Raw genomic sequence first — 128,877 nt, 5'->3', positions numbered from 1 at the left:
CCTCATGTGCAGTGCACCTATCCTTCCCAGAATCCTTATATCCTCATGTGCAGTGCACCTATCCTTCTTAGAACCCCCTTCTGCAGTGAACCTATCCTTCTTAGAACCCTCTTCTGCAGTGAACTTATCCTTCTCAGAATCCTCCTCTGCAGTGTGCCTATCCTTCTCAGAACTCTCCTCTGCAGTGCACCTATCCTTCTCAGAACCCTCTTCTGCAGTGAACTTATCCTTCCCAGAACCCTCCTCTGCAGTGAACCTATAGTGATTTGAAAAAGTATTCACACCCCTTGAAATTTTCCACATTTTGTCACATTATAACCAAAAACGTAAATGTATTTTATTGGGATTTTATGTGATAGACCAACACAGTGGCACATAATTGTGAAGCGGAAATTAAAATGATAAATTGTTTTCAACATTTATTATAAATAAATGTGTGAAAAGTGCGGCGTGCATTTGTATTCAGCCCCCTTTACTCTGATACCCCTAACTAAAATCTAGTGAAATTTCCTTCAGAAGCCGCTCCAGGCGAGTGAGTCTCTGGTTAATCCCCACTAGGGATGAGCTTCGTGTTCGAGTCGAACATACGTTCGACTCGAACATCGGCTGTTCGCCCGTTCGGCGAATTCCGAACGTTATGGGCCGTTCGCGCCAAATTCGTGTGGCGCTCACGGCCCACAATGCACTGCGTCATCGCAGTGCATTGCTGGCTCATGATTGGCCACGCATGCACTGTGACCAGGCATGCTTGGCCAATCACAGCGCCAGCAGCGAGGAGAGCCATGATTGGCCACAGGCAGGATGCCTGTGGCCAATCATAGCTCAGGCTGTGTAGTACACGCCCCACACTATATAAGGCCGCCAGCGCGGCGGCCTAGTGTAGTGTGTTGGCGTCTGAAGCAGTTAGTGGGTGTTCTGTGTACCTTCAACACAGTACACACCGATCGTTTTCAGCCGATTTTCGATCTTGCTGTTGTGTAGTGGTTGTTGTCTGTGTGCCCTGACCGCAGTATACACCGCTGTATTCACCTCACCTATATAGCTAGTGATCTATCTTTTATAATAGAGCTTGCAGTCAGTAGTGTTAGGAGCTTGTGCGTGCTGTCTGCGTGCTCTGTACCCAGTACACACCGCTATATCCACCTACATAGCTCTTCTCTATTTGAGCCCACTTGCCATCTGCAGGAGTTATTGGAAGTTGTGTGTGCCTCCAGCACAGCACAGTATACATCTGTATATACCCCTTTATCTCTGGTGTTCTATAATAAAGGCATCTGCAGGAGTTAGTGGGTGTTTTGTGCCTCCAGCACAATATACACCTGTATCTACCCTTTATTGCTGTTCTCTAATAGAGCCATTTGCAGGGCTTAGTGGGTGTTGTGTGACTCCATTACACTGCTGTTTTACCCAACTCCCTTCAGGCCATTACCATGTCTGGAAGGCCAGCAAGGAGAGGCAGACAGGCGCGAGCCGATAAAAGAGGGCAAGCAGGCTCTGTGTCTAGAGACAACAGTGCTGGTCGTGGACGCAGTGCATTGTCATCAGCACGTGGCCATGGGACACGCTTGTCCTTCTTTTCGGCAGCTGGACATGTTGAACCGCAACATGCCAACGACTTGGTAGAGTGGATGACCAAGCCCTCTTCATCCTCCTCATCCTCTCTCACCCAGTCTCAGGGTACTATCAAAGCAGCTGCCAACGCATCGTCTTCCCTCCTCTCAATGTCATCATCAGTGACTCCTTCCCTAGACCCACCACGTCCTCCTGAGGAGTCTCCTGAACTCTTTGAGCACAGTGTTGGGCACATGCTCCAGGAGGATGCCCAGTGTTTTGTAGGCTCTGATGATGACACTCAGCTAGAGGAAGGCAGTAGCGTGAGCGTAGAGAGAGGGGATGCTCAAGAAGGACAGCAATCTGGCAGTCATGTTCCACAAGCTGCAGCATACTGCCAGGTTTGCTACAGCGATGAAGAGGGAGGGGATGATGAGGGCACTGACTCCACGTGGGTGCCTGGTAGGAGACAGGAGAAGGAGGAGGCACATGTCCAACAGGCAGGATGCCCTTCGGGGGCCAGCTTAGGGGCAGCACACCGACTGAATCACACTGCAGAGCTCCGCCTGTGCAGGGCGCTGCCTCTGCGCGTTATTCTAAAAGTTCTTTGGTGTGGGCCTTTTTTTGAGACGAGTGCATCAGATCGCACCGCTGCTATTTGCAACATATGTCTCAAGCGTATCTCGCGTGGCCAAAACATCAGCTGCTTGGGCACCACATGTTTGACCAGACATATGTTGACCTGCCATACCTCAAAGACCCACACCAAAGAACAAAGCGGACCTCTCCTTGCTCCTCATCAGCTGGCATCTCCAACCCCACTAGACCTTCAGTCCTCTCTGAAACCTGCTCTGAGAGGAATGAAGGTGTAGAATTAGGTGTGTCACAGCCAAGTGCTTCCGGGCGCTCTGCTTGCAGTACACCCACGTCTGATTATAGCAGGCAAATGTCTCTGCCCCAGCTGCTGGACCGGCGAAAGAAGTTCACTCCCAGCCATCCACATGCCCAGCGGTTGAATGCTAGCTTGGCTAAATTGCTAGCACTTCAACTGCTGCCTTTTCAGTTGGTAGACTCGGCCCCCTTCCGTGAGTTTGTACAATGTGCGGTTCCTCAGTGGCAGGTCCCCAAACGCCACTTTTTCTCACGGAAGGCGATTCCGGCTCTCTACCGGCATGTGGAAGGCAATGTCCTTGCCTCGCTGGACAGGGCGGTCAGCGGTAAGGTTCATATTACCGCTGACTCATGGTCCAGCAGGCATGGACAGGGACGTTACCTGTCTTTCACGGCCCATTGGGTCACTCTTCTGGCAGCTGGGAAGGATGTAGGACAAGGTGCAGTAGTGTTGGAGGTTGTTCCGCCACCACACCTCCAAAATGCTACTATTGGTTGTGACACACCTCTCTCCTCCACCCCCTCCTCTTCTTCTTCCTCCATGGCCTCTTCCAGTGCTCTGTCCTCAGAACCAGCGGTGCTCCGTAGGCGTTCCAGGGGCTACGCAAGTACGCAGGCAAAGCGATGCCATGCCGTGCTTGTGCTGGTTTGTTTGGGGGACAGGAGCCACACTGGGGTGGATGTTTTGTCAGCTGTGCAGGGGCAGGCCGAGAGGTGGTTGACGCCACGCCAGCTTAAGCCAGGAATGGTGGTTTGTGACAATGGCACCAACCTCCTCTCCGCCCTCCGACAGGGACAACTGACCCATGTGCCCTGTGTAGCTCTCGTCCTTAACCTGGTGGTGCAGCGGTTCTTGGGCAGGTACCCCGGCTTACAGGATGTCCTGAAGCAGGCCAGGAAAGTCTGTGTGCATTTACGCCGATCATTAATGCCTGTGCTCGGCTGGCTGAGCTCCAAAAGGATTTGAACCTGCCCAAGAAGCGCCTTATATGTGACATGCCCACCAGGTGGAACTCAACGTTGGCCATGCTGCAGCGGCTGCACACGCAGCAGAGGGCCATCAATGAGTACCTGTGCGACTACGGCACCAGGACAGGGTCAGGGAAGCTCGGATTTTTCTCACCATGCCAGTGGGGCATGATCAGGGATGCATGCACTGTCCTGTCACCGTTTGAGGAGGCCACAAGGATGGTGAGCAGTGACAGTGCATGCATCAGTGACACTGTACCTCTTTTCCACCTCTTGGAGCATACGCTGCGTGGAATAATGGACAGGGCACTTGAGGCAGAACAGAGGCAGGAAGATGAGGACTTCCTTGCCTCTCAAGGCCCCCTTTATCCAGACAGTGTTCCTGCTGTGCCACCCATCACACAGGAAGAGGATGAGGAGGAGGAAGAGGAGGAAGAGGAGGAGGAGGATGATTGTGTCAGCATGGAGGTGAAGGCTGGCACTCAGCATCAGCAGCAGAAGTCTTGTAGGGATGATTTACAGTCCCAAGAAACACGTGGACTTGTACGTGGCTGGGAGGAGGTAGCTGCGGATCATGTTGCCCTTAGTGACCCAGAGGACTCCGGACCGAATGCCTCAGCTAACCTACGCTGCATGGCCTCCCTGATCCTGCAAAGCCTGCGGAAGGATCCTCGTATTCTTCGGATCAAGGAGAGGGACCATTACTGGCTGGCCACTCTCCTTGATCCACGGTACAAGGGTAAGGTTGCCGACCTTATCTTGCCATCGCAGAGGGAGCAGAGGATGAGACATCTCCGGGAGGCCTTGCAGAAAGGTCTGTGCAACGCGTTCCCAGAGACTGGGAGGTTACAAACTCCTGGTCCTGGACAACGTGTTGCTGAGGCATCGGTCAGAAGTAGCTGTGGAGAAGGTGGCCGTCTGACTGATGCTTTCAGACAATTTTTTAGTCCGCAGCCCCAAGGTATGATCGGTTCCAGCACCCATCGCCAGCGTCTGATTTACATGGTGCAGGAATACCTAGGGGCAAGGTCAGACTTGGACACCTTTCCCACCGAAAATCCTCTGGCTTACTGGGTCTTGAGGATGGATCACTGGCCAGAGCTTGCACAGTATGCAATTGAGCTACTGGCCTGTCCTGCATCCAGCGTTCTTTCGGAACGCACCTTCAGTGCTGCTGGTGGCTTTGTTACCGATCACAGGGTGCACCTGTCCTCCGAATCAGTTGATCGACTGACCTTCATCAAGATGAATCAGTCTTGGATCACCCACAGCTACCAAGCACCTGAAGCTGATCTAACCGAATAATTTTTTTTTGAAATATCACATCCCTTCAAGACTGCCTATACTGATGCTGAGTGACTGTCCTGTTATGTTGATTGTCTATCCTCTTCCTCCTCCGCTGATATGTTGGAAGAACATTTCTGGTTCTGGGTGATGCCATCAGCCCAATTTTTCTGCCCCTGTTTAACAGGGGCGTTTAAGTACAATTTTTGATGCAATGCTTTGCAGCAGGGCTAATTCCTGCAATAAAACTAGAGTATATGGGAGAGGTTGCAGTGTCGTGGCACCAGCACCAGTGCCTAAGGCCCAATTTTTCTGCCCCTGTTTAACAGGGGCGTTTAAGTACAATTTTTGATGCAATGCTTTGCAACAGGGCTAATTCCTGCAATAAAACTAGAGTATATGGGAGAGGTTGCAGTGTGGTGGCACCAACACCAGTGCCTAAGGCCCAATTTTTCTGCCCCTGTTTAACAGGGGCGTTTAAGTACAATTTTTGATGCAATGCTTTAAAGCAGGGCTAATTCCTGCAATAAAACTAGAGTATATGGGAGAGGTTGCAGTGTGGTGGCACCAGCACCAGTGCCTAAGGCCCAATTTTTCTGCCCCTGTTTAACAGGGGCGTTTAAATTCAATTTTTGATGCAATGCTTTGCAGCAGGGCTAATTCCTGCAATAAAACAAGAGTATATGGGAGAGGTTGCAGTGTGGTGGCACCAGCACCAGTGCCTAAGGCCCAATTTTTCTGCCCCTGTTTAGCAGGGGCGTTTAAGTTCAATTTTTGATGCAATGCTTTGCAGCAGGGCTAATTCCTGCAATAAAACTAGAGTATATGGGAGAGGTTGCTGTGTGGTGGCACCAGCACCAGTGCCTAAAGCCCAATTTTTCTGCCCCTGTTTAACGACTTTCAGACCGAACCATTTTGCTGGTAAATAACCAGAGGTCTTTTTACAATTTGGCACTGCGCTGCTTTAACTGGTAATTGCGCAGTCATGCAATGTTGTACCCAAACAAAATTTGCGTCCTTTTCTTCCCACAAATAGAGCTTTCTTTTGATGGTATTTGATTGCCTCTGCGATTTTTATTTTTTGCGATATAAACGTAAAAAGACCGCAAATTTTGAAAAAAAATGATATTTTCTACTTTTTGTTATTAGAAAAATCCAATAAACTCAATTTTAGTCATACATTTAGGCCAAAATGTATTCAGCCACATGTCTTTGGTAAAAAAAAAGTCAATAATTGTATATTTATTGGTTTGCGCAAAAGTTGTCACATCTACAAACTAAGGTACGTTTTCTGAAATTTACGCAGCTTTTAGTTTACGACTGCCTATCTCATTTCTTGAGGTGCTAAAATGGCAGGGCAGTACAAACCCCCCCCAAATGACCCCATTTTGGAAAGTAGACACCCTAAGGAAATTGATAAGAGGCATGTTGAGCCCATTGAATATTTTATTTTTTTTGCCTCAAGCGATTGAATAATGACAAAAAAAAATGTATTTATTTTTTTTTACACAAAGTTGTCACTAAATGATATATTGCTCACACATGCTATGGGCATATGTGAAATGACACCCCAAAATAAATTCTTCTGCTTCTCCTGAGTGCGGGGATACCACATATGTGGGACTTTTTGGGAGCCTAGCCGCGTACGGGCCCCGAAAACCAAGCACCGCCTTCAGGCTTTCTAAGGGCGTAAATTTTTGATTTCACTTCTCACTACCTATTACAGTTTTGAAGGCCATAAAATGCCAAGATGGCACAAAACCCCCACAAATGACCCCATTTTAGAAAGTAGACACCCCAAGCTATTTGCTGAGAGGCATGTTGAGTCCATGGAATATTTTATATTTTGCCACAAGTTGCGGGAATATTACAAACTTTTTTTTTTTTTTTTTTTTTTCACAAAGTTGTCACTAAATGATATATTGCTCACGCATGCCATGGGCATATGTGAAATGACACCCCAAAATAAATTCTGCTGCTTCTCCTGAGTACGGGGATACCACGTATGTGGGACTTTTTTGGGAGCCTAGCCGCGTACGGGGCCCCGAAAACCAAGCACCGCCTTCAGGCTTTCTAAGGGCGTTACAGTTTTGAAGGCCATAAAATGCCAAGATGGCACAAACCCCCCCCCCCCAAATGACCCCATTTTGGAAAGTAGACACCCCTAAATTTAGGGGTACACTAGTGAGACTAGGTAATAAATGGCGGGTGCCCTGAAACTATAAAAAAATAACTAACCAACCAGCGTCACCTGTAACAGTTATATGGTGATCACTGGTGAAAGGGTTAACTAGGGGGCAATCAGGGGGCTTTATGCGGTAGTATATGGGGGTCCCTGGCGCTATAAAAAGCTGCGGCGAACCTAAATACCTACCTGCCTAACTAGCGCCACCTGTGACACTAATACAGCGATCAGAAAAACGATCGCTTATTAGGCTGGGTTCACACTGGAGCGATGCGGGAACGCCACGAATCCGCGGCGGGTTCCCGCATCACATGCCTCCCGGCGGCAGTTCACACTGCCCTATGCGAACTGCTGGGAGTGTCAGTGAAATGTTAATGACACCCCCAGATCAGTTCGCATATCGCAGTGCGATCTGCAAACTCGGATCGCATGGTGTGAACACCCATGCGATCCGATTCTGCTGCGGACCAAAAAAAGGGTCCCGTGCGAGTTTGCGGCGGGTGCGGCGGGTGCGACACGAATTCAGCCATACTATCTGTATGGCTGAACTCGAATCGCACAGAGATCGGATGTGATTTGCACTGCAGTGCGGTGCGAATCACATCCGTTCTCATAAACTGCTGCAATGTGAACCCAGCCTTAGTGACACTGGCGACGGGGGGTGATCACGGGGTTAAACCTTTATTGGGGGGGTTAGGGGGGTACCTTAGAACTAAAGGGGGCTAACCCTAACTGCCCTAACAGTTATTACAGTCACAAATGACACCAATGCAAAAAAAAAATGACATTGGTGTCACTGTGACTGGGGGGGCAGGGGTAATTAGGGGGGTGATCGGGGGGGTGTGAGTGTGCCTGGCATGTTCTACTGTGTAGTGTCGTGTTGGTACAACTCACCGATCCTCTCTCCTCAGTGTCGGAACGAAAAATACCGACACGGAGGAGAGATTACATCACTTCCTCTCCTGTGTTTACATTACAGGAGAGGAAGTGATGTCACGGAGCATTTTCATTCGTCGGGAGCGATCGTGAGGGGGTGGCCATGAATGAATGGCCGTCCCCTCGTCCGGGATCGCTCCCGAACGAATACCGACCGCCGCAGGCACCGGGCGGGGGCCCGATCGGGCCCCCGACCCGCGGGCAGGCAAGGACGTACATGTAAGCCCTTATGCCTGCCCGTGCCATTCTGTCGACGTACATCGTCGTGCGGCGGTCGGGAAGTGGTTAACAGGGGCGTTTAATTACAATTTTTGATGCAATGCTTTGCAGCAGGGCTAATTCCTGCAATAAAACTAGAGTATATGGGAGAGGTTGCAGTGTCGTGGCACCAGCACCAGTGCCTAAGGCCCAATTTTTCTGCCCCTGTTTAACAGGGACATGTAATTACAATTCTTGATATAATATTTCACAGGAGGGCCCCTTCCTGTGCCCACCCAGAGTAACTGTGAGGACTTATAGTGTTGTGGCACCAGCACCACAACCACCAAAGGTCAATTTTTCTACCACTGTTCAACAATGGCATGTAATTACAATTTTTGATATAATCGTTCACAGCAGGGCGCTCCAGCGCCCACCAAGAGTCACTTTGAGGGCTTACAATGTTGTGGCAAAACCAACACCTTGTTCCGCCATTTCTGCAGAGCATATAGGGCAGGCCCCTACTTTCAAACATCCTACTTGCAAAAGGAAGGAGACAACAGCAAGTGAGATGAAAAAAGATGGACGACAAAACAAATTATACAGGGGTGATAACCCTTCCCTATGTTTTCCAAAAAGCTTAAAAATAGTTTTTTTGACTGGAGCTACACTTTAAAAATGTACCAGTTGAAAATTACAAACAGATTCAACTTAACACAACAAACCTACACAGTCCCTGTCTTGTTTGCACCGCCTGTATACTGCTGTTCTGAGTATATAGGGCCTGGGGGCCACACGCATTTCCTTTTTTTAATATGGGTACGGGGTTCCCCTTGAAATGCATACAAGACCCAAAGAGGCTGGTAATGGGCAGGGAGGGCTACCCATGCCATTTTTCTCAATGGTTTTCAACCATATTGCAGGAACCAGATATAACATTAAGACCGCAAGCAGTTTTCAATGATGTTATTTCTGTTTAATGTCATTTTTTGCAGGGACTGTTCTAAACACGGGAAACACGTGGCACTTCACAGGCATACTACAGACACCCCCCAGGCACCATATTTAAAGGAATATTTCACTTTTTTTTTCACTTTAATCATCATTAAAATCAGTGCTCCCGCCAAAACGGACATTTTTAAAAACATTTTAGGCATTGACCCATGTCCCCTGGGGCAGGAGCCAGGTCCCCAAACCCTTTTTAGGACAGTATCTTGCATATTAGCCGTTAAATTTAGCACTTTTAATTTCGAACGTTCGAGTCCCATAGACTTCAATGGGGTTCTAACGTTCGTTCGAATTTGGGGTCCGTTCGAAAGTTCTGGTGCGAACCAAACCGGGGGGTGTTCGGCTCATCCCTACTCCTGACGTGATATGCAGGGCGGCTTCGTGGTCTTCAATACACACTTTATGTCTCATTATTGTGTTGAGCCGGCGGCTCTATCCTCAGTTGACTTTGGTGTTAAAGTTTTGTCGGTTGACGGTGTCAAATAAATCTTTGCTATGCAGCATTTTTCCCACCCGGGTGTGTTTTGGCCAGTTATTTCCCACACGTAGGCTGCCATGGAGTCTGTCAGGAAAACAGAAAATTTATATCAAAATACTTACCGTAATTTTCCTTTCCTGATGGACTCCATGGCAGCAGGAGTTCCCTCCCAAATGGCTGGAGTAGGATAGTTACCGAACACGGCCTCTGGCAAGGAGCAAAGATTTATGGGAGTATCATCCTATAGGGTAATGGAGGCGGGACTAAATCCATACGTTGGCTGCCATGGAGTCCATCAGGAAAGGAAAATTACGGTAAGTATTTTGACATAAATTTTACGTTTTTATAACCCTTGTAACCAGTAATGGACACCTTCCTTTATCACCAAATGGGGGGGGGGGAACTAAAGTGCGCTCCCCTCGTTTTCCAGGCGGATTCAGCAAACATTATTGATGTCTGGGAGCCAAATCCAATCTCCATTGAAGGGAGCTGACTGTTAAAAAGTGGCTTACCAAAGATGCAAGTCTAATGTTGTCATTCATGGGGAACATCAAAAAAAAAAAGAATATATATAAATAATCAGACCTTTATCCTTGATAAGGGTCTTGTATGGATGTCAATGGGGAAACCACATGTTTTTAATTCACATTTCCCTGCAATCTTCCTTTATTTAGTAAATACATTGAGGGGCACCCCCCCAAAATAAATTCCAGATCCTCACCAAGGAGGAGGAGGGTCTGGTATGCATTGGGGGGGTCCAGATTATTTACATCATAAAAGGAATCTTGCAGGTAAATGGGAATTTACAGATTTTGTGTCACTTTTGTTGTACATTAAAAAAAAAAATGACACGCCCCCCCCCCAAAAAAAAATCAATATCACACTTATCATATTTACAAACAAATTTACGTGTTTAAATTGTCGGTAAATGACTGTTCCTGGCCGCTGTCCTGTTTCCATTAATCTATATGACAGCCTTATCCAAGATGAGGGTCTGCTATGGGTCTCAACAGGAACCCCATAAAAAAATAGTAAGAAGAATATGGCATGGCCGCCCCTCCTCCAAAAAAAATTTTTTACATTAGGACCCTTCAAGTTTATTTACAAAAATTAGTGTTTAAATTGTCGGTAAATGGCTGTTCCTGGCCGCTGTCCTGTTTCCATTAATCTCTATGAGGCTGTTATCCAAGATGAGGGTCTGCTATGGGTCTCAACAGGAACCCCATAAACAAATAGTAAGAAGAATATGGCATGGCCGCCCCTCCTTCAAAAAAAAAAAATTTACATTAGGACCCTTCAAGTTTATTTACAAAAATTAGTGTTTAAATTGTCGGGAAATGGCTATTCCTGGCCGCTGTCCTGTTTCCATTAATCTCTATGAGGCTGTTACCCAAGATGAGGGTCTGCTATGGGTCTCAACAGGAACCCCATAAACAAATAGTAAGAAGAATATGGCATGGCCGCCCCCCCCCCCCCCCCAAAGAAAATTCTACATTAGGACCTTTCAAGTTTATTTAAAAAAATTGTGTTTAAATTGTTGGCAAATGACCATTCCCAGACGCTGTCCTTCTGTTTCTAAACAATTTGGCTGGGTTGCCCCTTAATCTATAAGAGACCCTTATCTAGGATGAGGGTCTGCTATGGGTGTCAAGGGGGGGGCACCCACACAGAAAATGGCATGGGTGTCCTCTTTAATTTCCATACAAGATCCTTCAGGTCTGGTATGAATTTTAGATGAAAACCTCATGCAAAAAAAAAAAAAAAAGTGTGGGTTCACCCTCAAAAATCCACACCAGAGACTGAAAATGGACATTTCTTTAAACGTGAACTTTCCACAAACCTGGGGGGGGATTCATAGTGCCCCCTCCTTCTCTTCCCATCCCCCACTGTGTCCAAGCTGAAATGAACATACAAGACAAGTGCAAAATCTAGACTGTCCCCTCCACAGGACTGCACACTCAGTGCTTTGGTCTCAGAATCAAGTTTCTTTCCATGTGAAGCAGCAATTGCACAAATTGTATTTATTCTCATCAGAACCAGAAAAAATAAATAATAATAATTTGTATCACAATATATGATATAATTATCCTTCACTAGTCAGATCTATATACAACACATCCTAGATTAAATATTTTGTTTTTAATTTTTTGACAGCAGGTGGCGCTCTTGTCTCCTTTTCACCTGTAAGTCTTCCACTTTCAGCTGTGCTGAAGAAACTTCCTGTTAATTTACACAACTTAAATTCACCACAGCACCACATTGAAATCCATGTGATTAAGATATTTGGGGGGGGGGGGCTGGGCACACCATAAAAGATATATTAAATATGGTGCAGCCATAAGACCCTAGAACAGAACAAAATATTACAGCGCGCACATGCAGAAAAGACATTTACCTCCTGAAAGGCTATTTAAAACACCAAAAACATTAAAAAAAAAAAAAAATTTAAAAACAAAATTATGGGGATTTGGTCACACTGCAGCAGTCACCACTGACTCGTAGCCAGGTGCTTGGCTACAATAGTTTGCTCGCACACCATCGTACGGTTTTTGCTTTTCTTCGTTGTCCATCCCTTTTTCAGGTTTGGACTTTAACTCTGGTCTTCTATAAATAGATATTGTGAGGAAACAGATCAAAATGTGGGACAAATCCTTTTTAAGAGGGTTGTGGGAAGCCAAAGTGATGAAGCAATGATGCATTGAGGGGCGGTAATAGTCAGGATCTCCATTATTCTGTCTAGTGGTCCTGTAGTATGTCTGCAGCCCTCGTGACCCTATATACAGAGCTATACTGTACGTGGCTGCAACTTCTGCAACTTCAGGGGTGGACTGACAACTCATGGGGCCCCTGGGCAATAGTAGATTATGGGACCCCCGGGCAATAGGAGAAGATTATGGGGCCCTGGGCAATAGGTAAATCTGGGGCCCCCGGGCAATAGGAGATTATGGGGCCCCCTGGCAATAGGAGATTATGGGGCCCCCAGGCAATAGGAGATTATAGGGCCTCCAGGCAATAGGAGATTATAGGGCCTCCAGGCAATAGGAGATCATGGGGCCCCCAGGCAATAGATTATGGGGCCACACAGTATACACACACACATACAGAATACACACAGACACACAATATACACACACAAAATACACATATGCACACTGAAAAGGTACTGGAGAGGCAGGGCAGCTATAATCTTGGGATTTTTAAATAAACACAGATTTTTACATACTGTCCCCGGTTCTATTGAGGCTGGCAACCCTGATGGGGCCCCTTAGTGGCATGGGGCCCTCGGGCAGTGCTCGAGTGCCCAAATGGTCAGTTCGCCCCTGGCCCCAATTGAGAAGTTTATTGGAGAAACCACCGACCTTCATAAAACACATGAGACCAGGGCTGAGGCAAGGTGGGGGCAGAAGGCTGTCGCATGACGCCCACGAGAGAGATTTACAGCACCTGGAAAGCACCAAAACTATACCGCATTACCATCTATAATTAAGTAAAAGACCAGATCAAATGATTTAAATGAGAGGCCCGACAGCCACCAACACCCAGAGCTCTGCGGGGGCGGCTTCTTCCTTGATCACTGCAGCTGCAAGGTCACCTTGTTTTGGCCCAATCACAAGCAGAGGGCCCAAGGTGGTCATTGATTGTTCCCCTTCCACGTTTGGTTCTGCAGGAGAAACATTGGAAGGTCAGGAGGCACATACACATCTCTATACAAGGCAGCTAAAGGGCAAATAAATATATATATATATAAAATGTAGCTCCTACTCAAGTGTGCAAAGGTGGTGTCCACTGTAGACCCTCATGAATCGAATTTGTCACGTTAACCAATTTGACAGAATGGATGGGAAAGGATGGTTTGAACCCTTAAAATTTGCATTGCTATGAAAAGGCTGTACAGGAGATTTTCCTGTTGTAGTTCCGAAACAAGTGAGGGGAAGGCTCCATGGTGGATAGAATCTGCAATGTAAAGGCCATCCAGGTTCTATCCAAACCACCCCCCCACCCTTCATCCCTATTTTATTGCCACCTGCGTCCCTCAGAACTCTGGTCTATTGTCCAGGATGGGGGGCATAAGAATCCAGGCCAGGTGAAATACCCCCAAACCAGTCAGGACCACCCCCCCTCCTCATTCTCAGGACATCCCATTGAAAGGAGAAGCTGTGGCCACACCATTATTGTACACGACAGCTGCATGGTTAAGACTCGCCGTCCAAGGCTTCCCTCTTCCCAAAGGCTCTCGGTCTTTGAAATCGGCTCCTTCCTCCTGTCAGACCAGTAGGGTTGCTGGCAGTGCCTGATGTCCCACAACACTGGCAGATACTGCTGGGGCCCTCAACTACAGACCATCTGGAGAAGATATGCTAATGTCAGCATGACAACCTATCTTTAGAAGATGCACTGGAAGCTTGGCGAAAAGCCAACACTGTATGGCTAGTTTGACATTTACCTTGAGAGGACTTGGGGCTCATCTCTCTAGATGCAGTGGAGATGGATTAGAACAGTTTATTGCTGTGTCCCCTTAGAATATTCACCCTCTATTTGTCCGGTTTACCATTATAATTGAAAGAAAAGCCAAGTTTTTTGGCAGTCCCCAAAAAAGTAATGAAGTAGAAGTTTTCCAGTGGGGATACTCGTTCAGGTGACCTGGGGGTCCCAAGGAATTCCTTAATTTGCTTAATTCTCACTACCTGTTAGGCTATGGGACAGGAAGTGAAGGGAAATATGCAGATGGTAAAAAAAAAAAAGCCTGACAGGGTTATAACCCTCCCTTGGTTTATCCAAAAAGAAAAAGCTTTGCCTAAAGTTTTACTCAGTGACCAGTTGATTCCCTTGAGGGAATTTACAGCTAACCATAATTCTGATCATGCTGGCACATGAGATCTTGTTGACCAACTTTCAGGCCCATGAGGGTACTTACCTGGCCAGATATGTTACCAATGTACATGGTAGGGGAAAAGCCCTACAGATGACACCATTGTAACAGGAACCCACCATGCTATGTCCTTAAAGTTTGTCCCAGTCTCTGGTTACTAGATCCATGCAGAAGTGATGACAGACAGAGGCTATGGGAAGAGCAGCAACCTACGGACACCCAACAGGCATTTTAAATAGTCTCACCTGTTTGTGGCTTTACTATAGGAACAGGCCTTGTTAATGAGATCTGGGACCTGGGTGGCAGCAGCAGCTCTCAGGTATCAGGTTAAGTAGATCTGGAATAGAAGGTTTTAGTAGGTTAAACATTCCTAGAAGGCACCCATCTGTGAAACCAATTCAAACAGTCCTCACCAGAGATACATAATTTCCTAGGAACCGGAAGGCATCCACTGTGAACTGTAGAATGTTTGTCTGGACCCTTGGATCAATGAAGGCCGAGGAGGAGTCAACCTGTGTTCCATCCACCAGACACCTGCAGAAGATGGTCACTTACAATTTGTGTCAAATTGCAACCCATGCACCGATCCAGCAGCCGACATCTTCCCGGGGGGGTTACTTCCGGGTATTGCGGCTCCAGCGCTGTGACTGGCCAGAGCCGTGATGTCACTTCCACCCATGCACGTGGGAGCCACCGGTAACAGCGCAGTACAATGGCACGTACGTGCCATTGCTTCGGTGTGCATGTGCTAATGACGTCGGCACAGGCAAATACAAGGATATCTCCTTAACCGTGCATGTTTAGGAAGAGATATCCAGTGTAGCTACAGGTAAGCCCAATTATAGGCTTTCCCGTAGTATAAAGTGGTTGTAAAGGGTTTACAACCACTTTTGAGTGACCAGCTAGCATAGCCATATTTGTCCCCGGATTCTCTTTAGGCCAATACATCTTCATGATCACCCCAACATTGCCAAAAAAGGGATATTGTTAAGCTTTCATGGACAATAAAAGGGATCCCCACCATCTTGATCATGAGGTTCTTTAAAGTTAAGAAACGTAAACTTATCCACCATTGTTAATGCAGAGCCTCCTATGATCGCTCTTAGTAAGATTCAATTGGTTATTATTGGAGTAGAAGGGTTAGGGTGTGTCTACAGATGTTAAAAGTAGAAACAAAGGAAAAGAATGGAACTTTAAAATGAGGCTCATTGCTGCAAAAAAAATAATAATAATAATTTATGGAGTAAATATGATAAAACCTTTGTATAAAAAACAATTCTGTGGTCTAGAAATGCTTGATAATGTTTTCAAAACATAACCATATTCAAAAGGATGAAATATTGGTAATATACTATTGTGACGGGAGTCACTTTGGCCGGGGGGCTTGTGGAACCCAGCTTACCTTGGAGAGCTCTGGAAACTCCATGTCCAGCTCCCCCGACCCCTCCTATGTGTAAATCAACCTGTATCCATTAGGGGCACAGGGGGACCGAGAACCCCAGTCTGATCTGTGCTAGTCAGACTCTGTACAGCCGCACTGCAGTATTGTGTTCTCGTGCTGTTGTGGACTGTTTGCTGGGATTGTTTGGGGGGGTGTGGTTGTATTCCATTGTTCTGTTGTGTCCGTCTTAGGAGAAATGTATTATGGGATGGATGTTTTGTATCCCTGGCATGTGGACTGGGGGCAGGGTGGAGAAGGTCGAATTCCTCCAACAACTCTCTCTGCTGATTGGACAGTTTACCCTGCCCTGAATCAAAGGGGGGGGGGATGTTCCCGAAGTGTATACCTGTGTTTGAATAAACCATTTTTTTTGTGAACAAACTGGTTTATTCAAACACAGGTATACACTCCGGGAACAACTACCCCCCCCTCTTTGATTCAGGGCAGGGTAAACTGTCCAATCAACAGGGAGAGTTGGAGGAATTCGCCCCTCCCCTCTCCACATGCCAAGAACACACATACAAATATATTTCTCCTAAGGCAGGCAGACACACTGGAATACAACAACACCCCAAACTATCCCAACAAACAGTCCACGACAGCATGAGATAATACAATATTGCAGTCATAGGCGTGTGCACCCCAAAGCTTAAAAAAAAAATTATATATATATATTTTTTTTTTTTCACACTATATTACTAAAAGTATTGGGATGCCTGCCTTTACACCTTTACACACACAAACTTTAAAGGCAAGCCTTCTGTCCCAGTCTTAGTCTGTAGGGTTCAATATGGAGTTGGCCCACCCTTTGCAGCTATAACAGCTTCAACTCTTGTGGGAAGGCCGTCCACAAGGTTTAGGAGGGTGTCTATGGGAATGTATGACCATTCTTCCAGAAGAGCATTTGTGAGGTCAGTCACTGATGTTGGACGAGATGGCCTGGCTCATAGTCTTCACTCTAATGTGAAGGCCAGTCAAGTTCCTCTACCCCAAACTCATCCATGTCTTTATGGACCTTGCTTTGTGCACTTGTCCAAATTATTTGGTGGAGGGGGGGGGGGATTATGGTGTGGGGGGTTGTTGTAGGGGTTGGGTTTGGCCCCTTAGTTCCAGTGAAGGGAACTCTTAAGGCATCAGCATACCAAGAAATTTTGGACAAAATGTCATGCTCCCAACTTTGTGGGAACAGTTTGGGGACGGCCCCTTCCTATTCCAACATGACTGCGCACCAGAACACAAAGCAAGGTCCATAAAGACATGGACTTAGCAAGGGTGGTGGAAAATGAACTTAAAGTGCAAAAATTCACATTATAATAATAACTAAGACATATAGAATTAAGTGTAACAATCTAAAAAATAAAAAAATTCTAAAGTGCTGTAATGGTGGGAACCTCCCAACTAAAAAAAACATTGTTGCACTTGAAGTTCATTTGTATTGCAATTATCTGTAGAGGCCCCCCCCATAAGTACATAAGTATAAAAAAAGAGTTAGGCCGCGTACACACGCGCGGACTGTTCGCCCAACTTTGTCCGTCCAACAGTTTCGGCAAACAGTCCGCTCAAACTTAGCATGGACGGACATGGCCACACACGACGGACGAACAGTTTGCTGAAACCGTGCGCGATGACGTGAACGGCACGTACGACGGGACGAAAAATACGACGTCCTATACACTGCATTATAGCTTTCGGCGTGAAAATCCTTTCTGAGCATGCGCGCAACTTTGTTTGACGAACAAGCCTACACACGAGCGGACTGTTCGCTGAAACAAGGTTTCAGCGGACAGTTTTACGGAATTTCCGAAAAACCTTGTCCGTCCAACTGTCCGCTGAAACTGTCCGCTGAAAGCCCACACACGAGCGGACTGTCCGCCCAAACACTGTTCAGCGGACAAAGTTGGGCGAACAGTCCGCCCGTGTGTACGCGGCCTTAGACTTAAATTTTTCTAGGAGTCTTCCAGGACAGCCTCAAAGATAGGGCTCTTCCCTCCGGGACAAGAAACACATTCACCCAAATGGTTAAAAGGAGGCCCTCCAGGCCTTCCCCTTCAGTTTCCGCAAGAAGTGCCAGAAGGCTCTGAAATACATAACACACTGGCACAACATTAGTACACCCCCTTTTGCTCCAGCTATAAAACTTGGCATCAAGTGGCACCGGCTTTCTCTGCCCACGAAGCTGAAACCCCCCTAGTTGAAGGTGCCTTAACTAGAGGCGCTTGCCTCCCTGCCAAACTGTATGCTTCTAAAATGGTCATCCTAATCCATCTGGCGATGGTGGATTTAGATGCCTTAAATCCTTTGCGTGACCCCACAAAATTCACAAACAACCAATCTGTCTTCCTTAAGTCTTTGTGGATATCGAAATAAACTAAAAGGCTATGCCTAATGTCAACTAAACTGAATTCTCCTTCCTTGTCACCTTCTGAGGAGGAGTAAAATGTTGGCAGGATGATGTCCTGAGTTCTATGAAAAGTAGAAGAAACTTTAGGGAGGAAACTAGGATATGTTTTAAGCACAACCCTATACTCCAAAATCAACAGAAAAGGCTCTCTAATCAAGAGCGCCTGCAAGTCACTCTTCTGGCTGAGGTGATTGCAATTAAAAAAGCTGTCTTTAAAACTACCCATTTAACATCAGATTTCTCCAGAGGTTCAAAGGGACTCTTTGTAAGTGCACTAAGTACTAGACATGTGCGATTAGTTTCGTACGAATTTCCGAAAATTCGTACGTTCATGAGGAATCCGAAATACGAATTGCCATGCGTCAGAATTTTGTACGCAATACAAACCTTTGTTTACGAATTTCAGATCAGTTGTCGTCGCATCGACGACTCAGTCATTATGGTTATTATGAGGGGCTCCCACCATCCCTGTGCTATTCTGACTTCCTCCTGGGGCTGTACCTCTGCTGTGCTCATTATGAGGGGCTCCCACCATCCCTGTGCTATGCTGACTTCCTCCTGGGGCTGTACCTTTGCTGTGCTCATTATGAGGGACTTCCTCCTGGGGCTGTACCTCTGCTGTGCTCATTATGAGGGGCTCCCACCATCCCTGTGCTATGCTGACTTCCTCCTGGGGCTGTACCTCTGCTGTGCTGACATACTGAGCACAGCAAGGGTACAGCTCCAGGAGAAAGTCAGCACAGGGTTGGTGGGAGCCCCTCATAATGAGCACATGGCTGCCATGCACAGCTGCTCCAGTTTTGATCCCCCGCACTGTATGGGGTCACCGGGGATGTGCGGGGTCACTGGAATTTCGTATTTCGGATAAAAAAACAAACTTCCATCAGCATCGACTGTCATATTGAGGTATATATTTTTGCCTTTAAATTCATCGCAAAGAACGTTCGTACAAGTTAACGAACCTAACGACAATTCGTATTTCGTACGAACTGAAATTGAATTTCGGACACGAAATATGAAGTACGAATTAATTCTAATACGAACCATAACGGAACGGAACAAAACAAATTTATTGACGGCACCCATGTCTACTAAGTACCAACGATAGATCCCAAGAGGGACAGGCTCCGACCTTCACTGGCCTGGGCTTTAAAGTAACTCTTTACAAAATGAACTTGCTACAGGGGGACCTGAAGAAAAACACTCAAAGCGGCAGCCTGTACCTTCAGGGTGCTTACAGAAAGCTCTAATTCCACTCCTGCCTGGAAGAAGTCCAGCACTGCCGGAATTCCTGGTTCTTCTACTAACCAGGAATTGAACCTCTTCTATACCTTGGTGTAAACGGCCCTGGTCACTGGCTTTCGGCATTCTAAGAGCGTCTTGATGACCCTTTCTGAAAAGCCTTGGGTCCTTAACAGCTGTTCCTCGGATAGCATGCTGTAAGTCTGAGGGTCTCTATGTGAGGATGCCGGATAGGACCCTGTGCAACCAAATCCTCCCTCATCATAAGATGAATCGGAGGATATATGGCCAACGTATTTAGGACTGCAAACCAGGCCCTTCTTGGCCAGAATGGAGCTATCAAAATGAGATCCGTTTCCTGGGTCTGAAATTTCTGGAGGACCGCTGCAACTAGCCTTACTGGGGGGGGCGAGGCATAGCACAGGTTGAAGTGTCATGCATTGGCGAAGGCATCCATCCCTCTGGCTAGATCCCACGAGTGCAGGGAGAAAAACTCTGCAACCTTTTTGTTGCTTTGTGAGGCGAACAAGTCCACCTCTGGTATGTCCCAGGTCCTCACAACCTGCTCGAACACTTCCTGGTTGAGTGACCATTCGTCCTGTTTCACACACTGACGACTGAGAAAGTCCGCCAGCGAGTTCTAAGCCCCCTTTAAATGAACAGCTGTCTGGAATTCCCGATGTATCGGCACATGCAAATATGCGTCCCTGAGGTCGATCGTCGCCATATAGCAATCGGGAAACAGGATGTTCGTTATCATGAAGATAGACTCTATCCTGAAACGCTTGTACCTGACAAACCTGTTCAGGGGCCTGAGATTGAGAATCAACCTGAACTTGCCTGATGGCTTTCGAACTACGAACACATGGGAATATACCCCCCTGTCTGCGTTCCGCATATGGTACTCGGCTGATGACCTGTTGATCCAACAACTTTCCCAACAGTAAACTCAGAACCTCTGCCTTCTCCCGGTCTCTGGGTAACTGGGTTACTAAGGTGGTAGGTGGGGGAATGGCATTGAACCCCAACTTGTAGCCATTTTCTATTATTTCTAATATAAACAGACTTGAGGTTGCGCTGGTCCATTGTGGGAGGAAATCCCCTAACCTTCCTCCCACCGGAACACAAGAGTCACTGGGGCTTTGGGGTGTTTTGAGGAGGATTGAATAGTATTCCTCCTCTGCCACGACCCTTGTGACCCATCCAGTGTTTTTTAGGCCGACCCTCTTCTCTCCTGCTGGGTCTGTTGCCTAAACCCTCGAAAAAGACGTCTGCTCTCAGGCTTCTTTTTCTCTGGAAAGGCTCTCTTTTTGTCCTGGGTAACCTCCAGGGCCTCTTGGAGCCCAGGACCAAAAAGGTGATCGCCTGAGAAAGGTTTTGTGGATTACCTAAATTTTGATGCTGCATCTCCCGACCAGGCTTTCAACCATACAGCTCTTCTTGCAGCATTAACCAAAGCTGCAGACCTGGTCACTTGCTTTACCGACTCTGCAGAAGCGTCGGCTAGGAACCCAACTGCTTTAAACAATAAAAGGAAAAGATTTTAGCATTGTCGAGACATGCCTGCAGAAATGTGAGACTGCAACTGAGTTAACCAGCATTCCAAATTTCTAGCCACACAGGTGGCTGCAAGGGCAGGTTTGGGCACAATAGAGGAGGCATCCCAAGTCCTCTTTAGTGGCACATCACCCCTTTTGTCCATGGGGTCCTTAAAGTGGAAGTAAACCCATGGATTTAAACAGTTAAAAAAAAGGCATGCTGGGAATGCTAACTGCACATTAGCTGTGCTCTCAGCCAAACTATCAAACCATCCAATGGCTGGTGTCATAACGAATCACATGTGCAGCACCATAGCAGTTGAAGATTAAACAGAGGCAAAGATGGCAGCTTCCTTGGCTGAAAACGATAGGGGAGTTTACTTCCACTTTAAGGGATCCCAGATCATCGAAGGCCAAATCAGTCTTTTTGGAAACCTTCGCTAGCGGTGCATCCAACTTGAGGACCTTGTTCCAAGGCTGGGCCACATCCTTTTCAAAGGGAAATCTATGTTTGAGACTGCCTGAAAAGAACGGTCTCCTTTCAGGGTGCTCCCACTCCAGCAAGATCGCTTCCACTAGAGATTTGTGCACGGGGAAAACTCTGGATTTTTGGGCAGAGACCCCCTGATACATGAGGACATGCTTAGAAAGCTCTACTGACTCCTCTCTGATCTCTAGGGTGTCATAGATCGCTTTTAATAAGTCCCCCAGATCGTCCAATGTCAATTTGTACCTGGACCCTCTGGAGTAATCTTCCTCTTCTTCACTATCAGACCCTGAGTCTACTTGAGAAGAGGCAAGCGATCTGGGCTTTCTCTCCCTATCTTCCCCATCCTCCTGACTGGGTTCAGACAGGGAGGGCAAACTTGCCGCTCTAGAAAAGGGCACAGAGGGACCCTGCATCCTATCCATCATTCCTCTAAATGATTTAAAGGTGGATGCAATTTCGTCTTTTACTGACGTAAGGATCTTATGACACTCTGTCATGGAGTCATCCTTAGTTAAATTGACACATTCCGGGCAAAGCGGTTTCTGCCAATTGGGACCGAGTTTTGTCCCACAAACGGCACACTCTCTCCAGGGAGGCCGTATCAGAGATCTGTCCTGTGCTTTACCCTGAAAGCAAAAGAAAAGACAAACCATGAGAGCCTATCCCCAACCACCACCGTGCTCAGGGGGAAGGAGAGAAGTGCCCCGCCCTTCACCTGTGGTTCCCCACCCAGGGAATGGCTTTGATCACAAGGACCTTACCCCATCCCAGAGTAAGCCATGGTCTACTCTCACCACGCTTACCTGAGAGGTAACAGTGCCAGAAGAACCGGAGTCAACTGCCTGAACTGCTGCAGTGCCCTCCATGGCTCCTTAGTGTTGTCACAGCTTCTGCTGGATCTACACAGGCTCCGGACACCCAGCAAGCCACACGCTGCGCCAGAAGACCGGAACCTTGTCTCCTGGCTTCCCCTGATTATGCGGTTCCGCTGGAAGCTGTAACGGAAACCTGCGTTACATCAGAGGGGGGCGGGGTCAACCATACATCATTGGGGAAGCCCAGGTTTCCCTTTGCGTTAGAGGGGGCGGGGTCAGGTGACGAGTGGCCCCGTCCTCCTCAGCTAAGACCTTTCAGATTGCAGAGATTCCCGCAGTGTCTCCAGTGGAGACAGGATACGCTGCACGTCATTGGGAGAGATCACTCATCACTGGACCTCGGAGAAGAGATCAGCCATAGCAGGATAGCAAGAGTGGATTACCACCGCTGGAATCTTTTTTTAATTTTTTTTTTATATTTTTAATAAAGGACTTATCCCAACGGTGTCTGTGTGTTTTTTAAACAATTTTTTACGCTTTATTTGTGAAATGGTAGGGGTACAATGTACCAGTTACCATTTCAAGCAGGGGGGGCGGGATCTGGGGGTCCCCTTGTTAAAAGGGGCTTCCAGATTCTGATAAGCCCCCCGCCCGCAGACCCCCACAACCACCGGCGAGGGTTGTGGGGATGAGGCCCTTGTCCCCATCAACATAGGGACATGGTGCTTTGAGGGGTCACAGACCCCAAAGCATCCTCCCAATGTTGAGAGCATGTGGCCTGGTACGGTTCAGGAGGGGGGGGCGCTCTCTCATCCCCCCTCTTTTCCTGCGGCCTGACAGGTTACATGCTCGGATAAAGGGTCTGGTATGGATTTTTGGAGGGAACTCCACACCATTTTTTTTTAAATTTGACGTGGGGTTCCCCTTAATATCCATACCAGACCTGAAGGGCCTAGTAATTGAATTTGGGGGGAACCCCACGTTTTTTTTTTAATTTTTATCAATGACTTTCAATGAGTGTTCTCTGTATCACGGGGAGCCAATAATTCATTATAGCTGCGAGTGATTTTAAGTGACTTTTTTCCTGCAGAAATTACACTTTGTGCAGGGACAGTTCTAAGCAACATGCGCCCCTTCACAGGCATACTATAGACACCCTCCAGGTATGAAATTTAAAGGAATATTACACTTTTATTGTTTCACTTTAATCATTATTAAAATCACTGCTCCTGAAAAAATGTCCGTTTTTAAAACTTTTTTTTTTTGCATTGATCCATGTCCCCTGGGGCAGGACCCAGGTCCCCAAACACTTTTTAGGACAATAACTTGCATATTAGCCTCTAAAATTAGCACTTTTGATTTTTAACCTTCGAGTCCCATAGACTTTAACAGGGTTCTAAAGCTCACACTAATTTTCGGTCCGTTCACAGGTTCTCGCATGAAGCGAACCGGGGGGTGTACCGACAGACTGTACTGAATGAATGAATGAAATATTTGTATAGCGCACAACGCGAACTGAATCGCTTCAAGGCACTTTGAAGAGCTTGGTTGTCCATCATCTAGAAGAGGAAGGTCTTAAGTTTTTTCCTAAAGGCCTGGTGGTTTTCTTCCAGGCGGATGTTGGTTGGTAGAGCGTTCCATAACCGAGGTCCTTGGACAGCAAATCTCCGATCCCCCTTTGATTTGTAGCGGGCTTTGGGCACGAGGAGGAGGTTTTTGTTGGCTGATGGAAGACTGCGGTTTGGTGTGTAATGATTTATTTTCTTCATTAGGTATTGAGGAGCTTCTCTATGCACGCATTTGTGGTTGAGACAGAGGGTCTTGAATGTGATCCGATTCTTTACTGTTAGCCAATGTAGGTTCCTCAGTGAAGGAGAAATGGATTCCCAGGGTTTTTTTCCCGTTATCAGCCTTGCCGCCGTGTTTTAGATAAGTTGTAATCACGCAAGTTGATATTGTGGTAATCCTATGTAAAGCGAGTTTGCGTAGTCCAGTCATGAATTAGTGACTGCAACATGGTGTCCTGCGACTCCAAGTAGCCATCCCAGATATGCAAACTGTTCTCATGATCAAACAGGGAGAAGGGCCAACATATGATTGGTGTTTAAAGTAACTGAAGGAACACTTTGGATAAAGTGGCATGGATAAAACCCCCATCAGGTTATTAATTGTCTGTACGCTATGGGTACATCTGTTCTGGTGACTGGTTTCCTCACTTCCTGTTTTGGCTACAGGACAGGAAGTGTTAGGAAATCCCTCAATGGAACATAATACCAACAGAGGTTCTAATGCTCCCATACCCTATTCAAAAAGGGTTTGGTCTTCAGTTCTACCTTCACCTTCCTAAAATGGAGCTTTAAAGTTGCTGTACATTTCCATCAAATGGGAGGTCATATGAATCAAGCCTTAGAGGGATGTTGTAAATGAAGGATGAGCTCCGGCGTATTCGCACACCCCACGTGCAGAGTCCGCCAGGAAGTCAGCGCAAAATTTCCCAATCTCTGTAGCCGCACATCGGGGCAATGCCTCACTGCCTGTAATTAGCGCTCTGCAGTGCCAACTTCCTGGCGGGCTCTGCACGTGCTGTTTGTGAACATGCCTGAGCTCATCCTTATTGTACATGTCCCTCTCTGGCAAGCAGATATTTGAAGTCTACTCTGGCTCGTGGGGAATCAAGACTGGATAGGCTGCAGAGACAAGCCCCCCAAAACAATGGAATGCGGGGGGGGGGATCCATCTCAATAGAATATCAGCTACAGGGTCATTAGGAACTAGGTGGTTCCAGGTGAGTGAAGCCAGAAAAGCAGCAGATACGTTTCTATACATGACAGACTACTGGAAGGGGAGGACTATGGGCATTGACTAGAGTACATAGACACAGGGGGAACATTTGAAGACTACCTGCACCATGCTGCCGCAGTCCTGGAGGTTGATCTGGAAGGTAACAGTGGTGTCTGTACTCTGGGGGTTGCGTTTGCAGCCACGGGGCCCCAGGCTCAGGTCAGAAGGTCGGACCAGCTTCCCAATCCCATAGAAATCCCTCTGGATGTTGACCACCATGTTGTCCTCTCCACACTGGATACTGATAGGGGAACACCCAAACTGCATCAGATCTCGTGAAACCCCAACACGTCCAGCAAGTGAACCCCTAGAGGCCCAACCCCCACAACAGGACGATTAGCGTTCCAGTCTCTGGAGCCCCATCTAGAAGAGCCCTGGCCAGGTAGAGCCCGCTGGTTGCTCCTCCACCAATCTGACTGGCTGCCCTGTCTCAACAAGACTCCATCACAGCCAAACCCTGACCAATAGGCCACAGTCAGGACCAACGCCCAACCACCCTTCACCAGAAATCCCATCCTGCCCATAAGAGGAAAAACACAATGAATGAGGGAGAGAGCTGTTCTTTATAATCCTCCCATCAACCACTGATACCCCCAGCTGGGGCCAATCATCACCACACCCAAATGTCTGGAACCAGGGCCGGACTTACCATTGGGCTTGACTGGGCTCAAGCCCATGGGCCCCGCCGAGATACATAGCAGAGTGTACTCAGCTATGCTCACAGTCACACCCACTCCCGCCCTATGATCAACATAACACAGGGACTGGGCGTGACTGTGAGCCGAGCCGAGCACACTCGGCTACTCTCAGTTCTGCGAGAGGACCCAAGAGCCACAGGACTCCGTATATCCATAAGACACAGGCATTTCTTAAATGAACGAACACGTCATATAGATTACATCGTACCCGACATTAGATGGATGGCTGCATTCATTTTCTTTCAGATATTTTTCCTTTAGTCTCACATTGTGATCCTGCCTGTGACACACATCCTGTCCTAGGGTGATAAAACTGACTGTATTATATACATACAGGAGCAGCGTTGTCACCTGGGGACAGGAGTACAGAGCACCTCCTCCTTTATTCATCTCCTATAATATGGGGGAGGTGTTCTGTAGTCCTGGGAGATAGTTGAGAACAATGTAACTGAGAAGGTTGGGTTCACTGAAGGGGAAATGGATGCACTGGGGATGAAGGGCTCTAAATGGATATGTAAAGTGCAGAGGAAGAAGAGGGTTCTGGAGGAGGACAGGGTGCCTGCAGAGGAGGGTTCTGGAGGAGGACAGGGGCATACCTAGGGCGGATCCTATTTAGGGCACCCCCCAGCAAAAATCGCAGCGTGCGAAGCGTGTCACTTAAAAAGTAGCAGGAGCTTCTTTTGAGCGACAGTGTGTGATTTTCCATGACTGCAGCTCAATTTAAGAAGGTTAGAGTATTATAATGGCAGTATAGGGTATTATGGTGGCAGGCTAGGGCTGTATAAGGTTTTATGGTGGCAGGTCAGGTCAGTATAGGGTATTATGGTGGCAGGCTAGGGCAGTATGGGAGTATTATATTGACTCCCCCCCCCCCATATGTGAGGCCCCCAGGACAGACTGCCCCCCCCCCCCCCCCCCACACTTGGTACGCCATTGGTTATAAGAACAGGGCCCTGCAGGGGAGGAGACTGACATGCAGTGTGCCAGGACAAGGTCATCTAGAGCCCAGGGCAAACTGCACCACCCCCCTAAGATATATGGGCATTATGTATCAGCAAAAATCCCAAAACAAAAACACTGAGCACTAATCTGCATGGTTACCCCTAAGCATAAATTAGCCCTCCTTTAGCTCCCCATACAAATCCTCCCCCCCCCCCCCCCGGGACACATCTTCTCCCTCTCACTTCAAGTCACCCAAATTCATACGTTCAGGAGGATCCGAAATACGAATTGCCGTGCGTCCGAATTCTCTACTGAATAAGAACTTTTGTTTACGAATTTCGGATCAGTTGTCGTCGAACCGACGACGACTCAGTCATTATGCTTATTATGACTTGCAAAAGACTTCTGTAATAGAAGTCAATGTAAGTTGCCTGAAGACATCAGTGAAGGACTTTCCTCCTCTCTGGGTTGCCAAGAAAAGATCAAAGTGATACAATGTTTCTTCTTCAATGGGCTGAACTCCATGTGTAGAAGTTCTCAGTTTAACCATTTAAAGACTAAATCTTTTCTGACACTTGTTGCTTACAAGTAAAAATCCAGTATTTTCTGCTAGAAAATCACTCAGAAGCCCCAAAAATTATATATATATTTTTTTTTTAGCAGAGACCCTAGGGAATAAAATAGTGGTTGTTGCAATATTTTATGTGACGCGGTATTTGCGCAAAGGTCTTTCAAACGCAAGTTAGCCCTTTTTTCGACCTCTAGAGAGCACCGACACCAGCACCGTGATAGAGAGCACCGACACCAGCACCGTGATAGAGAGCACCGACACCAGCACCATAAGCAGCCCCAGGAGGAAGTCAGCACAGCAGAGGGATGGTGGGAGCCCCTCATAATGAGCATAGCACAGGGATAGTGGGAGCCCCTCATAATATGCACAGCGGAGGTACAGCCCCAGGAGTAAGTCAGCACAGGGATGGTGGGAGCCCCTCATAATAAGCTGCGCCTGCTCCTCCTGGGGCTAACTGGACCAGCAGTGCATGGCAGACAATCCGCTTCTCTCTTACTCATCTAATTAAACCTCGTATTTCGGATAAAAACCAAACTGCCATCAGCATCGACTGTCATATTGAGGTATATTTTTGCCTTTAAATTCATCGTAAAGAATGTTCATATACGTTAACGAACCTAACGACAATTCGTATTTTGTACGAAACAGTATGGAATTTCGGACACGAAATAATTTTATTAAAAATCGGAACGAAACGGATTTATTGATGGCGCCCATGTCTATTAAACACTGCAGGAAGCAGCTGCAGCCAGTGTTTCTCTTGCCACTCCTAGCAAAAAATAGTTTGGGCTTATTGCTTGCACACCCTCGTATGTTTTTTGTTCGCTGTTCATTCCTTTTCGCTACAGGTTTTGACTTTCTCTAGTCTATAAGAGATCTTGTGAAGTGAAAAAAAAAAAAAAAAAAAAAAAAAAGTGGAAGTAGTAAATTTTTAAAGAGATGTAGGAAGCCAAAAAAGGGAGGACGCAATAGGGGCAGTAATAGTTATGATCTTGACACAAACACGGGGGTAGAAGGCTACCGCATGAGACCTGTGATAGATATTTAAGCCCCTAGAAACCAAATCTATACTGTATTACCATCTAGAATCAAGCAAAATAAACTAGATACATTGATTTTTTATTTTTCAACAGACAGTACATATTGCGGCTTTTTTAGAGACTTCACAATGAACACCGTACACACTGCGACTACCAGAAGACTGAGACACCCGACAGCCACCAACCACCAGAGCTCTGTGGGGGTGGGCTCTTCCTTCGTTACTGCAGCTGCAAGGTCATCTTGTTTTGGCCCAATCACAAGCAGAGGTCCCAAGGTGGTCACCGACTGTTGCTCTTCCATGTTGGGTTCTGCAGGAGAAATATTGGAGGGTCAGGAGGCACATACACATCTCTATAGAATAGAACTAAGGGCTTTCAGGTGAGAACTCATCTCCTACTCAAGTGTGCAGAGGAGGTGTCCACTGTAGACCCTCATGAAGCAAATTGTCATGACAACCAATTTAACAGAATGGAGGAGAGGATGGTTTGAACCCTTAAGATGTACATTGCTATGAAAAGGCTGTGCAGTAGACCTACATTCCTAGTCTAGTTCTGAAACAAGTGGAGAGAGTATACAGGGAGAATAGAAGCAGCAATATGAAGGCCATCCAGGTTCTAGCCTTCTCCATCCCCTCACTCATTGCCACCAGTGTCCCTCAGAACCCCGTTCTATTAACCTGGGGGTGAAAATAACCCAAGGCCAGGTGGAATACCCTTAAAAAAAAAGTCAGGACTAGAGGCCTCCCTCCCAACCCTTCTGTTGTAATGCAACGGGAGGCAAGCCATTCTTGGGACATCCCCCATTGAAAGGAACAGATGTGGCCACACCATTATTGTATATGGCAGCTGCATGGTTAAGACTCACCATTCAAGGCTTCCCTCTTCCCAAAGGCTCTCGGTCTTCCAAATCGGCTCCTTCCTCCTGTCAGACCAGTGGGGTTGCTACAGGTGCCTGATGTCCCACAACACTGGCAGATACTGCTGGGGCCCTCAACTGCAGACCAGCTGGAGAAAACAAACCAAAGTATGTATGACAACCCGTGTTTAGAAGATGCACTGGAAGTGCAGTGAAAAGCCAACACTGTATGGGTAGTGGGACATTTACCTTGAAAGAGGACTTAGGGCTCATCCCTCCAGAGGGAACTATAGGCTTGTCAGTCTAATGTTGGTAGTTTGTAAACTATTTGAAAGGAATAAGGGACCATAGCCAAGAATTTGTAGATGAAAATAGTATCATTAGCAGTAATCAGCACGGGTTTATGAGTGGTCACTCTTGCCAAACCAGCCCATTAACATTCTACAAGGAAGGGATCTGCCATCTGGACTTCTCAAAAGCATTTGATACAGTCCCCATGAATGCTTAGTCTACAAGCTGAGGTCTAGGCATGGACTATAAGGTTTGTTCTTGGATAGAAGGGGCATGTCCAAAGGGTTAATAACATACCCAGACTGGTCTACAGTGGTTAGTGGGGTACCCCCAAGGCTCTGTCCTGAGACTATTTCTGTTTAATTGATAAAATGATAGAGGGTGGGATAAATAGCTTGATCTCAGTCTTTGTTGATGATAAAGTAGGGCAACACCACAGCAGGATATAAAAACTTTACAAGAGGACCTCAATAAATTAGTGGCGTGGGCTACTGCATAGCAAATGAAGTTTAATATTGATAAATGTAAAGTAATGCACTGGGGAGGGGGGGGTAATAAAACAAGTTACTCATTAGGGTGGAGAGCCCCTAGGACAGTAATGGCAAACCTTGGCACCCCAGACCTTTTGGAACTACATTTCCCATGATGCTCATGCACTCTGCAGTGTAGAGATTCATCCTCCATTTGTCCAGTTTACCATTACGAATTAATAGTGAAAGAAAATCCAAACTTTTGGGCTGTCCCCAAAAATGTAATAAAGTAGAAATCTTCCAATGGGGGATACTAGTTCAGGTGACCTGGGGGTCCCCAAGGAATTCCTTTAATTTGCAGGGATTTCCTTTTGATTCCAGTTTGGCTATGGGACAGGAAGTGGAGAAGTCTGCAATGGGGTAAATAAAAAAAATAAAAAAAAAAAGAAAAAAAAAAAAGTTTACTACACAGTGACCAATTGATCCCCTTGGAGGGAATTTCTCAGCTGACCACAAGGTGTCCAAGAAGCAGATTGAGAGTACCATGCCCAGAATTCTGATCATGTTGGCACATGAGATCTTGTAGACCAAATTTCAGCTTCATGAGGCTACTTTCCTGGCCAGCTATGTTACCAATGTGCATGGTATGGGAAGGGGCTTACAGAGGATACCTGTATTAAATATTTATATTGTAATAGAAATCCACCATGTTAGGTCCATAAAGTTTGTCCCAGTCACTGGTTACTAGAACCATGCAGAAGTGATTACAGACAAATCCTATGGGAAGAGCAGCAATCTATGACACTCAGCCATTTTCAGAGTCTTACCCATTTGTGGCTTGACTATAGGAACAGGCCTTGTTCATGGGATCTGGGACCTGGGTGGCAGCAGCAGCTCTCAGGTAACAGGTCATGTAGATCTGGAATAGAAGATTTTAATAGGTTAAACATTCCTAAAAGGCACCACCAACATGGGCGTCCGCAGGTAGGGGCAAGTGACTAGGGTGCCCACGTGTCCCGGATTGCCCGGGATTATCCCGTAATTTATATCTCTGCCCCCAGTCCCGGGCACCTTCATTCCGGGACAATAAAGTGTCCCGGAATGAAATTGACAATCTGGGAACAGGGGCGGACCGAGCTGCCATAGCGCTGGCTCTAGCTCCGCCTCCACCTCCTCCTGATCACTGGTTGCTATAGCCGCCTTGCGTCTGGCAACCAGTGACGTCACAGCCCAGCGTTGAATGCGGAGGAGGATTTTACATCCTCCTCCTCCACGCTAGTGCTGCTGGGAGTCACTGCTGGTTCTTTTACCTCCGCATTTGGCTCCAGTGGCTGGCTTGCAGCTTGTGTGGGGTGTTTCTGTTCCCACACACTGCGATTACAGTGTGTACTGCATGGTATCTCTCCCTTCCTCCCCCCTCCTGCCCACCTCACACTAACACATGGGCTGAAGTCCCCTCCCCCTTTTCCTCGGCTCACAGACAGGAGAAGGAGGGGGAGGAGAATGGACACAACAGGACGGGATGTGCTGATCTGAGGTTTGTACAGAATATTAATGCTTGGCACTTGCAGGAGAAGAAGACACAGAGACGGGGGGCAAGTTGTCAAAAAAGAATACTTGCAGCGATTTTGGGGGATAAGAGCGTGCTGTATGTGCTAGGGGGCACTTTAGCAAAGGAGAGAAATTGTGCTGGGGGGGGTCAGATTTTTTATTCAACCCCCCCTTCCTGCACAATTTCTCTCCCCTCCCAAAGTGTGCCCTCCTAGAACATACAGCACGCTCTTATCCCCCCAAATCACTGCAAGTATTCTTCTTTCACAACTTGCTCCCTCCCCATCTTCAAAGACAAACTGGCTGCTATCACGGAGATAATTGTACTGTCTGGTATCCTGGGAACTTTAACAGACTATCAGGAGGTGCACTCCTCTTCCTCCTCTCTCCACTAACTACCCCCTGCCATACACTCCGCACTCCTCCCCTGTACATATTACCCCCCCCGCCATACACTCCGCACTCCTCCACTGTACATGTTACCCTCCTGCCATACACTCCGCACTCCTCCACTGTACATGTTACCCCCCTGCCATACACTCCGCACTCCTCCACTGTACATGTTACCCCCCTGCCATACACCCCGCACTCCTCCCCTGTACATATTACCCCCCTGCCATACACTCCGCACTCCTCCCCTGTACATATTACCGCCCTGCCATACACCCCGCACTCCTCCCCTGTACATATTACCCCCCTGCCATACACTCCGCACTCCTCCCCTGTACATATTACCCCCCTGCCATACACTCCGCACTCCTCCCCTGTACATATTACCCCCCTGCCATACACCCCGCACTCCTCCCCTGTACATATTACCCCCCTGCCATACACTCCGCACTCCTCCCCTGTACATATTACCGCCCTGCCATACACTCCGCACTCCTCCCCTGTATATATTACCCCCTACCATACACCCCGCACTCCTCCCCTGTACATATTACCCCTCTGCCATACACCCCGCACTCCTCCCCTGTACATATTACCCCCCGCCATACACTCCGTACTCCTCTCCTGTACATATTACCCCCCTGCCATACACCCCGCACTCCTCCCCTGTACATATTACCCCCCGCCATACACTCCGCACTCCTCCCCTGTACATATTACCCCCCTGCCATACACTCCGCACTCCTCCCCTGTACATATTACCCCCCTGCCATACACTCCGCACTCCTCCCCTGTACATATTACCGCCCTGCCATACACTCCGCACTCCTCCCCTGTATATATTACCCCCCTGCCATACACCCCGCACTCCTCCCCTGTACATATTACCCCTCTGCCATACACCCCGCACTCCTCTCCTGTACATATTACCCCCTGCCATACACTCTGTACTCCTCTCCTGTACATATTACCCCCGCCATACATTCTGCACTCCTCTCCTGTACATACTACTCACCACCATACACTCCGCATTCCCTATTTATTAAACAATAATTTGACACACTTTTTTTTTTTTAAGGTTATTAACCGATTAATCGAAACAATAATCGGCCAACTAATCGATTATGAAAATAATCGTTAGTTGCCGCCCTAAACAACACCCCCTTTAAGCCAATATTTAGTGCAATTTAAGACATGTCCACTGTTCACCATGACACGCTTTGCGCGCCATATTGTTGTTGTTCTTAATGTCTAGGGCCCACTTTTGATCTTGCACACAGGTCTGCTGATTTCATATGCCCCTGCCCCAAAAATTGGCAAAAAAATATGTAAAAAATCATCTTTTTTTTGGGGGGGGGGGGGGTGTCCCTAAATGGCAGTTTGGAAATGTGGTCACCCTACAAGTGACCCCCCTGGAATCAGCAAGGGTCTGCCTTGGCCTTATCTGGGTTTGTGAGAGTCAGCCCCACAGCTGCTGCAGATCAGGGTCACTGAACTTAGAGCTCTTTACTGCCACCTCTGGCTGCTTCCTGTATGTGCGCCCCTCGTGTTTGCTTTGTTGCTTGTTGTATTTTCCACAGGGACATGTGGAAACAGGACGTGGGAGAAGGAAGACCACCTTACAAGTGGGGGCTGTGAGTACAAGTGGCAAGAGGAGACCTTTTGTGTACGGGGGGGCAGAGCTGTGTGTGGGCCTGACATACACAGATGAGGGGGGGCAGCTGAGCTTAGTGCATACAGGTATGATTAGTGAAGGGGGGTGCCAGATATAGGAAATCTATCATCTGTCCTGTCTACAGCTATATACACCCATCTTCCTTCCTGTATTCCTCCGTTATCACTGACTGCAGATATACATCTGTATCTATAGCTGTATACAGGACAGATGATTTATATCCGCAGTCAGTGATGGACATACATACTCCATACTGTACAGGTCAAATTTGGATGGGCACAATGAGGCTGCAGTTGATGGGCACATGCCTGCACCTATGCGATAATGATTAAGCCCCTCCCCTTCACAACTGTTGAAAAGAGGGGGAGCATGGGTGACCTAAAATGATGCCCTCCCCTGAAAAAAAAATAATAATTTCTGCGGACACCCATGGGCACCAATATGTGCAACCAATTCAAAGTCCTCACCAGAGATACATCATTTCCTAGGAACCGGAAGGCATCCACCGTGAACTGTAGAGTGTTTGTCTGGACCCTTGGAGCGATGAAGGCTGAGGAGGAGTCAGCTTGTGTTCCATCCACCAGGCATCTGCAGAAGATGGTCACTTACAATTTGTGTCAAATGGCAACCCAACCCCCCCCCCCCCCCCCCCACCACCACTGAAAAAACATACCCATTGTCTGTAATGAGGTCATAACTTGGAGAAGAGGTGGCATCAGGAGATATGGTGGCCACACAGCGGTCCACATACAGGATCATAGCAATTTGGTTGCGAGCATCCACAGAGGCCTGTATGTAGAGAATATCCCCCAACTGATAGATGGGAGAACTTCTGGGCCCCCTCCAGTCCTCTGTATAAATATAAAGGGGGGGGGGGATTAGTAAAGGCCTAACATCTCCCCCCTCCCACCTGATCATCCATCTTCCTTACCAGTCATCAGGACCAAAGAGAAGGACAACCTTTCTTCTGAAGACACAGTGGTGCTGAATGGAACCCACGTTGGCTTAACGGCCTGGCTGCTCACATTACCGTGCCTACAGAGAACCAAATCAAGGTCAGTAATGAGTCATTTAATGTCACAAATTTATATTAGGCATTTATTGTTCAGACTTGTGGAACACAGGGTCAAATCCTGGTTACAATTGCACTAGCCAGCAAGTTACTAAGGGACGATTGCCTGGTTGATTCCATGCCTGTTGAAGGACAGTAGCAAGATAGAGCCAGATAGTGACGCCATAATCAGGACATGGTCCCTGAAGCCTAAACCTTTAAGTGGCCAGGAGCAGCTACCATAGATTTGTCTCCAGATTCTCTTTAGGCCAATACATCTTCATGAACACCCCCAACATTGTCACTGAAGGCTTTACAATATGCCTTTTTTGGCAAAGAGCCCCACCATGTGGATCACAAGGTTCTCTAAATTTAGCCACCATTGTCAATGCAAAATGATCACTCTTAAGATTAAATTAGTCATTGCAGTAGAAGGGTTAGGTTGTAGGCAGACTCCAAGTCTACAGATGTCAAGAGTAGTTAAAGTAGCTAAAACCAACACTTGAACCCTTAATGTCAAAATGGACTGCCAATACACTCCAACCAGGAAAGGAAATCTGATTGTTGCTCATGAGAAAAAAAATAAAATTACACATCACATTGAGGGATCTCTATACTATGAAAATGTATGGCTCTTGTGTGAAGACACTCATTTGCACGTCCTATGCCAATACCAATAAAATGTTGCCCCAATCCTACAATTTTTCTTCCAAGAAAAGAAATCTAGAAATCTTGGCAAGGACAGATGGCATAAAAACACCCAACAAGGTGTTAAACCTTCCCCCACTCTGTCCAAACTTTAGAGATTGACCAGATGCTGAACACTGGCTGGGACCATCATGGTGCCCCAATATAAGCTGATCTAGTAGTGTTGACTCACCGGTAGTAGAAACACATTATGGGGACCACAGCTGGGTTGGTTCTGATGATTGGAATGGAGGAGGTTGGGCTGTAGGTCAGGTTGGTGGTGTAGATTAGCCAGTCTTGAGTAATCTGTGCAGAGAAGAGGAGAATGATACAGACTAACATAGAAAGCCAACATTGTTTGGCCCTTTTCTGAGACCAGACCCCAAGCCCACCACTGCCTGGATCGTGTCTTTCTAGGCTCAAAAGCCCTCAAAAGAAAATCCCAGCTCAACCAGCCTGCAAAACCACCAAGTTATCCTGTCTAAATAGTTAGCATTAAAAACAGGCCTAAATTGCACATAAGTGCTATATTCTGCCACCATGGTGTCCAGTACGTGCCTGTGACTTTGAGGGGTGGGCTCCCATCAGGCTTACCTTCCTTCCATCTTGAATGCACTTCCACTGTGGAGGCCCTCAAACATTTATAGAGTTAAGCCTGCAGATAACACCAGGGTGCGGTGAAGTTGCGCCACAGATTATGCATACTAAACCCGTTTTTAACAAACTGTTGGATAGGAGAATCCAGATTGGTTGCAGGCTGGCCGAGTTTGACATGCATCGCTTTTCCATGTGCTCCTTGCTGCGAAGGCCAGTTATAGGTATGGCAGTGGCCATTTCTTTGCCTCATCCCTGTCTGGGAAGACCAGGCCCAAAGCCTTCATTGCTTGACCTGTGTGAGAAAACCCAAGCTGACCATTTAGGATTCACAATCTTCAGGTCTGCAACACCAAACCACCACGGCCTTCCATTTTTTAGAAGGCCACTTATTGTACGACAGGTTCTCTTTGCCTTTATGATAAAGAGGTCCTGCCACCAAAGCATGCAGGTAAAATAGTCAATAAAATTGTTACATGCAGCGTTCCATTTTTCCATGTGGATTTTTTATTGACTTGCTAGGTAAAGTGACATTCCAGAAGTCAGCAACCGCCTAGCATAGCCCTCTCCTCTTCTGGAGTGTCCATTTAGTTTGTGCTGGCCCAGCTCTTCCTACATAAACCTCATTCAGCCATCAGGGGAGAAGTGGCAACTCCAAGTCTACCGGAGCTGCTGACATCACATCCAAGATGGCGGCACCCAACAGCAATCTCCACAAAAGTAAACCTGAATAGAAATGTGAAAATTCAGATTTGTGGACCTGAATGGTCTGCCAATAGTTATTAAAAGGATCAATCTACAAAGACAAGTCTCCAGTCTGGCCCGTACTTAAAGTATCCCCACCATAGATGGGGGTCAGCACAGAATGTTCCCACTACTTGCCAAGTCACCCATACCCTTATCCCTACAGATGGTCTGGAGAGTCCTCTTCCATTGGGCGCTTCTGGTGCTTCTCCATCTGTATGCGGCGTTCCAGATAGTTTTCAGGCTCCTACCAAACAAGAGACACACTGAACTTCAACATTGTGTCCTGTGACTCCAAGCAGAATCTCAGATATGCAAACTGACCTCATGAGCATGATGGGCTCATGTCTATGGTGTGGGCAGATTGAAGGGGAAACCAGGGGAAGTGTCCCACCATTCAAGCAAACAAGGAGAAGGGGCCTACCATAGAATTGGTGTTTACCCCGCCCCCCCCACCTCCTGACTAGAGCACTTTACAATTTGTCACTGCGATGCTTTAGCAGTCCTGCGACATACAGATTGGAGACTTGACACTTTTATACAGCGATCAGTGCTATAAAAATACACTGATTGCTGTGTAAATGTCACTGGCAAGGAAGAGGCTAACACAGTCCCCCACTGTGCTGCAGAAATGCACCCTCTGATGGCCAAAAACAGGTAGGACATATGAGATTTCCCCAGGAGAGCCAGTGTATATCTGCGTGACATAGTCAGCAAGCAGTTAAACTGAAGGAAAAACTGGATAAAGTGGCATGGATTAATCCCCCCAATCAGGTTTTTAATTGGATCCTATGGGGACACCTGTTTTGGTGACAACCAGGGATTGCCTCACTTCCTGTTTTGGCTATAGGACAGGAAATCCCTCAATGGGACAAAATACCCAACAGGAGGTTCGAACGCTCCCTTACCCTATTCAAAAGGGTTTGGTCTTCAGTTCTACCTTCACCTTCCCAAATTGGAGATGGTGGGAGCTTTAAAGTTGCTGTACACTGCCCTCCCCTACTCTCAAAGGTGAGGCCAAATGAATGAAGCCTTAGAGGGATTGTACATGTCCCTCTCTTATTGGAATGGAGGTGGGGGCATTAGTCCATCTCAATGGTACATCAGCAACTAGATGGACAATGGACATACATACGGAGAACTATGGGGGGAGCATTGACTAGAATACATGGACACAGGGGGGAACATTTGAAGATTACCTGCACCAAGTTGCCGCAGTCCTGGAGGTTGATCTGGAAGGTGACAGTGGTGTCTGTACTCTGGGGGTCGGGTTTGCAGCCTTGGGGCCCCAGGCTCAGGTCAGAAGGTTTGATCAGCTTCCCAATCCCATAGAAATCCCTCTGGACATTGACCACCATGTTGTCCTCTCCACACTGGATGCTGATAGGGGAGGTCCCGGGCTGCGGCAGATCTCGTGGAACCCCAATAACACGTCCAGCATGTGAACCCCTAGAGGTCCCACCTCTGGGAGCCCCAACCCCCACAACAGGGCGATTAGAATTCCAGTCTCTGGAGCCCCATCTAGAAGAGCCCTGGCCAGGTAGAGCCCGCTGGTTGCTCCTCCACCAATCTGACTGGCGGCCATGTCTCACCAAGACTCCATCACAGCCAAACCCTGACCAATAGGCCACAGCCAGGAGCAGCACCCAACCACCCTTCACCAGAAAATCCATCCTGCCCATAAAAGACACAACACAATGAATGAGGGAGAGGGAGCTGTCCTTTATACCCCTCCCACCAACCACTGATACCCCCAGCTGGGGCCAATCATCACCACACCCAATGGCTGGAACTATACATGATGGATGGGAGATTGAACCAATAATGGAGGTCACCTCATCCCCCTGGAGATCCACCAGAGACGACGATTAGATTCATCCTCATACTGGAATCAGATGGGAGAGATGGGTACACATGGAGTGTGCTACACAAGCTGCATGGAGAATATCACAAGGATGTACAATGATCACGTACAACTGATACTACACCATAATACTAATGTCACTCACACCAACGGGAGAGATTTCTTGTTGGGCTCATTAGTAAAAGGATGGTGGGAACCCCTCATAATGGGCACAGCAGGTGTACAGACCTGGGACCTCAGAACAGGGATAGTGGGCACCTCTCATAATGGACACCGCAGATGTACAGACTCGAGAACTCAGCACAGGGATGGTGGGAACCCCTCATAATGGGCACGGCAGGTCTACAGACATGGGAACTCAGCACAGGGATGGTGGAGGACCACTTATAATGGGCACAGCATGTGTACAGTCCTGGGAACTCACAACAAGGATGGTGGGAACCCCTCATAATGGGCACAGTGGGTGTACATACCTGGGAACTCAGCACAGGGATGGTGGGAACCCCTCATAATGCACACGGCAGGTCTACAGACATGGGAACTCAGCACAGGAATGGTGGGAACCCCTTATAATGGGCACAGCGGGTGTACAGACCCGGAACTCAGCACAGGGATGGTGGGAACCCCTCATAATGGGCACAGATGGTGTACAGACATGGGAACTCGGCACAGGGATGGTGGGGGACCACTTATAATGGGCACAGAAGGTGTACAGACCCAGGAACTCAGCACAGGGATGGTGGGAACCCCTCATAATGGGCACAGCGGGTGTACAGACCCAGAACTCAGCACAGGGATGGTGGGAACCCCTCATAATGGGCACAGCGGGTGTACAGACTTGGGAACTTAGCACAGGGATGGTGGGAACCCCTCATAATGGGCACAGCAGGTGTACAGACCCGGGAACTCAGCACAGGGATGGTGGGAACCCCTCATAATGGGCACAGCAGGTGTACAGACCCGGGAACTCAGCACAGGGATGGTGGGAACCCCTCATAATGGGCACAGCAGGTGTACAGACTTGGGAACTCAGCACAGGGATGGTGGGAACCCCTCATAATGGGCACAGCAGGTGTACAGACTTGGGAACTCAGCACAGGGATGGTGGGAACCCCTCATAATGGGCACAGCAGGTGTACAGACTTGGGAACTCAGCACAGGGATGGTGGGAACCCCTCATAATGGGCACAGTGGGTGTACAGACCCGGGAACTCAGCACAGGGATGGTGGGAACCCCTCATAATGGGCACAGTGGGTGCCTTGTGGTAACAAGCATGTGAACACAATGCATGCCAATGCACATTATGCTCAACACAATGTAAATAATTTAGAATGCCACCCAAAAGCCACCCGGCATTAGATGGGCGGCTGCATTCGTTTTCTTTTTCAGGTGTTTCTCCTTTATTCTCACCTGGTGATCCTGCCTGTGATACACATCCTGTCCTAGGGTGACAACACTCACTGACTGTATTATATACATACAGGAGCAATGTTGTTAACTGGGGACAGGAGTACAGAGCACCTCCTCCTTTTGTTCATCTCCATAACAAGGAGGAACGTGTTCTGCAGTCCTGGGTGATAGCTGAGAATAATGTAACTGAGAAGGTTGGGTTCATGGAAGGGGAAATAGATTAAGATGGATGGATGCACTGAAGATGAGGGGCTTGAAATGGATAGGTAAAATGAACGGGAGGAGCCTGAGAACCCTCCTCTCCCAATTCTCAGACGTGGGGGGACGGGCCGGATGCTCACTGTGCGTCGATGCCACCCCCACATGCCGTGCCCTTGACGCCGCGGGCTGACATTGTATATCCATCTGCATGCGATTTGAGGGAGGATTGTGGTGTCTAGTGCTGGGCATCAATTGTCGCTCTAACACTGGCTCCGCCTTATCATCAGCATGCAGGGTGACGTGGGTGGGGTCTTTGTGGCGTTGTGGTGAGTATTTATTCCACATCCCTGTGGAGCACACGCTCAGTTTGCTCCTTGCACCTTGATGACACTATGCACATCTCTGGACTATGCTTTTTACTTCATACCAAAGGTAACATTTGGCTTTCTATTTATCGATGTTTTTTTGTGGTATCTTTGATTCCATCACTTATTCTATGGCGAGTCACTTACCTGTTCCACTTTACACTCACAATCTGGTCTCTGTTTCTCTTCACCGATTATTTATTGCGTAGTCAGTTTGCTGATACAGTAAAACCTTGGATTGCAAGCATAATTTGTTCCGGAAACATGCTTGTAATCAAAGCACTTGTATATCAAAGCGAATTTCCCCATAAGAAATAATGGAAACTCAGATGATTCGTTCCGCAACCATTTATTCATAGGGCCTTCAGTTTATAGTCCATATAAAAAGAATCTAGTAATGTGTAACCGCAAAATGTCCATCCACAAACGGCAGCTTCCACAAGGGGATTAGAAGCAAAATCCAGCAGGAGCTACAGAGTATAAAAGAGAAGGTGTCTCCAATGCCGCATACACACGATCGGAAATTTCGGCCAGCAAAAGACCGATGAGAGCTTTTCATCGAAAAATGTGTGTAGGCTCCATCAGAATTTTGCTGGGCGAATTCCCAACAACAAAAAATTGAGAGAATGTTCTCAATTTTTCCCGCCGGAAAAGGTAAGGAAATTCGATCGTCTGTAGCAATTCCGACGTGCGAATTTCCTACGCATGCCCGGAAACAATTCGACCCATGCTCGGAATCATTGAACTTAATTTTTTCTTGGCTCGTCGTAGTGTTGTACGTCACCGTGTTCTTGACGGTCGGAATTTGGTGTGACCGCGTGTGGGCAAGACAGTTTGAGCAGAATTCCATCAAGAAAACCATCAGAGCTTTTTCCGACGAGAATTCCGATCGTGTGTACGTGGCATAAGGGTTCCAATATGTTGGTAAATGTTGTACCTTCATTAAATGTAACCATATTACTACACTTAGAGGTGCCTCTCTTCTCTTTTATACTCAGTTGTGACATGACGCTACTCTTATTTCAAGACATCGCTTGTAAATCAAGTCAAAATTTATTTAAAAATGTGTAACGGATCAAAGACTGCGCCTGTCCACAGACCCTGTTGATAGGCTCACATTCATAAAAATAAATCAGTCCTGGATCAGCAGCTATCAAGCACCTGATGCTTATAAACTGATTGAATTTGCTATGGATCTGGGATGCCTTGAAGACTGCCTATGCTGCCTATGTTATTCCTCCTCAATCATGATGATGCTAGCTTCTAACAATATTTTTAGGGCACCACCGCCCAATTTTTATGCCCCTGTTTAACAGGGGCGTGTAATTACAATTTTTGATATAATATTTCACAGCAGGGCCCGTTCCTGCGCCCAACAAGAGTAACTGTGAGGGGTTACAGTGTTCTGGCAGCACCAACACCTAAGGCTCAATTTTGCTTGTCTTGCAAAACGCTCTCAAACCGAGGTTTTGACATGACGCTACTCTTATATCAAGACATCGCTTGTATATCAAGTCAGAGGACAATTCTGCAGAAGAGGCCATGGAGGAAGAAGAAGAGGAGAGAGGGGAGCATACAGATGTTGTGGCAGAATCACCACTAGCTATTTGGAGGCGTGGTGGCAGAACAAGCTCCAACACTGAACCCTGTCCTGCATCCTTCCCAGCTGCCAGCAGAGTTGCCCAGTGCACCGTGAAGGAAAGGTAGCGCCCCTGCCAATGCCTGCTGGACCACGAGTCAGCGGTAATATGAACCTTACTGCTGACCGCCCTGTCTAATGAGGCCAAAACATTGCCTTCCACAGGGCAGTAGAGAACCAGAATGGCCTTACGTGGAAAGGAAATGGTGTTTTGGAATCTGCCACTGTGGTACAGCACATTCCACAAATTCACAAAAGGGGGCTGAGTCTACCAGCTGAAAAGGCAGCAGTTGCAGTGCTAGCAATTTGGCCAAGCTAGGATTTAGACGCTTTGCATGTGGATGGCTGGGATCAAATTTCTTTTTATGGTTTAGAAACTGGGGTAGGGAAATTGCTGAAATCAACTGGTGGTGTACTGCTAGCAGATTGGCTGCAAGTACTTGTGACACCTATTGCTATACCTTCTTTCCTCAGTGAAGGTTTTTGAGAGGACTGGAGGTATAGTAGGGTTTGAAATCTCAGATGAGGTGCAAGGAGAAGTCCGCCTTTTTCTTTGATGTGGGTCTTTCAGGTGCTGCTGCCAACAGACTGCATGGCAGGTCATCATATGTCTGGCAAAGCATGTGGTGCCCAAGCGGCTGCTGTTCTGGCCACACTTGATCCACTTCAGACATAGGTTGCAAACAGCAACGGTGCAATCTGCTGCACACATGTCGAAAAAGACCCACACAAAGGAACTTTTAAAAGTTAAGCTGACCTCTTGGAGTTGTGCCTCCTACTCCTCCTCCATTTTCTCCTCTTTTCTCTCAGGTACCCAAGTATGGTCAGTGACCTCATCATCCCCTCCCTCCTCATCACTGGAGCAAACTTGGCAGTATGTTGCAGCTTGGGTAATATGACTGCCAGCTTCTTGTCCTTCTGTGTCACCCCCTCTCTCCAGGCTCACATTACAGGGAAGCACAGAAACGAAGGCAAGGACGGAGGTGCAGGGCTGGCATGACGGATGCTAAGTAAAACCCCTGTAGGGTTAAAATTAAGGAAGAAGTGAAGGAGGGGCGGAGCTGAGCGTCATGAGGAAAGGGGGCGGAACACTATTTAAAGGTGGGGAGGAGTCGAGCGGCAAGCGTGGGTCACAAGGTTTTGGAAGTTGGAAGAGACACGTTGCTGTGACCGAGCGGACGGATTGAGGGCCGGAGCGGGAGGTAGTGAGCAGTGCGGGGGGTCTGTGACCGGCTGACTATAAGCAGTGCGAGGGATTGAGCGGCATGGCGGACATAGCGGACTTAATGGAGTGGCTTTGTGCGGCGGCCGTGACGAGGGGGACTGAATGGCTGCAGTCTCAGGTGTATGGGGGTACGGCTTGGCTGCGTTATGACGAGCAGTTTCGGCAGAGGAGGGCCGTGCGTCCTGATATTAGGTGGGACCACAAGGATATCAGCCTCTGGATGCGCTTGATGCGTCGGCGAGGGCTCTGCAACAGTTTTTTCAAGGGGGGGCCGGGGGAACTCCCGCCTCTGGACTTCCGGCCGGGAAAAAATTGGGGGTGTGCTGGCAGTTTAACGAAGGGTCCTGCAAGTTCGGAGGGTCCTGTCGTTTTCGACACGAGTGTTCAGGGTGCGGGGGAAACCACTCGCTCTCCCGTTGATTTAAGAAAGGCAATCGTGCCGACGAGCCTGGGTTCAAGAGGGATAACCCCGGTGAGAGTGGAAAAGATGCGGCCTTTCCTAAGTAGGTATCCGGACAGGGAGGCTGCACGGGTGTTGGGGGAAGGATTTACAGTGGGTTTTAGGATTCCGTGTTCATTGCAGGTGGTTCCTCCGATGGCAAAGAACTTGCGGTCTGCATTGCGGAATCCAGGGGTGGTCACCGAAAAATTGGCGAAGGAGGTGGCGTTGGGGAGAATGTGTGGCCCCTTCGCGGAGCAACCGTTGCCGGGTTTAGTGGTGTCTCCGTTGGGGGTGGTGCCTAAGAAGGAACCTAACAAGTTCCAGCTTATTCATCACCTTTCCTTTCCCAGAGGGGGTTCGGTGAACGATGCCATTGATCCCGAAGCCTGCACGGTGTCATACACATCGTTGGACGCTGCGGTGGGTTGGGTTCGGCATTACGGAAAAGGGGCCCTTATGGCAAAGTATGACATCGAGGCGGCGTTTCAGCTTTTGCCGGTGCACCCGGAGAGCTTTCGGCTCTTGGGGTGTTGCTGGCAGGAACAGTTTTACGTGGACCGGTGTTTCCCTATGGGCTGTTCCATATCCTGTGCTTTGTTTGAGCTTTTTAGTTCATTTTTGGAATGGGTGGTGCGGGATGTGTCTGGATGGGTGTCAGTGATTCATTACTTAGACGATTTCCTTGTGGTGGGGCCCCCTTCTTCCAATGTGTGTGCGATCCTGTTGGCCACATTGCAGCACATTGTGGAGCAATTCGGGCTGCCATTGGCAGCTGACAAGACGGAAGGGCCGGCTACGGTTATACGTTTTTTGGGCATTGAGATCGATGCCGACACGATGGAATGTCGACTGCCTAGGGACAAGGTGGAAGGGCTCAAAGGGGAGTTGAGGGAGTTGATGGGCCCGAAGGAAGCTACTTCCCCGGAATTTATGGGAAGTAGACCTCGGGGTGGGGGGGGGGGGGGTCCTTTGTTGATGCACAAGGATGGTACTTTCTTATCTAGATTTCAATTTGTGGCTGTATTCCGAAAAGGTTTGCCTCCCACTCCTTCCGCATTGGGGCGGCCACAGAGGCTGGCAGATGTGAGTTGGATGAGGCAGCGGTCAAGAGAATTGGGAGATGGGAATCAAGGTGGTTTAAGTCCTACGTGAGGCCGCAACTGGTGTAAGTGGGGGCTCGGAAGGGTTGCAGGGGGGTGGTTGCTGAGTACAGTGCAGGGGGAGGTGCAAGGGTTTGGCTGGACGTGAGGGATACAGAAGGGGGTTACTCAGTTGTTTTAGTATTTCGCTTTGTCATTTCAGAAGGAGGTCGCGAACGCCTCGTCTGGATATTAGGACACTCCTACGTTTTTTGGGGTGCCAGGAGAGTGGATGTCAGGCCAGAAGGAAGGCAACTGGGGATTTCTAGTAGGGAAGCGTGTATACGGTGGCTGGGGATCCCTGGGATGAAATGGAGCAGGGTTGTGCCGGAAAATCATCGGTACGCCGGACTGGATAGGCCCCCGGATGTGTTAGTACTACATGTGGGGGGTAATGACTTGGGGGTCCAGTCCACCAGGGATCTTGTTGCGGATGTCAAAAGGGATTTTTTGATGCTTCGCAGGGATTTTCCTGATATGGTACTGGTATGGTCCGACATCGTGGCAAGGACTGCATGGCGTATGGCCAGATCGGTAGTCAGGCTCAATAAGGCCAGGATAAAGGTGAACAAGGCCTTGGGGAGGTTTATAAAGAGGAATGGTGGGTTGGTGGTAAGGCACACGGAGTTGGAGGTGAATGTGGGCATGTACCTTCGGGGGGATGGCGTGCATCTCACGGCTGTGGGGACCGACCTTTGGGCCCTGGGGGTGCAGGATGGGATTGAGCGAGCTCTGCGGGTGTGGAGGGGCCCTTAAGGCTAAGGGGGTCATCCTTGCGGGCTGTGGCAGTGCCTTTGGTCTTTGACGGGGTAAAGAAACGGAGGTGATGGAAGTGTGTGGGGGGGGGGGGCTCATATGTGGTATGTGCCCCCTTTTTGGTGTATCCCAGCGTAAGGGTAGGCCGGAGGCCTGGTATGGTTAAAATTTGGTCCCGCAGTGTATTGGTAAAAAGGGTAAAGTTAAAAGGAGAACCGAGGTACCGTCAAAGACCAAATGGCTGGGAGTTGTAATTGCTGTTGCAATATAGTATTGTTCTATTAGAGTAATAAAGTTATTTATTTTATTTTGGCTGAAGATTGGTTAAAATAAAGGCTGCTATGGCCATTTTATACTCCAAACTCCAGTGTGGTCTATTTATTGGGGGGGGTAAGGTAAAGGGGAAAGGTAAAAGGTATGGGGTAGGAAAAGGGAAGGTTTCTGGGAAGGGGTGTATTACTAGATGCATAGATCATGCCTTCCTCCACCCGGGAACCAACATCGGAGCCTTCAAATTGCTGTGCATCCTCCAGCAGCATGTAACCGACACTGTGGTCAAATAATTCTGGGGACTCCTCTGTGTTTGATGGTGGGGCTACGGAAGGAGTAACTGTGGATAAGGAGCCGATGGAATAGGCTGCTTTGGCATCTGCGTTGGAAAGCAAACTACTCTGAGCCTGGGTGACAAAGATGAGGAGGATGAGGATGGCTTTGTTATCCACTCCATCAACTGTTCTCCATGTTCTGGCACAATAACACGGCCAGCAGCAGAAAAAAAGGACAAGCGTGCCCCACTGGCCACCTGCAGAAGATACACCATGTCCACGACCATCTCTGTTGACTGTAGACACAGAGCCTGCTTGGCCTCTTTTGGTGGCCTGTGATTGTCTGCCTCTCCTTGGTTGCCTTCTGGGCATGATGGGGATTTTATCTTTTCACAGCACACTACACTGTATTATATACTGTGTACACCGCCTGCACTGTATTAGAAACTGTACACACTGTACTATATACTGTGTATACCGCCTGAAGTGTATTAGAAACTGTACACCACCAAATGCACTGTATATATAGGCTACACTGAATGCAGAGTGTGTGTGAATATATATATATATATATATATATATATATATATATATATATATATATATATATATATATATATATATATATATATATATATATATGTGTAAATCAAATACACTGCCTGCGCTGCCTGAATATAGAGTATACTAGAGTATACACTGAATATCTAGTCTACGCTAAATGCAGAGTATATACCCTGTTTCCCCGAAAATAAGACCTAGCGTGATTGTCGGTGATGGCTGCAATATAAGCCCTACCCCCCAAATAAACTTGTTGTCTTATTTCTCCTTGAAAGGTCTTATTTTCAGGGTAGGGCTTATTTTTAGGGGAAACAAGGTAGGGCTTATTTGGCAATCACGCTAGGTCTTATTTTCAGAGAAACAGGAGATATATATATATATATATATACATACACACACACACACACACACACACACACACACTAGACTGACTGTTTGTCTGTGTTTGTGTGTGTGTATATATATATATATATATATATATATATATACACATACATATATATGCCTAATCTAGCTTAATCTATCTCCATCCACACACTATACATGGCCACAATGTAAGCAGCTTTATATATAGTGTGGGGCATGGACTTAGTCCCCCTAAGCCCCCTAAAGGCACCCTGCCTTTGCCCAATTATGGCTCTCTCTGCAGAGCGTGCTGTGAATGGCCAAAGCATGCAGGTCAGGTGCATGCTTTGGCCAATCATCAGACACTAATGCACTCGAGTGCATTATGGGGCGTTCCACGGCACTCAAATTTACCGCTAACGCCCCTTAATGTTCGTTCTTCGGCAAACGGGCAAACACCCGATGTTCGAGTCGAGCTTATACCTATATCACATTTGCTCCTGATGAGTGGCAGTTATCTACGAAACGGGCGCAAAGCTATATATCAATGCATTGTCACAGCTACCATGCGTCTGCTATGAGACTACCTTCAATCAATTTGACATTATCATTTGTGCAATCAGTCATGTCTATATGCAAGTTTGGGCTACATTTAATACATTTTAATATACTAAGAAGGAACACTTATCTGTGTGTATACATTTATATGTGTTTATTATGTTATTTACTGTCCCACATGCATCCATGTGCACCATTAAATAGTATCTACTAATTGATTAATTTGGTTCTGGTGTAGGGATGAGCTTCGAGTTCGAGTCAAACTCATGTTCGACTTGAACATTGCCTGTTCGCCCGTTCGCCGAATAGCGAACAATTTGGGGTGTTCGCGGCAAATTCGAAAAGCCACGGAGCACCATGTACAAGTCTATGGGAGAAATCTAAAGTGCTAATTTTAAAGGCTAATATGCAAGTTATTGTCCTAAAAAGTGTTTGGGGACCCGGGTCCTGCCCCAGGGGACATGGATCAATGCAAAAAAAAAAGTTTTAAAAACGTCAGTTTTTTCAGGAGCAGTGATTTTAATAATGCTTAAAGTGAAACAATAAAAGTGTAATATTCCTTTAAATTTAGTACCTGGGGGGTGTCTATAGTATGCCTGTGAAGGGGCGCATGTTTCCCATGCTTAGAACTGTCCCTGCACAAAGTGTCATTTCTGCAGGAAAAAAAGTCATTTAAAATCACTCACGGCTATAATGAATTGTCAGCTCCCCGTAATACAGAGAACACTCATTGAAAGTCATTGATTAAAAAAAAATTAATTACCAGGCCCTTTAGGTCTGGTAAGACATGTACGGAGCTGTATTAAAAAGGAAGCGCAGGACATACATGACAGGGTGCAAGGAAATGACTGGGCTAAGAAAAGGCAGCGTGGGGGTGGTTTTAGGATGCAGGCGTACTTACCCCATTGGTGGATGGTCACAAGGGGGGAGGGAGTGTGGTTCATTCTTCCATGTGCCAGGGTGGGGCAAGTCAGCAGTTGGGGGTCAGCAAGAGAGGAGAGACGTTCCCGCCCGCCCTCCCTAATAATAGATAGTGGTCTGGTTGGTAGTGTTGTCGTTTCGGGGTGTGGCATTGGGTCCTTGGCGACTGCTATATATATATATGAAAATATATATGTAGAAATGCATGGGTCATTTGAAAAAGGTTGGGACCCATGCCAGAGATGGAGTCATTGTGTTTGGGCTGGTGTCAGTCCAGATTAATGGCTAACATGTTTGGGGGGTCTGTGGTCAGTTAGTGAGTCCTCGAGGCAAGTTTGGCGGCTGGGGACAGATGCTGACGAAGAGGGGATCACAGGCTCAAAATAATAAGGGGTCGTCAGGGACCAGCCAAAAAGCACTTAGGGTCTTTTGGGTAACTGGAAGTTGTTACAAGTTTTTGTATTATCAAAATATTTAAAATAAAGTTTCGTTTTTTTATTGTTATTTAAATAAAGGCCGTTGAGGCCATTTTCATCCAAGCAGGTGTCCGAGTATTTAATTTAAGGTTAATAGTTAAGGTTTACATGTATTGTTGGGGAAGTAAGTTATCTGGCTACCCTAGTCATGGTTATTAAGGGGAACCCCGCGCCAAATAAAAATAAATAAATTATGTGGGGTTCCCCCCAAATATCCATATCATACCCTTCAGGTCTGGTATGGATTTTAAGGGGGGGGGTGTGGCTTGCCTTGAGAGACAATGGCCGCCTAATCCCTCGGATCTGTTAGACCTTGGCCCTTCATCAGCTACTACAGGGGACTTTTGCAGACTCTGACCCTCCAGATATGGGGACCTCTTCCTGTGGTCCTTCAGGATCCAGGTCGCGCTCCCCTGGAGAGCCCGGCGGCCGTAGCACACATAATATTCCGGAGATGTTCCGAACCCATAGGCAGAACATGGCGGAAAATACCTCAGCCTCCTCACAGAGATCTGGCGGGATCACTCTATCCCCTACAGTCCCCTCTCCCTCGCCTCCATCTATGGCAACTAACACGGCTGACAACCAGTAACTAAGCCTTAGCGACCTCCGTACTGTGGTAGCGGACATCAAGGACACGCTATTTGCAGCCATCTCAGATCTCCGCCATGAGATTCAGGCGATCGCGGTCAGAGTTCAAGAAGTGGAGAAAACGACCCACCGCCAACAGGCAGTCATACAGAGGATAGATCATACAGTAGATTCACATACCCTGTACCTAAGAGACATTAACAGGCATATGGAAGACTTTGACAACCGGGGACGCCGGCATAACCTGAGGGTGAGAGGCCTCCCTGAGACCGTCGACAGTGAACACTTAATCCCCACAGTGACGGCCATCTTTAACAGTCTCCTTGACAAACCATGTCAGACTCCTATTGAGATGGAGCGTATCCATAGAGCCCTCAAGCCGCGTGGCAGAGAGGTGGATCCACCGAGGGACGTTGTATGCTGCATCTCGGACTTCAAACTGAAGGAAGATATCCTTAGGAATGTGAGGATTAAACGAGAGATTGAACATGAAGGCCATCCTATTCATATTTACCAAGACTTGTCGGCTATCACCCTCAAAAATCGTAAAGATCTCCGTCCTTTACTTGATGTTCTCAAGAAAGAAGGAATCCCATATAGCTGGAAATTCCCCTTTTGGTCTCTCGGCAACACGCAACTCCCGCACCGCTCTCTTGAGAGTACCAGAAGGACTGGAGAATTTCTGTCGCATATTAGACTTACCTCTTGTGGATCTACTCAACTGGTATGCTGACTTCACCTGGGTAAAACCCCCCTCCTGGATGAATGAGGAAGAATCAATGGAGACCCAAGCTACTCTTTTCAGGAGACGCCGCTCGCCTTCCTCCATGAGAGGAAACTCAAGAATGATGCTTCATCAACTACTCCGCAGTCCTACAATGGCTCCACTACCCCGGAGAGCTTGTCGGGATCGCTAGGATGCCCCACAGCTGCACATATTCTCCACTGAGCTAAGCTGATCTAAACCCTCCTGAGTTTATTGTTACAGTTATAGGAGTTATAATCATTCCTCACCGTTCATTTTGTTTCTTGAATGTCCCCTTCGGATACCACCTATGCTCTCTCTAGGCACGGCGTACAGCACTGACGGCACAGAAGCATTTCCCTGCGGCTGAGCTCGACCTCTTCCGTCTGGATATCTGACCTTGAACGAACACAAGGGCTACTGTTATGCGATAATACACTAATTCCATTAACGGTTTGGAACCTGCAGAGCTCGACCACTCGGTGACACCCCTCTCATCCGTGTCTACAGGAGGGACCTGCTCTCCGCCATTCAAAACTTGAATTGAGCTGACTCACAATCGAGAGAGACCAGTGACTCATTTATATCCACGGTTACAGGTCTCCGGACTGAAGGGTAAGCACACATTTAGCATAGAATGTACTGGCTCACTTGAATTGCTCCCTAACTCCCTTTCTCGGAAGACTTTGAGCACATTATATGCTAAGGATTGACTAATGTCCTGCAATAACGATTGATCAAGTGGGACATATGAACCTGTCAGGGCTGGCTTAGCCCTTCCTTCTCTGGGCTGGCCGCTCAGCTGTCGGCTAATTGCCAGCTCTCTTCTCTCTCCACAGTTACCAGCTGTTCCTGATGATGCTCGTCTGACCTGCCTACTTAAAGCCTTCCAGCTCATTTCATCTCTGCCTTCGCGTTGGTCACATCAGAAGGAACCATCTCCTGTGGTTTGTTTCAAGACTGGCTTGCTGACATCCCACCTGGCTCCTTTATCCTGCTTGCAGTTGCTCAACTTGGATCCCTGACTTCCGGCCTGGCTGATCACCCGATCTGGTTATTGAACTTTGGACTGGCTGACTACCCGATCCAGTTACTGGACTCTGGCTATGCTTGACTATGCTTTTTCTATTTACCTTTTTATTTTTATTAATAAACAAGTGTGATTTAATTGTACTTCTGTCTCAGTCTGATTCATGGTTTCTGACAGAACCTCAGCCTTCTACCCACGCGTTTTTTTTTTTTCTTCTTCCCATTCCATGATCTAATCGGAACGCCTTGCTCAATTTACTAGGTTATAATGAAGTGCAGGACTGTGTTCAGCAACCTAGGTGCATTTATACCGCTGTTATCTGATATAAGTAGGGCATGAAGGGGTTGGCCGGGTAATTGAGATGCAGCCCGGGTTCATTGACATATTCTACTCCTAAACTCTTCCCCTACCACCTTATCCCTCTTGTATAATCTGACTATTACCCCTTCTACCTCATGTTCTCACATAGTGGTGTTTTGAACGAACTCACAGACCCAAACCAGAAAAGCGCAACCCACGGTGGTCAAGTGCTCATAACGAATTCTCTGCTCTGTGGTGCCTTCGCTAAGATAATGAGTGTCACGCCTCCAGAGGGTTCCACCAATAAAACGGCAAAGGCTACAAATGAATTAGTTGCCTGCATCGAAGCACTGTCTATGTAAGCTAATATAGATGTATTAATGCGTGAGACATTAGACGTTCTGTATTCGGTTATAAATGATCTCCTGCGACCCCCTACTTACCTTGGCTGTCCTGTTGATGGCCTTAAGCTTTCAGTTCAAGTTGCTTTATGCCAATATAAGTTCATTGACTATTTTACACAATACGTTTCTGCAACTGTTATGCATATTTGTAACGTTTTGGTAAAACAAAAGGATATATATATGGATTCAACTATAAACGCCCACCTGCGTACACCTAACTTGCCTGAAACGGTACCTAGATTACCCGTCTTTATACCCCCAGCTGCAAGGCTGTACTTTTGAGGTTTCCTCATCACACTCATCTCTTGGGAATTCCCATATCCAAATAATATTTGACACAGTGGTCATGTACTCCTAATGCCGCGTACACACGATCAGATTGTCCGGAGTACTTACGCATTTCAGCGGACAATTCGATCATGTGTGGGCTTCAGTGGACTTTTCCAGCGTGAAGTCTGGCGGACTAAGAAAGTATTTTTGAACTCCAATCTTCCCGTCGGACTTGGGTTTCAGCGGACAATACGTTCGTCAGTATGCTAGTACAGCGGACTAAGAATGACACATGCTCAGAAGCAAGTACGAAAAAGGAAGCTATTGGCTTCTGGCTATTGAACTTCCTTTTTCTAGTCCCGTCGTATGTGCTATACGTCATCGCGCAAGCGAACGTCGGACTTTTTGTGTGTCCGTGTGTGGCCAAGTCCGTTCGGTAGAAAGTCCGCCAGACTATCCGCCGGATTGTATGTCGGACTAAGTACACCAGACAATTCGATCATGTGTACGCGACATTAGAAACCCCATACCTTTGCTTTTACACTGACACTTGGCCATAGGTTTAACGGTTCATGTTCAGATTTCTTAAATAGACGAACCACCCTGCACACAGTGGTCTAAATTGCTTGTGTATAGACCAGCCTTTCTCGACCTTTTCAACATGGAGGAACCCTTGAAATAGTTCTCCGGCCTCGGGGGAACCCCTGCTAAAAAATGTAAATCTACAACTCATGATACATTAGTGTCATGGTCAGTAAGAGGAATGGTCCTTACAGTTGTGGTCATTGGGAAGAATTTCCTCCTTACAGATAGTTAAAAAGATCAATGGTATCAGGAAACTTATCTGAGAGCCAAAAATTGCCCAATGCTGAAGGAACCCCTAGCAACCTCTGGTGGAACCCTGGTTGAGAATCACTGGTATATAGCATTCGCATCCATATCAGCCTATTACCACTGACCCCCTCCAACTCTTTTTATTTCCGCAGGATCAGGTGATGAGCGGGTTCTCATCTGTTGTCGGTGCAAGGGTATCCCCTTCCCCACTCTGTCCTAGTCCTTTCACATCCCTACTTTGTATATACCAGCCTTTCTCAACCTTTTCAACACAGAGGAACCCTTGAAATAGTTCTCCGGTCTCAGGGAACCCCCTGCTTAAAATTAGAAATCTACAACTCATGATACAATAGTGTGATGGTCAGTGGGAAGAACGGTCCTTACACTTGTGGTCATTGGGAAGAATTACCTCCTTACAGATAGTTAAAAAGATCAATGGTGTCAGGAAACTTATCTGAGAGACAGAAATTTCCCAATGCTGAAGGAAACCCCTAGCAACCTCTGGAGGAACCCTGGTTGAGAATCACTGGTATATACCATTTGCATCCATATCAGCCTATTACCACTGACCCCCTCCGACTCTTTTTATTTCGGCAGGATCAGGTGAGCGGGTTCTCATCTGTTGTTGGAACAGGGGTATCCCCTTGTCACGTACCTAGTGGAAGAGCCCGACCTGCAGGAAGAGACCTCTCTTGCGGCTCCGACTCGAGGGCCCTGGTAGAGTATACAGGAAGCACAAGAGTCCGAGTGGCACGAGTGCCTGGCAGGATCAACAGCAGCGGAGGGGTCCGGAACCCAGGAAGTACTTGTAACGGGACCACCAGCAGGATCAGGAGACGGCTGGGACCGGGAAGGAACGGGATCAGCAAGCAGGTGCAGCAGACTGGAGCAGAATGGCAGGTGGGCAACTGGAACTGGAACACAGGAGCAGGAACTCAGGCTGAAGCTGGACTGCAGGCAGGAGCTGGAACAACAACTGGAGGCAGGACAGCAGACAGGCACCAGGAACCGGGATGCTGGAGCAGGGAAGTCAGACAGGCCGGGTCGGAGGTCAGGTGGTCAGCGAAGGTACCAAGAAGCAGGCAGGAGAATGGTCGGACAAGCTGGGTCGGTAATCAGGCAGACAGCAAAAGTACCGGAGGATTAAGCAGAAGGGTAGTCAGACAGGCCGGGATCAGGTGCAGGCAGATAGCAGGAGTGGTAGGTAGACAAGCCGGGTCAACAAGGTCACAGAAGGCAGGTTCTCAGGTTCAGAATACTCGCACGCTGTAGATCAGACAGCAAGAGCTAAATGTGACAGACCGAGTTAAATAACCCGTCTGGCGCCAACAGGCGCACGCACGCGTGCACCAGACTGTTTCCTGCTGGCAGGATCTTCCAGACACCCCTTCCCCACTGTCTCCTAGTCCTTTCACATCCCTACTTTGTGCGCCGGACGCACTTCTCATTTCCTAATCTACTGCCCCGACCCGCTTGAGAGCCTTCTCCCCCCCCCCCTCCCAACTGCCATAACTGCCGAAAACCTACTCGCTTAACGACGAGCTAACCTTTTGTGATCACATTGAAGATGACTAATCCAACCTCCCACAAAAAGACTCTGCAGCTTAAACTTTATTTTCCTAAACGCGAAGGGACTTAATAGACCAGAAAAGCGCTCTCAGTTGTTCCTAGTGATGCAGAGAAATAAAGCGGATGTGCTGTTCTTGCAGGAAACGCACTTCCGCGCAAACACGATACCTAAAATGCATAACCACCACTTCACTACTGAGTACCATTCAGCAAACTCACTAAATCTAAATCAAAAGGTGTCTACATAATACATGCTAAACATTGTCCATTCCAACACTTTGACACATATAACGGGTGACAAGGGCAGATTTTTATTCATTAAAGGATCTTATCTGGGTAGGAAAATCACAATGGCAAACATATACGCCCCAAACTCACAAGTTACATTCTTTTGGAAGATCTTATTAACCACTTTTACAGAAAGTACACTAATACTAGGGGGGCGATTTCAACGTACCCCTGAATCCGACGCTTGACACTTCCAATGGCAAATCTTCCTTTCCTTATACTGCACTCCGATCCATCAAAACTCAACTGCAGACTCTCCTTCTCCATGACACTTGGAGAACCCTAATCCCTAACGGCAAAGACTTCACTTTTTACTCGACCCCCCCACAACAAATACTCTAGAATATACTACTTCTTTCTCTCACAAAACGATCTTCCCCTTCTCCACCACACCTCTATTGACCGTATGTTTCTTTCGGACCACCACCCCATTACTTTAACAATCTCATTCCCTGACACACTTAGACATGCACAGATATGGAGATTAAATCCCTCCCTACTCACGGACCCAATCATTCTGGATGCAGTAAAACTGCGCATTAAACAGTATTTCGAGGATTTTAACTCCATTCTAATTTTTTTTTTTTTTAAATGGCGTGGAGTTCCCCCCAAAAATCCATACCAGACCCTTTATCCGAGCACGCAACCTGGCAGGCCACAGGAAAAGAGGGGGGGACGAGAGAGCGCTCCCTCTCTGAACCGTACTAGGCCACATGCCCTCAACATTGGGAGGATGCTTTGGGGATCTGTGACCCCTCAAAACACCATGTGCCCATGTTGATGGGGACAAGGGCCTCATCCCCACAACCCTGGCCGGTGGTTGTGGGGGGTCTGCGGGTGGGGGGCTTATCAGAATCTGGAAGCCCCCTTTAACAAGGGGACCCCCAGATCCCAGCCCCCCGTTTGAATAAAATAATAATAATAAAAAGATTCCAGCGGTTTCCGTTACATCAGAGGGGGGTGGGATCACCTGTACATCACTGGGGAAGCCCGGGTTTCCCCTTACGTCAGAGGGGGCGGGGTCAGGTGACGGGTGGCCCTGTCTCTTCAGCTAAGATCTTTTAGGCTGCCGGGATTCCCGCAGTGTCTCCGGTGGAGACAGGATGCACTGCTCCAGACGTCATCGGGAGAGATCACCCATCGCTGGACCCTGGAGAAGAGATCACCGATCCCTGGATACCAAGAGTGGATTACCACCGCTGGAATCTTTTTTATTTTTTTTACTTTTAATAAAGGACTTATCCCAACGGTGTCTGTGTTTTTTTTTTTACAATTTTTTTACACTTTCTTTGTGAAATGGTAGGGATACAATGTACCCGTTACCATTTCAAACAGAGGAGGGCCGGGATCTGGGGGTCCCCTTGTTAAAAGGGGCTTCCAGATTCTGATAAGCCCCCCGCCCGCAGACCCCCACAACCACCGGCCAGGGTTGTGGGGATGAGGCCCTTGTCCCCATCAACATGGGGACATGGTGCTTTGAGGGGTCACAGACCCCCAAAGCATCCTCCCAATGTTGAGGGCATGTGGCCTGGTACAGTTCAGGAGGGGGGGGCTCTCTCGTTCCCCCCCCTCTTTTCCTGCGGCCTGCCAGGTTGCGTGCTCGGATAAAGGATCTGGTATGGATTTTTGGGGGGAACTCCACGCCATTTTTTTTTTTTAATTTCGCATGGAGTTCCCCTTAATATCCATACCAGACCTGAAGGACCTGGTAATTGAATTTGGGGAACCCCACGCTTTTTTTTTTTTAATCAATGACTTTTAAAGACTGTTCTCTGTATTAAGGGGAGCCGACAATTCATTATAGCCATGAGTGATTTTAAATTACTTTTTTTTCCTGCAGAAATGACACTTTGTGCAGGGACAGTTCTAAGCACGGGAAACATGCGCCCCTTCACAGGCATACTATAGACACCCCCCAGGTAAGAATTTAAAGGAATATTTCACTTTTATTGTTTCACTTTAAGCATTATTAAAATCACTGCTCCCAAAAAAATAGCAATTTTTGAAAAAAAATGTTTGCATTGATCCATGTCCCCTGGGGCATGACCCGGGTTCCCAACACACTTTTTAGGACAATATCTTGCATATTAACCTTTAAAATTAGCACTTTAGATTTGGAACGTTCGAGTCCCATAGACTTTAATAGGGTTCTAAAGTTCACGTGAATTTTAAGTCTCTTCGCAGTTTCTGGTGTGAACCGAACAGGGGGGTGTTCGGCTCATCCCTATTCTGGTGCTGTGCTTCATATAAAGACCCAACATTCCCCTTTTCTTTTATCTTTTCATTTTACCATACTACTACTGTCACACCAACATAAAAGATTTATTGTAGGGCTCAGGAGCACAGGGATGGTGGGAATTCCTCATAATGAGCACAGTGAGTGTACAGACCCGGGAACTCAGCACAGGGATATTGGGAACCCCTCATAATGGCCACAGTAGGTGCCTTGTGGTAACATGCATGTCAACACAATGTCAATTACTTAGAATAGCACCCAATAAGCATTTGCTAAATGAACAAACTTGTGGGCGGCACAGTGGTGTAGTGGTTAGCACTTACCTCACCTAGCAGGAAAAGGGGGTCACTGGTTCGAATCTCAACCATGACACTATCTGCCTGGAGTTTGCATGTTCTCCCTGTGCGGGTTTCCTCCAGTTTCCTCCCACACTCCAAAGACATGCAGGTATGTTAATTAGCTTCTGTCCAAAATTGGCCCTAGTATATGAATGGGGACTTTGGTCCCTACCCACAAGGAGCCCATAACCCAATGTGAGTGTGCAATGTACAGGGATAGGGGTAGACACTCACTCAGGTTGAGCTGGATGGACTGGTGTCTTTATTCAACCTTACTATGAAACTATGTCATACATTACATCTTACCCAACATTACATGGGTGGCTGCATTTGTTTTCTTTACTTTATTCTCACCTGGTGATCCTGCCTGTGACATCCTGTCCTAGGGTGACAACACTCCCTGACTGCATTATATATGTAGCACTGACCCCCGAAAGAGCTGCTAGTTTTATTTGGGCTTACCGTTACCTCAGCTGCTTGCATCTCCGTCTTGGGGATCCTGTGGAAAGTGTCCCAAAGAATGTGAATTTTCAATACTTTGCCTTTATTGAATAACCATAAAAAGGACTAAGTCTCTCAATAAAAAAGGTCAGGGGGTTAGGGGTGAGTTCAGGCACTTTGTAACTGCGGGGTAGATTTAGTAAAAAAAATCCAGAGGATAAAACCGTTTCACAGACTGCATTCAGCAGCCCCCGGATAAGCCCTTCTCACTTGGCCTAGCAGCCGGTGGGGTAAACTCGGTAAAGTCTCTGCCACAGCCTTGTTAATTAACTTGAGCATTGCTGAGAGGTTTTGATAAACTTAAAGAACTGCCACACAGTACCAGTCTTTCAGCCGGTCCGGCGATACCGTATGGGTGTTGATCCAGATTGCGTCCTCTGAGTTTCCAGATTTCTCCAGAGCTACCAGCCTTGCGCTCGGTCCTCTCTTGGCGAAAGTCCTCCCCTGGATCCTCCAGGTTCTGGGCCTCTCTTACAGGCGAGACAGCACCGCATCATCCCTGGATCAGTAGGCCCCAAGACTGTTCTGGGCCTACTCTCAGTTGCGCAGCCTCGGGTAACGGATACATAGGTTGCGCACCACAGGCCAGGAGGGCCATGAGGTTCGGGGCAAGAAGATGGGGCACTGCAGGGGAGGGTTCCCGAGAAGGAGAGAGGGCACTGCAGGGGAGGGTTCCCGAGAAGGAGAGAGGGCACTGCAGGGGATGAGACTGGCATTCACACACAGGACAAGGGACAAGCTTTTCTTCTATTTATTCTGATCATAGATAATCTACATTTGTATCCATATATACATCTTCAATCAAATCAATATGACACATGGTACATTGTCAGTCTTCTCAACCCTTCCTCTTCCTGCACACTTGATCCTCTTTCTGGACTCGCTCCTCCCCTTCCTACAGTCTGTGCTCTCCCTTCCCTCACTGTACTCTCTTCATACGCTATCCCTCCTCTATTTGCAACCCCCCCCCCCCCCTCAGCTCCCTCCTGTGGCTGATAAAGGTGCAGGTTCAGCACTGCAGGAAGCCGCTAGTCTGTTTCTCTCACCACTCCTGGCTACAAATAGTTTGGCTTATTGCTTGCACACCATCGTACGGTTTTGTTTTTTGCTGTCCTTCCTTTTCGGTTTTTACTTTTTCCCTGCTCTATTATAAATCTTGTGAAGAAACAGATCAAGATGTGGAACAAGTCATTTTTAAAGGAGGTATTTAGGAAGCCAAAGTGAGGACACACTGATGCAATTAAGGGGCAGCAAGTCATTATCTCCATTATTCTGTAGTATGTCTACAGGCCTTGTAACCCTATATACAGTATCTGACAAAAGTGATTACACCCCTCACATTTTATTCCCTTTTCATATGACACTTGTCTACAAAGTAGTGAGTATACAGCTTGTATAACAGTGTAAATTTGCCATCCCCTCAAAATAACTCACACAGCCATTAATGTCTAAACCGCTGGCAACAAAAGTGAGTACACCCCTAGTTGAAAATGTCCAAATTGGGCCCAATTAGCCATTTTCCCTCCCCCGGTGTCATGTGACCTGTTAGTGTTACAAGGTCTCGGGTGTGAATGGGGAGCAGGTGTGTTAAATGTGGCGTTATCGCTCTCACCCTCTCATACTGGTCACTTCGGAGACTGGGACACAGGGCAGTATTCCAACATAACCCCTAACACCTCCAAAAAAGGACCACGGTCTTGCTAATGAAGCCGAGGGTAAAGGTGATGGACGGGCCAATCATGTCTCCAGACCTAAACCCTATTGAGCATCTGTGGGACATCCTCAAATAGAAGGGAGGAGAGCAAGATCTCTTAATGTGTGATATCATGAAGAGGACTCCAGTGGCAACCTGTGAAGCTCTGGTGACCTCCATGCTCAATAGGGTTAAGGCCGTGCTGGAAAATGGCAGCCACACGAAATATTGACACTTTGGGCTCAAAGTGGAGATTTTCACTTAGGGGTGTACTCACTTTTGTTGCCAGCGGTTTAGACATTAATGGCTGTGTGTTGAGTTATTTTGAGGGGACAGAAAATTTACACTGTTATACAAGCTGTACACTCACTACTTTACATTGTAGACAAGTGTCATTTCTTCAGTGTTGTCACATGGAGAGATGGTAGAAAATATTTACAAAAGTGTGAGGGGTGTACTTACTTGTGAGATACTGTATGTGGCTACGACTTCCGCCTTGAGAAGTTTATTGGAGAAATCTCCATAAAAGACAGGGCCAAGACCAGGTGGGTCTCATGCGGCAGACTTCTGCCCCATGATAGATATTGAAAGCTATACTGTATTACCATCTATGAGTATAGAAAGACAAAGCACATAAAATTATATATTTTTTATTTTTCTACAGACAGTACATATTGCGGCTTTTTCAGAGACTTCACAATGAACACCGTACACACAGTGACTACAAGAAGACTGAGACACCCGACAGCCACCAACCACCAGAGCTCTGCGGGGGCGGCCTCTTCCTTCATCACTGCAGCTGCAAGGTCACTTTGTTTTGGCCCAATCACAAGCAGAGGTCCCAAGGTGGTCACCGACTGTTCCTCTCCCATGTTAGGTTCTCCTGTAGGACCTAGAGAGTCAGAACACAATGCAATTAAGAGCTTTCAGGTGATAACTCAGCTACTAATCAAGTGTTCAGAAGGTGTCCACTGTAAGACTTCAAATTGCCATGTTAATCAATTGGACAGAATAAAGCAGAGGGTTTGACCCCTTAGAGAAATCCAGCCTGAGCTTTTTAGGCTGGGCTTATTCCTCTGGGTCATAGAAGTGAAATTAGTTTTCCACTCCTGTGACCCATTTTCAGCGGAGAGTGGTCTGTAGTCCGCTCTCCACCAATGTCACCGCCATCAGTCAAAGCAGCACATCATCCCAACTGCCAAGTCTGGATCTGCCAGCTGCCTTGATTGATGGCAGTCTCAGAGCTGATGAGATGGCAGCTCCCCACCCCTCCACAGCTCAGCGCTCCAATGAGAGCGGAGACGTAGAGCAGAAGCAATGCCGACTGTCAGCATTGCTCGGGGAGGAGAACCGAGCCATCAGCGGTGTTTAGTGGCTCAGTTCAGCATCCACTGAGGCAAGTATGACTGGGGGGGGGGGGGGGGGGGGGGGGGTAAGTCTATGGGGAAGCTGCAATATGAAGGCCATTCAGATGGTAGCCTCCCCCCTCCATTTTCACATTTGTCCCTCAGAACCCTGTTCTATTGTCCGGGGTCCATAAAAAAAAAAAAAAAAAAAAAATCAGGGCCAAGTGGAATAACCCAAGCCAGTCAGGATCCCCCTCTCAACCCTCCTGTTGTAATACAACAGGAGGCAATTCATTCTCCATTGAAAAGGAGGTGTAGCCACACCACTATTGGTCAAGACTCACCGTCCAAGGCTTCCCTCTTCCCAAAGGCTCTCGGTCTTCCAAATCGGCTCCTTCCTCCTGTCAGACCAGTGGGGTTGGTACAGGTGCCTGGTGTCCCACAACACTGGCAGATACTGCTGGGGCCCTCAACTGCAGACCAGCTGGAGAAGATAACTCAATGTCAGTATGAAAACCTGCATTTAGAAGATGCACTGGAAACTTGGTGAAAAGTCAACACTGTATGGGTAGACAGACATTTACCTTGAAAGGACTTGGGGCTCATCCCTCCAGAGGGAATTATAGGCCTGTCAGTCTAATGCTGGTAGTTTGTAAACTATTTGAAGGGATAAGGGACCATAGCCAAGAATTTGCTGATGAAAATAATATCATTAGCAGTAATCAGCACGGGTTTATGAAAGGTCACTCTTGCCAAACCAGCCCATTAACATTCTACAAGGAATACCATTTGGACAGGGGTAGCCTGGTGGATGTGGTGCATCTGGATTTTTCAAAAGCATTTGCTACAGTCCCCTCGAATGCTTCATCTACAAGTATGGACCATAAGGTTTGTTCTTGGATAGAAAACTGGCTTTGGGGGGCAAGGGTTAATGTCTACTCAGAATGGTCTACAGTGGTTACTGAGGTACCCCAAGACTCTGTCCTGGGGCCATTTCTGTTTAATTTATTTATAAAATGATAGAGGGTGGGATAAATAGCTTGATCTCAGTGTTTGCTGATGACACAAATATAAGGGCAATAACATGACGGGATATAGAAACTTTACAAGAGGACCTCAATAAATTAGTGGAGTGGGCTACTGCATAGCAAATTAATTTTAATATTTATTAATGTAATGCACGGGGGGATTCCAGGTTGGAGAAGGATCTAGGTGGTCCTAGTAGAAGACGGACTGAGAAATAACATGCAGTGCCAAGCTGCGGCTACCAAATGCCAGCAGAATATTGGCATGTATTAAAAGGGGAATTTACCAGTGATAAAAATGATTATTCTGCCATTTTATAAAACTCTGGTTTGGCCACATCTGGAGCATTCCGTCCAGTTCTGGTCACCAATCCTGAGAAAGGTGGTACTGGAGCGAGTCCAGAGAAGGGCAGCTAAATTAATATGGGGACTGGAGCACCTGATTTATGAAGGATGGCTACAAGCGCTAAAATGTATTTTCCCTGGAGAAGACACTTGAGGAGATATGATAGCGTTATACAAATCTCAACGGTGATCCCAGCACAAGTATGAAACTTTAGTTTGAGTGTAAAGCCCCATACACACTACCAGTTTTTCTGCTGAGTTTTTCCTTCAGGTTTACCAAAACCATGTAGTAGAAGGGCCGGCCTGATTGGATACAAATTGAAACTCCTGAGGTTTGACCTCATATTACATGGTTTTGGTAAATCTGAAGGAAAAACTCAGCAGAAAAACTGATAGTGTGTATGGGGCTTAAGAGGACTCGGGGGCCACACAATGAGACTGGAAGAGAAGTGGTTTAACCTTAAAGCGGAGGTCCACCCTAAAGTGGACCTCCGGCTCATCGGAACCCTCCCCCCCCTCCGGCGCCACAATTGGCACCTTTCAGGGGGGGAGGGGGGGGTGCAGGTACCTGTACAGTACAGGTATCTGCACCCACTTCCGGGATAGCTCTCTGCGGAAAGGGGCGTAGATTACGCCCCTTTCCGAAAGTCCCCCGCTGCCTGCTGGGAAACAGTTCCCAGTGGCAGCGGGTCCATCCTTATTGCGCAGCGCGACTCGCGCATGCGCAGTAGGGAACCGGAAAATGAAGCCGAAAGTCTCCACTTCCCGATTCCCATACCCAAGATGGCGGCGGCAGCACCCGAGAGACGATCGCATTACGGGTGCGCTGGACAGGTAAGTGTCACCATTTTAAAAGTCAGCAGCTGCAGTATTTGGAGCTGCTGGCTTTTTAAGAGAAAAAAAAAAAGGGGGGGGGGGGGGGAATATAAAAAAAAGTTTCCCTACACAGTGACAAGTTGATCCCCTTGGAGGGAATTTCTCAGCGGACCGCAAGGTGTCCAAGAAGCAGATTCAAAGTACCAGGCCCATACATGCTAGCACGAGATCTTGTAGACAAACTTTCAGCTCCATGCATGGGCGTCCGCAGAACTTTTTTGGGGGGGCGGGCATAGTTTTAGGGCCACCCCCTGCGCCGCCCCTTTTTGACACTGTCATTATGGTCAGAGACCGCAGACATAGTACAGTCCCTAGGATAAGTAATGGATAATGGGCATCAGGCCCTCTTACCAGACCCAGCAAGACTACACCATACTTGCATATTTCGATTAAATATATATTATTGCTCTATGCCCATTGTCACTTCAGAACATTGTATATACTATAATCAATGTCTTAGCCTAGCCCGAGTGTCGTATTTCATATAAAGCCCCCTTGTCCCCTATGTCCCTTATTTTTCCCCTGTGTCTTTCAATATATTAGGGATGGAGACCTATGTACGCGATGTTCAAGGTCTCACATAAAGTCCCAACATTTTTCTCCTTTTATCTCAAAGACTACAGCAGTGATCCTCTGGCTGGATGATCGCTCACTCTGGGTTTCCCTGGTGCCATTCCGGTCAGTAGTGTAGCATGTCTGTACCCTGCCAGTGGCTTAGCCTTTTGCTCTCTGGTGGCGCTGGGCAGCATGGATCGCTCTGTCCTGTAGCACCCTCTCCCTCAGCTTTTTTCCAGGCTACAGTCTCTCAACCTCTTGATAGAGCTGTACCTTCCTCCTTTTAGAAAATTAGGTCACCAATCTTTGGGACTACATGTCCCATGATGCAATCCTAGTCTCCTTTGATTGTCCCTCAGTTATGGCCAATGGGGAAGGAACGGAGCGGGCAGGAAGCAGGGTGGGTAACATAGTGAGAGCCGCTGTCCTCAACTGGAGAAAGGGGATGCGAGTGGTGGAAACATCTGACAGCCCACAGCTCGCCTTTCTCCTGTCACAGCACCGCCGAGTTCTCTGCTGGACTGAGCAGGGAAAGGAGCCCGCAGACAACTACACTAATTGGGGGGGGGGGGGGGCTTGACAGCACCTTGGTGTCGCCTGACTGGCAGGTGGCACCAGGGTGCTGTCTGCCCAGACCCATATAGTGACGCCACTGTGCTAAATTTAACAGTACAGATCTGATCCGATTCCTGGGCCCCCTCCCGCACTTGACCCCCCTTGCCCCTACCTGTGGACACCCATGGCTCCATGAGGCTACTTTCCTGGCCAGATATGTTGCCAACATGCATGGTATGGGAAGGGGCCTATAGAGGATACCTGTGTACCATTAAATATTTACATTGTAATAGGAATCCACCTTATTATGTCCATAAAGTTTGTCCCAGTCACTGGTTACTAGAACACGCAGAAGTGATTACAGACAAACAAATGCTATGGGAAGAGCAGCAATCTACGACTCAGCCATTTTAATAGTCTTACCCATTTGTGGCTTTACTATAGGAACAAGCCTTGTTAGTGGGATCTGGGACCTGGGTGGCAGCAACAGCTCTCAGGTAACAGGTCAAGTAAATCTAGAAGAGAAGATTTTAATAGGTTAAACATTTGTAGAAGGCACCAATGTGTGCAACCAATTTAACAACAGTCCTCACCAGAGATACATCATTTCCTAGGAACCGGAAGGCATCCACCGTGAACTGTAGAGTGTTTGTCTGGACCCTTGGAGTGATGAAGGCCGAGGTGGTGTCAGCTTGTGTTCCATCCACCAGACACCTGCAGAAGATGGTCACTTACAATTTAGATCAAATAGCAACCCAACCCCCTCCCACAAAAAAATAAATAAAAACCCACATACCCATTGTCTGTAATCATGTCATAACTTGGAGAAGAGGTGGCATCGGGAGATATGGTGGCCACACAGCGGTCCACATAGAGGATCATAGCAATTTGGTTGCGAGTATCCACAGAGGCCTGTATGTAGAGAATATCCCCCAACTGATAGATGGGAGAACTTCTGGGACCACTCCAGTCCTCTGTATACATAAGAAAAGGGGATTAGTAAAAGACCCAACATAACCCCTCCCGATCACCCATCTTCCTCACCAGTCATCAGGACCAAAGAGAAGGACAACCTTTCTTCTAAGGACACAGTGGTGCTGAATGGAACCCACGTTGGCTTAATGGCCTGGCTGCTCACATTACCGTGCCTACAGAGAACCAGATCAAGGTCAGTAATGAGTCAGTGAAAGTCATTTAAATGTCACAAATTTATATTCCTCATTTCTTGTTCAGACTTGTTACCAGGATTTGACCCTGTGTTCCACAGTTACACTAGCCAGCAAGTTACTAAGGGACGATTGCCTGGTTGATTCCATTCCTGTTGAAGGACAGTAGCAAGATAGAGCCAGATAGTGACACCATAATCAGGATAGGATTCCTGAACCTTTAAGTTGCCAGGAGCAGCTACCATATATTTGTCTCCAGATTCTCTTTAGGCCAATACATCTTCATGATCACCCCCAACATTGACAAAAGCCTTCAGTGACAAAGAGCCCACCATGTTGATCATGAGGTTCTCTAAACTTAAAATTAGCCACCATTGTCAATGCAGATCCTCTCATGATCACTCTTAAGATTAAATTGGTCATTATTGCAGTAGAAGGGTTAGGTTGTAGACACAGACTCCAAGTCTACAGAGGTCAAGAGTAGATAAAGTAGCTAAAACCAAAAACTTGAACCCTTCATGTCAAAATGGACTGCCAACACCCCAACCAGGATAGGAAATATATAGCTGCTTCTGAGCAACAATCATTAGGTACCCACATCGCATTGAGGGATCTCTGTATACTATGAAATTGTATGGCTCTTGTATTGTGTGAAGACACTCATTTGTATGTCCTGTGACAATACCGATAAAACATTGCCCCAACCCTCCTACAATTTTTCTTCCAGGAAAATAAACTACATGGAAATCTCTTGGCAAGGACAAATGGCAGAAAAAAAAAAAACCCAACAAGGCGTTTAACCTTCCCCCACTCTGTCCAAACTTTAGGAGATTGACCAGATGCTGAACACCAGCTGGGACCAGCATGGCCAGTAGTGTTGACTCACCGGTAGTAGAAGCACATTATGGGGACCACAGCTGAGTTAGTTCTGATGATTGGAATGGAGGAGGTTGGGTTGTAGGTCAGGTTGGTGATGTAGATTAGCCAGTCTTGAGTCATCTGTGCAAAGAGGAGGAGAATGATACAGACCAACATAGAAAACCGACATGGTTTGGCCCATTTCTGAGACCAGGCCCCAAGCCCACCACTGCCTGGCCTTTGTCTTCCCAGACCCAAAAGCTCTCATTGCCTGAAAAACAAAACCAGATTAAAATACCAGCTCAACTCAACCAGCCTGCAAACCACCAAACTATCCTGTATAAACAGCATAAAAAAAAAAAAAAAAAAAATCGTTTGCACACAATCGCTATATTATGGCGCCATTGTGTTATATACTGGTGTCCAGTGCGTCCGAGACTTTGAGGGGTGGGCTCCCTCCAGGCTTACCTTCCTTCTATCATGCATGCACTTACACTGTGGAGGCCCTCAAACATTTATAGAGTTAAGACTGCAGATAACACCCAGGGTGCGGTGAAGTTCCTCCAGATTATGCATGCATTTGCAAATGTATGCAAACTAACCCCTGTTTTTAACAAACTGTTGGACAGGATAATTCCGATTGGTTGCAGGCTGGCTGATTTTGACATGCATCGCCTTTCCATGTGCTCCTTGCTGTGAAGGCCAGTTATAGGTGGGGGAAGAGGACATTTGTTTGCCTCATGGCCTGGTCCCTATCTGGGAAAACCAGGCCCAAAGCCTTCATTGCTTGACCCGTGTCTGAGAAGACCAAGCTGACATTTAGGATTCACAAACTAAAGGTCTGCAACTCCGAACAACCACGGCATTCCATTTTTAGAAGACCACTTATTGTGCGACAGGTTCTCTTTGCCTTTATATTAAAGAGGTCCTGCCACCAAAGCATGCAGGAAAAAAACGTCGTCAATAAAATGGTTACATTCAGCGTTTCCTTTTCCATGTGGATTTAGTTATTTTGTTTTTTTATTGACTTGCTAGGTAAATTGACATTTCAGAAGTCAACAACCTCCTAGCATGGAGGCTTCAGAAGAGGAGGAGAGGGCTATTTAGTTTGTGCTGGCCCAGCTTTCACCTCTTCCTACATAAACCCCATAGAGCCATCAGGGGAGGAGTGGTAACTCAGAGTCTACTGGAGTTGCTGACATCACATTCAAGATGGCGGCACCCAACAGCAGTCTCCACAAAAGTAAACCTGAATAAAAATGCTAAAATTCAGATTTGCCGACCTGAATGGTTTGGCGGCTGGTCTTCCAATAGTTATTAGAAGGTCAAGCTACAAAGACAAGTCTCCAGTCTGCTGGCCCCCCTACTTAAAGTATCCCCACCATAGATGTAGTGGGCACAGAATGTTCCCACTATCTGTCCAGCCACCCATACCATTATCCCCACAGATGGTCCGGATAGTCCTTTCATTGGACACTTCTGGTGGTCCTCCATCTGTGCGCTGTGTTCCGATCGTTTTTTGGGTTCCTACCAAACAAGAAAGTACCGACACACTGAACCGCAACATGTTGTCATGTGACTCCAAGCAGCATCCCAGATATGCAAACCGACCTCATGAGCATGATGGACTCATGTCTATGGTGTGGGAAGATTGAAGGGGGGAGAAGCGTCCCACCATTCAAGCAAACAAGAAGGCCCCCCCATAGGATTGGTGTTTAACCGCTTCAGCAACAGAAGATTTTACCCCCTTTCTGACCAGAGCACTTTACAATTCAGGACTGCCTCGCTTTAACTGACAATCGCTTGGTCGTTCGACGCTGTAACCAAACAAAATTTGCGTTCCCCCCCCCACAAATAGGAGCTTTCTTTTGGTGGCATTTGATCACCTCTGCGGGTTTTATTTTTTACACCATAAACAAAAAGCACAATCTTGGAAAAAAAAAAAAAAAAAAAAAAAAAAAAAAATTTACGGTACTTTTTGCTATAATAACTATCACCAGATGTTTATTTAACCACTTACTGCCCACGGCCGTCATACGACGTCCTGGACTTTGTGGGAATATCTGAAGGATACTAGCCGCCACATTCATCATTCAGATATCCTCGTTTTCAGCCAGTGATTCTGTGCACCATAAGAATGATCCTAGCGGCAGTTCCTCCGCTTGATCGTTCTTACAGGCGACGGGAGGGGACCCCCCCCCCTCCCGCCGCCATCCAGTGCTTCTCCGGGCTCTCCCGTGCCATCGGGGACCCGAAGAAAATCGCCCTGCGCGGGATGATAGAGATTTCCGGTGGCCAGATGGTCACCAGTCATCTCTAGGACCGTCGGAGGCCCAGGCGCAACGTTATGACGTCATGCCCGGGTTCCCGGACGTACACAAAGCCGCAATCGCGGCTGTCAGCATGGGATCAGTGAAATTTTTTTCGCCATCTTATGCTTTCCAGCCTGGAGGAGAGATATGGGGTCAGTAAGACCTCCACATCTCTCCATAAAGAGGACCTGTCACATAGATTCCTATTACAAGGGATGTTTACATTCCTTGTAATAGGAATAAAAGTGATATAAAAAAAAAAAAAAAAAATTTTTTTTTTTTTTTTTTTTTTTTTTTTAAAAACCCCCCTGTCGCCAGTAGCTCACGCTTAGAAGCGAATGCACACGTTAGTCCTACCCACATATGTAAATGCCATTCAAACTACACATGTGAGGTATCGCCACGTGCGTTAGAGTGCAAGCAACAATTCTAGCTGTAGACCTCCTCTGTAACTCTCAATATGTAACCTGTAAAAAAAAAATTTAAAGCGTCGCCTATGGAGATTTTTAAGTACTGAAGTTTGGCGTCATTCCATGAGTGTGCGCAATTTTAAAAGCATGACATGTTTGGTATCTATATGCTCAACGTAACATCTTTCACATTATACAAAAAAAAAAAAAAAATTTGGTTATTTTTTTTAAATCATGCATTTTTTTGGGGAAAAAAAAAAGTTTTGTTTGAAAAATAGTTGCGCAAATAGTTTGCGAGATAAAAAGTAGCAATGACCGCCATTTTTTTCCCTAGGGAGATATAGATATATGCAAAAGTTATAGCATCTGCAAACTATGGGAAAGATTTATGGCTTTTTTTACTAGTAATGGTGGCGATCTGCAATTTTTTTTTTTTTGCAGTACTGCAACATACAGATCAGAAACATGACACTTTTGGGACCATTGGCATTTATACAGCGATCAGTGCTATAAAAAATAAAATAAAAATGCACTGATTACTGTGTAAATATCACTGGCAGGGAAGGGGTTAAAACAGGGTGGCGATCAAGGGGTTAAATGAGTGTTCCCTCAGTGTGTTCTAACTGTTTGAGGATGGGAGTGACTAGGAGCCATATCATTTTTCCTACTTAGCTGGAACAGACGATACGTCTCCTCTGACAGGACTGGGATTTGTGTGAACACACGGCTGAAAATGGGTAGGACGTAACCGTACGCGATTTTGTCCAGGAGAGCCATTGTGCCGTTCTATATCTGCGTGACATGGTCAGCAAGTGGTTAAAGTAACTGAAGGGAAAAACTCTGGATTAAATGGCATGGATTAAACCCCCCCCCCCCCCCATCAGGTTTTTAATAGCATCCTATGGGGACACCTGTTCTGGTGACAACCTGGGGGATTTCCTAACTTCCTGTTTTGGCCACAGGACAGGAAGTGATGGGAAATCCTTCAATGGGACAAAATACCCAACAGGAGGTTCTAACGCCTTCCATAACCTGATTCAAAAGGGTTTGGTCTTCAGTTCTACCTTCACATTCCCAAAGTGAAGTTGCTGTACACTGCCCTCCCCAACGCTCAAAGGGGAGGCCATAGGAATGAAACCTTAGAGAGAGATTTTACATGACCCTCTGGCAAGTGGGGGGGGGGGGGGTTATTAAGAGTGTATAGGCTGCAGCAATAGATTGGAATGGGGGAGATATAATGGAGAGGAGGGTTCTATACACTGACTACTGGAAGGTGAGAACTATGGGGGGGCCATTGACTAGAGTGGGAACATTTGAAGATTACCTGCACCGTGTTGCCGCAGTCCTGGAGGTTGATCTGGAAGGTGACAGTGGTGTCTGTACTCTGGGGGTTGGGTTTGCAGCCTTGGGGCCCCAGGCTCAGGTCAGAAGGTTTGACCAGCTTCCCAATCCCATAGAAATCCCTCTGGACATTGACCACCATGTTGTCCTCTCCACACTGGATGCTGATAGGGGAGCTCCCAGGCTGCGGCAGATCTCGTGGAACCCCAATAACACGTCCAGCAAGTGAACCCCTAGAGGTCCCACCTCTAAGAGCCCCAAACCCCAAAACAGGGCGATTAGAATTCCAGTCTCTGGAGCCCAATCTAGAAGAGCCCTGACCAGGTAGAGCTCGCTGGTTGTTCCTCCACCAATCTGACTGGCGGCCATGTCTCACCAAGACTCCATCACAGCCAAACCCTGACCAATAGGCCACAGCCAGGAGCAGCACCCAACCACCCTTCACCAGAAAATCCATCCTACCCATAAGAGACACAACACAATGAATGAGGGAGAGAGAGCTGTCCTTTATACCTCTCCCATCAACCACTGATGACCCCCAGGTGGGGCCAATCATCACCACACCCAATGGCTGGGACTATACATGATGGATGGGAGATGGAACCAATAATGGAGGTCACCTCATCCCCCTGGAGATCCACCAGAGAAGTTGACTAGATTCATCCTTATGCTGGAATCATATGGTAGAGACAGGTCCACATGGAGTGTGCTACACGAGTTGCATGGAGGAGAGCAATCTCACCAGGATGTACAATGACTGAATCATGTACAACTGATACTACACCATAATACTAATGTCACTCACACCAACAGGAGAGATTTATTGTAGGGCTCAATAGCACAGGGATGGTGGGAACCCCTCATAATGGGCACAGCGGGTGTACAGACCGAGTACTTAGCACAGGGATAGTGTGAACCAGTGGGAGCCCATCCTTACACCCCTTTCACACCAGGGCGTTTTGCAGGCGCTAGTAGCGTTAGAAATAGCGCCTGCAATCCGCCCTAAAGAAGCTGCACCATTGTGTGTAGTGTGATCCCCCGAGGGCTTTCACACTACAGCGGTGCGCTGGCAGAACGTCAGGGAAAAGTCCTGCCAGCAGCTTCTTTGAAGCGGTGAAGTAGCGGTATATTTACCTCTCCTCCACGCTGCTCCCCATTGAAATCAATGGGGCAGCGCTGTAATACGGCATATTGCCGGCGGTTTTAACCCTTTCTCGGCCGTTAGCGGGGGGTAAAAGCGCCCCGCTAGCGGCCGAAATGCGCCGCAAAATATAGCGGCGTTTTACCACCCATGCTATGGACGGTGTGGTGTGAAAGGGTTCTTAGGGGGAGCACGTGCGCTGTCCCTCCATCCCTCGTTCATCTCAGACGCTAACCACGCCACCTTAGAGCCACACCCACTATTTCGCTGACACCATGCCCTTTTTAACCAAGTGGGAGGGGTCAAAAAGGATGGGGGGCGCCAAACCCCACCCTTCCTAAAACGTCACCAGCCGCCACCGGAGGGAACCCCTCATAATGGGCACAGCAGTGTACAGACCCGGGAACTCAGCACAGGGATGGTGGGAACCCCTCATAATGGTCACAGCAGGTGTACAGACCTGGGAACTCAGCACGGGGATGGTGGGAACCCCTCATAATGGGCCCAGCGGGTGTACAGACCTGGGAACTCAGCACAGGAATGGTGGGAACCCCTCATAATGGGCCCAGCGGGTGTACAGACCTGGGAACTCAGCACAGGAATGGTGGGAACCCCTCATAATGGGCACAGCGGGTGTACAGACCTGGGAACTCAGCACGGGGATGGTGGGAACCCCTCATAATGGGCCCAGCGGGTGTACAGACCTGGGAACTCAGCACAGGAATGGTGGGAACCCCTCATAATGGGCCCAGCGGGTGTACAGACCTGGGAACTCAGCACAGGAATGGTGGGAACCCCTTATAATGGTCACAGTAGGTGTACAGACCCAGGAACTCAGCACAGGGATGGTGGGAAACTGCCATTCCTCTCCTTGACAGCGAGGTGAGAGGTTGCTAGTTCCTTTGCTCCTGTGCTTCCAGAGACCAGGGGCTAGAGTTACTCCTCTGCCCCAGGAAGGATGCTGGATCCTGGGGAGGACCCTGGCGGGGGCCCCCTGGATAGGCCTCAACCTGCGGAAGATTCTGGGCCTGGCCCAAGGAAGGATGAATCTCTGTCTTCATTTAGACGGAGGATTGTGGAAACGCTGAAGCGGATTGAGAAGGAAGAGGAGAAGTTGGGAGCTTTGAAAGCTGAATTTAAAAAGAAGAAGCAGATTTGTGCCAAAGTCTTCAGTAAGAAGAGACCGGCTCTGAGGCCTGAATTGAAGGACCTGGAACAAGCTCTGCGGAAGCAGAAAGAATTGGTGAGTTCTCTGAAGGAGAATAGTGGAGCTTTTAAAGAAAAATATAAAAATGAGGAGCGATTTAATCAAATGAGGAAAGGAGCTTCTTCCTGCATGGAGAGCGAGGAGATGGAAGCAGAGAGTGAGAAAGTGGGCCCGGAGGATGAGCCCAGCTGTTCAACATTTCAGACATCTGCTGAGCCCTCAATGGCGGAGGCCTCTGTCCCCTTCCCTCCCCAGCAATATGGAACATCTGAGCAGGAGGATGAAGGTTCTGACATGCTGCATCTGATCAACAAACTGGAGGCCAGTCCAGATTCAGCTCCCCAGGAAGGTGAGGAGAAGATGGACACCGTTCCCAGCCCTGTGAAAGAAAGTCCTGTGGAGAGAGCAGGTGCAGGTACTGTGTGTGTGCAGGATGGTGGGATCTTTAATGACAATGGGCCTGCTGAGGGTTGTGGTACTGCAGACAGTCAGCCCAGAACCATAGACAATGTACTGCAAGCAAATACATCTGCTAATAACTGTCAGCTTCAGTCTGCAGAGAGGTCCATGGACAATACAGAGACTTTGCCTGGACCAGGCACAGCAACTGTTCCTGTGAATGGTGGAGGAGATGCTGGGAGCAGTAGTACTACAGCTCTCCAGGAGTCTGCAGCAGCCAAGACTGTGATGGCTCCCAGGATTGAAGCTGAGTGTTCGGGGGAGGGGGTGGGTCCTGCTAATCAGAAGACTGCTATCCCAGCTGATTCAGACTCTCTGCCAGCAGGTTTGAATGTATCTGAGGACAAGACTGCAAAAGCTGGAAGAAAAACTTATGCTGGTGTTGCTGCCACAGGTTCTGGGAAGGGGGAGCAAGAAGGGAAGGAGCATGGGGACATTTTATCTTTCTCCCTGTTTAAAAGGAGGAATGTTGTACAATTGAAATGGGAAGGCGATGGAAACCCCCCACATAGGAGGGTGGTGGTGGATAAAATCCTGCAGATGGGGTTTAGGCCTGCGGATATCTTCGCCCTGATCAGTCCGGCAGGTTCCTATGAATATGATTTGTCCTTTATCCGTCCCGAGTCTCTGGACATATTTTGGGAGAAGTTTGAACACGTGTGTAGGGGCCTGCCGGACTGGAAAGGGCTCATCCCCAAACTTATATCCCGCCAGCCCCTCATTAAGATGGTGACAATACTTGTGCGCAATGAATCTATACCCCAAGGGGATCTGACTGTATGGTTGAGGAGGTATGGGGACGTCCTGAGCCCCCTGAGAAAGATTTTGGACGATCGGGGAATATGGACAGGGGGATGGTCTGTGCAGCTGAAACTAAAGGTTATTGATAATGTTGTCCAGCATCTGCCATCCTCAGCTTTCCTGGGGAGGGACAGGCTGACCATCTTCTACCCGGGCCAGCCAAAGCTCTGCAATAAATGTGGAGATAAAGGGCATCTTGCATCCTCCTGTCCAGTGATGAAGTGCTCCCTGTGTCAGGGTATAGGACATTTGGCAAAGGATTGTAATATTATAAGATGTAATCTGTGCAATGCAGTGGGACATCCTTATAGTCAGTGTCCTGAGGCAATGCACAATAAGCCTGAGCTCATGAGGGAGTTCTTCCGTCTGGACATGGAGGATGCACAGAGCTCATCAGCTGGAGGGCCTGTGATTCCATCGGAGTCTGTGCCCATACCCAATGTGTCTCCCCAGTCTGTGCCAATACCCAATGTGTCTGTGTCTCCCCAGTCTGTGCCCATACCCAATGGGTCCGTGTCTCCCCAGTCTGTGGTTCCCCAGTCTGTGCCAGTACCCAATGTGTCTGTGTCCTCCCAGTCTGTGCCAGTACCCAATGTGTCTGTGTCCGCCCAGCCTGTATGTAAAGTTTCAGTTGCCAAGAATGTGTCCAATCCTTCTGTGTCTTATCCTTCTGTGTCTTCTAAAATTGCAGAGGCAGCAAGAGGTGCTGAGGCTGGTGCATCAGGTGTGGTGCCAGTCCCCCTCCCCCGACGCTGCAGGGTTCCTATTGCAGATCGTGGGGGCCAGAGGAGTGGGGAAAATAGTGGGGAGGCTGGCCTGGTGGTAGATAAGGGAAGGGAGAGTGGGGGGGAGGGGGTTGAAGGGGAGGATAGGTGTGGGGAGGCTGGTTGTGGTTTATCCAAAGATGATATGGAGTGGTTGGAGGATAGGAGGAGGAGGGGCAAAAGAAGGAAAAAAAGGGGTTCAGTTCCCTTAAATCCTGTAGTTTTGCCTTTGGAAAATAAGTTTAAGGTCCTGTCGGACGATGATGATGATGATGATGATTGGGACTCGTTCAGTTCAGCGTCCTCCATGGATGATGAGTGCCAGGGCGCAACAAAGCGTGCTGGTTCTCCAGGCAGAGGGAGTAGTCAGGCTAAGAAACGTCTGCCTCAATTACCCTAATGGCAGTTCCCACTCCGATAAAAGTGGCAACCATTAATGTTGCCAGCTTGAGATCAGTAAGCGCTCGTCATATGGCCTTATTTTTGCTCAGCGAGTTTGATGCTGACATTTTGTTTTTACAAGAGACCCATCTGAATAGTCTGGCTGATATACATCTGGCAAAGAAGGAGTGGAGACGTGGTCCCTCATTTTGGTCTCTTGCGGCCGAGCCTTACAGCGGGGTTGCAGTCCCTTTTTCTGGTATGGTAACGTGCCGGCGGGTAATTGAGGTAGAGATTGGGAGATGCATGGTCTTGGACGTCTCTGTAGGGGGGCAGGACTTGCGCCTGATTAACATCTATGGTCCCCAGACGAAGTGGGACAGGAAATGCCTCTTTACAAAGATTAAGCCTTTTCTTTTTACGGCCCAGCAGGTTATCTTTGGAGGTGATTTCAACACCATTACTAGGTCTAAAGACAGGAGAGGTTTCAGAGATAAGCTGGGCTATGACACCCTTTTTCTCAATGCGATAGTTAGGGAAGCAGGTCTGGTAGATGCGCACATTAAGCGTTGCCCAGACAGCACGGGGTTCACTTTTCAGAGAGGTAGTAGTCAGAGTAGGATAGATAGGTTTTTTTTTAAAGGGAGACTCTGCTTTTTCGGCACCTGTGTGTCGGGCAGTGGAGTTTTCTGATCACTGTATTCTATCTGTGACTCTGAATGCCTCAGACATGCCACCTAGGGGGAGGGGTATCTGGAGATTGAATTCGGCCCTCCTGGAAGACGAGAGAGTAAGACAATCCTTTGAGGACTTTTTTCAAGCACAGGTAACGATCCTAGACTTTTGCAACAGCAAGTCAGAATGGTGGGAGCTTGTAAAACAGAGAACTGTTGAGCTTTTCAAGGCCATAGGAAGAAAGAAACAGCAAGATAAGTATATCACCTACCAGCGTTTGCGGAGGAAACTTGACCGCCTTGTTTCGAATGGAGGAGATTCTGGCGCGATCTCTGAGGTGAAGCTCCTCCTTAGGAGACATGAATATGACCGGCACGCCTCTTTGGTTCAGGAGAGGGATTACGGGAAATACCATTCGCCTGACCCTTACCAGAACTGTAAACAGAGCGTAGCAGTTAAGACGGTCCATGGCCTGAAGGACAGTACGGGCTCCCTGACGAAGTCTAGGTCAGGGATCCTGGAGGTTGTCAGGTCATACTATGCCGATCTCCTGGGAGGAAGGAACCTTGATCGGACAAGGATGTTGGGTTTTTTGGACTCTACACCAGGACTGGAGAGTAATGTTCCTTTGATGAATTTGACAGATGAAATCACTGCAGATGAGGTAGTCCAGGCTATTGATAAACTGGCCATCAAGAAAACGCCAGGGCCAGATGGGTTGACAGCTGAGTTTTATAAATGTTTTAAGACGATCCTGGCTCCCTACCTTGCGGAGGTTTTTAATAGCTGTTTGCAGGAGGGTTCTCTCCCTCCCTCCATGAGGCAATCTGCAGTGATCCTTCTGTCAAAGGGTAAAGATCCTTCGATTATTGAGAATTGGCGCCCCATTAGCCTTCTTAATGTCGATAGAAAGATACTGGCAAAGATTTTTTTCTGGCGATTATCGCCAGTGGCAGGCAGTTTGTTATCCCACCACCAGCACTGTTCGGTCCAAGGTAGAAGCACTTTCTCAGCAGTGTTAGCCGTCCGGGAGGCCTTGGAGCGTTGTAGGGCTGCTGGTTGGGGTAAATTTTTGCTGACATTGGATCAGGCTAAGGCCTTTGATAGGGTTAATCATGAGTACTTATGGCTCCTTCTTGGCAGATATGGCCTGGGGGGGGGTTTCATTGATTGGCTCAAGATTTTGTACAAAGGGGCTGAAAGCTTTCCGCTAGTTAATGGTTGGGTCGGGCAACCCTTTGTGGTTGGCTCAGGTGTGCGTCAGGGGTGCCCATTGAGTCCTCTGTTATATGCATTTGCAATCGACCCCTTCGTCAGAAGGCTGGAGAATGGGCCATTGTGTGGGGTACCTTTGGGCATCGCTGGTGAGCCTCCTTTGAAAGTTGTGGCCTATGCTGATGATGTTTCTGTTTTTGTCTCTGGGACTGGGGAGGCGCAGGAGGTGGTCTCAGTGATAACGCAGTATTCAGAGGCATCAGGTTCAAAGGTCAACCAGGACAAGTGTGAAGCTTTCTGGATGGGCGTGGAAGGTGAGAGCTTTGTTCTCCCGGATGACTTCCCGGAGCCCCAGCAAAAAATTAGAGTTCTAGGCATTGAATTTGGCCCAGGTGACTATGGTCATGCAAATTGGGTGAACAGGCTGGAGAATGCCGATGCCAAGGTGGCAAGCTGGAAAGGTTGGCAGCTTTCCTTGAGGGAAAAGGTTGATCTGATCAAGACTTACCTGATTCCGATTTTTCTATATGTCAGTTTTGTTTGCGTTTTGCCAGCTTCTCTCTATACCAGGGTCTATACTTGTTTCTTCCAGCTGTTATGGGGGAACAGAATAAACCTTGTCAAAAGGAATGTGACTTACCTTTCTAGGCGGGAGGGTGGTCTAGGGATGATCAACCCTGTAGTCTTTTTCTCTCTGATGTTTGTGAAGTACAATCTTGGTAACATGTTGGCAGAGAGACCGCCTGGGTGGGTTGGTATTTTCCAGTCCTGGTTTAGGCCCTTTCTGCGAGACTGGGAAAATGGTGGGCCAGTGAAAAGCCTGAGGGTCAAGCATGATAAGCTCCCGGCTTATGTTGCCCCGTGTTTGAAAATACTTCGGCAGTGGCAAGTAACGGCAGGAGAAGTCAGATCTCTTCCAAGGAAACTTCTTGAGAAGCGGATCATGAGCTCTGTTTTTTGCGAGCCACTGGCCTTGAGGGATTGCCCAAGCCTGGTTTTGGGGGTGGGTTTGCGGTTGATTAATTTGGAGAGAATCCCAATGAAGTTTAGGGATCAGGCTTGGCTTGCCTTTCATGGAAAACTATATGTGAAGGGCAACTTGAAGTTTCTTTCCATGAGTGATCGGGGCTGCCCGAGAGTGGAGTGTGGAGGAGTGGTGGAGTCCATGGATCACTTTCTACTTCAGTGCCCTTTTAATATAGAGGTGTACAAGAGGGTGGGGAGGGCTCTGAGTATACCCTTCCTCCCCCATATGAGTTATGCAGAGTGGGTGTATGGGGCTTTCCAGACTCGTCGGGATTATGATTTGGAAACACTTTTTTTAGTTAGTTTAGTAGTCCGTTATTTCACGTGGAGTGCACGGTGTCAGGTATCCTTACGGGGTAAAATCCTCCCTGTGGAAGTGGTGGTGCAGAACATTCTGGGTGAGGTTGGGAAGATTCGGGGTCTTGAGAAAGACAGGTGGCAGCAGGAGGCCTGGATAAAGGCGTGGAGGAATATCAGGGCTCTGTAGCTGCTGCCTGTTGATCTCGGGGTGTGCGGCTTTCTTTGTATTCTTCTTTCACTCCCTTAGATTTTCAGATCAAATACAATTTTGATAAAAGGCTACATGCATGGTGACGGTGATGTTCCTTAGTCTGGCTCTCCCATAGGGATTATGTAATGCACAATTTGTTTTTGCACCGTTTATTTTGTTCTTGTTCTTTCTGGTTTGTATAATTATATTAAATTATTTTGTAAATATGTTTTTATTTATTTATTATGGTTTTATTGTATATAAGTTGTTGTTTGTAAGATTTTCAATAAAACAAAATTAACCCCTCATAATGGGCATAGCGGGTGTACAGACCCGGGAACTCAGCACAGAGTTGGTGGGAACCCCTCATAATGCGCACATCAGGTGTACAGACCTGGGAACTCAGCATAGGGATGGTGGGAACTCCTCATAATGGGCACATCAGGTGTACAGATATGGGAACTCAGCAGAGGGATGGTGGGAACCCCTCATAATGGTCACAGTAGGTGTACATACCCAGGAACTGAGCACAGGGATGGTGGGAACCCCTCATAAAGGGCACAGCGGGTGTACAGACCTGGGAACTCAGCACGGGGATGGTGGGAACCCCTCATAATGGGCCCAGCGGGTGTACAGACCTGGGAACTCAGCACAGGGATGGTGAGAACCCCTCATAATGGGCCCAGCGGGTGTACAGACCTGGGAACTCAGCACAGGAATGGTGGGAACCCCTCATAATGGGCCCAGCGGGTGTACAGACCTGGGAACTCAGCACAGGAATGGTGGGAACCCCTCATAATGGGCACAGCGGGTGTACAGACCTGGGAACTCAGCACGGGGATGGTGGGAACCCCTCATAATGGGCCCAGCGGGTGTACAGACCTGGGAACTCAGCACGGGGATGGTGGGAACCCCTCATAATGGGCCCAGCGGGTGTACAGACCTGGGAACTCAGCACAGGAATGGTGGGAACCCCTCATAATGGGCACAGCGGGTGTACAGACCTGGGAACTCAGCACGGGGATGGTGGGAACCCCTCATAATGGGCCCAGCGGGTGTACAGACCTGGGAACTCAGCACAGGAATGGTGGGAACCCCTCATAATGGGCCCAGCGGGTGTACAGACCTGGGAACTCAGCACAGGAATGGTGGGAACCCCTTATAATGGTCACAGTAGGTGTACAGACCCAGGAACTCAGCACAGGGATGGTGGGAACCCCTCATAATGGGCACAGCGGGTGTACAGACCCGGGAACTCAGCACAGGGATGGTGGGAACCCCTCATAATGGGCACAGTAGGTGCCTTGTGGTAACAAGCATGTGAACACAATGCATGTCAATGCACATTATGCTCAACACAATGTTAATTATTTAGAATGGCACCCAAAACTATAAGACATTTTTTAAATGTCATATAGTACATTAGTTTTCTTTGCCAGATGTTTTTCCTTTATTCTAACCTGGTGATCCTGCCTGTGACACACATCCTGTCCTAGGGTGTCAACACTCACTGACTGTATTATATACATACAGGAGCAGCGTTGTCACCTGGGGACAGGAGTACAGAGCACCTCGTACTTTATTAATTTCCATAAAATGGAGGAGGTGTTATGTAGTCCTGGGAGATAGCTGAGAACAATGTAACTGGGAAGAAGAGGGGGCTGAGAAGGTTGGGTTCACTGAAGGGAAAAATGGATTAAGATGGATGGATGCACTGAAGAGGGGCTTGAAATGGATAAGTAAACTAAAGAGGAGGAGCTTGAGGAGGATAGGTGCACTGCAGCGGAGGGTTCTGAGAAGGATAGGTGCACTGCAGATGAGGGTTCTGAGAAGGATAGGTGCACTGCAGAGGAGGGTTCTGAGAAGGATAGGTGCACTGCAGAGGAGGGTTCTGAGAAGGATAGGTGCACTGCAGATGAGGGTTCTGAGAAGGATAGGTGCACTGCAGGGGAGGGTTCTGAGAAGGATAGGTGCACTGCAGAGGAGGGTTCTGAGAAGGATAGGTGCACTGCAGAGGAGGGTTCTGAGAAGGATAGGTGCACTGCAGAGGAGGGTTCTGAGAAGGATAGGTGCACTGCAGGGGAGGGTTCTGAGAAGGATAGGTGCACTGCAGAGGAGGGTTCTGAGAAGGATAGGTGCACTGCAGAGGAGGGTTCTGAGAAGGATAGGTGCACTGCAGAGGAGGGTTCTGAGAAGGATAGGTGCACTGCAGAGGAGGGTTCTGAGAAGGATAGGTGCACTGCAGGGGAGGGTTCTGAGAAGGATAGGTGCACTGCAGAGGAGGGTTCTGAGAAGGATAGGTGCACTGCAGGGGAGGGTTCTGAGAAGGATAGGTGCACTGCAGGGGAGGGTTCTGAGAAGGATAGGTGCACTGCAGGGGAGGGTTCTGAGAAGGATAGGTGCACTGCAGGGGAGGGTTCTGAGAAGGATAGGTGCACTGCAGGGGAGGGTTCTGAGAAGGATAGGTGCACTGCAGGGGAGGGTTCTGAGAAGGATAGGTGCACTGCAGGGGAGGGTTCTGAGAAGGATAGGTGCACTGCAGAGGAGGGTTCTGAGAAGGATAGGTGCACTGCAGAGGAGGGTTCTGAGAAGGATAGGTGCACTGCAGAGGAGGGTTCTGAGAAGGATAGGTGCACTGCAGAGGAGGGTTCTGAGAAGGATAGGTGCACTGCAGGGGAGGGTTCTGAGAAGGATAGGTGCACTGCAGGGGAGGGTTCTGAGAAGGATAGGTGCACTGCAGGGGAGGGTTCTGAGAAGGATAGGTGCACTGCAGGGGAGGGTTCTGAGAAGGATAGGTGCACTGCAGGGGAGGGTTCTGAGAAGGATAGGTGCACTGCAGGGGAGGGTTCTGAGAAGGATAGGTGCACTGCAGAGGAGGGTTCTGGGAAGGATAGTTGCACTGCAGAGGAGGGTTCTGAGAAGGATAGGTGCACTGAAGGGGAGGGTTCTGAGAAGGATAGGTGCACTGCAGGGGAGGGTTCTGAGAAGGATAGGTGCACTGCAGGGGAGGGTTCTGAGAAGGATAGGTGCACTGAAGGGGAGGGTTCTGAGAAGGATAGGTGCACTGAAGGGGAGGGTTCTGAGAAGGATAGGTGCACTGCAGGGGAGGGTTCTGAGAAGGATAGGTGCACTGCAGGGGAGGGTTCTGAGAAGGATAGGTGCACTGAAGGGGAGGGTTCTGAGAAGGATAGGTGCACTGCAGGGGAGGGTTCTGAGAAAGATAGGTGCATTGCAGGGGAGGGTTCTGAGGAGGATAGGTGCACTGCAGGGGAGAGTTCTGAGAAGGATAGGTGCACTGCAGGGGAGGGTTCTGAGGAGGATAGGTGCACTGCAGGGGAGAGTTCTGAGAAGGATCGGTGCACTGCAGAGGAGGGTTCTGAGAGGGATAGGTGCACTGCAGGGGAGGGTTCTGAGAAGGATAGGTGTACTGCATGGGAGGGTTCTGAGAAGGATAGGTGCACTGCAGGGAAGGGTTCTGAGGAGGATAGGTGCACTGCAGGGGAGAGTTCTGAGAAGGATCGGTGCACTGCAGGGGAGGGTTCTGAGAAGGATCGGTGCACTGCAGGGGAGGGTTCTGAGAGGGATAGGTGTACTGCAGGGGAGGGTTCTGAGAAGGATAGGTGTACTGCAGGGGAGGGTTCTGAGAAGGATAGGTGCACTGCAGGGGAGGGTTCTGAGGAGGATAGGTGTACTGCAGGGGAGAGTTCTGAGAAGAATAGGTGCACTGCAGGGGAGGGTTCTGAGAAGGATAGGTTCACTGCAGAGGAGAGTTCTGAGAAGGATCGGTGCACTGCAGAGGATGAGACTGGCATGCACACACACGGCAGGACAAAAGGACAACAAACTTTTCTTCCATTTATTCTGATCATAACGAATCTACATTTGTATCCATACATACTCTAGATATACATACATCTTCATCAATCAGATCAATATGACACATGGTAGGTGAATATTTTGGTTTTATCCTCAGCCAGCAGGTGGCACTCTAGTCTCCCTTTCACCTGTAAGCCTTTCATTCTTCTCAGCTGTGCTGAAAGAAGCTCATGTTATTTACACATCTCACATTTTTCATCACAACACTGACTCCGCCCTCATCACAACCCACATTACATGCAGGGCGGGAGATGCATGGATTTCAGATAAGGGGCCAGGCTTATGGATTTGGGGGGGGGGGCCAGGGCCGTCACAGCTTATTGCACCCTCTACACTCCCTTTATTTGCTTCTACCGGCACTCTCTCCGCTCACCCTCTTTGTCCTCTCCCTGCACCGTCTTCTCTCCACCCTTCCTCTCCTTGCACTCCCTCCCCTCTTGATCCTCCTTCTGGACTCTCTTCTCACCTTCCGCCATTCTGTCCTCTCCCTTCTCCCTTCATATTCTATCAGCCACAGGAGGGAGCTCTGAGGGGGGTGCAAATAGAGGAGGGATAAAAGGTGTTAACCAGTTTTGTTTCTTTGCTGTCCATCCCTTCAGGTTTTGGCTTTTTCCCTGGTCTTCTATAATAGATCTTGTGAAGAAACAGATAAAATGTGGAACAAGTCATTAAGAGGTATTTAGGAAGCCAAAATGAGGACACACTGATGTATTAAGGGGCAGCAAGTCATAATCTCCATTATTCTGTAGTATGTCTGCAGGCCTTGTAACCCTATATACACTATCTGACAAAAGTGAGTACACCCCTCACCTTTTATTTCTATCTTTTCATATGGCACTTGTCTACAATGTAAAGTAGTGAGTGTACAGCTTGTATAACAGTTTACATTTTCTGTCCCCTCCAAATAACTCAACACACAGCCATTAATGTCTAAAATGCTGGCAACAAACGTCAGTACACCCCTAAGTGAAAATGTCCAAATTGGGCCCAATTATCCATTTTCCCTCCCTGGTGTCTTGTGACTTGTTAGTGTTACAAGGTCTCAGGTGTGAATGGGGAACAGGTGTGGCAAATTTGGCGTTATCGCTCTCACACTGGTCACTGGAAGTTCAACATGCCACCTCATGGCAAAGAGCTGAGGATCAAAAAAAAAAAATGAAAAAATAAAATAGCGCTGCTCTACATAAAGATGGCCTAGGCCAGTGATGGCGAACCTTGGCACCCCAGATGTTTTGAAACTACATTTGCCATGATGCCCATGCATTCTGCAGTGTAGTTGAGCATCGTGGGAAATGTAGTTCCAAAACATCTGGGGTGCCAAGGTTTGCCATCACTGGCCTAGGCTATAAGAAGATTGCCAAGACCCTGAAACTGAGCTGCAGCATGGTAGCCAAGACCATACAGGGGTATAACAGGACAGGTACCCCTCAGAACAGGCCTCACCATGGTCCAAAGAAGTTGAGGTCACGTGCTCAGCGTCATATCCAGAGGTTGTCTTTGGGAAATAGATGTATGAGTGCTGCCAGCATTGCTGCAGAGGTTGTAGGGGTGGGGAAGCCTGTCAGTGCTCAGACCATACGCCGCACACAATTGATCTGCATGGCTGTTGTCTCAGAAGGAAGCCTCTACTAAAGATGCACAAGAAAGCCGGCAAACAGTTTGCTGAAGACAAGCAGACCAAGGACATGGATTACTGGAACCATGTCCTGTGGTCTGAGGAGACAAAGAAAAAAAAAAAAAAAAACATTTGTTTCAGATGGTGTCAAGTGTGTGGGGGCAACCAGGTGGGGAGTACAAAGACAAACTTGCCTGCAGTCAAGCATGGTGGTGGGAGTGTCATGGTCTGGGGCTGCCGGCACTGGGGGGCTACAGTTCATTGAGGGAACCATGAATGCCAACATGTACTGTGACATACTGAAGCAGAGCATGATCCCCTCCCTTCAGAGACTGGACCGCAGGGCAGTATTCCAACATAACCCCAAACGCCTCAGAAAGAACCACCATCTTGCTAAAGAGAGGCCCGCGAACGAAGAGTGAAACGGAAAGTAGGGAAAGTGCCTGCATGACAGTGAGGAACGGGTACAGCAAGGGTTAAGTTAGTGAGAAGGGAGGTGGTTGGAAAAAGAACTGGAGGGGGAGGAGTCTTTAAATTAGTTAAGGAACAGGAGTTACAGGCGGCATTCATGAGGAAAGAGGAATTTCCCTCCCTGAGTGTTGTTGGTGTTCGGTCTTTAATTTTCTTGCCTTTTAGGTGTGCTGGAGGATTCATCATGGCAGCTTTCAGTGAGGCGGTGGTGGTCTTGTATGGTGGTAACTGACCCAGGAGATGGAAGTGTGGGGGACTCATTAGGGACATGGGCTCCCTTGGTTACAACCAACACGGGTTAGCGGAGGATGGGAAGGTGGACACTGCGGGTAGCGAGTTGTCTCCGGGCTGAAGTTATCACGGCCGGTGGCCTAGTACGTTAGCCAGCCCGCAGTGTAAAAGTGGAACATTTGGGGGAAGTGCCGTACAAAATCCACCGGGTAAAAAAACTGATATTTTCTGAAGTTTGTTATTTATGGTTGAAGTTTGATACACGTTTTTATATTTTGTAAATAAAAGGCTGCTGTGGCCGGTTATACCCCAAAAGAAAGTGTGGTCTCATTCTTATAGGTAAGAGGATGGGGAACAGGTGTGGGGTGTAGTGATGGGACAGCAGGTTGGGTAAAAGGAGGTGTACCTCATATCTGCACGGGTCATGAAGCTGAGGGTAAAGGTGATGGACTGGCCAAGCATGTCTCCAGACCTAAACCCTATTGATCATCCTCAAACGGAAGGTGGAGGAGCGCAAGGTCTCCAACATCCACCAACTCTGTGATATCATCATGGAGGAGTGGAAGAGGACTCCAGTGGCAACCTGTGAAGCTCTGGTGACCTCTATGCCCAAGAGGGTTAAGGCAGTACTGGAAAATAATGGTGGCCACACAAAATATTGACACTTTGGGCCCAATTTGGAAATTTTCACTTAGGGGTGTACTGACTTTTGTTGCCAGCGGTTTAGACATTAATAGCTGTGTGTTGAATTTTGAGGGGGACAGAAAATGTACACTGTTATACAAGTTGTACACTCACTACTTTACATTGTAGACAAGTGTCATTTCTTCAGTGTTGTCACATGGAGAGATGGAAGATATTTACAAAAATGTGAGGGGTGTACTTACTTGTGAGATACTGCATGTGGCTACGACTTCTGCCCCCTTGAGAAGTTTATTGGAGAAACCTCCATAAAAGACAGGGCCAAGACCAGGGGGGTCTCATGCGGCAGCCTTCTGCCCCATGATAGATATTTAAAGCTATACTGTATTACCATCTATGAGTATAGAAAGACAAGCCACAGAAAAAGGATAATTTTTTTTATTTCTCTACAGACAGTACATATTGCGGCTTTTTCAGAGACTTCACAATGAACACTGTACACATAGCGACTATAAGAAGACTGAGACACCCGACAGCCACCAACCACCAGAGCTCTGCGGGGGCGGGTTCTTCCTTCATCACTGCAGCTGCAAGGTCACTTTGTTTTGGCCCAATCACAAGCAGAGGTCCCAAGGTGGTCACCGACTGTTCCTCTTCCATGTTAGGTTCTGCAGGAGAAACGAGAGTCAGAACACAATGCAATTAAGAGCTTTCAATTGATAACTCAGCTACCAATCAAGTGTGCAGAAGGTGTCCACTGTAAGGCTTCAAATTGCCATGTCAACCAATTTGACAGAATAAAGCAGAGGGTTTGACCCCTTAGAGAAATCCAGCCTGAGCTTTTTAGGCTGGGCTTCTTCCTCTGGGTCACAGGATAGCAATTAGTTTTGCACTCCTGTGACCCGTTTTCAGCAGAGAGTGGTCTGAAGTCCGCTCTCCACCAATGTCACCGCCATCAGTCAAGGCAGCACATCATCCCGACTGCCAAGTCTGGATCTGCCAGTTGCCTTGATTGATGGCAGCTTAGTGAGCCAATGAGATGGTGGCTCCCCACCCCTCCACAGCTCAGCACTCCAATGAGAGAGCGGAATCAATGCCAACTGTCAGCATTGCGTGAGGAGAACAGAGCCATCAGCGGTGTTCAGTGGCTCAGTTCTCAGTGCAGCATCCACTGAGGCAAGTATGACTAGGGAAGAGAAAAAAAAAAAAAAAAAAAAAAAAAAAGTCTATGGGGGATAGAAGCAGCAATATGAAGGCCATTCAGGTGGTAGCCTCCCCCCTCCATGTCAACATCTGTCCCTCAGAACCCTGTTCTATTGTCCGGGGGCCATAAAAATCAGGGCCAAGTGGAATAGCCCAAGCCAGTCAGGATCCCCCTCTCAACCCTTCTGTTGTAATGCTACAGGAGGCAATTCATTCCCCATTGAAAAGGAGGTGTAGCCACATCACTATTTTATATGGCAGCCGCATGGTTAAGACTCACCATCCAAGGCTTCCCTCTTCCCAAAGGCTCTCGGTCTTCCAAATCGGCTCCTTCCTCCTGTCAGACCAGTAGGGTTGGTACAGGTGCCTGGTGTCCCACAACACTGGCAGATACTGCTGGGGCCCTCAACTGCAGACCAGCTGGAGAAGATAACTCAATGTCAGTATGAAAACCTGCGTTTAGAAGATGCACTGGAAACTTGGTGAAAAGTCACTATGGCTAGACAGACATTTACCTTGAAAGGACTTGGGGCTCATCCCTCCAGAGGGAATTATAGGCCTGTCAGTCTAATGCTGGTAGTTTGTAAACCATTTGAAGGGATAAGGGACCATATCCCAAAATTTGCAGATGAAAATAATATCATTAGCAGTAATCAGCACAGGTTTACGAAAGGTCACTCTTGCCAAACCAGCCCATTAACATTCTACAAGGAATACCATTTGGACAGGGGTAGCCTGGTGGATGTGGTGCATCTGGATTTTGCAAAAGCATTTGCTACAGTCCCCTCAAATGCCTAATCTACAATCATGGACCATAAGGTTTGTTCTTGGATAGAAAACTGGCTATGGGGGGGCAAGGGTTAATAATGTCTACTCAGAATGGTATACAGTGGTTAGTGAGGTACCCCAAGACTCTGTCCTGGGGCCATTTCTGTTTAATTTATTTATAAAATGATAGAAGGTGGGATAAATAGCTTGATCTCAGTGTTTGCTGATGACACAAAAATAAGGGCAAAACCACAACGGGATATAGAAACTTTACAAGAGGACCTCAATTAGTGGAGTGGGCTACTGCACGGCTAATGAATTTTAATATTGATAAATGTAATGCACGGGGGGGGGGGGTATAAACAAAAAAACGCAAGTTACTCACTCATTAGGGTGGAGCGCCCCCTAGGATAGTAATGGGAAACCTTAGTACCCCAGATGTTTTGGAACTAAATTTCCCCCCCCCCCCCCCCCCCCATGATGCTCATGCACTCTGCAGTGTAGTTGAGCATCATAGGAAATGTAGTTCCAACACATTTGGGGTGCCAAGGTTCACCATCACTTCCTTAGGGGATTCCAGGTTGGAGAAGGATCTAGGTCAGGGGTCTCAAACTGGTGGCCCTCCAGCTGTTGCAAAACTACAAGTCCCATGAGGCATTGCGAGGCTGACAGTTGCTAAACTACAAGTCCCATCATGCCTCTGTCTGTAGGAGTCATGCTTGCAACAGCTGGAGGGCCACCAGTTTGAGACCCCTGATCTAGGTGGTCCTAGTAGAAGACAGACTGAGAAATAACATGCAGTGCCAAGCTGTGGCTACCAAAGCCAGCAGAATATTGGCATGTATTAAAGGGGAATTTACCCTGAGATAAAAATGATTATTCTGCCATTTTATAAAACTGTAGTTTGGCCACATCTGGAGCATTCCGTCCAGTTCTGGTCACCAATCCTGAGAAAGGTTGTACTGGAGCGAGTCCAGAGAAGGGCAGCTAAATTAATATGGGGACTGGAGGACCTGATTTATGAAGAATGGTTACAAGCGCTAAAATGTATTTTCCCTGGAGAAGACACTTGAGGAGATATATCGTTATACAAATCTCAACGGTGATCCCAGCACAAGTATGAAAGTTTAGTTTGAGTGTAAGAGGACTCGGGGGCCACACAATGAGACTGGAAGAGAAGCCGTTTAACCTTAAGCTGTGTAGGTCCCCCCCCCCCACAGTCAGGGTGGTAAGGATGTGGAACTCTTCCACAATCGGTGGGAAGTGTGACTAGTTTTTTTTTTTTTTTTTTTAAAGACTCTTGGACAGGCATCTTGGCAAAAAATATACGGGGTAATGATTCTCTACACAGATTGAACTGGATAGACTGTTGTCTTTATTCAACCCTACCAACTATGTATGCAGTGGGGATGGATTAGGACAGTTTTTATTCTCTATACTCTTAGAAAGATTCATCCTCCATTTGTCCAGTTTACTATTAGAATAGTGAAAGAAAATCCAAATTTTTGGGGTGTCCCCAAAAAAGTTTGGCTATTGGACAGGAAGTGACGAGAAATCTGCAATGGGGTATATGGTCAAAAATTTTTTTTTTTTTTTAAAAGTGCTAAACAGTGACAAGTTGATCACCTTGGAGGGAATTTTTCAGCTGACCACAAGGTGTCCAAGAATTAGATTGAGTACCTTGCCCATATTTCTGATCATGCTGGCACATGAAATCTTGTAGACCAACTTTCAGCTCCATGCATGGGCGTCCGCAGAACTCTTTTGGGGGGGGCATCATTTTAGGGTCACCCCCCTGTGCTGCCCCTTTTTGACAATGTCATTATGGTCAGAGACCGCAGACATAGTACAGTCCCTAGGATAAGTAAGCCCTCTTACCAGACCCAGCAAGACTACACCATACTTACATATTTCGATTAAATATATATTTCTCTATGCCAATTATTGTCACTTCAGAACATTATATATACTATAATCAATGTCTTAACCTACCCTGAGTGTCGTATTTCATATAAAGTCCCCTTGTCCCCCATGTCCCTTATTTTTCCCCTGTGTCTTTCAATATATTAAGGATGGAAACCTATGTACATGATGTTCAAGGTCTCACATAAAGTCCCAACATTTTTCTCCTTATATCTCAAAGACTACAGCAGTGATCCTCTGGCTGGATGATCGCTCACTCTGGGTTTCCCTGGTGCCATTCTGGTCAGTATTGTAGCATGTCTGTACCCTGCCAGTGGCTTAGCCTTTTGCTCTCTGGTGGCGCTGGGCAGCGTGGATCGCTCTGTCCTGTAGCACCCTCTCCCTCAGCTTTTTTTCCAGGCTACAGTCTCTCAACCTCTTGATCGAGCTGTACCTTCCTCTTAGAAAATTAGGTCTCCAATCTTTGGGACTACATGTCCCATGATGCTCTCCTAGTCTTTGATTGGCCCTCAGTTATGGCCAATGGGGAAGGAACGGAGCAGGCAGGAAGCAGGGTGGGTAACCTAGTGAGAGCCGCTGTCTCTTAACTGGAGAAAGGGGATGCGAGTGGTGGAAACCTCTGACAGCTCGCCTTTCTCCTGTCACAGCACCGCTGAGTTCTCTGCTGGACTGAGCAGGGAAAAGAGCCCGCAGACAAACTACACTGGTGCTTGACAGCATGGTGTCACCCGACTGGCAGGTGGCACCCGGGTACAGTCTGCCCAGACCCATATGTTGACGCCACTGTGCTAAATTTAACAGTGCTGACCCCCCCCCCCCCCCCCCCTCGCCCCTACCTGCGGACACCCATGGCTCCATGAGGCCACTTTCCTGGCCAGTTATGTTGCCAACATGCATGGTATGGGAAGGGACCTATAGAGGATACCTGTGTACCATTAAATATTTACATTGTAATAGGAATCCACATTATTAGGTCCATAAAGTTTGTCCCAGTCACTGGTTACTAGAACACGCAGAAGTGATTACAGACAAACAAATGCTATGGGAAGAGCAGCAATCTACGACACTCAGCCATTTTAATAGTCTTACCCGTTTGTGGCTTTACTATAGGAACAGGCCTTGTTAGTGGGATCTGGGACCTGGGTGGCAGCAGCAGCTCTCAGGTAACAGGTCAAGTAAATCTAGAAGAGAATATTTTAATAGGTTAAACATTTGTAGAAGGCACCAATCTGTGCAACCAATTTAAAAACAGTCCTCACCAGAGATACATCATTCCCTAGGAACCGAAAGGCATCCACCGTGAACTGTAGAGTGTTTGTCTGGACCCTTGGAGCGATGAAGGCCGAGGTGGTGTCAGCTTGTGTTCCATCCACCAGACACCTGCAGAAGATGGTAACTTACAATTTAGATCAAATAGCAACCCAACCCCCTCCCACAAAAAAAATAAATAAAAACCCACATACCCATGGTCTGTAATGATGTCATAACTTGAAGAGGTGGCATCAGGAGATATGGTGGCCACACAGCGGTCCACATACAGGATCATATCAATTTGGTTGAGAGTATCCACAGAGGCCTGTATGTAGAGAATATCCCCCAACTGATAGATGGGAGAACTTCTGGGACCACTCCAATCCTCTGTATACATAAGGAAAGGGGATTAGTAAGATACCCAACAATAACCCCTCCTTCCTGATCACCCATCTTCCTCACCAGTCATCAGGACCAAAGAGAAGGACAACCTTTCTTCTAAAGACACAGTGGTGCTGAATGGAACCCACGTTGGCTTAATGGCCTGGCTGCTCACATTACCGTGCCTACAGAGAACCAGATCCAGGTCAGTAATGAGTCAATGAAAGTCATTTAAATGTCAAATTTATATTACTCGTTTCTTGTTCAGACTTGTTACCAGGATTGGACCCTGTATTCCACAGTTGCACTAGCTAGCAAGTTACTAAGGGACGATTGCCTGGTTGTTTCCATTCCTGTTGAAGGACAGTAACAAGATAGAGCCAGATAGTGACACCATAATCAGGCTAGGATTCCTGAACCTTTAAGTGGCCAGGAGCAGCTACCATATATATTGGTCTCCAGATTCTCTTTAGGCCAATACATCTTCATAATCACCCCCCCCCCCCCCCCCCAACATTGCCAAAAAAAGACATATTGTAAAGCTTTCAGTGGACAAAGAGCCCCACCATGTTGATCATGAGGCTCTCCTTAAAAGTTAGCCGCCATTGTCAGTGCAGATCCTCTCATGGTCACTCTTAAGATTAAATTGGTCATTATTGCAGTAGAAGGGTTAGGTTGGAGACACAGACTCCAAGTCTACAGATGTCAAGAGTAGTTAAAGTAGCTAAAACCAACACTTGAACCCTTCATGTCAAAATGGACTGCCAACACCCCAACCAGGATAGGAAATATATAGCTGCTTCTGAGCAACAATCATAGGTAACATCGCATTGAGGGATCTCTGTATACTATGAAATTGTACGGCTCTTGTATTGTGTGAAGACTCATTTGTATGTCATGTGACAATACCGATAAAACATTGCCCCAATCCTCCTACAATTTTTCTTCCAGGAAAACAAACTACATGGAAATCTCTTGGCAAGGACAGATGGCAGAAAAACCCAACAAGGCGTTTAACCTCCCCCCACTCTGTCCAAACTTTAGGAGATTGACCAGATGCTGAACACCAGCTGGGACCAGCATGGCCAGTAGTGTTGACTCACCGGTAGTAGAAGCACATTATGGGGACCACAGCTGCGTTGGTTCTGATGATTGGAATGGAAGAGGTTGGGTTGTAGGTCAGGTTGGTGGTGTAGATTAGCCAGTCTTGAGTCATCTGTGCAGAGAGGAGGAGAATGATACAGACCAACATAGAAAACCGACATGGTTTGGCCCATTTCTGAGACCAGGCCCCAAGCCCACCACTGCCTGGCCTTTGTCTTCCCAGACCCAAAAGCTCTCATTGCCTGAAAAACAAAACCAGATTAAAATACCAGCTCAACTCACCAACCAGCCTGCAAACCACCAAACTATCCTGTATAAACAGCATAAAAAAAATAAAAAAAAAAAAAAAAAACTAGTTTGCACACAATCGCTATATTATTGTGTGTTATATACTGGTGTCCAGTGCGTCCTTGAGACTGAGGGGTGGGCTCCCTCCAGGCTTACCTTCCTTCTATCATGCATGCACTTCCACTGTGGAGGCCCTCAAACATTTATAGAGTTAAGACTGCAGATAACACCGGGGTGCAGTGAACTTCCTCCACAGATTATGCATGCATTTGCAAATGTGTGCAAACTAACCCTTGTTTTTAACAAACTGTTGGACAGGATAATTCCGATTGGTTGCAGGCTGGCTGATTTTGACATGCATCGCCTTTCCATGTGCTCCTTGCTGTGAAGGCCAGTTATAGGTGGGGGAAGAGGACATTTGTTTGCCTCATGGCCTGGTCCTTGTCTGGGAAGACCAGGCCCAAAGCCTTCACTGCTTGACCCGTGTCTGAGAAGACCAAGCTGACATTTAGGATTCACAAACTAAAGGTCTGCAACTCCGAACCACCACAGCATTCCATTTTTAGAAGACCACTTATTGGTCAACAGGTTCTCTTTGCCTTTATATTAACCACTTCAATACAGGGCACTTAAACACCTTCCTGCCCAGACCAATTTTGAGCTTTCAGCGCTGTCGCACTTTGAATGACAATTGCGCGGTCATGCTACACTGTACCCAAATGAAATTTTTATCATTTTTTTCCCACAAATAGAGCTTTCTTTTGGTGGTATTTGATCACCTCTACGGTTTTTATTTTTTGCGCTACAAATAAAAAAATACCGAAAATATTGAAAAAAAAAATTTTTTTTGTTTCAGTTTCAAAACTTTGTAAATAAGTACGTTTTCTCCTTCACTGATGGGCACTGATGGGGCTACACTGATAAGGTGGCACTGATGGGCACCAATGAAGTGGCACGGATGGGCGACACAGGTGTTATAGTAATGGATGCCAGTCAGTGCCAAACAATAATGCATGCCAATCAGTGATGCCCATTGTGGCCACTGATTGGCATCCATTATGGGCACTGACTGGCACCCTGGTGGTCTAGGGAGGATTATGGATTTTTATTACCTTTTCCCTGGTGGTCTAGTGGTGTCCCTGGTGGTCCAGTGTGGGCATCCTCGGGGGGGCTGTGCTGATAATCGATCAGCACAGACCCCCCCCTGTCAGAGGAGCAGCCGATCGGCTCTCCTACTCGCGTCTGACAGATGCGAGTGAGGGAAAGCCGATCACCGGCTCTTCCCATTTACACTGTGATCAGCCGTGATTGGACACGGCTGATCACATGGTAAAGAGTCTCCGTCGGAGACTCTTTACCAAGATCGTAGTTGCCGGGTGTCAGACTGACACCCCGCAACAACGAGCGCCGCGATGCGTGCCCCCGGGGGCTCATAATCCTAATCACGTCATATGACGTCCGGTTAGGATTATGAAACCACTTTGCCGCCGTCAATTTGTAATAGGGCGGGCGGCAAGTGGTTAAAGAGGTCCTGCCAAAGCATGCAGGTAAAAACGTAGTCAATAAAAAGGTTGCATTCAGCGTTTCCTTTTCCATGTGGATTTAGTCTTTGTTTTTTATTGACTTGCTAGGTAAATTGACATTTCAGAAGTCCACAACCTCCTAGCATGGAGGCTTCAGAAGAGGAGAAGAGGGCTATTTAGTTTGTGCTGGCCCAGCTTTCACCTCTTCCTACATAAACCCCATATAGCCATCAGGGGAGGAGTGGTAACTCAGTCTACTGGAGTTGCTGGCATCACATTCAAGATAGCGGCACCCAACAAAAGTAAACCTGAATAAAAATGCTAAAATTCAGATTTGCCGACCTGAATGGTTTGGCGACTGGTCTTCCAATAATTATTAGAAGGTCAAGCTACAAAGACAAGTCTCCAGTCTGCTGCCCCCCCTACTTAAAGTATCCCCACCATAGATGTAGTGGGCACAGAATGTTCCCACTACCTGTCCAGCCCCCCATACCATTATCCCTACAGATGGTCCGGATAGTCCTCTTTCATTGGACACTTCTGGTGGTCCTCCATCTGCGCGCTGTGTTCCCCGATAGTTTTTTGGGTTCTTACCGAACAAGAAAATACCGACACACTGAACCGCAACATGTTGTCCTGTGACTCCAAGCAGCATCCCAGATATGCAAACCGACCTCATGAGCATGATGGACTCATGTCTATGGTGTGGGCAGATTGAAGGGGGGGGGGGCGAACCAGGGGAAGTGTCCCACCATTCAAGCAAACAAGAAGGGCCCCCCATAGGATTGGTGTTTAACCGCTTCAGCAACAGAAGATTTTACCCCCTTTCTGACCAGAGCACTTTACAATTCAGGACTGCGTCACTTTAACTGACAATCGCGCGGTCGTTCGACACTATAACCAAACAAAATTTGCGTCCTTCACCCCCCCTCCCCCCCCCCTCAATAGTAGCTTTCTTTTGGTGGCATTTGATCACTTCTGCGGGTTTTATTTTTTTACACTATTAACAAAAAGCACAACAATTATGAAAAAAATTTTTTTACAGTACTTTTTGCTATAATCACTATCCCCAGATGTTTATTTAACCACTTCACACCCACGGCCATCATATGACATCCTGGACTTTCAGTGGGAATATCTGAAGGATACTAGCTGCCACATTCATCATTCAGATATCCTTGTTTTCAGCTGGCGATTCTGTGCACCATGAGAATGATCATAGCGGCAGTTCCTCCGCTTAATCGTTCTTACAGGCGACATTTCCCCCCCCCCCCCCCGCCTCCATCCGGTGCCATCAGGGACCCGGAGAAAGAAACGCCCGGACGACGACAATAGAGATTTCCGGTGACCAGATGGTCACCAGTCATCTCTAGGACCGTCAGAGGCCCGGGCGCAACATTATGACGTCTTGCCCGGGTTCCCGGACGTAAACAAAGCCGCGATCAGTGAAATTTTTTTCACTATCTCATGCTTTCCAGCCTGGAGGAGATATACAGGGTCAGTAAGACCTCCACATCTCTCCATAAAGAGGACCTGTCACAGATTCCTATTACAAGGGATGTTTACATTCCTTGTAATAGGAATAAAAGTGATCAAAAAATAAAATAAAAAAGTAGTTTTTTTAAAAAACGCCCCTGTCCCCAGTAGCTCACGCTCAGAAGCGAATGCACACGTTAGTCCCACCCACATATGTAAATGCCATTCAAACTACACATGTGAGTTTTGTTTGAAAATAGTTGCGCAAATACTTTGCGAGATAAAAAGTAGCAATGACCGCCATTTTATTCCCTAGGGAGATATAGATATATGCAAAAGTTAGAGCATCTGCAAACTATGGGAAAGATTTATGGCTTTTTTTTTACTAGTAATGGTGGTGATCTGCGATTTTTAGCAGTACTGCGACATACAGATCAGAAACGTGACACTTTTGGGACCTTTGGCATTTATACAGCGATCAGTGCTATAAAAAAAAAAAAAAAAAAAAAAAAAAAAAAAAAAAAAAAAAAAATGCACTGATTACTGTGTAAATATCACTGACAGGGGGAGGGGTTAAAACAGGGGGGGGGGAGCGATCTGGGGGTTAAATGAGTGTTCCCTCAGTGTGTTCTGTGTGGGGATGGGAGTGACAAGGGAGGAGCCATATCATTTTTTCCTACTTAGCAGGAACAAACGATACGTTTCCTCTGACAGGACTGGGATTTGTGTGAACACACACACACGGCTGAAAATGGGTAGGACGTAACCGTACGCGATTTTGTCCAGGAGAGCCATTGTGCCGTTCTATATCTGCGTGACATGGTCAGCAAGTGGTTAAAGTAGCTGAAGGGAAAAACTCTGGATAAAGTGGCATGGATTAAACCCCCCCCCCCCCCATCAGGTTTTTAATAGCATCCTATGGGGACACCTGTTCTGGTGACAACCTGGGGGATTTCCTCACTTCCTGTTTTAGCTACAGGACAGGAAGTGATGGGAAATCCTTCAATGGGACAAAATACCCAACAGGAGGTTCTAACGCCTTCCATAACCTGATTCAAAAGGGTTTGGTCTTCAGTTCTACCTTCACATTCCCAAAGTGAAGTTGCTGTACACTGCCCTCCCCAACGCTCAAAGGGGAGGCCATAGGAATGAAACCTTAGAGAGAGATTTTACATGACCCTCTGGCAATTGACTAGAGTGGGAACATTTGAAGATTACCTGCACTGTGTTGCCGCAGTCCTGGAGGTTGATCTGGAAGGTGACAGTGGTGTCTGTACTCTGGGGGTTGGGTTTGCAGCCTTGGGGCCCCAGGCTCAGGTCAGAAGGTTTGACCAGCTTCCCAATCCCATAGAAATCCCTCTGGACATTGACCACCATGTTGTCCTCTCCACACTGGATGCTGATAGGGGAGCTCCCAGGCTGCAGCAGATCTCGTGGAGCCCCAATAACACGTCCAGCAAGTGAACCCCTAGAGGTCCCACCTCTAAGAGCCCCAAACCCCAAAACAGGGCGATTAGAATTCCAATCTCTGGAGCCCAATCTAGAAGAGCCCTGACCAGGTAGAGCTCGCTGGTTGTTCCTCCACCAATCTGACTGGCGGCCATGTCTCACCAAGACTCCATCACAGCCAAACCCTGACCAATAGGCCACAGCCAGGAGCAGCACCCAACCACCTTTCACCAGAAAACCCATCCTGTCCATAAGAGACACAACACAATGAATGAGGGAGAGAGAGATGTCTTTTATACCCCTCCCACCAACCACTGATGCCCCCAGCTGGGGCCAATCATCACCACACCCAATGGCTGGAACTATACATGATGGATGGGAGATGGAACCAATAATGGAGGTCACCTCATCCCCCTGGAGATCCACCGGAGAAGTTGACTAGATTCATCCCTATGCTGGAATCATATGGTAGAGACAGGTCCACATGGAGTGTGCTACACAAGCTGCATGGAGGAGAGGAATCTCACAAGGATACACAATGACTGAATCACATACAACTGATACTACACCATAATACTAATGTCACTCACACCAACAGGAGAGATTTATTGTAGGGCTCAATAGCCCAGGGATGGTGGGAACCCCCCATAATGGGCACAGCGGGTGTACAGACCGAGTACTTAGCACAGGGATGGTGAGAACCAGTGGCAGCCCATCCTTACACCCCTCTCACACCAGGGCATTTTGCAGGAGCTAGTAGCGTTATAAATAGCGCCTGCAATCCGCCCTAAAGAAGCTGCACCATTGTGTGCAGTGTGATCCCCCGAGGGCTTTCACACTACAGCGGTGCGCTGGCAGAACGTCAGGGAAAAGTCTTGCCAGCAGCTTCTTTGAAGCGGTGAAGGAGCGGTGTGTTTACCTCTCCTCCACCGCCGCTCCCCATTGAAATCAATGGGGCAGCGCTGTAATACGGCGTATTACCGGCGGTTTTAACCCTTTCTCGGCCGCTAGCGGGGGGTAAAAGCGCCCCGCTAGCGGCCGAAATGCGCCGCAAAACCGGCGTTAAAACGCCGCAAAAAATAGCGGCGTTTTACCACCCACGCTATGGACGGTGTGGTGTGAAAGGGTTCTTAGGGGGAGCACGTGCGCTGTCCCTCCATCCCTCGTTCATCTCAGACGCTAACCACGGCACCTTAGAACCACACCCACTATTTCGCTGACACCATGCCCTTTTTAACCAAGTGGGAGGGGTCAAAAAGGATGGGGGGCGCCAAACCCCACCCTTCCTAAAACTTCACCAGCCGCCACTGGTGGGAACCCCTCATAATGGGCACAGCAGTGTACAGACCCGGGAACTCAGCAGTCAGCACAGGGATGGTGGAACCCCTCATAATGGTCACAGCAGGTGTACAGACCCAGGAACTCAGCAGTCAGCACAGGGATGGTGGGAACCCCTCATAATGTTCACAGCGGGTGTACAGACCTGGGAACTCAGCACGTGGATGGTGGGAACCCCTCATAATGGGCCCAGCGGGTGTACAGACCCGGGAACTCAGCACAGGGATGGTGGGAACTCCTCATAATGGGCACAGCGGGTGTACAGATCTGGGAACTCAGCACAGGGATGGTGGGAACCCTTCATAATGGGCACAGCGGGTGTACAGATCTGGGAACTCAGCACAGGGATGGTGGGAACCCCTCATAATGGGCACAGCGGGTGTACAGATCTGGGAACTCAGCACAGGGATGGTGGGAACTCCTCATAATGGGCCCAGCGGGTGTACAGATCTGGGAACTCAGCACAGGAATGGTGGGAACCCCTCATAATGGGCCCAGCGGGTGTACAGACCTGGGAACTCAGCACAGGAATGGTGGGAACCCCTCATAATGGGCACAGCGGGTGTACAGACCCGGGAACTCAGCACCGGGATGGTGGGAACCCCTTATAATGGTCACAGTAGGTGTACAGACCCAGGAACTCAGCACAGGGATGGTGGGAACCTCTCATAATGGGCACAGCGAGTGTACAGACCCAGGAACTCAGCACAGGGATGGTGGGAACCCCTCATAATGGGCACAGCGGGTGTACAGACCCGGGAACTCAGCACAGGGATGGTGGGAACCCTTCATAATGGGCACAGTAGGTGCCTTGTGGTAACAAGCATGTGAACACAATGCATGTCAATGCACATTATGCTCAACACAATGTTAATTATTTAGAATGGCACACAAAACTATAAGACATTTTTTAAATGTCATATAGTACATTAGTTTTCTTTGCCAGATGTTTTTCCTTTATTCTAACCTGGTGATCCAGCCTGTGACACATATCCTGTCCTAGGGTGTCAACACTCACTGACTGTATTATATACATACAGGAGCAGCGTTGTCACCTGGGGACAGGAGTACAGAGCACCTCCTACTTTATTAATTTCCATAAAATGGAGGAGGTGTTATGTAGTCCTGGGAGATAGCTGAGAACAATGTAACTGGGAAGAAGAGGGGGCTGAGAAGGTTGGGTTCACTGAAGGGAAAAATGGATTAAGATGGATGGATGCACTGAAGAGGGGCTTGAAATGGATAAGTAAACTAAAGAGGAGGAGCTTGAGAAGGATAGGTGCACTGCAGAGGAGGGTTCTGAGAAGGATAGGTGCACTGCAGAGGAGGGTTCTGAGAAGGATAGGTGCACTGCAGGGGAGGGTTCTGAGAAGGATAGGTGCACTGCAGAGGAGGGTTCTGGGAAGGATAGGTGCACTGCAGGGGAGGGTTCTGGGAAGGATAGGTGCACTGCAGAGGAGGGTTCTGAGAAGGATAGGTGCACTGCAGGGGAGGATTCTGAGAAGGATAGGTGCACTGCAGGGGAGGATTCGGAGAAGGATAGGTGCACTGCAGAGGAGGGTTCTGAGAAGGATAGGTGCACTGCAGGGGAGGGTTCTGAGAAGGAGAGGTACACTGCAGAGGAGGGTTCTGAGAAGGATAGGTGCACTGCAGAGGAGGGTTTTGAGAAGGATAGATGCACTGCAGAGGAGGGTTCTGAGAGGGATAGGTGCACTGCAGAGGAGGGTTCTGAGAAGGATAGGTGCACTGCAGGGGAGGGTTCTGAGAAGGATAGGTGCACTGCAGGGGAGGGTTCTGAGAAGGATAGGTGCACTGCAGGGGAGGGTTCTGAGAAGGATAGGTGCACTGCAGAGGAGGGTTCTGAGAAGGATAGGTGCACTGCAGAGGAGGGTTCTGAGAAGGATAGGTGCACTGCAGGGGAGGTTTCTGAGAAGGATAGGTGCACTGCAGGGGAGGGTTCTGAGAAGGATAGGTGCACTGCAGGGGAGGGTTCTGAGGAGCATAGGTGCACTGCAGAGGAGGGTTCTGAGAAGGATAGGTGCACTGCAAGTGAGGGTTCTGAGAAGGATAGGTGCACTGCAGGGGAGGATTCTGAGAAGGATAGGTGCACTGCAGGGGAGGATTCTGAGAAGGATAGGTGCACTGCAGGGGAGGGTTCTGAGAAGGATAGGTGCACTGCAGAGGAGGGTTCTGAGAAGGATAGGTGCACTGCAGGGGAGGGTTCTGAGGAGCATAGGTGCACTGCAGAGGAGGGTTCTGAGAAGGATAGGTGCACTGCAAGTGAGGGTTCTGAGAAGGATAGGTGCACTGCAGGGGAGGATTCTGAGAAGGATAGGTGCACTGCAGGGGAGGATTCTGAGAAGGATAGGTGCACTGCAGGGGAGGGTTCTGAGAAGGATAGGTGCACTGCAGGGGAGGGTTCTGAGAAGGATAGGTGCACTGCAGGGGAGGGTTCTGAGAAGGATAGGTGCACTGCAGAGGAGGGTTCTGAGAAGGATAGGTGCACTGCAGAGGAGGGTTCTGAGAAGGATAGGTGCACTGCAGGGGAGGTTTCTGAGAAGGATAGGTGCACTGCAGGGGAGGGTTCTGAGAAGGATAGGTGCACTGCAGGGGAGGGTTCTGAGAAGGATAGGTGCACTGCAGAGGAGGGTTCTAAAAAGGATAAGTGCACTGCAGGGGAGGGTTCTGAGAGGGATAGGTTCACTGCAGAGGAGGGTTCTGAGAGGGATAGGTTCACTGCAGAGGAGGGTTCTGAGAGGGATAGGTTCACTGCAGAGGAGGGTTCTGAGAAGGATAGGTGCACTGAAGGGGAAGGTTCTGAGAAGCATAGGTGCACTGCAGAGGATGAGACTGGCATGCACACAAAGGGCAGGACAAAAGGACAACAAGCTTTTCTTCTATTTATTCTGATCATAACGAATCTACATTTGTATCCATACATACTCTAGATATACATACATCTTCATCAATCAGATCAATATGACACATGGTAGGTGAATATTTTGGTTTTATCCTCAGCCAGCAGGTGGCACTCTAGTCTTCCTTTCACCTGTAAGCCTTTCATTCTTCTCAGCTATGCTGAAAGAAGCTCCTGTTATTTACACATCTCACATTTTTCATCACAACACTGACTCCGCCCTCATCACAACCCACATTACATGCAGGGCGGGAGATGCATGGATTTCAGATAAGGGGCCAGGCTTATGGATTTGGGGGGGGAAGGACCGTCACAGCTTATTGCACCCTCTACACTCCCTTTATTTGCTTCTATCGGCACTCTCTCCTCTTACCCTCTTTGTCCTCTCCCTGCACCGTCTTCTCTCCACCCTTCCTCTCCTTGCACTCCCTCCCCTCTTGATCCTCCTTCTGGACTCTCTCCTCACCTTCCACCATTCTGTCTAGGGATGAGCTTCGTGTTCGAGTCGAACGTACGTTCGACTCGAACATTGGCTGTTCGTCCGTTCGGCGAAATCCGAACATTTTGGTCCGTTCGTTTGAAAATTCGCATGGCGCTCACGGCCCACAATGCACTGCGATGGCGCAGTGCATTGCTGGCTCATGATTGGCCAAGCATGCACTGTGACCCCGCATGCTTGGCCAATCGTAGCGCCAGCAGCGAGGAGAGCCATGATTGGCCACAGGCAGGATGCCTGTGGCCAATCATAGCTCAGGCTGTGTAGTGCACGCCCCACACTATATAAGGCCGCCATCGCGGCGGCCTCGTGTAGTGTGTTGGCGTCTGAAGCAGTGGGTGTTCTGTGTACCTTCAACACAGTACACACCGATCGTTTTCGGCCGATTTTCTATCTTGCTTTTGTGTAGTGGTTATTGTCTGCGTGCCCTGACCGCAGTATACACCACTATGTTCACCTCACCTATATAGCTAGTGATCTATCTTTTATAATAGAGCTTGCAGTCAGTAGTGTTAGGAGATAGTGCGTGCTGTCTGCGTGCTCTGTACCCAGTACATACCGCTATATCCACCTACATAGCTGTTCTCTATTTGAGCCCACTTGCCATCTGCAGGAGTTATTGGAAGTTGTGTGTGCCTCCAGCACAGCACAGTATACATCTGTATATACCCCTTTATCTCTGGTGTTCTATAATAAAGGCATCTGCAGGAGTTAGTGGGTGTTGTGTGCCTCCAGCACAATATACACTACCCAACTGCTGTTTTACCCAACTCCCTTCAGGCCATTACCATGTCTGGAAGGCCAGCAAGGAGAGGCAGACAGGCGCGAGCCGATAAAAGAGGGCAAGCAGGCTCTGTGTCTAGAGACAACAGTGCTGGTCGTGGACGCAGTGCATTGTCATCAGCACGTGGCCATGGGACATGCTTGTCCTTCTTTTCGGCAGCTGGACATGTTGAACCGCCACATGCCAACGACTTGGTAGAGTGGATGACCAAGCCCTCTTCATCCTCCTCATCCTCTCTCACCCAGTCTCAGGGTACTAGCAAAGCAGCTGCCAACGCATCGTCTTCCCTCCTCTCAATGTCATCATCAGTCACTCCTTCCCTAGACCCACCACGTCCTCCTGAGGAGTCTCCTGAACTCTTTGAGCACAGTGTTGGGTACATGCTCCAGGAGGATGCCCAGTGTTTTGTGGGCTCTGATGATGACACTCAGCTAGAGGAAGGCAGTAGCGTGAGCGCAGACAGAGGGGATGCTCAAGAAGGACAGCAATCTGGCAGTCATGTTCCACAAGCTGCAGCATACTGCCAGGTTTGCTACAGCGATGAAGAGGGAGGGGATGATGAGGGCACTGACTCCACGTGGGTGCCTGGGAGGAGGGAGGAGGAGGAGGAGGAGGCACATGTCCAATGAGGCAGGATGCCCTCCGGGGGCCAGCTTAGGGGCAGCACACCGACTGAATCACACCGCAGAGCTCCGCCTGTGCAGAGCGCTGCCTCTGCGCGTTATTCTAAAAGTTCTTTGGTGTGGGCCTTTTTTGAGACGAGTGCATCAGATCGCACCGCTGCTATTTGCAACATATGTCTCAAGCGTATCTCACGTGGCCAAAACATCAGCCGCTTGGGCACCACATGCTTGACCAGACATATGTTGACCTGCCATGCAGCTCGTTGGCAAGTGTACCTCAAAGACCCACACCAAAGAACAAAGCGGACCTCTCCTTGCTCCTCATCAGCTGGCATCTCCAACCCCACTAGACCTTCAGTCCTCTCTGAAACCTGCTCTGAGAGGAATGAAGGTGTAGAATTAGGTGTGTCACAGCCAAGTGCTTCCGGGAACTCTGCTAGCAGTACACCCACGTCCGATTATAGCAGGCAAATGTCCCTGCCCCAGCTGCTGGACCGGCGGAAGAAGTTCACTCCCAGCCATCCACATGCCCAGCGGTTGAATGCTAGCTTGGCTAAATTGCTAGCACTTCAACTGCTGCCTTTTCAGTTGGTAGACTCGGCCCCCTTCCGTGAGTTTGTACAATGTGCGGTTCCTCAGTGGCAGGTCCCCAAACGCCACTTTTTATCACAGAAGGCGATTCCGGCTCTCTACCGGCATGTGGAAGGCAATGTCCTTGCCTCGCTGGACAGGGCGGTCAGCGGTAAGGTGCATATTACCACTGACTCATGGTTCAGCAGGCATGGACAGGGACGTTACCTGTCTTTCACGGCCCATTGGGTCACTCTTCTGGCAGCTGGGAAGGATGCAGGACAAGGTGCAGTAGTGTTGGAGGTTGTTCCGCCACCACGCCTCCAAAATGCTACTATTGGTTGTGACACACCTCTCTCCTCCACCCCCTCCTCTTCTTCTTCCTCCATGGCCTCTTCCAGTGCTCTGTCCTCAGAACCAGCGGTGCTCCGTAGGCGTTCCAGGGGCTACGCAAGTACACAGGCAAAACGATGCCATGCCGTGCTTGCGCTGGTTTGTTTGGGGGACAGGAGCCACACTGGGGCGGATGTTTTGTCAGCTCTGCAGGGGCAGGCCGAGAAGTGGTTGACGCCACGCCAGCTTAAGCCAGGAATGGTGGTTTGCGACAATGGCACCAACCTCCTCTCCGCCCTCCGACAGGGACAACTGACCCATGTGCCCTGTGTAGCTCACGTCCTTAACCTGGTGGTGCAGCGGTTCTTGGGCAGGTACCCCGGCTTACAGGATGTCCTGAAGCAGGCCAGAAAAGTCTGTGTGCATTTCCGCCGATCATTTAATGCCTGTGCTCGGCTGGCTGAGCTCCAAAAGGAGTTGAACCTGCCCAAGAACCGCCTTATATGTGACATGCCCACCAGATGGAACTCAACATTGGCCATGCTGCAGTGGCTGCACACGCAGCAGAGGGCCATCAATGAGTACCTGTGCGACTACGGCACCAGGACAGGGTCAGGGGAGCTTGGTTTTTTTCTCACCACGCCAGTGGGGCATGATCAGGGATGCATGCACTGTCCTGTCACCGTTTGAGGAGGCCACAAGGATGGTGAGCAGTGACAGTGCATGCATCAGTGACATGGTACCTCTTGTCCACCTCTTGGAGCATACGCTGCGTGGAATAATGGACAGGGCACTTGAGGCAGAACAGAGGCAGGAAGAGGAGGACTTCCTTGCCTCTCAAGGCCCTCTTTATCCAGACAGTGTTCCTGCTGTGCCACCCATCACACAGGAAGAGGATGAGGAGGAGGAAGAGGAGGAGGAGGATGATTGTGTCAGCATGGAGGTGGAGGCTGGCACTCAGCATCAGCATCAGCATCAGCAGCAGCAGTCCTGTAGGGATGATTTACAGTCCCAAGAAACACGTGGACTTGTACGTGGCTGGGAGGAGGTAGCTGCGGATCATGTTGTCCTTAGTGACCCAGAGGACTCCGGACCGAATGCCTCAGCTAACCTACGCTGCATGGCCTCCCTGATCCTGCAAAGCCTGCGGAAGGATCCTCGTATTCTTCGGATCAAGGAGAGGGACCATTACTGGCTGGCCACTCTCCTTGATCCACGGTACAAGGGTAAGGTTGCCGACCTTATCTTGCCATCACAGAGGGAGCAGAGGATGAGACATCTCCGGGAGGCCTTGCAGAAAGGTCTGTGCAACGCGTTCCCAGAGACTGGGAGGTTACAAACTCCTGGTCCTGGACAACGTGTTGCTGAGGCATCGGTCAGAAGGAGCGGTGGAGAAGGTGGCCGTCTGACTGATGCTTTCAGACAATTTTTTAGTCTGCAGCCCCAAGGTATGATCGGTTCCAGCAACCATCGCCAGCGTCTGATTTACATGGTGCAGGAATACCTAGGGGCAAGGTCAGACTTGGACACCTTTCCCACTGAAAATCCTCTGGCTTACTGGGTCTTGAGGATGGATCACTGGCCAGAGCTTGCACAGTATGCAATTGAGCTACTGGCCTGTCCTGCATCCAGCGTTCTTTCGGAAAGCACCTTCAATGCTGCTGGTGGCTTTGTTACCGATCACAGGGTGCGCCTGTCCACCGAATCAGTTGATCGACTGACCTTCATCAAGATGAATCAGTCTTGGATCACCCACAGCTACCAAGCACCTGAAGCTGATGTAACCGAATAATTTTTTTTGAAATATCACATCCCTTCAAGACTGCCTATGCTGATGCTGAGTGACTGTCCTGTTATGTTGATTGTCTATCCTCTTCCTCCTCCGCTGATATGTTGGAAGAACATTTCTGGTTCTGGTTGATGCCATCAGCCCAATTTTTCTGCCCCTGTTTAACAGGGGCGTTTAAGTACAATTTATGATGCAATGCTTTGCAGCAGGGCTAATTCCTGCAATCAAACTAGAGTATATGGCAGAGGTTGCAGTGTGGTGGCACCAGCACCAGTGCCTAAGGCCCAATTTTTCTGCCCCTGTTTAACAGGGACATGTAATTAGGGTTGCCACCTTTTCTTCAAGCCAAACCCGAACACTTTAGCGGTGCATGGCAAATTTTTTTGTGCTATACTCTATAGGATTTTAAAGACCTGGAGGAGAGCAATAATGCGTCGCACGTAGCACTCCGCGGCAAACAGTTTGTGTGGCCAATTTTAACAGGTGGCAATGGATTGGTGTCCGACTATCTTGGTAACTTGCGAAGCCACAGTTCGATCTGAATAATGTGTCCGGGTCTTAGGCAGAAATTCAGACACGATTGAAAACCTGAGTTATTCAAGTGGACCCCACACAGGTGGCAATCCTAGGCGACATAATACAGGGGTCAGTATCACCCCCCCTTTTCAATATAGGGGTCAGTGTTAACCCCCATAACACAGGGTCAGTGTCACACACTTAATATAGGGGTCAGTATTACACCCTCCATAATACAGGGACCCCCATAGAGGAACCCATTAGATCAGAATCCCTTTATATCGGTCCCCCCCTAGATAGATCAGGGATCCCCACATCAGCATCCCCTGCCCTGAAAGACCCCCATTAGACTGCCTTACCGAGAGCTGATTCGAGCCAGGAAGTGTGGAAGCTGGCAGAGAGGAGAGGGGGGGGTCTGGCAGAGAGGAGAGGGGGGGTCTGGCAGAGAGAGAGACAGGAGAGGGGGGGTCTGGCAGAGAGGAGAGGGGGGGGGCTGGCAGAGAGAGACAGGAGAGGGGGGTCTGGCAGAGAGGAGAGGGGGGTCGGGCAGAGAGGAGAGGGGGGATCTGGCAGAGAGGAGAGGGGGGACTGGCAGAGAGGAGAGGGGGGGTCTGGCAGAGAGGAGAGGGGGGGTCTGGCAGAGAGGAGAGGGGGGGTCTGGCAGAGAGGAGAGGGGGGGGGCTGGCAGAGAGGAGAGGGGGGGGGGCTGGCAGAGAGGAGAGGGGGGGGCTGGCAGAGAGGAGAGGGAGGGCCTGGCAGAGAGAGAGACAGGAGAGGGGGGTCTGGCAGAGAGAGAGACAAGAGAGGGGTGTCTGGCAGAGAGGAGAGGGGGATCTGGCAGAGAGGAGAGGGGGATCTGGCAGAGAGGAGAGGGGGATCTGGCAGAGAGGAGAGGGGGGAATGGCAGAGAGGAGAGGGGGGAATGGCAGAGAGGAGAGGGGGGACTGGCAGAGAGGAGAGGGGGGACTGGCAGAGAGGAGAGGGGGGTCTGGCAGAGAGGGAGACAGGAGAGGGGGGTCTGGCAGAGAGGAGAGGGGGGTCTGGCAGAGAGGAGAGGGGGGACTGGCAGAGAGGAGAGGGGGGGTCTGGCAGAGAGGAGAGGGGGGGTCTGGCAGAGAGGAGAGGGGGGGTCTGGCAGAGAGGAGAGGGGGGGTCTGGCAGAGAGGAGAGGGGGGTCTGGCAGAGAGAGAGACAGGAGAGGGGGGTCTGGCAGAGAGGGGGGTCTGGCAGAGAGGAGAGGGGGATCTGGCAGAGAGGAGAGGGGGATCTGGCAGAGAGGAGAGGGGGGATCTGGCAGAGAGGAGAGGGGGGTCTGGCAGAGAGGAGAGGGGGGTCTGGCAGAGAGGAGAGGGGGATCTGGCAGAGAGGAGAGGGGGGTCTGGCAGAGAGGAGAGGGGGGAATGGCAAAGAGGAGAGGGGGGTCTGGCAGAGAGGAGAGGGGGGTCTGGCAGAGAGGAGAGGGGGGAATGGCAGAGAGGAGAGGGGGGACTGGCAGAGAGGAGAGGGGGGACTGGCAGAGAGGAGAGGGGGGTCTGGCAGAGAGGGAGACAGGAGAGGGGGGTCTGGCAGAGAGGAGAGGGGGGTCTGGCAGAGAGGAGAGGGGGGTCTGGCAGAGAGGAGAGGGGGGTCTGGCAGAGAGGAGAGGGGGGACTGGCAGAGAGGAGAGGGGGGGTCTGGCAGAGAGGAGAGGGGGGTCTGGCAGAGAGGAGAGGGGGGACTGGCAGAGAGAGAGACAGGAGAGGGGGGTCTGGCAGAGAGGGGGGTCTGGCAGAGAGGAGAGGGGGATCTGGCAGAGAGGAGAGGGGGGATCTGGCACAGAGGAGAGGGGGGATCTGGCAGAGAGGAGAGGGGGGATCTGGCAGAGAGGAGAGGGGGGTCTGGCAGAGAGGAGAGGGGGGTCTGGCAGAGAGGAGAGGGGGGTCTGGCAGAGAGGAGAGGGAGGATCTGGCAGAGAGGAGAGGGGGGGTCTGGCAGAGAGGAGAGGGGGGTCTGGCAGAGAGGAGAGGGGGATCTGGCAGAGAGGAGAGGGGGATCTGGCAGAGAGGAGAGGGGGATCTGGCAGAGAGGAGAGGGGAATCTGGCAGAGAGGAGAGGGGGGACTGGCAGAGAGGAGAGGGGGGACTGGCAGAGAGGAGAGGGGGGACTGGCAGAGAGAGAGACAGGAGAGGGGGGTCTGGCAGAGAGGGGGGTCTGGCAGAGAGGGGGATCTGGCAGAGAGGAGAGGGGGATCTGGCAGAGAGGAGAGGGGGGTCTGGCAGAGAGGAGAGGGGGGGCCTGGCAGAGAGGAGAGGGGGGGCCTGGCAGAGAGGAGAGGGGGGGCCTGGCAGAGAGGAGAGGGGGGTCTGGCAGAGAGGGAGACAGGAGAGGGGGGTCTGGCAGAGAGGGGGATCTGGCAGAGAGGAGAGGGGGGACTGGCAGAGAGGAGAGGGGGGACTGGCAGAGAGGAGAGGGGGGCCTGGCAGAGAAGAGAGGGGGGGGGCTGGCAGAGAGGAGAGGGAGGGCCTGGCAGAGAGAGAGACAGGAGAGGGGGGTCTGGCAGAGAGGGGGGTCTGGCAGAGAGGAGAAGGGGATCTGGCAGAGAGGAGAGGGGGATCTGGCAGAGAGGAGAGGGGGGTCTGGCAGAGAGGAGAGGGGGGTCTGGCAGAGAGGAGAGGGGGGTCTGGCAGAGAGGAGAGGGGGGTCTGGCAGAGAGGAGAGGGGGGTCTGGCAGAGAGGAGAGGGGGGTCTGGCAGAGAGGAGAGGGGGGTCTGGCAGAGAGGAGAGGGGGGTCTGGCAGAGAGGAGAGGGGGGACTGGCAGAGAGGAGAGGGGGGTCTGGCAGAGAGGAGAGGGGGGTCTGGCAGAGAGGAGAGGGGGGTCTGGCAGAGAGGAGAGGGGGGGTCTGGCAGAGAGAGAGACAGGAGAGGGGGGTCTGGCAGAGAGGGGGGTCTGGCAGAGAGGAGAGGGGGATCTGGCAGAGAGGAGATGGGGGACTGGCAGAGAGGAGAGGAGGGTCTGGCAGAGAGGAGAGGAGGGTCTGGCAGAGAGGGAGACAGGAGAGGGGGGACTGGCAGAGAGGAGAGGGGGGTCTGGCAGAGAGGAGGGGGGGTCTGGCAGAGAGGAGAGGGGGGGTCTGGCAGAGAGGAGAGGGGGGGTCTGGCAGAGAGGAGAGGAGGGTCTGGCAGAGAGGGAGACAGGAGAGGGGGGACTGGTAGAGAGGAGAGGGGGGTCTGGCAGAGAGGAGGGGGGGTCTGGCAGAGAGGAGGGGGGGGTCTGACAGAGAGGAGAGGAGGGTCTGGCAGAGAGGAGAGGAGGGTCTGGCAGAGAGGGAGACAGGAGAGGGGGGTCTGGCAGAGAGGAGGGGGGGTCTGGCAGAGAGGAGAGGGGGGGGGTCTGGCAGAGAGGAGAGGAGGGTCTGGCAGAGAGGCAGAGAGGAGAGGGGGGTCTGGCAGAGAGGAGGGGGGGTCTGGCAGAGAGGAGAGGGGGGGTCTGGCAGAGAGGAGAGGGGGGGTCTGGCAGAGAGGAGAGGGGGGGTCTGGCAGAGAGGAGAGGAGGGTCTGGCAGAGAGGCAGAGAGGAGAGGGGGGTCTGGCAGAGAGGAGGGGGTCTGGCAGAGAGGAGAGGGGGGGTCTGGCAGAGAGGAGAGGGGGGGTCTGGCAGAGAGGAGAGGGGGGGGTCTGGCAGAGAGGAGAGGGGGGGGTCTGGCAGAGAGGAGAGGGGGGGGTCTGGCAGAGAGGAGAGGGGGGGGTCTGGCAGAGAGGAGAGGGGGGGGGGTCTGGCAGAGAGGAGAGGGGGGATCTGGCAGAGAGGAGAGGGGGGGGGGTCTGGCAGAGAGGAGAGGGGGGGGTCTGGCAGAGAGGAGAGGGGGGGGGGTCTGGCAGAGAGGAGAGGGGGGATCTGGCAGAGAGGAGAGGGGGGGGGGTCTGGCAGAGAGGAGAGGGGGGGGTCTGGCAGAGAGGAGAGGGGGGGGGTCTGGCAGAGAGGAGAGGGGGGGGTCTGGCAGAGAGGAGAGGGGGGGGTCTGGCAGAGAGGGAGACAGGAGAGGGGGCTCTGGCAGAGAGAGAGACAGGAGAGGGGGGGGGCCTGGCAGAGAGAGAGAGACAGGAGAGGGGGGTCTGGCAGAGAGGAGAGGGGGATCTGGCAGAGAGGAGAGGGGGGACTGGCAGAGAGGAGAGGGGGGACTGGCAGAGAGGAGAGGGGGGACTGGCAGAGAGGAGAGGGGGGACTGGCAGAGAGGAGAGGGGGGACTGGCAGAGAGGAAAGGGGGGTCTGGCAGAGAGGAAAGGGGGGACTGGCAGAGAGGAAAGGGGGGACTGGCAGAGAGGAAAGGGGGGACTGGCAGAGAGGAAAGGGGGCACTGGCAGAGAGGAGAGGGGGCACTAGCAGAGAGGAGAGAGAGACAGGAGAGGGGAAGGGGGGTCTGGCAGAGAGGAGAGGGGGGCCTGGCAGAGAGAGAGACAGAAGAGGGGGGTCTGGCAGAGAGAGAGACAGGAGAGGGGGGTCTGGCAGAGAGGAGAGGGGGGGACTGGCAGAGAGGAGAGGGGGGGGGACTGGCAGAGAGGAGAGGGGGGGACTGGCAGAGAGGAGAGGGGGGGGACTGGCAGAGAGGAGAGGGGGGGGCTGGCAGAGAGGAGAGGGAGGGCCTGGCAGAGAGAGACACAGGAGAGGGGGGTCTGGCAGAGAGGGGGGTCTGGCAGAGAGGAGAGGGGGGGACTGGCAGAGAGGAGAGGGGGGACTGGCAGAGAGAGAGGAGAGGGGGGACTGGCAGAGAGAGAGACAGGAGAGGGGGGGGGCCTGGCAGAGAGAGAGACAGGAGAGGGGGGGGCCTGGCAGAGAGGAGAGGGGGGGGCCTGGCAGAGAGGAGAGGGGGGGGGCTGGCAGAGAGGAGAGGGGGGGCCTGGCAGAGAGGAGAGGGGGGGGCTGGCAGAGAGGAGAGGGAGGGCCTGGCAGAGAGGAGAGGGGGGGCCTGGCAGAGAGGAGAGGGAGGGCCTGGCAGAGAGACAGGAGAGGGGGGTCTGGCAGAGAGACAGGAGAGGGGGATCTGGCAGAGAGGAGAGGGGGATCTGGCAGAGAGGAGAGGAGGGTCTGGCAGAGAGGGAGACAGGAGAGGGGGGTCTGGCAGAGAGGAGAGGGGGTCTGGCAGAGAGGAGAAGGGGGACTGGCAGAGAGGAGAGGGGGGACTGGCAGAGAGGAGAGGGGGGACTGGCAGAGAGGAGAGGGGGGACTGGCAGAGAGGAGAGGGGGGTCTGGCAGAGAGGAGAGGGGGCACTGGCAGAGAGGAGAGGGGGCACTGGCAGAGAGGAGAGGGGGCACTGGCAGAGAGGAGAGGGGGCACTGGCAGAGAGGAGAGGGGGGACTGGCAGAGAGGAGAGGGGGGACTGGCAGAGAGGAGAGGGGGGACTGGCAGAGAGGAGAGGGGGGACTGGCAGAGAGGAGAGGGGGGACTGGCAGAGAGGAGAGGGGGCACTGGCAGAGAGGAGAGGGGGGACTGGCAGAGAGGAGAGGGGGGACTGGCAGAGAGGAGAGGGGGGACTGGCAGAGAGGAGAGGGGGGACTGGCAGAGAGGAGAGGGGGGACTGGCAGAGAGGAGAGGGGGGACTGGCAGAGAGGAGAGGGGGGACTGGCAGAGAGGAGAGGGGGCACTGGCAGAGAGGAGAGGGGGGACTGGCAGAGAGGAGAGGGGGTCTGGCAGAGAGGAGAGGGGGCACTGGCAGAGAGGAGAGGGGGCACTGGCAGAGAGGAGAGGGGGCACTGGCAGAGAGGAGAGGGGGGACTGGCAGAGAGGAGAGGGGGGACTGGCAGAGAGGAGAGGGGGGACTGGCAGAGAGGAGAGGGGGGGGCCTGGCAGAGAGGAGAGGGGGGGGCTGGCAGAGAGGAGAGGGAGGGCCTGGCAGAGAGGAGAGGGGGGCCTGGCAGAGAGGAGAGGGAGGGCCTGGCAGAGAGACAGGAGAGGGGGGTCTGGCAGAGAGACAGGAGAGGGGGATCTGGCAGAGAGGAGAGGGGGATCTGGCAGAGAGGAGAGGAGGGTCTGGCAGAGAGGGAGACAGGAGAGGGGGGTCTGGCAGAGAGGAGAGGGGGTCTGGCAGAGAGGAGAGGGGGTCTGGCAGAGAGGAGAGGGGGGACTGGCAGAGAGGAGAGGGGGGACTGGCAGAGAGGAGAGGGGGGACTGGCAGAGAGGAGAGGGGGGTCTGGCAGAGAGGAGAGGGGGGTCTGGCAGAGAGGAGAGGGGGGTCTGGCAGAGAGGAGAGGGGGGTCTGGCAGAGAGAGAGAGAGAGAGAGACAGACAGGAGAGAAGGGACTGGCAGAGAGGAGGTCTGGCAGAGAGGAGAGGGGGGGTCTGGCAGAGAGGAGAGGGGGGGTCTGGCAGAGAGGAGAGGGGGGGGTCTGGCAGATAGAGAGCCAGGAGGGGGGGGGGGGCTGACAGAGCGGATGAGAGAGACGGACAGGAGACAGACACACAGCGCGGGTTAGGACTCCGGAGCATGCAGGGCTGTCACGATGATGCAGACACAGTGCAGCCCTGCATCCACATGTGACCAGCAGCTACGGCTTGAGACAAATTCTTCAGGGACCTTCATGTTCCCCATCCGGTCCGTCCCACACATGACCTGCAGCCTACTCGGCCAATCACAGAACACCCGCTGCTGCCCTTTGCTGAGCTGGGCTCAGACTCGGAGCGCACCGATGTTTAGGCAGTGTGAACTGAACATTGATAGCATTGATGTTTGTTGCGGTCACGCTGGCCGGAGCCAGAGATCCAGCTGCCACAGGACGGTTGATGTGTGCCCGGGTTTCCGACGGGTGGAAACCCGGGCACATGTGTCCAAACCCGGACTGTCCGGGTCAAAACCGGACAGGTGGCAACCCTACATGTAATTACAATTCTTGATATAATATTTCACAGGAGGGCCCCTTCCTGTGCCCACCCAGAGTAACGGTGAGGACTTATAGTGTTGTGGCACCAGCACCACAACCACCAAAGGTCAATTTTTCTACCACTGTTCAACAATGGCATGTAATTACAATTCTTGATATAATCGTTCACAGCAGGGCGCTCCAGCGCCCACCAAGAGTCACTTTGAGGGCTTACAATGTTGTGGCAACACCAACACCTTGTTCTGCCATTTCTGCAGAGCATATAGGGCAGGCCCCTACTTTCAAACATCCAACTTGCAAACATCTCCTACTTGCAAACGGAAGGAGACAACAGCAAGTGAGATGAAAAAAGATGGACGACAAAACAAATTATACAGGGGTGATAACCCTTCCCTATGTTTTCCAAAAAGCTTAAAAATAGTTTTTTTGACTGGAGCTACACTTTAAAAATGTACCAGTTGAAAATGACAAACAGATTCAACTTAACACAACAAACCTACACAGTCCCTGTCTTGTTTGCACCGCCTGTATACTGCTGTTCTGAGTATATAGGGCCTGGGGGGCCACACGCATTTCCTTTTTTTAATATGGGTACGGGGTTCCCCTTAATATGCGTACAAGACCCAAAGGGGCTGGTAATGGGCAGGGAGGGCTACCCATGCCATTTTTCTGAATGATTTTCAACCATATTGCAGGAACCAGATATAACATTAAAACCGCAAGCAGTTTTAAATGGTGTTATTTCCGCTTAATGTCATTTTGTGCAGGGACTGTTCTAAACACGGGAAACACGTGGCACTTCACAGGCATACTACAGACACCCCCCAGGCACCATATTTAAAGGAATATTTCACTTTTTTTTCCCACTTTAATCGTCATTAAAATCAGTGCTCCCGCCAAAACGGCCATTTTTAAAACTTTTTTTTTGCATTGACCCATGTCCCCTGAGGCAGGACCCGGGTCCCCAAACCCTTTTTAGGACAGTATCTTGCATATTAGCCGTTAAAATTAGCACTTTTCATTTCGAACGTTCGAGTCCCATAAACTTCAATGGGGTTCTAACGTTCGTTCGAATTTGGGGTCCGTTCGAAAGTTCTGGTGCGAACCGAACCGGGGGGTGTTCGGCTTATCCCTAATTCTGTCCTCTCCCTTCTCTCTTCATATTCTATCAGCCACAGGAGGGAGCTCTGAGGGAGGTGCAAATAGAGGAGGGATAAAAGGTGTTAACCAGTTTTGTTTCTTTGCTGTCCATCCCTTCAGGTTTTGGCTTTTTCCCTGGTCTTCTATAATAGATCGTGTGAAGAAACAGATAAAATGTGGAACAAGTCATTAAGAGGTATTTAGGAAGCCAAAATGAGGACACACTGATGTATTAAGGGGCAGCAAGTCATAATCTCCATTATTCTGTAGTATGTCTGCAGGCCTTGTAACCCTATATACAGTATCTGACAAAAGTGAGTACACCCCTCACGTTTTATTCTATCTTTTCATATGACACTTGTCTACAATGTAAAGTAGTGAGTGTACAGCTTGTATAACAGTTTACATTTTCTGTCCCCTCCAAATAACTCAACACACAGCCATTAATGTCTAAAATGCTGCCAACAAACGTCAGTACACCCCTAAGTGAAAATGTCCAAATTGGGCCCAATTATCCATTTTTCCCTCCCCGGTGTCATGTGACTCGTTAGTGTTACAAGGTCTCAGGTGTGAATGGGGAACAGGTGAGGCAAATTCGGCGTTATCGCTCTCACTCTCTCATACTGGTCACTGGAAGTTCAACATGCCACCTCATGGCAAAGAGCTGAGGATCAAAAAAAATTAAAAAATAAAATAGCGCTGCTCTACATAAATATGGCCTAGGCCAGTGATGGCGACCCTTGGCACCCCAGATGTTTTGAAACTACATTTCCCATGATGCCCATGCATTCTGCAGTGTAGTTGAGCATTGTGGGAAATGTAGTTCCAAAACACCTGGGGTGCCAAGGTTCACCATCACTGGCCTAGGCTATAAGAAGATTGCCAAGACCCTGAAACTGAGCTGCAGCACGGTGGCCAAGACCATACAGCGGTATAACAGGACAGGTTCCACTCAGAACAGGCCTCACCATGGTCCACCAAAGAAGTTGAGGTCACGTGCTCAGCGTCATATCCAGAGGTTGTCTTTGGGAAATAGATGTATGAGTGCTGCCAGCATTGCTGCAGAGGTTGTAGGGGTGGGGAAGCCTGTCAGTGCTCAGACCATACGCCGCACACAATTGATCTGCATTGGCTGTTGTCTCAGAAGGAAACCTCTACTAAAGATGCACAAGAAAGCCGCAAACAGTTTGCTGAAGACAAGCAGACTAAGGACATGGATTACTGGAACCATGTCATGTGGTCTGATGAGACCAAGATAAAAAAAAAACATTTGGTGTCAGATGGTGACAAGCGTGTGTGGCAGCAACCAGGTGAGGAGGACAAAGACAAGTGTGTGTTGCCTATAGTCAGGCATGGTGGTGGGAGTGTCATGGTCTGGGGCTGCATGAGTGCTGCCAGCACTGGGGGGGCTACAGTTCATTGAGGGATTCATGAATGCATAGTTGCCAACTGTCCCGAATTTCCCGGGATTGGGACCCTTGTCCCGAGATATTCGGTTTGTCCCCGTTAATTTTTCTGCTGGCCGCTAGAGGTCCACGGCCGGCAGAGACAATGTCTCCGCCGGCCGCCATTTTAAAGAAGACCAGAAGCTGGTCTATAGAGATGCTGCGGCACCGCAGTTGAAACTCTTTCCACACGGCAATGATGGTCACGGCGTCTGGAGGATCTGTCGGGGGCCAGTCAGAGCGAGTCTGGAGGATCTGTCGGGGGCAGCAGTCAGAGCGAGTCTGGAGGATCTGTCAGGGAGCAGTCAGAGCGAGTCTGGAGGATCTGTTGGGCAGCAGTCAGAGCGAGTCTGGAGGATCTGTCGGGGGCCAGTCAGAGCGAGTCTGAAGGATCTGTCGGGGGCCAGTCAGAGCGAGTCTGAAGGATCTGTCGGGGGCCAGTCAGAGCGAGTCTGAAGGATCTGTCGGGGGCCAGTCAGAGCGAGTCTGAAGGATCTGTCGGGGGCCAGTCAGAGCGAGTCTGGAGGATCTGTCGGGGGGGGCGCAGTCTGGATGTCAGAGGGGCACCAGATGTTAGGAGGACTGATGGGGACACCAGATGTAAGGAGGGGCTCCACTGATGGAGACACAGATGTGAGGAAGGCTGCTCTGATGGGGCACCTGATGTAAAGAGGGACTCTGCTGGGGGCACCTGGTGGCAGGCAACATGGCTAGTGACGCGCTCATGGCTCCCACTGATTCTGCATTATGGTGAGTTTAATGATTTCATTTTATATTACAATGCAATAATAGAAATAATGCGCTTCAATCATCCTGACACCATAACAATCATGCGCCAGGATGATTGAAGCACTAACACCAGGTATTCGGAGTAGATTCGGGGGGGGGGGGGGGGGGGCCTGCTGTCCTTCCATCCCGTATTCATCTCAGACTCTAACCACACACCCTTTGAGCCACGCCCGTGTAAGCCCCACCCACTATTTTACGTGAACCAAGCTGCATTTTTGCCTTTCCCTATGCCACGCCTATATCCACCCCCTAATTATAATACAACTCCGCCTACTGTAAAAAAAAAAAAGTGTCCCAACATTTTTTTTTGTGATGTTGGCAACTATGTGAATGCAGTATTCCAACATAACCCCAAACACATCCAAAAGGACCACCGTCTTGCTAAAGAGAGGCCCAGGAATGAGAGGAGCGAAGCGGAAAGTAGGTAAAGGGCCTGCATGACAGTGAGGAAAGGGTACAGCAAGGGTTAAGTTAATGAGGAGGGAGGTGTGTGTGTAAAAGTGGAACATTTGGGGGAAGTGCCGCACAAGACCACCAGGTAAAAACTGATATATTTTCTGAAGTTTGTTATTGATGGTTGAAGTTTGATACATGTTTTATCTTTTGTAAATAAAAGGCTGCTGTGGCCGGTTATACCCCAAAAGAAAGTGTGGTCTCATTCTTCTAGGTAAGAGGATGGGGAACAGGTGTGGGGTGTAATGATGGGACAGCAGGTTGGGTAAAAGGAGGTGTACCTCTTATCTGCACAGGTCATGAAGCTGAGGGTAAAGGTGATGGACTGGCCAAGCATGTCTCCAGACCTAAACCCTAATGATCATCTGTGGGACATCCTCAAACGGAAGTTGGAGGAGCGCAAGGTCTCCAACATCCACCAGCTCTGATGTCATCATGGGGGAGGGGGGGGGGGGGGGGGGAAGAGGACTCCAGTGCCAACCTGTGAAGCTCTGGTGACCTCCATGCCCAAGAGGGTTAAGGCAGTGCTGGAAAATGATGGCTGCCACACAAAATATTGACACTTTGGGCTCAATTTGGACATTTTCACTTAGGGGTGTACTGACTTTTGTTGCCAGCGGTTTAGACATTAATAGCTGTGTGTTGAGTTTGAGGGGACAGAAAATTTACACTGTTATACAAGCTGTACACTCACTACTTTACATTGTAGACAAGTGTCATTTCTTCAGTGTTGTCACATGGAGAGATGGAAGAAAATATCTACACAAATGTGAGATACTGTATGTGGCTACGACTTCTGCCTTGAGAAGTTTATTGGAGAAACCTCCATAAAAGACAGGGCCAAGACCAGGTGGGTCTCATGCGGCAGACTTCTGCCCTATGATAGATATTTAAACCTATACTGTATTACCATCTATGAGTATAGAAAGACAAGCCACAGAAAAAGGATAATTTTTTTTTTATTTCTCTACAGACAGTACATATTGTGGCTTTTTCAGAGACTTCACAATGAACACTGTACACACAGTGACTACCAGAAGACTGAGACACCCGACAGCCACCAACCACCAGAGCTCTGCGGGGGCGGGCTCTTCCTTCATCACTGCAGCTACAAGGTCATCTTGTTTTGGCCCAATCACAAGCAGAGGTCCCAAGGTGGTCACCGACTGTTCCTCTCCCATGTTAGGTTCTCCTGTAGGACCTAGAAAGTCAGAACACAATGCAATTAAAAGCTTTCAGGTGATAACTCAGCTACCAATCAAGTGTGCAGAAGGTGTCCACTGTAAGCCTTCAAATTGTCATGTCAACCAATTTGAAAGAATAAAGCAGAGGGTTTGACCCCTTAGAGAAATCCAGCCTGAGCTTTTTAGGCTGGACTTCTTCCTCTCAATTAGTTTTGCACTCCTGTGACCCGTTTTCAGCGGAGAGTGGTCTGAAGTCCGCTCTCCACCAATGTCACCGCCATCAGTCAAAGCAGCACATCATCCCGACTGCCAAGTCTGGATCTGCCAGCTGCCTTGATTGATGGCAGCTCAGTGAGCCGATGAGAACGGAGAAGTAGAACAGAAACAATGCTGACTGTCAGCATTGCTCGGGGAGGAGAACCGAGCCATCAGCGGTGTTTAGTGGCTCAGTTGTCAGTGCAGCATCCACTGAGGCAAGCATGACTGGGGGGGGGGGGGGGGGGCGGGTCGTCTATGGGGGATAGAAGCAGCAATATGAAGGCCATTCAGGTGATAGCCTCCCCCCTCCATTTCCACATCTGTCCCTCAGAACCCTGTTCTATTGTCCGGGGGCCATAAAAATTAAAAAAATTAAATAAAAATCAGGGCCAAGTGGAATAACCCAAGCCAGTCAGGATCCCCCTCTCAACCCTCCTGTTGTAATGCTACAGGAGGCAATTCATTCCCCACACCACTATTGTATGCAGCAGCTGCATGGTCAAGACTCACCGTCCAAGGCTTCCCTCTTCCCAAAGGCTCTCGGTCTTCCAAATCGGCTCCTTCCTCCTGTCAGACCAGTGGGGTTGCTGCAGGTGCCTGGTGTCCCACAACACTGGCAGATACTGCTGGGGCCCTCAACTGCAGACCAGCTGGAGAAGAGAACTCAATGTCAGTATGAAAACCTGCGTTTTTGCTTTTTTTTTTTTTTTTTTTTTTTTTAGACATTGCACTGGAAGCTTGGTGAAAACCCAACATGGTATGGTAGTTTGACATTTATCTTGAAAGGACTTGTGGCTCAACCCTCCAGATGCAACTATAGTTCCCTCCAGAGGGAGGCCTGTCAGTCTAAGGTGTGTAGTTTGTAAACTTTAAGGGGATAAGGGACCATATCCAAGAATTTTCTGATGAAAACTGCATCATTAGCAGTAATCAGGACAGGTTTACAAAAAAAAAAAAAAGTCACTCTACACAGTCCCCACAAATGCTTAATCTACAAGCTGAGGTCTGTAGACATGGACCATAATGTTTGTTCTTGGATAGAAAACTGGTTATGGGGCGTGCCCAAAGGATTGTGTATAATAACGTATACTCAGAATGGTCTACAGTGGTTAGTAGGGTACCCCAAAGCTCTGTCCTGGGACCAATTCTGTTTAAAATTTATAAATGAGGGTGGGATAAATAGCTTGAGCTCAGAGTTTGGGGATGACAAAAACATGTAGGGTAACACAGCAGGATATAGAAACTTTAGAAGATGACCTGAATTAGTGGGGTGGGCTACTGCATGGCAAATTACATTTAACATTGATAAACTTAAGGCAATGCAGTTGGTGGTAAAGATAAAAAAAATGCAAGTTACTGGTGGGGGGGAACCCCTAGGGCAGCTATTGTGAACCTTGGCACCCCAGATGTTTTGGAACTGCATTTCCCCATGATGCTCAACTCCACTGCAGAGTGCATGAGCATCATGGGAAATGTAGTTCCAAAACATCTGGGGTGCCAAGGTTCACCATCACTGCCCTAGGGGGATGCCAGGTTGGAGAAGGATCTAGGGCAGTGATGGCAAACCTTGGCACCCCAGATGTTTTGGAACTACATTTCCCATGATGCTCCACTACACTGCAGAGTGCATGAGCATCATGGAAAATGTAGTTCCAAAACATCTGGGGTGTCAAGGTTCACCATCACTGATCTAGGGGGTCCTAGTAGACTGAGAAACATGCAGTGTCAAGCTGCGGCTACCAAAGCCAGCAGAATATTGGCATGCATCAATAAGGGAATTTACTCTAGAGATAGACAATTATTCTGCCACTTTATAAAAGTCTGGTTCAGCCACATCTGGAGTATTACTTCCAGTTCTGGTCACCAATCCTCAGAAAGGATGAGCAGGGAGAGAGTCCAAACAAGGGCAACTAAATGAATATGGGGGACTGGAGGACCTCAATGAGGAATGGCTACAAGCGCTAAATGTATTCTCCTTGGAGAAGAGATGGTTGAGAGCAAATATGATAGCGATATACAAATCTCAATGGTGATCCCAGCCCTAGTACGAAACTTTCCAGTCTCAGGTTGTATAAGAGGACACGGGGGCCACCCAATGAGACTGGAAGAGAAGCGGATTAACCTCAAGCCGTGTAGGGGGGTTTCAGTCACGGCGGTAAGGATGTGGAACCCTTCCACAAATCAGTGGGAAGTATGGATAGTTTAAAACCTCTTGAATGCTGGGCATCTTAGCAAAAATACACAGGGGATATGGGGAATGATTCTCTACACAGGTTGAACTTGTCTTTATGCACCCTTATTAACCATAACTATGTAACCATGCATACAGTGGAGATGCATCCTTTGTCCAGTTTACCATTATAATTGAAAGAAAATTCAAAATTTGGCTGGCTCCAAAAAAGTAATAAAGTAGAAATCTTCCAATAAGGGATACTAGTTCAAGTGACACCGAGGTCCCCAAGGAATTCTTCATTTGAGATCTAGAGCCTATACTTCTACTTGGTGACAAATTGATCCCCTTGGAGGGAATTTACAGCTGACCACAGAGTGTCCAAGAAGCAGATTCAGAGTACCATGCCCATAATTCTGATCATGCTGGCACATGAGATCTTGTAGACCAACTTTCAACCCATTAGGCTACTTACCTGGCCAGCCATGTTACCAATGTGCATGGTATGGGAAGAGCCCTACAAGAGGATTCCCTTTGTACTATTACATGTTTACATTATCGTTTTAGGATTCCACCATGTTAAGTCCATAAAGTTTGTCCCAGTCACTGGTTACTAGATCCATGCAGAAGTGATTATAGACAGAGGCTATGGGAAGAGCAGTGACCCATGGACACCCAACAGCCATTTTAATAGTCTTACCCGTTTGTGGCTTTACTATAGGAACAGGCCTTGTTAATGGGATCTGGGACCTGGGTGGCAGCAGCAGCTTTCAGGTAACAGGTTAAGTAGATCTGGAATAGAATATTTTAATAGGTTAAACATTCGTAGAAGGCACCAATCTGTGCAACCAATTTAAAAAGTCCTCACCAGAGATACATCATTCTCTAGGAACCGGAAGGCATCCACTGTGAACTGTAGAGTGTTTGTCTGGACCCTTGGGGCGATGAAGGCTGAGGAGGAGTCAACTTGTGTTCCATCCACCAGACACCTGCAGAAGATGGCAACTTACAATTTAGGTCATAGCAACCCCCCCCCCCCCAAAACAAAAAAAAATAAAACCCCCATACCCGTTGTCTGTAATGATGTCATAACTTGGAGAAGAGGTGGCATCAGGAGATATGGTGGCCACACAGCGGTTCACATACAGGATCATCTCAATTTGGTTGTGAGTATCCACAGAGGCCTGTATGTAGAGAATATCCCCCAACTGATAGATGGGAGAACTTCTGGGACCACTCCAATCCTCTGTATATATAAAAAAAAAAAAAAAAAAAAAAAAAAAAAAGTGGGATTAGTAAAGGCCCAACATCTACCCCCCTCCCGATCAACCATCTTCCTCACCAGTCATCAGGACCAAAGAGAAGGACAACCTTTCTTCTAAAGACACAGTGGTGCTGAATGGAACCCACGTTGGCCTAATGGCCTGGCTGCTCACATTACCGTGCCTACAGAGAACCAGATCAAGGCGAGTAATGAATCAAAGGTAGTCATTTAATGTCACAAAATTTATATTACCAATTTCCTGTTCACTGACTTGTGAAATATAGGGTCAAATCCTGGTTACAATTGCACTAGCCAGCATGTTACTAAAGCATAGCTGTCTGGTTGATTCCATTCCTGGTGAAGGACAGTAACAAGAAAGAGCCAGATAATGAAGCCACGATCTGGACATGATCCCTGAACCTTTAAAGTGATTGTAAACCCTTACAGACCACTTTTTGCTACAGGCAAGCCTATGATAAGGCTTACCTGTAGCTACCCAGAATATCTCCTAAACCTGTACGGTTTAAGAGATGTTGGCACATGCAAATACAGGGGAGGTCATTGGCACTGAATCAACGGCAGTACGTGCCGTTACCGGTGGCTCCCGTGAGCGGGAGTGATGTTATTGCAGCTCCGGCCAATCACAACACCGGAGCCTGCAATTCCCAGAAGAGATGATGGATCGCTGCAGGGGGCTTTGATCTAAGTTAAATCCTAATGATCTAGTATGCTGGCTCATTATGCTTTTGTCATCTTGTAGGTTTTAGCCATTTTCCCAAAGCGGGTTTGCCACCACTTTGAGTAGGAGCAGCCGCCATATACGTGTCCCCAGATTCTCTTTAGAACCTCATTAGGCCAATACATCTTCATGATTACCCCAACATTGCCAAAAAAGGGACATTGTAAAGACTTCAGGGAAGGTAAAGGGAGCCCCCGCCATCTTGATCATGACGGTCTCTAAAGTTAAACTTAAAAAAGTATCCACCATTGTCAATGCAGATCCTCCCATGATCACTCTTAGCCCTTGTACACACGGTCAGAGAATCCGTCGGAATGTGTCCTATCGGACCGTGTCATCGGATAATCCAACTGTGTGTTATGCATCGGACCGATTCAGTCGAAATATCCGTCAGACCCAATTTTCCAACATGTTGGAAATATTTCCCGACCAACTGGGCCGATCGGACATACTCCGATCATGTGTAGAGACTTTTGATTGGACCAAGTGCCACGCATGCTCAGATCAAATTCCTACATCAAAGCTATTGGCTACTAGCCTGAATGTAGTCCCATCGTAACGAAATTACGTCATCACGTTCTGAAAGATCGGATTTTTCGCCAACTTTGTCCGACCGTGTGTATGCAACAGTTTCGGACAAGATCCGACGGGAAAAAATCAACGTATTTGGTTGTGGAAATCTCCAACCGTGTGTACAGGGGCTTAGTAATAGTGATGGACGAACGTTTCGCCCGGCGGTCGTTTCGCGGCGAATTTCCGACATTCGCGGTCCGCACGTTCGAACGCCTTTTTCCGTCGTTCGCCGCGGCGGACTTACGTGTTTAATGTATACAAGAACTTTAACCTTTGGTGACACGTTTATCATGTGATACAGGACAGCCAATTGAGACATGACAGCACATGGACACTTGGACATTCCCCCTAACCTATAAATACACCCGATCCGGTGGCCATTTTACATTCTTTCTTCTGTTACGATAGGGACAGGTTCCTGTGTGGAGTAGGGAGAGATAAACCACTAGCTATTTGGTACACAAAAGTTCTTTTCAGGACTGGTATAGGTGTTAGGTGTTGATAGGTTTGCTGTGCTGCTGATTCTTGCAGCAGCCTGAGTGTCTTTTGTTAGTTTAGAGAAAGGGAAAGGACGGTGTGTGCTACAGGGACAGCCAGATTAGTCTTTCATCATCATCATCATCATCATCATCATCAGCTGTTACTATCAAGGTCCACAAAAGAGCTGTTCCAGTAACCACTAATCGTTCTCTTTTTTTGCCAATTTGTATAGGGACAGGAAGGAAGCAGTGTTGTCAGGCAGTGAGGGTAATTTTAAAGACTTGCTGTTATTATTAGTTCCACAAAGGTTCTTTTCAGGACTGGTATCAGTGGTACAGTAATAGGCTTGTACATGTATAATATTCTTTCTTCCAAATATAGAAAGGATATTATACTTGACTGCTGCCCTTCTGCTGCAGTCTGCTAAACATTCACAACTCACTTGTTCCACAAAAGTTCTTATAAGGACTGGTAACTTGGTATAGGGTGCTACGGTACATAGGCTTGAGTGCGGTACAGTCTGCTGTTCTGTAAGGACCGCTATCGGTCCACAATAGATAGGGTTGACGTGCACCACTGCTGACCGCTGCCCTATACTGCAGCAGTCCTTCAGCGGTATAGGGACTGACGTACAGTCTGCTAATCACTAACACACAACCTGCTTGTTCCACAAAAGTTCTTATAAGGACTGGTAACTTGGTATAGGGTGCTACGGTACATAGGCTTGAGTGCGGTACAGTCTGCTGTTCTGTAAGGACCGCTATCGGTCCACAATAGATAGGGTTGACGTGCACCACTGCTGACCGCTGCCCTATACTGCAGCAGTCCTTCAGCGGTATAGGGACTGACGTACAGTCTGCTAATCACTAACACACAACCTGCTTGTTCCACAAAAGTTCTTATAAGGACTGGTAACTTGGTATAGGGTGCTACAGTACATAGGCTTGAGTGCGGTACAGTCTGCTGTTCTGTAAGGACCGCTATCGGTCCACAATAGATAGGGTTGACGTGCACCACTGCTGACCGCTGCCCTATACTGCAGCAGTCCTTCAGCGGTATAGGGACTGACGTACAGTCTGCTCACTTCCTTGACCCAAAAAAGCACACCGTACTATATGCCCCTACCCTCCTCTTTGAAGAGGTTGAGCGGTGTCATATTTCTACTGGGGCTGCTTATGATATCCCTGTGCTGTGCTGACTTCCTCCTGGGGGTTCTTATTATGAAGGGATCACACTATCCCTGTGCTGTGCTGACTTCCTCCTGGGGGTTCTTATTATGAGGGGATCACACCATCCCTGTGCTGTGCTGACTTCCTCCTGGGGCTGCTTACGGTGCTGCTGTCAGTGCTGTATGTCACGGTGCTGCTGTCAGCGCTGTATGTCACGGTGCTGCTGTCAGCGCTGTATGTCACGGTGCTGCTGTCAGCGCTGTATGTCACGGTGCTGCTGTCAGCGCTGTATGTCACGGTGCTGCTGTCAGCGCTGTATGTCACGGTGCTGCTGTCAGCGCTGTATGTCACGGTGCTGCTGTCAGCGCTGTATGTCACGGTGCTGCTGTCAGTGCTCTGTATTACGGTGCTGCTGTCAGATGCCTCTATCACGGTGCATGTGTCATTCCGGTATGTCACGCTGCTGGTGATCATCTCCTGCACCCTCTTCTTTGCCTACCCTGGTCCCTGACCTTCCCTCTCCTCCATTGCCTTCATTAGCTCCATAGTCCTGAATTGTTAGAACAATTTCCCAAATAAAATAAAAATGCTTGTAGTTATCGATCCCAAATTCACCTCATACATGTATTATGTCATTGTCCAGATGGTGGGACTACGTTTTACCCCCTAATAATTACCACGTGGCCGCAAATTCGACATGAAGGTTTGCAAAGTTCGCCTCCCATTGAAGTCAATGGGGCCCGCGGCGAACGTTCGGTTTCGCGAACGTTTGGGTCCGTTCGCATTTCGCTTTCGCGAAACGTCCCGTCGGAAGTTCGTCCATCACTACTTAGTAATGTTAAATTGGTCATTATTGCAGTAGAAGGGTCAGGTTGTAGACAGACTCCCAAGAGTAGTTAAAGTACCTAAAACAAAAACACTTAAACCCATATTGTTAAGATGGACTACCAACACACCAACCAGGAAAATAAATGATTGTTACACAAGTACCACATCCCAAATAGCACTGAGGGATCTCTGTAAACTGACATTTTATGGCTTGTGTGTATGTAAAAAAACGTTGAATGCATTTAATTTGCATGTCCTATGGCAGTACTGATCCCATTTCCCCAACCCTCCTACAAATTTTCTTCCTGGAAAAGAAATGCATGGAAATCTCTTGACAAGGACAGATGGCAGAAAAACCCAACAAGGGGCTTAACCTTCCCCCACTCTGTCCAAACTTAGACCAGATGCTGAACACCAGCTGGGACCCGCATGGTGCTTTAGTGTAAAGCTCATCCAGTAGTGTTGACTCACCGGTAGTAGAAGCACATTATGGGGACCACAGCTGGGTTGGTTCTGATGATTGGAATGGAGGAGGTTGGGTTGTAGGTCAGGTTGGTGGTGTAGATTAGCCACTCTTGAGTCATCTGTGCAGAGAAGAGGAGAATGATACAGACCAACATGAAAGCTGACATTGTTTGGGTCACTTCTGAGACCAGGCCCCAAGCGCACCATTGCATGGCCCCCCATCTTGCAAGGCCAGGCCCAAAAAGACCTTGTTGCCCAGAAAACCCAACCAAAGAAAATTCCCAGCTCAACATACCAACCAGTATGCAAACAACCAAATTAGCCTGCCTAGCAGTTATTAGAAGCAGGTTTAGTTTGCACACATTTGCTATATGCTGGTGTCCAGTGCGCCGCTGTGCCTTTGAGGGGTGGGCTCTCCGCAGGCTTACCTGCCCTCTATTACATAGCAAAGTGTTTAGCCTCTTCCAGTCTGAGGCTCTCTAAGGCCAAAGATAACCGACATCCTTCTGTAAGTAGTGGGTGCAAGACACGCGCGCAATTTTTAGGACTGCGACATTGTGGCAGAAAGAGTAGACACTTGCCAATTTTTGGATCAGTGACATTTATACAGCAATCAGGGGTATAAAAATGCAGATTACTGTATAAATGACACTGGCAGGGAAGGGGTTAACACTACGGAGCGATCAAAGGGTTAAGTGTTCCCTAGGGAGGCATTTCTAAATGTGGGGTGGGGGGGGGGGGGGGGGGGGGGAGTTCGATTACTGTTCCTGATTACTAGGAACAGACGATCACTCTGTAATCCCCTGACAGAACTGGGGGGGGGGGGGGGGGAGATCTGTTTACATTGACAGATCCCCGTTGAGTGATCGTGGGTGGCCGGCAGACAGAGTGTATCCCATACCGCCCCCCAACATTTGAGGGGAATGAGGGACACCTACTAGCAAATGCATTTAGGCATAGGACACCTCCTGCCACATCCCCTTAAAGGAGAATTAACCACAAAAAAAAAAAAAAAAAAAAAAAGTGCATTTTATAGATCAGACCAAAATGAGGGACACGTGAGGGGGAAAAGAGGGACCGTGCCTTGTAATCAGGGACAATTGGGAGCCATGGTATCCTATGAGGGGCACCTGTTCTGGTGACATTCGGGGGGAATTCTATTGCTTCAAGTTTTGGCCACAGGATAGGAAGAGATGGGACATAGTACCCAACAGAGGTTCTAACACTACCATACCCTATCCAAAAATGTCTTCAGTTCTAGCTTGACCTTCCCAAAGAGGAGCTTTAAAGTTGGTTAAAAAATTGCTGTACACTCCATAAAAAAAATAAAAAATAAAAATAAAGGGGGGGGGGGGCCCATATGAATCAAGGCAGATCCAGCTCAATTGAACATCAGCTACCGGGTTCATTAGGAAGTAGGTGGTTCCAGGTGAGTGAAGCCAGAAAAGCAGCAGATAAGATTCTTTACACAACAGACTACTGGAAGGTGGGGACTATAGGGGGGGTCCATTAACTAGAATACACAGGGGAACATTTTAAGATTACCTGCACCATGTTGCCGCAGTCCTGGAGGTTGATCTGGAAGGTGACAGTGGTGTCTGTACTCTGGGGGTTGGGTTTGCAGCCTTGGGGCCCCAGGCTCAGGTCAGAAGGTTTGACCAGCTTCCCAATTCCATAGAAATCCCTCTGGACATTGACCACCATGTTGTCCTCGCCACATTGGATGCTGATAGGGGAGCTCCCAGGCTGAGGCAGATCTCGTGGAACCCCACCAACACGTCCAGCAAGTGAACCCCTAGAAGCCCCAATACCCACAACAGGGCGATTAGCATTCCAGTCTCTGGAGCCCCATCTAGAAGAGCCCTGGCCAGGTAGAGCCCGGTGGTTGCTTCTCCACCAATCTGACTGGCGGCCATGTCTCACCAAGACTCCATCACAGCCAAACCCTGACCAATAGGCCACAGCCAGGAGCAGCACCCAACCACCCTTCACCAGAAAATCCATCCTGCCCATAAGAGACACAACACAATGAATGAGAGAGAGAGAGAGCTGTCCTTTATACCCCTCCCACCAACCACTGATACCCCCAGCTGGGGCAAATCATCACCACACCCAATGGCTGGGACTATACATGATGGATGGGAGATTGAACCAATAATGGAGGTCACTTCATCCCCCTGGAGATCCACCAGAGAAGATGATTAGATTCATCCTCATACTGGAATCAGATGGGAGAAACCAGTCCACATGGAGTGTGCTACACAAGCTGCATGGAGGAGAGGAATCTCACAAGGATGTACAATGATTGGATCACATACAACTGATACTACACCATAATACTAATGTCACTCACACCAACAGGAGAGATTTATTGTAGGGTTCAGCAGCACAGGGATGGTGGGAAACCCTCATAATGGGCACAGCAGATGTACAGATCCGGGAACTCAGTGCAGGGATGATGGGAACCCCTCATAATGGGCACAGCACATGTACAGACCTGGGAACCCAGCACAGGGATGGTGTGAACTCCTTATAATGGGGACAGCAGGTGTACAGACCATTGACCTCAGTACAGGGATGGTGGAAACCCCTCATATTGGACACAGC

General features: G+C 48.9%; 3 protein-coding genes and 1 pseudogene across 6 annotated transcripts; all 4 read right to left on the bottom strand.

Annotated features, from left to right (window-relative positions):
- Window positions 1-11,971: 11,971 nt before the first annotated feature.
- Window positions 11,972-25,662, bottom strand: LOC143962543 (zona pellucida sperm-binding protein 3-like; annotated as a pseudogene).
- A 2,789-nt stretch (window positions 25,663-28,451) lies between these two features.
- Window positions 28,452-71,200, bottom strand: LOC143962203 (zona pellucida sperm-binding protein 3-like). 4 transcript variants are annotated; one of them, XM_077471539.1, is made up of 8 exons: window positions 70,718-71,199; window positions 35,554-35,666; window positions 34,554-34,657; window positions 34,296-34,473; window positions 34,090-34,210; window positions 30,834-30,925; window positions 29,255-29,394; window positions 28,452-28,698 (listed from the first exon to the last, which is right to left on the bottom strand). In XM_077471539.1, exons 1-8 carry the CDS (start codon window positions 71,189-71,191, stop codon window positions 28,469-28,471), a joined length of 1,452 nt encoding a protein of 483 aa, XP_077327665.1. In that variant the 5' UTR covers window positions 71,192-71,199; the 3' UTR covers window positions 28,452-28,468. The 4 variants fall into 4 exon arrangements, with proteins under 4 accessions (XP_077327665.1, XP_077327663.1, XP_077327662.1 ...); XM_077471537.1 differs by lacking the exon at window positions 70,718-71,199 and adding an exon at window positions 37,898-38,391; XM_077471536.1 differs by lacking the exons at window positions 28,452-28,698; window positions 29,255-29,394; window positions 30,834-30,925; ... (2 more) ...; window positions 34,554-34,657; window positions 35,554-35,666 and adding exons at window positions 60,580-60,837; window positions 61,636-61,775; window positions 65,071-65,162; ... (2 more) ...; window positions 65,692-65,795; window positions 66,700-66,812 and having other exon boundaries at window positions 70,718-71,200.
- Window positions 71,201-86,149: 14,949 nt separating this feature from the next.
- LOC143962171 (zona pellucida sperm-binding protein 3-like) lies at window positions 86,150-97,346 on the bottom strand. The gene is made up of 8 exons (XM_077471499.1): window positions 96,864-97,346; window positions 92,358-92,470; window positions 91,336-91,439; window positions 91,086-91,260; window positions 90,882-91,002; window positions 90,712-90,803; window positions 87,212-87,351; window positions 86,150-86,396 (listed from the first exon to the last, which is right to left on the bottom strand). Exons 1-8 carry the CDS (start codon window positions 97,344-97,346, stop codon window positions 86,167-86,169), a joined length of 1,458 nt encoding a protein of 485 aa, XP_077327625.1. The 3' UTR covers window positions 86,150-86,166.
- Window positions 97,347-118,084: 20,738 nt separating this feature from the next.
- Window positions 118,085-128,283, bottom strand: LOC143962170 (zona pellucida sperm-binding protein 3-like). Its single transcript, XM_077471498.1, has 8 exons — window positions 127,816-128,283; window positions 126,277-126,389; window positions 122,095-122,198; window positions 121,821-121,998; window positions 121,621-121,741; window positions 121,453-121,544; window positions 119,093-119,232; window positions 118,085-118,341 (listed from the first exon to the last, which is right to left on the bottom strand). Exons 1-8 carry the CDS (start codon window positions 128,281-128,283, stop codon window positions 118,100-118,102), a joined length of 1,458 nt encoding a protein of 485 aa, XP_077327624.1. The 3' UTR covers window positions 118,085-118,099.
- Window positions 128,284-128,877: the final 594 nt, after the last annotated feature.

The sequence above is a fragment of the Lithobates pipiens genome, unplaced genomic scaffold (assembly GCF_037356315.1).
Source record: "Lithobates pipiens isolate NorthernLeopardFrog02 unplaced genomic scaffold, aLitPip1_a1.2 Scaffold_8, whole genome shotgun sequence".
Classification (NCBI taxonomy): domain Eukaryota; kingdom Metazoa; phylum Chordata; class Amphibia; order Anura; family Ranidae; genus Lithobates; species Lithobates pipiens.
The sequence above is the reverse complement of the archived record's forward strand: the minus strand, read 5'-3'. Positions and strand labels throughout refer to the sequence as shown.

Excerpts from the sequence above, each read along its gene's own strand:
- LOC143962203 (XM_077471536.1), bottom strand. The coding sequence starts at position 71,200 with ATGGGTAGGATGGATTTTCTGGTGAAGGGTGGTTGGGTGCTGCTCCTG. Across the intron at positions 65,362-65,443 it reads GACATGATTACAGACAATGG|GTGTCTGGTGGATGGAACAC; the intron begins GTATGTGGGTTT and ends CATCTTCTGCAG. Across the intron at positions 61,776-65,070 it reads TATAGTAAAGCCACAAATGG|CTGGTCTGCAGTTGAGGGCC; the intron begins GTAAGACTATTA and ends TATCTTCTCCAG.
- LOC143962170 (XM_077471498.1), bottom strand. The coding sequence starts at position 128,283 with ATGGGCAGGATGGATTTTCTGGTGAAGGGTGGTTGGGTGCTGCTCCTG. Across the intron at positions 126,390-127,815 it reads ACTGCGGCAACATGGTGCAG|ATGACTCAAGAGTGGCTAAT; the intron begins GTAATCTTAAAA and ends TTCTCTGCACAG. Across the intron at positions 119,233-121,452 it reads TATAGTAAAGCCACAAACGG|CTGGTCTGCAGTTGAGGGCC; the intron begins GTAAGACTATTA and ends TCTCTTCTCCAG.
- LOC143962171 (XM_077471499.1), bottom strand. The coding sequence starts at position 97,346 with ATGGACAGGATGGGTTTTCTGGTGAAAGGTGGTTGGGTGCTGCTCCTG. Across the intron at positions 91,440-92,357 it reads ATAATGTGCTTCTACTACCG|GCACGGTAATGTGAGCAGCC; the intron begins GTGAGTCAACAC and ends GGTTCTCTGTAG. Across the intron at positions 91,261-91,335 it reads CTCTTTGGTCCTGATGACTG|AGGATTGGAGTGGTCCCAGA; the intron begins GTGAGGAAGATG and ends TTATGTATACAG.